Source organism: Musca domestica, unplaced genomic scaffold (genome assembly GCF_030504385.1).
Source record: "Musca domestica strain aabys unplaced genomic scaffold, Musca_domestica.polishedcontigs.V.1.1 3, whole genome shotgun sequence".
Classification (NCBI taxonomy): domain Eukaryota; kingdom Metazoa; phylum Arthropoda; class Insecta; order Diptera; family Muscidae; genus Musca; species Musca domestica.
In genome coordinates this window covers 8,649,109-8,769,319 of record NW_026712299.1, presented here as the reverse complement: position 1 = coordinate 8,769,319, position 120,211 = coordinate 8,649,109, and the positions used below count along the sequence as shown (strand labels likewise).

The 120,211-nt window shown below is 35.1% G+C and overlaps 2 protein-coding genes across 2 annotated transcripts; both read right to left on the bottom strand.

Moving 5' to 3' along the window:
- Window positions 1–8,321: 8,321 nt before the first annotated feature.
- On the bottom strand, window positions 8,322–28,926 carry LOC101896239 (skin secretory protein xP2). The gene is made up of 3 exons (XM_005186441.4): window positions 28,735–28,926; window positions 11,110–11,946; window positions 8,322–8,683 (listed from the first exon to the last, which is right to left on the bottom strand). Exons 1-3 carry the CDS (start codon window positions 28,799–28,801, stop codon window positions 8,439–8,441), a joined length of 1,149 nt encoding a protein of 382 aa, XP_005186498.3. The 5' UTR covers window positions 28,802–28,926; the 3' UTR covers window positions 8,322–8,438.
- A 16,024-nt stretch (window positions 28,927–44,950) lies between these two features.
- On the bottom strand, window positions 44,951–89,320 carry LOC101896410 (uncharacterized). The gene is made up of 4 exons (XM_059124660.1): window positions 88,976–89,320; window positions 81,956–82,041; window positions 45,448–45,574; window positions 44,951–45,330 (listed from the first exon to the last, which is right to left on the bottom strand). Exons 1-4 carry the CDS (start codon window positions 89,055–89,057, stop codon window positions 45,020–45,022), a joined length of 606 nt encoding a protein of 201 aa, XP_058980643.1. The 5' UTR covers window positions 89,058–89,320; the 3' UTR covers window positions 44,951–45,019.
- Between the last annotated feature and the right edge of the window lie 30,891 nt (window positions 89,321–120,211).

The following is a 120,211-nucleotide window of genomic DNA, read 5'->3' as shown; positions in this document are numbered from 1 at the left end:
GCGAAAATATTCTGGAGGGTGTATTAAAGCCGTGGGCACGCAATCATTTTGCCCGCAGACCTTGGACATTCCAACAGGACTCAGCACCATCGCACTCAGCACGCGCCACCCAAGAATGATTACAAAATGAGGTTCGTCGCTTCATTTCCAGCACACAATGGCCACCAAAATCTCCGGATACCAATCCGTTGGACTATTGTGTATGGAGTATTTTGGAAACCAAGGTTGGCACTAAGAATACCAAAGTGTCGATCACCTCAAGCAAGCGCTTTGTCGGGAATTGGCCAAAATACCGCAGAGCAACGTTCGGGCAGCGTGTGATGGTTACATTGGCCGTTTAAAGGTCGACATTTTTTCCTTTCATTAAATAAAATAAAAAAGAAGTAAAAAAAAAACTGTAAGTTCGGCCGGGCCGAACTTTGAACACCCTCCACCATATGGAACGAATTTGGCAATTTTCAAAAAACTTAAATCAGTTAAAAATTCTGTTAAAATCTTAAAAATATGAAATGTAGCCATCATATTGGGGTCTATACGACGACGTTGACATGCATAGGCAATTTTTGTCAGAAGCCATTAAAATATTCAAATGCGGAACTTGAAAAAAAAAAATCGGTGAATAATGTAGCTCAAATCATCTATATAGGGAGGTACTATTATTAGGGGTCTGTATCAAATTGTCTGCCTTCAAATACCAAATTTCAAACAATTCCGATGAATAATGTCGCTAAAGTCATCAAAATACCGATATATGGGGGCTACACGAAGATGTTGTTCTGCACAGACAATTTTCTGTCATAGGCTGTAGTATTCAATACCAACTTCAAATACCAAATTTGAAACAATTCCAATGAATAATGTCGCTAAAACCATAAAAACACCGAATATCGGGAGGTACCGTTATATGGGGGTTATTCGAAGACGTGGACCTACACAGACAAAACGTGGACCTGCCTGGCCCATTTTCAATACCATAAGTCCTGCAGGCATAATATACATTTGAGTAAAATTTTATCAATCTACCTCATTTCGTTCGGAAGCTGGAGTGATTTCCACAGACGGATGGACATCTCTAAATCGACATAGAATTTTAGTCTGATTAAGAATATATATACTTTGTGGGGTCCAAAATATATATTTCGAAGTGTTACAAAGGGAATGGCAAACTTAATATACCCTCCATACCATGGTGGAAGGTATAAAAAAATGTAAAAATTATGCCGTTTGACTTTGTTGCAGGTTTTTATCTCACCCTGTAAAGTGAAGCAAATATTCGATATAATCCAAACCTGGCAGGCTGCAATATTCATATCATATTTATTTACAGGGTTGCCCATATTCGACGGACCCATGACTCTTTGGGCCCATTCCAATCGACGAGGCTTGTCCGCAGGCAACATTCTTTGCGTCAATTGAATTTTGTACGGGAACAAATGCAAATCAATGCGAATAATCCGATGTAAAGTGGACCGAGCCATGCCCAACTGCTGAGAACGGCGTTTTTGGGATGTTCTTGGGGACCTCTCAACACTGGCTCGTACGTCAGCGATATTCTATGCCGATCGCCTTGGTCGACTTTTATATGGCCTCTTCAGATTAGAAAAAGCCTTACCAGTCGAAAATTTTTCGTTTTAAAAGCACGTTGAGTTTTCACAATTGACTTCTTCTGTTGAATGTAAATTTCAACTATTTCAGAGCGCTCGCGTGGCGTGTATTGGTTCATGGTAAAAATCTGCTTGGACTGACGCTTCAAACGCTGTATGTCATTAAGCGATGTGACATCTCTGTCAAAAGTTATGGCGTTGCCAGATGGGTCCGTCGAATATGGACAACCCTGAAGGTCCGATACGAAATTGACAATATTGACCCATTTCTTGCGGAACCTACTTCATAGGGGGTCAACTATTTGAATAATCATAACAGAAGTCAAAATATATTAAAATAATCGGCTAATACTTTTTATCTTGTTTTAATGTAAATTAAATCCAAAATTGAAATTGCCCAGTACGTCAAGACCCCCAGTCTTACAAATATTATAGTTTCGAAATTTTTCTGCAATTTAAAATAAGGAAAATTCTATATTTATACCCTACAACACTATGGGTTGGGGGTATTATAAGTTTGATTGGACCAGAATTTATGTAACACCTCGAAATATTGGTTTCCCATATAGGAAAGTATATATGGATCTTCCTAGCTCGCCGAGCTGAGTCGATCTAGCTATGTATGTCCGTCCGTCCGTCTGTCCGTCTGTCCATGTTAATTTGTAATCACTCTACAGGTCGCAATTATGGCCCAATCTTCACGAAATTTAGGACCAGAATAGAACCCTATTGCTTTTGGAGATGATCGCCATATGTTTAGGGGTTGAAATGGACCAAATACTGAAAAAATGTCGGATTTTGCAGCAGCTATACAGGTCGCAATTATAGACCAATCGACGCGAAATTTCGCATGTAGATAGAGTTTAGGGCGGGGGAAGAAGCCTACCAATTTGGGAGGTCATCGGATAATATATAGCGGGTAAAATAGACCATATCTTTTATGTTGAAAAAAATCAAAATTTTTCATTAAACCGTGAATATTTTAAATCCCGGCGACATCACAAAGCCATCACAAGGTTACTTTTGACCTTTACATTGATGTTAACATCCAACAAATCGGATATATAGCAAAATATGTGCGATATATAAAGAATATACAAAGAAGATATGCTTGAAAGATCTCTTATATGTCGAGAACGGCTGAACTGATTTCGACAGTTCACATTAATTCAGAATGGCCTCTTGGCAGGAAAGAAAAAACATCTAAAAAATCGCATAAAAATATCTCTCTAAAGATGAAAATATTGATTTTGTAAAATTTTCTCATATTTTTTCAATTTTGTCATATTTTTGGCATATTTTCATTTTGAATTAAACATTTGGTAAAATTTCTACAGCTATCAAAACTAAGTAGTTAGGATATCAGGATATCATATACAGATCTCATTTATGGCCCGATCCTTACGAAATTTTGCATGGGGATAAGATGAGGGTCAGAATCAAATGGACCAAAAACTGCAAAATTGTCAGCAGGTCGTAATTATCACCCGATCCTCACGCACATTTGAATGGGGGTTACCTCACATTGCAAAAGCCAAACAATTTCGGATGGCCATCCAAAAATATTCAATGTGTGAATGAGTTTGCCAACTTTTGTAGACAAAATACGAAAATGTCCATTCCAGTGACTCTTTGTAGAATTCACAAATACAGGAAAGACGCACTTCCGACTATTTCTTTAACGCTGATTTCGTTGAAGAATATAGTCAAATGTCTGTATCTCATATAGATGCGTTTCAGTCAGAAACCAATAATAAATGTTAATCTTTTGCCAATTCTGAGAGATTATAGGTCTTTGGGAAATATTGGTTCCAGATCTAGGAAGACCATTTACGTGCAACATCTTCCAATAAATTGGAAATGAGAAAATTAGTTTAAGTTGCTATTATTCGAAAATTAGAGAACGAAACCTGATGGTTTTCTTTTATTATTATTTAAATTATCCGAAAAAGAGAAACAAAAAATAATTATTTGCGTCATTTGACGAAAATACAAATTGAGACCTACTCCCCACCCCCATTTAGACGACAATTTGGACACCAAAAATAAGATATCACATTCCGCTGATAAACTACCTCCAGCCTGAAGAGAATTTCGAATTATCCATTGGCAAATGAAAAAGCAAATAAATCTTATCGCCACTACGTTATCGCCTAACAATGTCGAAGAGGCCTTCATTAAAATTGTAATTTGATACCAAAAAAAACATCACTATTGAATTTGTAATTTGATACCCATCGTTGAGTTGAGGGGGGAGGTAGTGGTTTATCTCCGCAACCACTTAAGTCTAGTGTGAGATTTGTAAATAGTGGCGGAAAATAATAAACTATTTGCGCTAAAGTAGTTGGCAATTAAAGTTATTAATTAAGCTCTTCAATGAAGTGAATCGTTTAGATGGTCATAGGGGACTAGAAAGGGTATTTAAGGGCAGGCTACTTGTTTGTTATTCCTTTGTTATTCCGTTTGTAACATTCCAAAATATTCGTCGTAGACCCCATAATGTATATATATTCATAATCAGCATAAAATTCTAAGCCGATTTATCGTCTGTTGATATCACGATACAGGCCACATTATTTGACGTAGAGCGTCAAAATTTAGCAGAATAATGGTTGGTATTGAAAATGAGATATATCGGTCCACGTTTTGGTATAATCCCCATATGACGGTACCTCCTGATATTCGGTATTTCGATTTTTTTTGCACATTTTTTTCACATATTTGTCTGAAATTTGGTATTTGTAGGTCATAGTGGGTCCTAGTTCGTGTGGGGAAACATTGCATCTATAGGTCCACGCTTTGGTATTTCCCCCATATAACGGCATCTCACGATCTTCGGTATTTTAATGATTTTTGCCACATTTTTTCGTAGATTTGTCTAAAAATTGGTATTTGTTGATCATAATGAGTTCTAGCCCCGTATGTATAGGTCCTGGTTTATATAGCGGTACCTCCCGATATTCGGTATTTTGATGATTTTTGCCACATTTTCCTAAGAATATGTCTAAAATTTGGTATGAGTGGGTCATAATTGGTTCTAATGTTTCCATTACCCTAAAGTGGAGGGTAATGGAAATGGTTCGGCCCGGCCGAACTTAATGTTGTTTTACTTGTTTTATGTAAGTGTGTGATAAACAGGGTTGAAAGTCTCAGTCGGCTTCCCGAGACAGATATTTATCGTCAGCATTTTGCCATTTGTTTATGTATACCCTTTACTCGAAAAGCAGTGGACCAATGTTTTCCATAATCGTTCCATCGAACCAAGTTTGGACTATTCGCTTTATATGAGACACTTCTATGTTTTTTTTTTCGAATTTTTTAACTTTTGTGAGTAGGCTTATACATTAGATCGATTTTCACAGTACTAGACAAATATTTGGAAAATTTGAAGAAAATTTCATATTTTTGGAACATTTTCATACCCCCCACCACACATAGCACGGAAGGTATATAAGAATCGCCACTCCGTTTGTAACTCACCAAGATAATAATTTAAACCTAACCTATTTTTGATCAGCTTGAATTCTAAGCCCTGTCCTTCCGTCCGCCTGTTGTAATCAAGCTAGAGTCAAAACGAATAAAGATAGGAAGCTAAAATTTTGACCTGATTGAAAATGGGTTCACGGTTCACGATATCGTATAGCCGGCTTGTAAAGGCGCCCCCGATATTCTGTACTTTGATTATTTTAGCTATATTTTTAACCGGAATTGTTCCAAATTTGTTATTTAAAGTTTGAAGCTCGTAATGAGTACTACAATCTATGCCAGAAAATTGTCTATGCAGGTCCACGTCATCGTACATTCCACATGTTACGGTACCTCCCTTTATTCGGTATTTTGATGACATTAGCAACATTATTCACCAAAATTGTTTCAAATTTAAAATTTGAAGGTTGGAAACGGTACTACAGCCTATGACAAAAAAAACACTTATGCAGGCCCACGTCTTCATATAGACCCCATATAACGGTTTTCATTTAAGTGGTATTTTTTGACGACTTTTTTTTTGAAATTTTTCAAAATCCGGAAAATTTTTCAACTTTTTTTTATTTCCCATCTTCGAACTCAATCTAAACTTGGTAAAAATTTTACTACCAAGTACCAATTTTTGATGAGAGTATTATAGTGGTCACAGGCATATGGAACCAACCTGGTTTAAGGGTCTAAAAAATATTTGGATATGCAGTCCACAGAAGACTTTGAAACAGAGTTTTGGTAGATAGGAAAATTTTTAAAGGCCAACGGTTTATAGAAGATGTATATAATGCCCTGTGTCAACAAAACCTTTTTTTAACGTTCATCAGCCTACAAAATACCTTTTGGAGGCCTTTGGTCCAAAAAAGACCAATAAAGATTCAAAATATATATAACAGCTCTTCGGTCCACACAAGACCATCAGCAGGTTTTCTGTCCATGGAAGACATCCATAGGGAGACCTGTGAAGGGATCTTCGGCCCACAGGAGATCTTTAACAGGTCTTGAATCTCCAGAAGGCTTACAACCGGGTTTCGGTCCTTAAGATACCTTTAACAAGTTTTCAGTCCACAGAAGATCTTTAAAAGTCTTCAGTCCATAGAAGACCCTCAACAGGTCTTCAGTCCATAGAAGATTTGTGAAGGGATCTTTGGTTCATAGAAAACCTTTTACAGCTCTTCGATCCTTAGAAGAGCTTTTATAAATTTTTTGGTCCATAGAAGGCCTTTAATAGGTTTTCGTTCTGGGAAGGGTATAGGAAGTCTTTTAAAAGGTCTTCGGTCTTAAGACGAACTTTGGAAGGTCTTCTGTCCTTAAACTTTGGTCCATATAAGACTTTTAACAGGTTTTCGGTTCGCACGTCGGTCCACAAAGGAACTTTAGCAGGTCTTCGCTCCATAGAAGACTTTTAACAATTATTTGGTCCAGATAAGGCCTTTAACATGTCTTCGGTCCAGGGACAGGTCTTCGGTCCTTAGATGAACTTTAGCAGGTTTTGGGTTCATAAAAAAATCTGTTACAAGTCTTTGGTTCACAGAAGACATTTAAGAGGTTTTCGGTGCCCAGAAGAACTTTAACAAATCTTTGGCACATAAACGGCCTTAAACAGGTTATCGATTCAGGTCTTTGATGCATAGATGATCTTTTAACAGGTTTTCGGTTCACAGAGGACCTGTAACAGGTTTTCGGTTCATATAAGACCTGTCAAAGGCCTTTGGCACATAAACGACATTTAGATGGTATTCAGTCAATAATGGATCTGATTCATAGATCTTTGATATATAGGCGATATGAAACAGATCTTCGGTCCATAAAAGACTTTAAAAATATATTAGACTCATGAAACCCTTTTGACGGGTCTACCATCCAGACAAGACCGTTAGCAGATCTTCGATCCATAGAAGATCTGAAAAAGGTTTATGGTCCATAGAAGACCCATAAAAGATCTTGCATCCATATAATACCCGTAGAAGGTTTCTGATCCATAAAATTCCTTTATTAATTTTCGATCCATAGACGACCGATCTGACGTCTCCGGGTCGTGGAAAAGCGTTAGTAGACCTTCGCTCCGCAGAATACCTGAAAAACGTCTTTGGTCCAGACAATACTTTTTTGGATCTATAGAATATCTGAAAGAGATTCTGGGTCCATAAAAAACTTTTAACAAATCTTTGATTTATAGGAGACCGTTAATTTATCTTCGGGTCATACAAAACCTAAAAAGGGGCATTGGTCCACAGATAACTTTTCAAGAGTCTGCGGTCCTAAAATGGTCTTCGGTCTTTTGATGGCCTGCAAAACATGTTTAGTCCATAGAAAATCTGTTTAAGGTCTTTGGGTCTTAGAAAACTGATGGAAGATCTTCGATCCCTAGAAGATCTGTTGGAGGTCATCGGTTCATAAAATATCTTTTGAAGGTCTTCGGATCTTCGGAAAAAATGTTCCCTCCATTGTTAATCATCAAAAATCTTCGGTTCATAGAGGACCCTTAAAAATCCACCAGAAGACCTTTAAAGCCTTGCGGTTCAAAGAAAACCTGTCAGTAGAAGGACTGTAAAATGTCTTCGGTCCATGGAATACCTGTTAAAGGTCTTGGGTTTATAAAAGACTTCCAAAAAGACTTATTTTTATAGAGAACATTTTTGGTTAATGGAAGATCCAAAAATGATCTTAGGACTATAGACGACTTCGAAAAAATCGTTAAGTCTATGTATGAATTCTGAAAGATTTTCGGTCTCCGGGGAAACTAGTCAAGGTGAACAGTATCTGTTAGACCATGAAAAAGTCTTCAGTTCTGCGAAAGCTGTTTTGTTTACGAAAGAGAGAAATTGATCTCTAGTCCTTGATAGAAGCTCAGAAATAGTTTTCTCAACAAAGAAGCCCCTTGAAGTTATTCTGCCTACAAAAGGTCTCTAAGAGGTCTTTGGTCTGTGGAAGACCCTTTGAACGAACTTCGACATAGGAATAATCTTTAAATAAAGATTGATTTGTATCTATTGCCTTTTGAGGCTCAATCGTTGTCGAAATGTACATGAAAAAATCTTCGAATATTAAATTTTATGGACCATACTATCTTCTGAATTTCTTGCGTTCTACGGAAAAAAAAATTCAATAGTTTTTAAAAACTACCTTAAGTTTTTCTTTTGATGAAAAACCTTCTCTCAATAATATTTATACTAACCTCCCTTTTCCTTAGGTTTCGAAAAAACAAACATTGAACCACTTCATGATTAATTTCACATTTTCCTGAACCTTATTTCCGGAAAGGGGCCTTTGGCCTTTATTATATTCTTCTTCTTCTTATACTTATTTGCAAAATTATTAAATAAAAATTCAATTTTTATTAACTTTAAATTAGCATTAGTAAATATTTTGAAAAATCAAACTGGTCACCGCGACTAAGATTGCCGTCACGGCATTCACCTTCCCAGCTCCGTTGAGATGATCATCATTGACCTCATCCAAATCGTATTTGTTACAGCCATCGGTTTCACAGATGCGACAGCCCACCATGGGGTAACCGTTCGATAGACTCTGACAGGTGAGGAATTTATTGGCATTCAAGAGGGTGGTGCAGCCACGATTTGTGAAGATGGTGTTGTTTGCTGAAAATATTGGAGAATATATTAGTTAAGGTCTTTTCGGGTAGTAAATAAACAATGAATGTATGTACTATATTATACAGGGTGAGATGAAAAAACTGCAACCAACTTCAGACTGCTGTCATTTCTATTCCACCCGCCCGACAGCTCATTGCTTACAAGCGTACAAAAGCATTTTGGAGAGAATATTCCAGAAAAAAAGTTATTCGTGATGGAATTCTTTATATTCAGCTGGAAAACCACAAGTGGTTATCGTTAGAGAAAACCAGAATTTAAATGTGCATAAATCGCTCGTTACCGTGATACTAGTAGCGTAGCCCGACATCAGGGAAGTGAACGGAAGAAAACGGCAACATCAGCAGAAATGTTTCGAAAAATAAAGGAGCGACTTGATCGAAACCATCGTCGCAGTGGACGAAAAATGGCTCGTGAGCTGAACATACCGCAATATTCCATTCGGCAAATATTGAACCAGTAACACCAGCCGACTTTATGATACCCTACAATACTTTGCTAATTTAGTAGAGCTCCGCATAACAATTAAAAGTTTTTACGGGAGAATTCAATTCTACATGCTATGATTATAATTATAATTTAAAGTTCAAAAGACTAAATATGCCGAAGCATTTGTATCTTTTAAATTTGGACATGTATTGTCCATTTGATGTATATGGGAGCCATATCCAAATCTGAACCGATCCTGATAAAATTTGGCAAAGATATTTCTGAGCTGTATTTGATATATTTCCCCAAATATTGTTGTTGCAGAGTGCATATTACGGCTGCGGAGGACTAAAATAACAAATCGGATGAACAATATATATGGGAGCTATAACTATATCTGAACCGATCTTTACCAAATTTGACATTTTGACTAGCTTCTAGACTCATTTCGGTCGTAAGTGCCAAATTTCATCCCATTTGGGCAAATATTAGACGTTTGGTGCACAATAAAAGGTGAATCGGACGAAGTTTTATGTATGGGAGATATATCCAAAACTGAACCGATCTTGATAAAATTTAGTATTTCTGAGCTGTATTTGATATATTTCCCCAAATATTGTAGTTGCAGAGTACATATTACGGCTGCGAAGGACTAAAATAACAATTCGGATGAACAATATATATGGGAGCTATAGCTATATCTGAACCGATTTCGATCAAAATTTGGCATACTTATTTTCAGGCCTAATTTGGTTGTATGTGCAAAATTCCATACTATTCGGGCTGATATTACACGTTTGGTGCACAATAAAAGGCAAATCAGACGAAGATATATATGGGAGCTATATCTAAATTTTTTACCGATTATCTCCAATTTCAATAGGGTTCGTCCTAGGGCCAAACAAATGATTTGTGCAAAATTTCATCTGGGACGGGTAATAAATTCGAACTGTACTTTGTTCACAAAAATACATGGACAGACGGACAGACGGACGGACGGACATGCATAAATCGACTCAGAATGTGATTCTATGCAGATCATCAAAAGGAACTATGGGTCTATCTCGTTTCCTTTTGCCTGTTACAAACAAATGCACAAAGACATAATACCCTGACCACCTTGAGATGTAGGTTATAAAAATGAGCTCGGGATGTAGCCATTGAAATTCCAAAAAAGTACAAGGACTTACACCGCAGCAGAAAGTTAATAGACTCAAAAGAGCTAAAGAGTTGCTTCGCTTGGTCGAATGTGGTGAAGTGCCGATTTTAGATTTCTCCGATGAGAAAACATTCCTTGTCCAGCAGAGCAGTTTGTAAACAAACAGAATGATCGTGTTTACTTGCCAAAGAGGTCAGCTGAAAATGTGCACCTTCGGTCACCAGGCCACCAGAACCCAAGCAGCGGCCATGGTGATGGTTCGGGCCGCAATAACAGCCGATGGTAGCTCTCCGCTCGTATTAATCGACCGTAGCATCAGAAATGGACCAAAATACCGCAGAGCAACATTCGGGCAGCGTGTGACAGTTTCATTGGCCGTTTGAAGGCCATAATTTGTGCCAAAGGTGGCCGATTCAAACAAATCTAAACTTATTCTAAAATTTGATGCTATTTCCGACATTTTTATACCCTCTAACATACATAGTATGGAAGGTATATTAATTTCTTCATTTCGTTTGTAACTCATCGAAATAATAATTTTCGACGCAACAAATTCCGTCCGTCCGTCCGTCTGTTTTAAGCACGCTGCAGTCAAAACAAATTAAGATAGGAAGCTAAAATTTTGCACAGATCTGTCTTTGTCTACTACTATACTATACTATACTATACTATACTATACTATACTATACTATACTATACTATACTATACTATACTATACTATACTATACTATACTATACTATACTATACTATACTATACTATACTATACTATACTATACTATACTATTCTATACTATACTACACTATGCTATGGGTATCTACTTACCATAATATCGGTACATAAAACATACAGGCTCCTCTAGTTTCAGTAAAGCTCCCGTCGATAATTTCGTTCGCGAGGGGTCAAACGATTTGGGATCTTCATATTCCATGTAATCATAGTCCTGTGGCTGAGGGGCAGGATTGACAGGAGCCTCAGGGGAGAATGAGGGCAAAGGTGCCGGCGAGGATGAGGATGATGGTACAGCGGGTGCTGAGGTCGATGCTGATGCTGCATTTGACACCATTACTGTGGAGGATGAAACACCACTGCCACCTGGTTTCATGGTGGCTGCCAGTGTCTTTTCTTCAGTTACTACCGGTTTCATTGTTGTTGCCATTGTTGTCTTTCTATTGGAGCCTCCTGTCAAATTTGGATTACGTTTTGGTTCATCATTGTAATCGTAATTATAATCTTCATTTTCTGCTGGTGCTGGGGCAGGGGCTGGAGCGGGTGCTGGAGCAGCAGCCGGAGATGGGGCTGGTGCTTGCCCTGGAGCAGGTGCTTGTCCTGGAGCAGGTGCTTGACCTGGACCTGCTCCGGATCCTGGAGCTGTTGCTTGCCCTGGAGCAGGAGCTGGAACAGGTGCTGGTACTTCAGCTGGTGCCGGTGCGAGTGCTGGCGCAGCACCCGAATCGGATGGCTCCCCACCTGTAGCCGCCGGTGAGCTGTTATCAGCCGGAAGCTGAGCTGGTGCACTGTTATCACCAGTAGTGTTTGTTGTACCAACATCCGGCAATGGACTTGGCTTCTGAGTCACCACCGTATTCAGTTCTCCACATATGCTCAGCTCTTTAAAATCTTGATATTCATTGCAATCTTCACAGACATAGCATTGAAGACCTTGAAAAAAATAGGTGGGGAAATATGAAAAAAATTATCAAAATAAATAAAGATAGCAGCCCGTTTGAAGGTGCAATTAAATTAGAAAAGTTAAATAAATATTTGTTAGTTCAAAATTTTGGGGTAAGCATTGTCAACAGAGATTTTCAAAAAAATTGGGGATTTCGGCACAAACAAAGGTGGGTGATGGCGATTGGAGCAAACATGTGATGTAGAGCAGGTTTACTAAGTGAAAGGAATCGATGCCCATGTCAAATGACGAAATATTTATATATCTCCAGTAAAAATATATATCACGCCATGTTAGATACAAATATGGAATTTTCTGATCGATTAGCCGTTCTATGGTGAATCACAAAATAAAAACAATACCATTCATTGTGGGGCAAAGGTATGTTATCCACAAAAATATGATAAATTATCATCAATCAACTAACCGTTGACATTGTTAAGAAACCCCACCCCCATCCAAATTCATCATAGCATAGTCGGTAAGTTTAGGCAAAGTACACCAGAGGCTGGATTCTTGTTCTATGAAAATATGAAATGAAAACTATTTTTTTATAAAATTTCGCAGGTCCTCAATTCTTGTTCTATGAAAATTTGAAATGAAAACTTTTATAAAATAAAGAAATGTCAAATGAAAAGTGTTTTAAAGGAAATATTTTTCATTTCAAATTTTCATAGAACAAGAATCCAGCCTCAGTTGGAATGTATCCTATGGATACTGGTTTTTAATAAAATTATGGATCATTGTTTTTATAACCTACACCATATAGTGGTGTAGGTAGGTTGCATTTGTTTGTAACATGGAGAAGGAAGCGAGATAGACCAATAGTTATTTTTGAGGATCTTCGTACAATAACTTTCTGAGTCGATTTATGCATGTCAGTCCGTCCATCCGTTTATCTGTCCATGTATTTTTGGGAACAAAATGCAGGTCACATTTATTATCCGATTGAGCTGAAATTTTGCAAACAATATTTGTTTGGCCCACAGACAAAACCTATAGAGGTTGGTGAGAATCGGTTCAAATTTAGATATAGCTCCCATATATATTTTTAACCGGGTTAATTGTGCACCAAATGGCCAATGTCAGTACATATGACCTGAATTTGATATATCCTACCCCCTAAAATTTGGCGAAAAGCGGTTCAGATATAACCATAGCTCCCATATATACGTTTCTTTCGATTTGGGGTTTTAAGTACCTTACACCAGATATCAGATAAAGCCCAGAAAGCCGAGTCATTGTAATTATAGGTCCACGTTTTGGTATAGCCCCCATATAACGGTGTCTCCCGATATTCGGTAATTTGATAATTTTGGCCACATTTTTTCACGGATTTGTTTAAAAATTGGTATTTGTAGGTGATAATGGGTTCTAGCTCCTTTGGCGAAACATTGTATGTGTAGGTCAACGATTTGGTATAGCCCCAATATAACGGTACCTGCCGATATTCGGCATTTTAATGGTTTTTGCCACATTTCTACTAATGTTTACTTTACCCTAAGGTGGAGGGTATTAAAAGTTTGGCAAGGCCGAACTTAATGTTTTTTTACTTGTTAAATTTTATTGAATGAAAGCAAAAAATATCGGAAATAGCATCAAATTTTATGCTGCCCGAATGTTGTTCTGCTGTATTTTGGCCCATTTCCGTCAAAGCGCTTGCTTGAGGGGATCGACACTTTTGTACTTTTTGTGCCAACCTTGCTTTCCAAAATACTTCAGACACAATAGTCCAACGGATTGGTATCCAGAGATTTTGGTGGCCATTGTGCGCTGGAAATGAGGCGAGGAACCTCATTTTGTAACCATTACTTGGGTGGCGCGTGCTGAGTGCGATGGTGTTGAGTCGTGTTGGAATGTCCAAGGTCCGCGGCCAACATTTTTGTGTCCCCAAGGCTTTAATACATCCTCCAGAAAATTTTCGCGATAATAGTCGGCATTATTCTGATGCCACGGTCGATTAATACTAGCGGAGAGCGACCATCGGCTGTTATGGCGGCCCACACCATCACCATGGCCAGCGCCTGAGTTCTGGTGGCCAACCGAGGGTGCACATTTTTAGCTGACATATCTGGCAAGTAAATAAGGACATTTTGTTTTTTTACAAACTGCTATGCTGGACAACGAATGTTTTCTCATCGGAGAAAACTAAATTCGGCAGTTCACCACTTTCGGCCAAGCGAAGCAACTCTTTAGCTCTTTTGAGTCTATTTTCTTTCTGTTGCGGTGTAAGTTCTTGCGTTTTTTGGAATGTCAATGGCTTTACCCCGAGCTCATTTTTCAATCTTTGCCAATTGGAATATGGCGATATTTTCAGCTCACGGGCTATTTTTCGGCAACTGCGAGGTGGGTTTCGATCAAGTCGCATCTTTACTTATCGAAGCATTTCTGAAGATGTTGCTGTTTTCGTTCGTTCACTTCCTTGACGTCGGGCTACGCGATGGTACGAAACACAAATGATTTATTCACATTTAAATGGTGGAGTGACCTAACGATAGCCCATTGTGTTTTTCCAGCCAAATATAAAGGAATCACACTATCACGCTTGAATTCAATCACGAATAACTTTTTTTCTGGAAAATTTTCACCAAACTGCTTTTGTACGCTTGTAAACAATATAATGAGCTGTCACTGGAATAATTTTAACAGCTGTCGTCCGAGTGGCTTAAAAACGACAGCAGTCTGAAGTTGGTTGCAGTTTTTTCATCTCATCCTGTATATTTAGGTCCGATACGAAATGGACAATATTGACCCATTTCTTCGAAACATACTTAATAGAGGTTTAACTATTCAAATAAGCATAAAAGAAGTCAAAGTATATTAAAATCGAACATTGACTGATTATATACATCTGTCGGACAACCGACAGATACCCTTTTAACCTGTTTAGCTATACTTTCATATTCAGATGTATTTTTATACCCTCCACCAACCCTCCATGTATGTTAAGTTAGTCATTCCGTTTGTAACACCTCGAAATATACATGTTAGACCCCACAAAGTATATATATATATATATTCGTGATCAGCATAAAATTCTTTGTCGATTTAAAAAAAAAATTAAATTTTACTCAAATGTATATTATGCACGCAGGACTTTTGGTATTGAAAATGGGTCATGTGGGTCCACGTTTTGGTATAGCCCCCATATAACAGTACCTCCTGACATTCGGTATTTTGATGTTTTTAGCGACAGTTTTCCTCGGAATTGCTTAAAATTTGGTATTTGAAGTTCGAAATGGATACTACAGCCAGTGAGAGAAAATTGTCTCTGCAGGTCTGAGTCCTCGTATAGCCCCCACACATCGGTACCTCCCGATATTCGGTATTTTAATGATTTTAGAGATATTATTCACCGGAATTATTCCAAATCAAATTTGGTATTTGAAGTTCGTAATGGATGCTACAGCCTGTGACAGAAAACTGTCCGTGCAGGTCCACGTCTTCATATAACCCCACATGCTGTTACCTCCCTATATTCGGTATTTTGATGACTTAAGCTACATTATTCACCGATTTTTATACTCTCAACCACAGTATGGAGAAATATACATTTTATACGAAATATAAATTGTAGACCCCACAAAGTATATATATCCTTGATGAGCATAAGACTTAGCAATGTCCGTTCGTCTATCCGCCTGTCCGTCTGTGGAAATCACTCTAGCTTCCGAACGAAATGAAGTAAGTTGATAAAAATTTACTTAAATATGTATTATGTGTGCAGGACTTTTGGTATTGAAAATGGGCCATGTAGGTCCACGACTTCGTATAGTCCTCATCTAACGGTACTTCCCGATATGCGGTATTTTGATGATTTTAGCGATATTATTTACCGGAATTGTTTCAAATTTGGTATTTGAAGTTCGAAAGCTATACTACAGTCTAAGACAGAAAATTGTCTGTGGAAGTCCAGGTCTTCATATAGGCCCCATATAACGGTACCCCCGATATTCGGTATTTTGATGATTTTAGCAAAATTATTCACCGGAATTGTTTCAAATTTGGTATTTGAAGTTTCTTAATGGCTGCTACAGTCTGTGACAAAAAATTGTCTATGCAGGTCTAGGTCTTCGCATAGGCCCCATATATCAGTACCTGCCTATATTCGATATTTTGACGAGTTTAGGTACAATACCCACCGATATAGTTTGATATGTCATATTTAAACTTCGTAATGGAAGCTACAGCCTATGACAGAATATTGTCGATGCTGTTCCAGGTCTTCGCACAACTTCGATATAACGGTACCTCCCCCTATACGATATTTTGATGATTTTAGCTACATTATTCAGCGTATATTTCAAGTTTCGAATTTATATATGGTAATGGCTTATTACAAACAATGCCTATATAGGTCCACGTCGTATAGACCCCAATATAACGGCTATATTCGGTTTTTAAGGATTTAATTTCCAAATTCGTTCCAAATGGTGGAGGGTATTCAAAGTTCGGCCCGGCCGAACTTACTGCTTTCAAATGTTGTCATGGCTATATGTTCTTGTTCCATTGCAATGTTAACACATTTCTTTCTCAAAAGTACATGTGTATCACAACATGTTCGAAAACTTTATTTTGCTTGTTTCGAACATAACAATGTTGTACTACATTTTGTTTACAATGCATTTAAATGTATTTTCCAAACATATTTCTATGGAAGGTACTTTCTAGGAGCTCTATAAATATTGGGTCTTTAATAGAGAGGTAACCTTTGTGGAGGTTTCCTTTCAAATTGTAGAAGGTCTGTCAGATGCAAAGGATCAATCCACATGAAGACGATTTGAAAACTCTTCTTTAAATAAATGAGCTTCATCAATTGTTCCGTAGTTAAGAGATTTTTCGACCTGTCTTCTATGAAAGACAAATGACGGGGATTCTCTACGTTATTCTCCAATATTGCACCTATGTAAAATTTCATTAAACATAGCCCGTGGGGAATCACACCTCTGGTCTTTCCCATTATCCAACAGGTGTTTTTCACTTTCACCACATTCACATGGCGTCGAAAACAAAAATTTTTGATTTATTACCTCGTCCCCTTAATTGCGAAATAGCTAATTTATTGCAAACATTTTTTTTGGTTTGCTATCGAAACTTTTCGAACAAAAATTGCTAAAAAATTAAATTTCTTTAATTTTTTTTATTATATAAACTTTGGTCCCATTACTGATTGCCAATATTTTTAGTTGACTTTATTTTTGTTCTTCGGCACAACAAATATCGTATTTATCTTTCCTTTGCAATTATTTTTATCGAACATTTTTTGTGGCGTAATATTTTGAAGAAAAATACACGAAAAAACACAAAAAGAGTGAAACAACATTTAATTGACTGGTATACCATTTCATATTCTGATAAGAACATTTTTTTATCGCCAGAGCGGATAAAAACAAATAGAAATTTGAATTTTTGATATTAGGTGTGTTTTTTTTTTATTAAAGGGGAATAATACAATAAATGACGTCAATTTTTCAAGAGTTGTAAATGTGGATTTTTTGTAGAAAAAAAAAATCAAGATATAATAGAACTACTATAAGTATGGATTTTTATACCCTACAACACTATGTGTTGGGAGTATTATAAGTTTGATTGGGCCAAAAATTATGTAACACCTCGAAATATTGGTTTCCCACATAGGAAAGTATATATGGGTCTTCCTAGCTCGCCGAGCTGAGTCGATCTAGCTATGTATGTCCGTCCGTCCGTCTGTCCATGTTAATCGACAGACGGACAGCTACAGGTCGCAATTATGAACCGATCCTCACGAAATCGAAAATGTAGGTTGGGTTTGGGTTAGAATAGAACCCTATTGTTTTTAGAGATGATCGCGCGATATTTAGGGGTTGAAATGGACCAAAAACAGAAAAATTTCCTGATTTTGCAGTTGCTCTATAGGTCACAATTATGAACTAATCGACGCGAAAATTTACATGGAGTTAGAGCTTGGGACTGGGTAGAAACCCACCAATTTGAGCGGCCATCGGACAATAATTAGAGGGTAAAATAGACCTTAACTTTTATGTTAGAAAATAGGAAAATACATTAAAAGATCACTTCTGACCATTACAGTGATGCTAATATCCAAGAAATCGGATATATAGCAAAATAGGTACAATATATATGTAAAAGAATTGATCTTATTTATTCTGCTTATAAATCAAGAACCGCTGGGCCGATTTTCACAATTCACATCAATTCGGAATGGTCTCTTGCCAGAAAGGGATAAAATCTAAGAAAATCGCGGGATAATATGCAAATAAAAAAGTTATATCTTTTATTTCATTTTTTTCCATTTGTGTCATATTTTTTATCGCATGCGATTTTTTAAATTTGACTTACAAATTTGAATTTTAAATTTCCCCAACACTACGTTTTGAGGGTATTATATGTATGTCGTAATTATCGTCCGATCCTCATGAAATTTTGCATGAGGGTGGGTCGGAATTGAAGCCTATTGTTCTTAGGATGTGCATTTAGAGGTTTGAATGGCTAAAAAAATTAAAATTTTTCTAATTTTGTAGTCTTTCTATAGGCCACAATAGAAAACTAATCGACACGGAATTTCACATCGGAAGAGAGTTGAGGATGACCATTAGATTATATTTATTATTTATTTATACTTCACAATACTACGGAGTGCGTAAATATTGGCCAAATTCTCCGGGTCAAAAACCTTAAGGTAACCTCTGGGCAGTGCTCTTTGGCATAATTTCAAAAACGAAATCTTCCAAAATAGATTTGCATATAAAGGGACTTTGAACATATTGTGGTGTTGTGGGGTATCACATGGTCGGCCCCGCACGTCTATAGCATTTGCTTACTTGTTAAAAATAAATTTGTCGATGTTCAACAGAATTTTCTGTGGCTTCTAAAAACTGTTCTTTGAAAATCCGCCTACATAATTTTTTGGGCCCTGACCATTTTTCAGAGTCCAACCGAGTTATAAATGTGGATTTTTTAAAGAAAGTTTATCGACGTCCCACGGCGTTAAAAATTTTATTAATTTTTTTTTTTCAAAATTTTGGACATGTATTTGTCCATGTTTTTTAAAAAAAATATAAAACAATCAGCCTGTATTTCCGACAGATGTGTACCCTCAGCCAATGTCCGTTTTTTTTTTTCAATATATTGTCCATTTTGTGTCTGACCTAATTCTGATATAAATATTGCAACGTGTCAGAATTGGACTATGCGTCTACTTCCTTCCTTTTATATGAGACTAGCAAGTGCCCGCCACTTCGGCAGCAAAAAGTCCAACTTAAAATTTTAGATTCGTTCCAAGAGTTCGTGTTAGGCTTTTTCAGTACTCAAATGCAACATTTCTTTACTTTAATACAATTTTTATCAATACTTCATACATCGGACTAAATTGTCAGATTATTAAGGTGTTATATATTATTTAAGTTTTTTTCTTTTTCAGAAGAAATTCTAGGAGACGATTTACCTTTTACACCAAAAAGTCTTCAAAATCTTTCATTTTGAAATTGACCGAGGAGGATATTAGTAGTACCATTGCACAATGGTTTCGTATCCAATTTTTCGGTCCAAAAATATTTCAACGTCTCCAGAGTAAACCCTAGAGACCCAAAGTGACTTTAATATCAACTTGAGCATCTCAGCTCTATCTCTTCACCCAGAACCAAATTTAGTATAATTTATTACTTTTCGAAAAATTTTAGTACACATTTCCAAAACCACCTCCATATTTCAATTCCAGATACCAAGAGAGACCTCAGTGCCAAATTTGTGGATTCTATCTCTATCCCTTCACCCAATACCAAATTTAGTACTACTTAGTACATTCCGTACGAATATAGGACGCAATCCCAAATCCAACTCCATATCATAACCACAGACACCAACAGTGGGTCTATGTCAAATTTGAGGACTTCAACTATATTCTTTCACCGAACACCCAATACTATAATCGTTGAAAAATTATAAAAATGAAAAAATTATACTAAATTGTACCACTTAGTAATTTTCGAACAATTGTAGTGCACATTATTCCTTAACCACCTCCATATCTCAATTCCAGATACCAACAGTGATCTCAATAACAAATTTGAAGATTCCAACAGGACCTCATCTCTCAGTACCAAATGTAGAACATTTTAGTACTTTTGGTACAGTTATAGTTTGCAAAACCACCACCAGATCTCAATTTCAGATATCAGCAGTAACATCTATATCAAATTTCGAGATTCCGGCTTTATCCTTTTACACAATACCAAATTTATTAACACTTAGTACTTTTCGCACAATTATGGGACGCAATCCCAAAAGCACCTCCTTCTATTAACTACAGACGCCAAGAGTGACATATATGTAAAATTTCAGGACTTGAACTATATTCCATCATCCAATATCCAATTTAGTACCACTTAGTAATTTTCGAATAATTATAGTACACAATTCAAAAACTACCTCCAAATCTCAATTCCATATACCACCAGAGACCTCAATATCAATGTTGAGGGTTCTAGCCTTATCCCTTCACCCAATACCAAATTTAGTACCTTTCGTACAATTTCCAATTCCAATTATAGTACACATTTTCAAACCCACCTCTAAGTCTAAGCCTCAGATATCAACACTTGTCTAATTATCAAATTTTAGGATTTTATCTCCATCCCTTCAACCAGCACCAAATTTAGCACCATTTAGTACTGTCGTACAATTGTAGTACACATTTCCGAAATCAACTCCATATGCCCCGGCTACACATGAAGAGAGATCGTAATACCAAATTTCGGGTTTCAAGCAGTATATGTTGGTAGAATACCGAATTGTACTAAATATATTAATAAATAGTACTTTTCGTGCACCTGTAGTAGTACCTGTAGTGACTACCAAAAGGGATCCCAATACAACATTTCAAAATTTGGCTTCATCAAACAAAACTGGGGCAAATTTAGTAGCGTTTTGTACAGTTTTCTCACTTAGTACACATTTCCAGAACCACCTTCATATGAAACTAACTTTCCAATCTTAATTCTCATACAAAATTTCAAGTCTTTAGCGTTATCCGTTCACATAATAACAAAATGGTATCAATTTTAGAAGTTTAGAAACATTTTTTAAATTTAGTACACACCATTTAGTACACATGAGTATGAATTTCCCAAGCTTCCCACATACCCCAATCTTACACACCCACAGTTCCAAATTTTAGGATTCCATTCCTGTTGGTTCGTCCGAATACAAATTGTACTTTATTTAGTGCATTATAGTACAAATTTCTAAAACTACATATATATCCAAATTGTACCAAATTAAGTACCATTTAGTACACTTAAGTACAAAGTTTTATAACAACCTGCATCCGACAGCCCAATACATATCTTATTTTAAAATTGCAGGTTTCCACTCTACCGGTTCACCCAAATTTGTAATTGTACCAAATTTAGAACCATTTGCGACACATAAGTACAAATTCCCATAGCTTCCTACATACCCAATCCTACAATCCCACAGTAATCCCAATTCCATCCCTGTTGGTTCGCCCAAATACAAATTGTTTTAGTACATGTAAGTACAAATTTCCAAAACTACCCGCATATCCCAATCATACACTCCAACAGTAATCTTAAATCCAATTTTCAGGATACCAGCCCTATTGGTTCACCCAAATTCAAATTGTACCAAATTTAGTACCATTTAGTACACATAACTACAAATTTTCATAACTACCTATGTCATACAGCCCAATAGGAATCTTATTTTAAAATGTTAGGTTTTCAACTCCACCGGTTCACCCGAAATTGGAATTGTACCAAATTTAGTACCATTTAGTACACATAAGTACAAATTTCCAAAGCATCCTATATACCCCAATCCTACACTCCCACAGTAACCCCAATTTCAAATGTTAGGATTCCATCCCTGTTGGTTCGCCCAATTACAAATTGGACTTTATTTAGTACATATAGCTACAAATGTCCAAAAATTCCTACATACTCCAATCCTACACTCCGACAGTAATCTTAATTCCAATTTTTAGGGTACTAGTTCTATTGGTCCTCCCAAATCAAAATTGTACCAAATTTAGGACCATTTAGTACACGTAAGTGTGAATTTCTAAAACTGCCTACATTTCTCCGTCCTGGAATCCATAAGTAATCTTATTTCAAATTTCAGAATTCCACCTCCATTCGTTCCTCCAAATTCAAAATGCACTAAATTTAGTACCGTTTAGTACTTTTCGTGTACATGTATACACACTTCCGAAACTACCTCCTTACATCGACTCTACTGCTCAACCTTGATTCCTATTCCAAATTTCAAGTTTTTAGCTCTAACCGTTCACATGATACTTTTTAGCACTTTTCGTACACTTATAGTGAGAATTTCCAAAAATTCTCTAGTACATCGATTATACACTCCATCAGTGACCCATATACCAAATTTAAGAGTTCTAACTCCACTGCTTCATAAAATACAAGAGGTGCCATATTTTGTACCCCTTGGAGATTTTCTTATCGTTAAGAGTTTTCGAAAACCCAGCCTTATCTGACCCCTTCGGACCAAGAGCGATCCTCACCCAAAATTTCAAAATTCTAGTTTCGCCAGTTTCATTTCAGGGCATTGATAAATTGTTAAGTCAGTCATTGAGTCAATTACAGGGAGAGATAAAAAAAATGTAACCAACTTCAGACTGCTGTCATTTCTAAACCACTAGTCCAACAGCTGTTAAAATTATACCACTGACAGCTCATTATATTGGTTACAAGCGTACAAAAGCATTTTGGTGAGACTTTTCCCAAAAAAAAGTTATTCGTGAGGAATACAAGCGTAATAGTGTGATTTCCTTATATTTGGCTGGAACACCACAAGTGGGTATTGTTAGAGCACTCCAGCATTTAAATGGGAATAAATACCGGTAGCGTAGCCCGACGTCAAGGAAGTGGATGGAAGAAAACAGCAACATCAGCAGAAATGGTTCGAAAAGTAAAAAAGCGACTTGATCAAGCCCGCGTTGCAGTGGCCGAAAAAAGGCCCGTGAGCTGAACATATCGCAATATTCCATTCGGCAAATATTGAAAAACGAGCTCGGGGTAAGGCCATTGAAATTCCAAAAAGTGCAAGAACTTACAACGCAACAGAAATAAAATAGACTCAAAAGAGATAAAGAGTTGCTTCGCTTGGCCGAAAGTGGTGAACTGCCGAATTTGGGTTTCTCCGATGAGAAAACATTCGTTGTCCAGCGGAGCAGTTTGTAAACAAACAAAATTATCGTGTTTACTTGCCAAAGAGGTCAGCTGAAAATGTGCACCTTCGGTTGGCCACCAGAACTCAATCGCCGGCCATGGTGATGGTGTGGGCCGCCATAACAGTCGATGGTCGATCTCCGCTCGTATTAATCGACCGTGGCATCATAATAAATGTCGAATATTATCGCGAAAATATTCTGGAGGTTGTATTAAAGCCTTGGGTACGCAAACATTTTGGCCGCAGACCATGTCCATGCAGGAATGTCCAATTCCACTCAGCACGCGCCACCCAAGAATGGTTACAAAATGACGTTCCTCGCTTCATTTCCAGCGCACAATGGCCAACAAAATTTCCGGATACCAATCCGTTGGACTATTGTGTCTGGAGTATTTTGGAAAGCAATGTTGGCACTAAAAAATACCAAAGTGTCGATCACCTCAAGCATGCGTTTTACCGGGAATGGGTCAAAATACCGCAGAGCAACATTCGGGCAGCGTGTAAAGGTTTCATTGGCCATTTGAAGGCCATAATTTCTGCCAAAGGTGACCAATTCGAAAAAAATCTTATCTTAATCTAAAATATGATGTTATTTCCGACATTTGTTGCTTTCATTCAATAAAATTTAACAAAAAAAATGTAAAAATTATGGCGTTTGACTTCGTTGCAGTTTACTTTTTTATGTCACCCTGTACTTTACTCTTTCATCAATATAGATATATAGAATAACTTTACGATGTAACAGATTTGTACCAAATCGGATATACCCTCGAAAATTATCGTGCACACCAACCGGACTCCAAATGTTCTGAAACGGATTTGGCCCAAAGAGGCCTGGGGTTATTTCGATGAGGTACATTTTGCCCCTATCAAATGATATATACCCTCAGAGTATAAAAAAAAACAAAAACAAGTAAGCAAAGGCTACAGTCGAGCGGGGCCGACCATTGAATACCCTACAACACTATAATAAACCATACAGTTTACATAGGCGAAATGCTCGACAGAATTCCACAAGATATTGTGACAAAAAATTAAAGAAAACAATCAGGTTTCGTTCTCTAATTTTCGAAAAATAACAACTTAAACTAATTTGCTCATTTCCAATTTATTGGTAGATGTTGCACGTAAATGGTCTTCCTAGATATGGAACCAATATTGCCCAAAGACCTATAATCTCTCAGAAGTGGCAAAATATTAACATTTATTATTGGGTTTTGACTGAAACGCATCTATATGAGATACAGACATTTGACTATATTCTTCAACGTGAAGAATTCTCGTGAAATTTGTGAATTCTCCAAAAAGTCACTGGAATGGTCATTTTCGTATTTTGTCTACAAAAGTTGGCAAACTATTTCACACATTGAATATTTTTGGATGGCCATTAGAAACTGCTTGGCTTTTGCAATGTGCGGTAACCCCCATTCAAATGTGCGTGAAGATCGGGCGATAATTACGACCTGCTGACAATTTTGCAGTTTTTTGGTCCATTTCAACCCCTAAATATATGGCGATCATCTCCAAAAAGAGTAGGCTTCAATTCTGACCCTCATCTTATACCCATGCAAAATTTCGTAAGGATCGGACCATAAATGCGATCTGTATATGATATCCTGATATCCTAACTACTTAGTTTTGTTAGCTGTAGAAATATTACCAAATGTTTAATTCAAATTCAATGACAAAATTGAAAAAATATGAGAAAATTTTACTAAATCAATATTTTCATCTTTAGAGAGATATTTTTATGCGATTTTTTGGACGTTTTTTCTTTCCTGCCAAGAGGCCATTCTGAATTAATGAGAACTGTCGAAATCAGTTCAGCCGTTCTCGACATATAAGAGATCTTTCAAGCATATCTTCTTTGATAGACATATATATCGCACATATTTTGCTATATATCCGATTTGTTGGATGTTAACATGAATGTAAAGATCAGAAGTAACCTTGTCATGGCTTTGTGATTTCGCCGGGATTTAAAATATTCGCGGTTTTATGAAATATTTTGAATTTTTTCAACAAAAAAGATATGGCCTATTTTACCCGCTAAATATTATTCGATGACCACCCAAATTGGTAGGCTTCTTCCCCGCCCTAAACTCTAGCTACATGCGAAATTCCGCGTCGATTGGTCTATAATTGCGACCTGTATAGCTACTGCAAAATCCGACATTTTTTCAGTATTTGGTCCATTTCAACCCCTAAACATTTGGCGATCATCTCCAAAAGAAATAGGGTTCTATTCTGACCCTAGCCCCACCTCCATTCTAAATTTCGTGAAGATCGGACCATAATTGCGACCTGTAGAGTGATTACAAATTAACATGGACAGACGGACAGACGGACGGACGGACATACATAGCTAGATCGACTCAGCTCGGCGAGCTAGGAAGATCCATATATACTTTCCTATGTGGGAAATCAATATTTCGTGGTGTTACATAATTTTTGGCCCAATCAAACTTATAATACCCCCAACACATAGTGTTGTAGGGTATAATTATCTTTTCTTCTCTGTGACAAGGTCAACAATATATCACCAACCCAGCCCTCGGTGTGCAGACAGATATTCCCCATGATTCGATGAACAAATACCGTATCGATAGTCGTGGTTATCTTATCACTACTCATATGAATCTACACATGTTACACTTTTATCTACGAACCTTTTGAACTTCCCGGAAAGCATTTAATGTACCGGAGAGTACAAAAGTACTAACTCCATTATTGAGAAAAAAAAGAGATTTATTTGAAAATGCGCTAATTTTATCCACTTAGAATGGTTTCCCATTGACAAGCCATGAGACTAAGCACATCCCATTCAAAATTTTTTTCGAGACAAAAAAGTGGAGTTTTCACTTTTTCTCCTCTCTCACCATGCTGTTGATACGTCTCCATGTCTATTCAACAAAAACTTAATAAACGATTATTTTCGACTTCCGTTAAATAAATATCTGCTGTCACTGGCGTTCAAATATTTAGCTGTGACAAGGGCTAAAATGCTATTGACGTCAATGTTACTGACCTGTCTTCACTAAAATTTATTTCGAATATTAACTGATCTAATTGGGAAATAAATATATGTGTCTGATATTTATTTCTTTTTGTACTTATTTAGATTTGTTACCGCTCCCCAGAATAGCCTACGTCTAGAAAAAATGAAAAATTTCAAAATCACACTGAGAGAGCAAGTCTCCCCAGAAGCTAACAGAACGGGAGACTAACTAAAATGTCAACACTTAATGACAATTCTTTGAAATCATATTTATAAGCTTAGAATATGACTATTAATTTTTGTAAGCTCTTTTTGGGTCTATATGTATCCCACTACTGCACTGTGCCAAGTTTGAAGAGAAGTGGAGAATAATTCCAAATTAAATGAAGGTAAATGATAACATTCAGTAGGTTATGAAAGACAATTCTGTAAGACATACATATTGGAAATATAGGGGGAAAGTTCTACCCTCTTCAGCATTTTTGGAAATTTTTAGATTTAGATTCCTCGGAATCCGTTCATTTAGTATCTTGGGAAATATTGTCGAGTAAATACCAGACACAATTTGTTTTTAACTTTCAAGCGAGTCATCAGAAGGGGTCTTCATATAGAGAGAGGCTATAGAGGGTATATTGCATTTAATACGGCCAAAATGTGCTTCATCGAAAAAACGGTTTTAGACCCTAGGTCTCTTTGGACCAAATCCGTTTCAGGACATTTGGAGTCGATCTAGCGATGTCCATTCGTCTGACTGGCTAGTGAGCATGATAACTCTCGAAGGGAGTATCAGATTTGGTCCAAACTTAGTACATCGTAATAATTTTGACAAACTTAGATCCAGTTTAGAGATGGGCAATATCGATCCACTTCCTTCTGGTACATCCTCCACAAAAGAACGAAATTTTAAAAGAAATATATATTCTGCACAGAAAGAGAACCGATAATCCTATTTTGCTCCAACTTTGCAAATCCTAATATTTACGTGAGTTCTAGGTCAGGTGTGAAAATCGACAATATTGCAAATCCTAATATTTGCGTGAGTTCTAGGTCAGGTGCGAAAATGGACAATATCGGTCTACCCCATCAATTACCTCCTCACAAAAGGTCAAAATTTTGAATAATTACAACTCTTATAAAATGTGATGCAAGTGTCCTATTATATTCAAAATTCACACTTTCCAATATTTTTAGCAACCCAAGGTCTGGTGTTAAGATGGAATACATCGATTTACTCCTTCTGGTACCTCCTCCACAAAAGTTCGAAAGAGAAAAGATAAACCGATTTTACTCCAACTTTGCAAATCCTAATATTTGCATTAGTGCTAGGTCAGATGCGAAAATGGACAGTATTGGTCCACTCCATCAAGTACTTCCACCACAAAGGGTCAACATTGTGAATAATTAAAACTCTTATAAATTGTGATATAAGAGTTCGATTATCTTCAAATTACACACATCACAATATTTTTATTTACCGTGTGAAGATGGAATGTATCGGACCACTCCTTTGGTCACTCCCCCATAAAGGGTCAAAATTTTGAATATCCATGAAGCTTAAAAAACACAAAATTAACATCCGATTCCATTTAGATTGGCATATCTCAATATTTCTATCAACACAAGATCTGTTATAAATATAATAGAGATTGGTCCATACCTTTTGGTACCTCTCCCCGCAAATGGTCAAAGTTTTGAAAAACAAAACGGTTATTAAATCCGAAGTAAGCATCTAGTTCTCTGCATATTTTACACATCATAATATTTTTATTAACCCAAGGTCTGATGTAAAGATGTAATATATCGGTCCACTCCTTCTTGTACCTCCCCCATAAAAGTTCAAAATTTTAAATATCCATGAAACTCATAAAATGCGAAGTTAACATCCGATTCCAATAATCTTTGGCACATCTCAATATTTCCATTAACACAAGATATGTTTCAAACGTGGTAGAGATCGGACCATTTCTTCTGGTATCTCCCCCACAAATCGTCAAAGTTATGAATAACCAAAAGGATTGTAACATCCGAAATAAGCATCCGACTCCCTTCACATTTCACACCTCTCTTTATTTCAACCAACAAAAACAAAAAATCTATTCAAATTGCATATATGTCGGAAATAACCGTAAAATCGGTAACAGTACCTCCCCCATATAACATACCTCCCCAGTATTTTGATGTTTTTGACGACCCCCTACCTATAGCTACCTTCCTATATTCGGTATTTTGATGTCGCCAATATAAGGGTAACTTCCTAAATTCTGCATTCTTAAGATTTTAACAGAATTGTTAACGGATTTCTATTTTTATTTATTATTATTATTTTTTTTTTTGAAAATTTAAAATTTTGTTGCAAATGGTGGAGGGTGTTCAAATTTCGCCCCAGCCGAACTTACAGCTTTTTTACTTGTTTTTCTTCGAATTTTGACAGGGTCCGCATAGCAACATTTGTAGCCGATACTTTTTTGGAAGATAATTTCAAAGTTGTTCATCGTATAACTCTATTCGCACTTAGGGTCCATATCAGTTCAGCAATCTGCACACAAATTAACAACTCTTCTCATCTCACCTTTCACTGTTGGTATTAAAATTCCAATTGTAATAAATAGTAATAATTTCCATTCATTTGTTGTCATTGTTATTATTGTCAATTATTTTATATATTACTTTTATTGTGTTTTTAATATTTTACTTGCAATTATGTAATTATGTAAAAAAGTAAAATTTCGCCAAAAAGGCCCGATCACATTTAAACCCCGAAAACGTTAAAGTAAAACTAAAAAATTCGATACATTTTCAAAATCAAATTCCCAGAAGAATTTCATCTGCGCCAGCTCAAAAAAAAAAAAAAAAACTAAAAGAATCAATCGTTGGTTTGATGGAGAACAGTGCAATTTGATGATAAAAATCTCGAGTTCGAGTGTGTTTCAATAACAACAACAACGACAATTGTGGTAAGGTGTCACAAACAAAACAACAAATCATGTGAAACGTCAAAAAGATAGAGAAAATTAAAAAGTTCCATTAAAAAAGATTGGCATGCAGACATGATAATAAAAATTATTCTCAAAGAAGAAAAAAATATGGCACAGTGGGTGGAAGAATTTGTGAGGTGAAGGAGTGGAAAGGATGATTCAATAACACTTAGTCATTGCAAATGAAGTCCAAAGACATTTTGAACTCAAAACGAAGCACAGTGAGAATCCATGAGAGGTAAGGTATTGCTGGAATTTTGATGATAGGGTTACTCCAAGTGCGATCCACTGTGTTGAAAATCAATTCAGGACTGGATTCTTGTTCTTTGATAGGAATTGGTATATATTTCCTTTATAACATTTTTCATTTGATATTTTTTATACCCTCAGTCATATGGCCACAGAGTGTATATAACATTTGATAAGGCTAAAACGTACTTGATCGAAGTAACAGTTTAAGATCCTATGTCTCTTTGGACCAAATCCGTTTCAAGATAATTGGAGTCGATCTAAAGGAGTCAGTCCATTCGTCTGTCAGAAGTTAGCATACGATTTGATTCAAACTTGGTACATCGTAATATTATTGTCAAACTTAGATCGAGTTCGGAGATGGGTAACATTGGTTCACTCCTTCTTGCACCTCCCATTCAAAAAATTAAAATTTTCAAAAAAAAAAAAAATTATTTACCTCCCAAAACGAGAAGATTCAACCAATTTTGCTCAAACTGCAAATCCCAATATTTTTGTTACTGCTAGGTCTGGTGCGAAAATAAACAATGTTTGTTCACTCTATCAAGTACCTACCTCACAATGGGCTGAAATTTGGAATAATTATAACACTTATAAAATGTGAAATAGAAGTCCGACTGTGTGCAAGCTTCGCACATGTCAATACTTCAATCAAATCAAGATCTGATTTAAAAATGGCATGCATCGGTCCACTCTTTCTGGTACCTCTCCACAACGGGTAAAAATTTTGAATAACCATGTAGCTCACAAAATGGATGGGATCTGGCGTGAAGATGGAATATATCTGACCACTTCTTCTGGTAATTCCCACACAAAAAGTAAACATTTTTAGAGAAAATAATGTACCTCCTAAAAGAGAAGGCTCAACCGATTTCGCTCGAAATTGGAAAATCCTAATATATTTGTTCGAAAATGGACAATATATGCCCACTTCACCAACTACCTGCCAAACAAAGGATCAAAATTTGGAATTATTTCAACGCTTATAAAATATGAAATATATGTCCTGTTTTCTTCACACATCTCAATATTTCTATCAACACAAGATCTGGTGAGAAGATGGAATGTATCGGTCCACTACTTCTGGTACCTCCCCTAAAATGGGTAAATTTTTAATTATTATTATTTATTTATTTTATTTTATTTTATTTATTTATTTTATTATTATTTTTTTAATAATTATATCTCCAATAAAATGCGAAATAAGCATCCGGTTCATTCTTAGGTTCATACATTGCAATATTTCAACTAATACAAGATCTGGGGTTAAGACGATGCCTATCGGCCAACTCCTTCTAGTACCTCCCCCACAAAGGGTTAACATTTTGAATAACCGAAACGCTCATAAAATATGAAATAAGAATTCGATATAATTTCGCACATCTCAATATTTCTACCAAGACAAGATCTGGTTTGAAGATGGTAGATATCGGACTACACCTTCTAGTAACTGCCCACAAAGGGGTCAGAATTTTAAATAACTAAACGGTCATAAAATGCGAAATTTAAGTCGCATTTATTATAGGATTGATTCCCTATTAAAATTTGTGAGAATCGGTTCAAATTTAGGTACATCTCCCATAGATATCTTCAACCGATTTCGTGTTAATTGTGCACACAATGAACCAAATATATCAAAATTTTCGAAAATCGATTCAGATACAGATATTGCTCCCGAATATATGTTTCATCCGATTTGGGATTTTAAGTCCCTCACATGCGTAATATGCACTTCACAAGAATGATATTTGATACCAGATATCAGATATAGTCGAGAAATACCTCCTTTAAATTTTATCGAGATCGGAGAAAATTTGGATATAGCTTCCATGTATATCTTTATCTGATATCAGGTTTATTGTGCTCCAAATGGCTAATATCAGCCCAAATGAACTTAATCTTGGCACTTCCGACGGAATTCAGCCTAAAAGTAAGTACTTGAAATTTTGGTGAAAATCGGTTCGGATACCTCCCGGACCTCCCATATAAATGTTTCATCCGATTTGGTGTTAAAGTCCCTCCCATGCGTAAAATGCACTCCACAAGAATGGTTTTTGGTACAAGATATCAGATACAGCCCAGAAATACTTCTGTCAGATTTTGTCGAGATCGGATCAGATTTGGATATAGCTCCCATATATATCTTTCCTCGATTTCAAGTTTATTGGACATAAAATGACTAATATCAGCCCAAATGAACTGAATCTTGGCACTTCCGACGGAATTCAGCCTAAAAGCAAGTACTTCAAATTTTGGTGTAAATCGGTTCAAATATAGCTATAGCTCCCATATACATTTTTTATCCGATTTGGAGCTTAAAGTAACTCACACGCGTAATATCCACTCCACAAGAATGATATTTGGTACCAGATATCAGATATATCCCAGAAATACCTCTTTAAAATTTCATCGAGATCGGATCAGATTTTTTAATAAAGCTCCCATAAATATATTTATCCGGTTTCAGATTTATTGTGCACCCAAATGGAGTGAATTTCGGCAATTCCGACTGAATTCATCCTTGGAATAAGTGCTTCAAAATTTTGGTGAAAATCTGTTCAGATATAGCTATACCTCCCATATATATGTTTCATCCGATTTGGGGTATTAAGTCCCTTACACGCGTAATATGCACCCCACTCAGAAATAAGTGCCTAAAATGTTGTCAAGATCGGTTCAGTTTTTTTATGTATCTCCCATATATTACTTTATCCGATATCAGGTTTATTGTGTATCCAAAAGGGAATGAATTTTAGCAGTACCGATGAAATTCAGCCCTGAAGCAATTCCCTTGACGAAAATCGGTTCAGATATAGCTATAGTTCCCATATATATGTTTCATCCAATTTGATTTTTAAGTCCCCCACATTCATAATATGCACCCCACAAGAATGATATTTGATATCAGACATCAGATACGGCCCGGAAATACCTCCGCCAAATTGTGTCAAGATCGACTCAGATTTGGATATAGTTCCCATATATATCTTCAACCGATTTCAGGTTAATTGTGCACCAAATGGCTAATATCAGTCGAAATGCCCTGAGTCTTGGCAATTCCGACTGAATTCCTTCTAGGATAAAGTGCTCCAAATTTTGGTGAAAATCGGTTCAGATATAGCTCCCATATATACGTTTCATTATATATGCTTGGGGTTGTAAGTCCCTCACATGCGTAATATGCAGTCCACAACAATGATCTTTGGTTCAAGATATCTGCTATAGCTGAAAAATAAGTGCCTAAAATCAAGATCGGTTCAGATTTCGATATAGCTCCCATATATATCTTTATCCGATTTTATTTGTAGACAATAGGTTCAGATATAGTTATAGCTCCCTCATATATATTTCATCCGATAAAAGTGCCTCAAATGAGCAATATGCACTCCATAACAAGGATATTTCATACCGAACAGCGGATACAGCTTGAAAATATCTCTGCCAAATTTTATCGTGATTGGTTCAGATTTTTATATACCTTCGATATACATCTTCATCCGATTTTACATTTATTGGTGACCACATATGTATTATTAGCCGAAATTATGCATTTGGTGAAAACCGGTGCGGTACATCTATTGCTCCAATAAATAGTTTTTTAATATAATCCTTATCGAAGTCATATCATACACTATAGAGCAATGTTATTTGAATTATAGATGGTATGATATACTTACACAGATTCCCAATATAACAAGAAACCATCCCCAGAAATGCCATTTAATGTAATTTTCTAGAGCACCAGTTCAAAATAGGATTTTAAAAGTTGGCCCTTTCATAGTGGATATATAAAAATCTATTCTATAAATGCACTGAATTCTGCTAGAAATCTTACAGAATGTCAAAAATGTATCAAATCTACGCCAATAATTCAATTTTTTTACAAATTTAGGTTATTTCCCCATCGGGAACAACATCATCCTAAATATCAAATTATTTTGAGACACTTTTGCCCTGAATTGAAATACTGTCCTTATTTTTTATAAGAAAACAATTAACAGATTTTGATAACCGACAATGTCAAAAGAAAACATTGAAACATTTTACCTATAAAAACAAAAAAAATCTGCAAAACTTAGTCACAGCATGAGTAGCTAGTTGAATGCAGTTAGAAACACAAATGCCACAGATACTTTCATATATTTATCATTTATTTGCGCCACTTGTATAGAAGTCGGGTGGGAAAATGTTACTTAAAGTGGAAAAATCAATCATTTGGGCGATATGTCAAAATCTATATTAATATTGAATTTTTTGGGAGACGACGGTATAATATCAATAATTGGGCGCCAATGTTAATAATTTTAAAAAACTGGACTTGGACTACATTGGAATGATGGGAAGAGCAACTTTACTCGCTTTGTTTTTTGCAGAGTATAATAAGATTTTGTTGCCATAAATGCAAAACTAGTTGATTCCAGACATGGCAGGATAAAAGTTTTAAACAATATGTTGGCAACGTATCTATATGTTTTTGCCAGAAAGTCTTCGAACCCCGTTTTATTTGAAGATCATTTATCTCTATATACCCTTTCTTTAAGGACGTCTTTACAGCAGATCTAATTTTAATAAAAATACGTCCATGTGAGAACTCTTCTGGGAAATGATAATCCGATTTTGCTCCAATTTTGCAAATGCGAATATTTGCATCAGTGCTAGGTCAGGTGCGTAAATATACAGTATCGGTCCACTCTATCAAGTACCTCCTCCACAAAGGGTAAAATTTTTGAATAACCAAACCGTTTATAAAATCCGAAATAAGCATCAGGTTCTTTTTCACACATTCCATTATTTCCACAAACATAAGATATGATGCAAAGATGGGATATATCGGTCCATTACTTCTGGTATCTCCCCCACAAATGGTCAACATTTTGAATAACCAAAAGCTCAAAGAAAGCGAAATAAGCATCCAACTCTCTTTAAATTGCACACATACAAACATTTTCCCTAACACAAAATCTGTTGTGAAGATGATATACAGGTTGAGATAAAAAAATGGAACAAAGTCAAACGGCATAATTTTTCTTTTTTTTTTTAATTTTATTGAAAAAAAAGCAAAAAAATGTCGGAAATAGCATCAAATTTTTGAATAAGTTTAGATTTGTTCGAATTGGTCAACTTTGGCACAAATTATGGCCTTCAAATGGCCAATGAAAACGTCACACGTTGCCCGAATGTCGCTCTGCGGTATTTTGGCCATTCCAGGCGAACTGCTTGTTTGAGGTGATCGACACTTTGGTACTTTTTAGTGCCAACCTTCCTTTCAAAATACTCCAGACACAATAGTCCAACGGATTGGTATCCGGAGATTTTGGTGGCCATTGTGGGCTGGAAATGAAGCGAGGAACCTCATTTCGGGTGGCGCGTGCTGAGTGCGAGGGTGCTGAGTCCTATTGGAATGTCCAAGGTCTGCCGCCAAAATGTTTGCGTGCCCAAGCCTTTAATACACCCTCCAGAATATTTTCGCTATAATATTCAGCATTTATTCTGATACCGATTAATACGAGCGGAGAGCGACCATCGGCTGTTATGATAGCCCACACCATCAACATGACCGGTGCTTGAGTTCTGGTGGCCAACCGAAGGTGCACATTTTCAGCTGACCTCTTTGCAAGTAAACACGATCATTTTGTTTACTGGACAACGAATGTTTTCTCATCAGAAAGAGAGAGAGAGAGAACCACTATCGACCAAGCGAAGCAACTCTTTAGCTCTTTTGAGTCTATTTTCTTTCTGTTGCGGTGTAAGTTCATGCACTTTTAATGGCTTTACCCCGAGCTCGTTTTTCAATATTTTCCGAGTGGAATATTGCGATATGTTCAGTTCATTTTTCGGCCACTGCGACGCGGGTTTTCATTGAAGTCGCTTCTTAACTTTTCGAATCATTCCTGCTGATGTTGCTGTTTTCTTCCGTCCACTTCCTTGACGTCTGGCTACGCTACCAGTATTACGGTAACGAGCAATGGTACTCTAACGATAGCTACAAAGAAACTATGGGTCTATTTCGTTTCCTTCCGCATTTTACAAACAAATGCACGATGACATAATACCTATGACTAGAGAAAGTATATTTCATCGAAATAACGATTTTAGACCCTACGTCACTTTGAACCAAATCTGTTTCAGGACATTTGGAGTCCATCTAGCGATGTCCGTCCGTTTGTCTGGCACGATAAAACTCGATAGGAGTGTCCGATTTGATCCAAACTAGGTTTATCGTAATATTATTATCAAACTTAGATCGAGTTCGGAGATGGGCATTGATGGGCGGTCCTCTCCTTCCAGTAACTCCCCACAAAAGGTCGAAATTTTCAAAAAAAAAAAAAAAAAAAAAAAAAAAAATATTGTACTGCACTAAAAAAGAAAGGATTATTTGCTCAAACTCTGCAAATCCTAATATTTCGATCAGTGCTAGGTCAGATGCTAAAATGGACAATATCGGTTCACTCCATCAAGTACCTCCCCCACAAATTGTCAAAATTTTAACCAAAATGATCATAAAATCCGAAATAAATATCTTCTAACATAAAATCTGCTGTGAAGATGGGATACATTAGTCCTTTCCCTCTGATACCTCTCCCACAAGGGGTCAAAATTTTGAATAACCATGAAGCTCATAAAACGCGAAACGCACAGCCGATTCCATTCAGACTTGACACATGTCAATATTTCTATTAACACAATATCTGTTATAAAGATGGTAGAGATCGGTTCTGGTAACGGTTAGAAAATCCGAAATAGGCATTCGGTTCTCTTCATATTTCTCACACTGTGAAGATGGGAAATATCGGTCCACTCCTTCTGGTACCTCCCTCACAAAACGTCAAAATAACTCATAAGCTCATAAAACGTGAAATTAACTTCCGATTCTATTCAGACTTGGCACATCTCAATATTTTTATCAACACAAGATTCTTTACAACTTGCTATATGTAAATAGAGGAATGTGGAATGTTTCCAATTTTTTATGATTTCACATAAAATTAGATATAAATGTTCGATTTTTATACCCTACAACACTATGTGTTGGGGGTATTATAAGTTTGATTGGGCCAAAAATTATGTAACACCTGGAAATATTGGTTTCCCACATAGGAAAGTATATATGGATCTTCTTATCTCGCCGAGATGAGTCGATCTAGCTATGTATGTCCCTCCGTCCGTCCGTCCATGTTAATTTGTAATCAAGCTTCAACCGATCCCCACGATATTGAAAATGGCGGTGGGGTTATGGTCAGAATAGAACCCTATTGTTTTTTGGAGATGATCGCACGATATTTAGGGGTTAAAATGGGCCAAAAACAAATGTTCCTGATTTTGCAGTTGCTCTATAGGCCACAATAATGAATCAATCGAATTTACATGGAGTTAGAGTTTAGGAGTGGGCAGAAACCTACCAATTTGGGCGGCCATCGGACAATAATTAGCGGGTAAAATATACCCTTACTTTTATGTAAGAAAATAGGAAAATATCCACTAAACCGCGAATATTTTCAACCCCAGCCAAAAAGATCACTTCTGACCATTACAGTGATGCTAATAGCCAAGAAATCGGATATATAGCAAAATAGGTACATTACATATGTAAAAGAATTGATCTTATTTATTCTGCTTGTAAATCAAGAACCGCTGGGCCGATTTTCACAATTCCCATCAATTCGATATGGTCTCTTGCAGGAAACGATAAAATCTAAGAAAATCGTGGAAAAATATACCAATAAAAAAGTGAATATCTTTTGTCGATTTTTTTTTTAATTTTTTCAATATTTTTTATCGCATGGGATTTTTTCAATTTAACTTACAATTTTGAATTTTTAATTTTCTAAATTATTACACCGTTTTGAGGGTATTATATGCATATCGCAATTATCGTCCGATCCTCACGAAATTTTGCATGAGGGTAGGGTTAGGGTCAGAATTAAAGCCTGTTGTTATTAAGATGTACATTTAGAGGTGCAAATGGACTAAACAAATAAATTTTTCCTAATTTTGTAGTCGCTCTATAGGCCACAATTGAAAACTAATCGACACGGAATTTCGCATCAGAAGAGAGTTAAGGACAGGGAAGAAGTCTAGCATTTTGGATGACCATTGGATTACATTTAGCTGTAAAATGGACCACAACTTTCACAACTTTTGCCAAATTCTCCGGGCCAAAAAAACTAAGGGTAACCTCTGGGCGCTTTGACATTATTTAAAAAACCAAATCTTCCAAAATGGATTTGGATATAAGGGGACTTCGAACATATTGTACAGGGTTGTCCATATTCGACGGACCCATCTCGCAACGCCATAACTTTTGACAGAGATGTCACATCGCTTAATTACATACCGCGTTTGAAGCGTCAGTCCAAGCAGATTTTTACCATGAACCAATGAAAACTTAACGTGTTTTTAAAACATTAAAAAATGTGAGAAGTGCGCTTTCTAAAAACACCATTAAGCGTTTATACGAAAAATTTTCGACTGGTAAGGCTCTTTCTAATCCGAAGAGGCCATATAAAAGTCGACAAAGGCGAGAATATCGCTGCCGTACGAGCCAGTGTTGAGAGGTCCCCAAGAACATCCCAAAAACGCCGTTCTCAGCAGTTGGGCATGGCTCGGTCCACTTTACAAAGGATCGCATTGATTTGCATTTGTTCCCGGACAAAATTCAATTGACGCAAAGAATGTTGCCTGCGGATAAGCCTCGTCGATTGGAATGGGCCCAAAGAGTCATGGGTCCGTCGAATATGGGCAACCCAGTAGTGTTGTAGGGTATCACATGGTCTGCCCCGCACGACCATAGCCTTTGCTTACTTGTTTTTTGTAATTTTGTTCAAACCAATATTTTATTTCGGTCTACTATACCTCACGCACATTTTAACATTTTCTAAAAATTATCACATATGTATATGAAAATCTCTCGGTGTGATTTTCAATTTATTAATTATTTGGAAAAAAAAAACAATATGAAATTCTCTTTTCCTACAAATTTTAAAGATCTATTATCATTTTGCCATAGAGTCATATGGAACCTAGCAACATATTTCTTGACAGCGGTTTGACTTCCTGTACCATAGCTACCACACCGCCAACCACCTTTATTACTCACCTATTTCATATACATATATTCGATCTTTCTTCTTCTAAAATAAAACAATTATTTTCCCATATCTAAATTTCTGTTGCGCCAAGAAAATAATAAATAATAAACTACATTGTGTAACAATTTCATTGGCAAATACATTTTTATTATTTTTTTTTATTTGATTTTATTTTTTTTTTTTTATTGTTCTCGTGTTGAATGTTTGTTCAATTTATTTATTTGTTTTTTTTTTAATGATTACATATTTACTTAATTGTTGTTTATCTGGTTGTGTGTGTGTTTTTCTCTATTTTGTTTGTTTTTGTATTTCCGTAATTTTCTTTCTTCCTTCCGAACGAAGAACGTGAGAGTGTCTGACACACCTGCTACAATGAAATGCGAATTATGCTGCTGCTGTTGTTGTTGCTACGACAGAATGTGCGTAAATTACATAATTTGTCAATTAAAATGTTTGTTGTTATTTTTTTTCTTGTTTTTATTTGTTTATGATTATTATTGTAGTTGTTGCTGTTACATTTATGATTTTGTATTTCATATGAATTTCTAACAATTTTATTGCTCTAACAATTGCCTATCGTTTGTATAGTTTCTGCTGCTCATTTCATTCTTCTCCAAAAAAAAATTCCATACATTTTCTAACATTTATTTTAAAAATTTTAGCTACTTTTTTATTATTTATTTGCCCGGCATCTTAATAAAAATTTAATTTTTTAATTAAAAAAATATTTTTTTTAAGTTTAAAGTACAGTGTTTCAAAGCACTAATAATGAGAGTGTATGTGGGGATGTTAGAATATGAGAACCTCGAGAATTTATCCATAATGTGTGTTGAATTTTCTTTAAAGTAAATGTAAGTTAAAACCAGTACAGAAAGTCTTAAAGTCGGGCGGGACCGACTTTATGATACCCTACACCACTTTGCCAATTTAGTAGAGCTCCGCATAACAATTAAAAGTTTTTATTGGAAAATTCAATCATACACACTATGATTATAATTATAATTTAAAGTTCAAAGGACTAAATATGACGAATCATTTGTGTCTTTTAAATTCGGACTTTTATTCCCTATTTGGTGCAAAATTAATTTGAAATCATATAAAGATATATATGGGAGCTATATCCAAATCTGAACCGATCTCGACAAAATTTGGCAAAGATATTTGAAATATTTGCATGAATATCGTTGTTACGGAGTGCATATTACGGCTGTGAGTAACAAATACAACAAATCGGATGAACAATTTATATGGGAGCTATAGCTATATCTGAACCGATCTTCACCAAATTTGGCATATTAGCTTCTAGACTCAATTCGGTCGTATGTACCAAATTCTATCCCATTCAGACTAATATTAGACGTTTGGTGCACAATAAAAGGTAAATCGGACGAAGTTATATATGAGAGCTAAATCCAAATCTGAACCGATCTCGATAAAATTTAGCAAATGTATTTCTGAGCTGTATTTGCTATATTTCTCCAAATATTGTTGTTACAGAGTGCATATTACGGCTGCGGAGGACTAAAATAACAAATAGGATGAAAAATATATATTGCAGCTATGGCTATATCTGAACCGATTTCGATCAAATTTGGCATACTTATTTTCAGGCCTAATTTGGTTGTACGTGCAAAATTCCATACCATTTGGACTGATGTTACAAATTTGGTAGGCAAATTGTACGAAAATATCTATGGAAGCTATACCTAAATTTTGACCGATTAGCAATACGGTTCGTCCTTGGGTCAAACAAATTAATTGTACCAAATTTCATCGGAATCGGGCAATAAATTCGACCTGTACTTTGTTTACAAAAATACATGGACAGACGGACGGACGGACATGCATAAATCGATTCAGAATGTGATTCTATGCAGATCATCAAAAGGAACTATGGGCCTATCTCGCCCCCTTATGCCTGTTACAAACAAATGCACAAAGACATAATACCCTGACCACCTTGTGGTGTAGGGTATAAAAATATTTATATGAAAAATTGACCGAGTTTCACCAAATGGTAAAATTCGGCTGAATATGAAAAAAATCTATCCAATTTGGGCTGACATTACATATATATAGTGAGCAATAACCATAAAATCGGATGAAGATGGATATTGAAGGTAAATAATAATCTCAACCGATCTCGATAAAATTTGGCAGATGTATTTTCGAGCTGTATTTGATGTGCGGTATCAAATATCCTTGTTGTGGAGTGCATATTACGCATGTGAGGGACTTTAACAACAAATCGTATAAAACATTTATATATGAGACCATAGCTATATTTCAAACCAATATTCACTAAATTTGATTTACTTGATTCTAAGTAAGTTTAATCTGAACCGATCTTGACAAAATCTTAAACATTAATTTCTGAGCTCTATCTGATATCTGGTACCAAATATCATTCTTGTAGAGAGCATATTACGAATGTGAGGGACTTAAAACCCCAATTCGGATGAAATATATATATATATATATTGGAGCTATAGGTATATCTGAACTGATTTTCTCCAAATTTGATGTACTTGCTTCTAGACTGAGTAGGTCGGATGTACCAAAAACCAGTCCATTTGGGCTGATATTAGCCATTTGATGCACTATTAACCCGAAATCGGTTGAAGATATATATTTGGAGCAATATCTAAATTTGAACCCCCAATTTCAATGAGGTTGGTCTTTTGGTCAAACAAATATTGTTTGAAAATTTTCATCTAAATTGGATAATAAATGCGACCTGCATTTTGTTCGCAAATCACAAAATCGACTCAGAAAGTGATTTTATGAAGATCCTCAAAAGTAACTCGTAACTGGTGTATGGTATAAAAATCCAAACCAATTTGGCCTTAATTGGGCATTTTTAGATGATACATTTTTAAAATTTATCCATTATTGCATTTATTAATAAGATATATGATGAAAATTAATTACGGATCTTTTAGCACGTATATAATGAACTTATATGGTAGATAATCATAGGAAACCAATTGAGAGTTTATTTTTAATAGTGTTAGAGTTGATTTTGAGTTTACAATACAATTAGATCTAATAACTGTATTTTTATTGCCTTTAAGTATATAACCTACACCACTCAATGGAAAAAGATCGTTTTCAAAACTCTTCTGCAGAAATATAATCGGAATGAATTTAATAAAACGAGAATTATTTTCACGAAATTTTTGTCTGTCAAACAACTTGGTCTTTTTGATCCTTATTTTCTAAAGGGAGTTTTTTCCTCTTAAAATGTTTTTTCCTCTTAACAAGTGAAAATATTAAAAAAGTCAATCGTCAAAAATTTCTAATAAAGATCTCAGAATATATAATTGGACTGAATCTTACCCAAACGACAGGTGTTTGTTTTTATTAGGAAACACATTTTAGGTTTACAGCAGTAATTAATGTTAATTTTTGCAAAATGCTCCTACAAAGTATCTTCTTAAGTTTTAATTTCCATTATAATATATATATATATATATATATATATATATATTTTTTTTTTTTTTTTTTTTTTGGGAAATTTTTTTTTCTCATTCTTTAAAGATATTGTTAAAGTATGACATATTCTAGGTCAAATTCCATTGTCAGTCTCTAAGTAAATGTAGTAATTTTTTAGTAAATGTTAAAATTTGCGTGAGGTGGCACATGTAGTCATATTTCATCTAATCCAGATATGCTAAATCGTGAATTCTGATAAATTCCATATTCATCCCAGGGTTCTGGTTGAGAGAAGAATTTAGATATAGCAATTTGTAAATAAGTTGGCAGATAAAAGAATTGAAAATTGTGAGCCTTTGTGGGTGAGGAACCAGAAGGGGCGAGCCGATATCTATCATCTTCACAACATATCTTGTGTTAGAAGAAATGTGTTTGGATGTGTGAAATTTGAAGAGAATTGAATGCTTATTCGGGTTTTATGAGTGTTGGTTATTCAAAACATTGAACCTCTGTGGGGGAAGTACTAGAAGGAGAGGTCCCATATATTTCAACTTCACACAAGATCTTTTTTTATTCGAAATATTGGGATGTGTAAGATTTTAAGACAATTAGATGGTCAATGCGTGTTTTTTAATCGTTTTGGCTTTTCAAAATGTTGACACTTTGCGGGGGAGGCACAGGAAGGAATAGACCAACATATCCCATCTTCACACCCGATAGAAGAGCTATAATTTTTCAAAATGTTTACCCTAGTTGAGGGAGGTTCTTGCTGGAGTGGGCCGATCCCCTACCGTTTTCTCGACAGATCTAATGTTGATAGAAATATTGAGATGTGCCGAGTTTGAAAGGAATCTGGTGTTCATTTCGCGTTTTACGAACTTCATGGCTATTCAGAATTTTGACCCTTTGTGGGGGAGGTACCAGAAGGAATGAACCGGTATATCCCATCTTCACACCAGATCTTGTGTTAATAAAAATAATAGAATCCGTAAAATTGGAAGGCAATCGGACTATTATGTCACATTTTATAAGATTTATAATTATTCCAAATTTCGACTCCTGTAGGGTCCTGTGGCCTATAAAAAAATTACGTATGCAGTACCACGACTTCGTAAAATCCCTATATATAGGTTTTCCTTTGAGCGGAATTTTTTGAAAAAAATTCGATCTTCTAAAAAATGGTAGAGCGTATTAAAAGTTCGTCCCTACCGAAATAAACTGCTTTTTTCTTGTTTTTATTAAAACTGATCGATATTCTTTGTTAATATATTATAGTTTTTTCATTATTTAAATTTTCTTTGATAAACCTGGTGGTGCAGGGACCTTCACTTGTTCAGTTTAGATTTATATTTTTTATTTCGACACTGCGGTGCTATCAATGGTATGATCCTGAAAAGCAGTTTTTTTCGAGAATACCTTCTGTTTTTCAGCTTAGGCTGGACCCAATTGGGTATATTTTTGCCAGGAATTATTTTATACAAATGAGTTTCAAAACTGTTTTAACCGTAACTTCGCTTGAAAAATGCTGCTAGAATCTGTAAAGAAGGGCATTCATTGAAAATGGTATCGAAGTCTAAAGAAGGACCCATAAGGTGAATGGTATCCAAGTATATCTTCTGGCTATTGATAATGCCAAGTTACAGTCATTTTATACCCTCCACCTTGGTAAGGAGGGTATATTAACTTTGTCATTCCGTATGCAACATGCCTAAATATTCGTCGTAGACCCCATAAAGTATATATATTCATAATCAGCATAAAATTCTAAGTCGATTTAACGATGTCCGTCTGTCTGTTGAAATATACATTTTTCATGGATTTTTCTAAAAATTGGTATTTGTTGGTCATAATGGATTCTGACTGCGGTGGCGAAACATTGTACACATAGGTCCGCGTTTTGGTATAGCTCCCTTATAACGGTACCTCCAGATATTCGATCTTTTTACAATTTTTGCCACATTTTTTCACGGATTTGTCTAAAAATTGGAATTTTTGTGTCCTAATGGGTTTTAGCTTCGGTGGCAAAACACTACATGTATAGGAACGAACTTCTATGCCTTGGAAGTAGTAGCAGCCTTGAGAATATGAAATTTTAAATTTCAGCCATTCTCGTTGTAAAACATGACTTTATCTTTTAAATTCGGACATCACTTCATTAAATACGAGCTTTTAAAAAATATGAACCACATTTTCTCGTTTGAGCGGGTATATTGGCTTTTAATACGTCATAGATTAATTTATTACCTATCATATAAACCACCGACATAGTCAACCTTTCCTTTATGGTCCTTCATGGGGTATGGAGGACACACCCAAATAGTCTGATATGAACATTACCTTCTGTGAAAAGTTTCAGCCAGAGTTTCCAAAATAGGACTAGAGTCTCTTACTTTTACCTTTGGTCCACGTTTCACATAAGATTCATATTAGGTACTTATCACATTTTTGTCCCTAATTACGGTTATTTGACATTTTGAAACTTCAAAAAAGAAAAAACTCACAAACATATTTCAAACTTTGTTCCGACCATAATGTTATATAACTCCAAATTTCTCTAATCCATCGAAATGAGAGTTACTAAATTCAATTACAATTTTCTGCAAGTGGTGTAGGCTATAATAACTACTTTAATTAATTTTCATTTAATTTCTCATTATTATTTTTTAATTGAATATTTATTTAACATCTGTTTTGCATTGGGTGTGTCGCCGCTATTTCAATTCTAATATTTTTTCATTTTATAGCTGTAGCATTTCATACATCTAATAAGGCCTATTTACATACATAAGTATTTTGTTTTGAAACATTACATTTCATTGTTAAAAATAATTAATAATTATAATTATATTTTTTTATTATTATTATATATAATAAATTTGGTTATTTACATTAGTTAAATATTTTTTGATTAGTAATAAATTATTGTTCGATTTTTTTATTATTTTTTTAAAAAAATATTGCACTTGTTTTTTTTTTGTTTTGGTTTTTGGTTAAATTATAGTAAATTGCAATTAAAACTAAACTGAAATTCTTATAAAAATTGTTTATGAATAATTAAAAAAAAAACTTAACAATATTTTCTTCACCCTCTGCTTCACATAGATTTTCACCACATTTTATAGAATAACAATTGCTGTGATGGGAACCTTAGCATAGCCACAATTGCGGATCCAACCACCAGACTCCATAGGCTATTTATACTTCCAGCAGCATTGCAATTATCTGTAGTACAGATGGAACAGAAAAACTCCTGACTGGGATCGCCACTGCCATCCTGCCGTCCATTCCGATAATTGTTGTTATAGCCGTTCGCATCGTCATTGGGTATACGCAGCTTGGATTTCAGAATGGCACAGGCATCCGATTCGCCGGTATTTAATTGACAAAATCGAGCCGTTACCATTTTATTTGTGACAGCTGTCCCAGAAGAGAGAGAGAGAGAGAGAGAGAGAGAGAGAGAGAGAGAGAAAGGAAGAGAGAGAGAAGAAGAAATATTTATTTTTAATTAAAAAATCGATTTCCATTTGAACTTACGTTGTCTGGCCACCACCTTCTGACAGTTCATCAGCGGACTTCGATTCGCTCCCGTATCGAAATAGGCAAAACTATTTATTTCAAAAAGCCAAGTATTTATCGATTTCATTTTATCCAGTGTACATTCCTGAAAGCGATAGAGAAAATGGCACAAAAATTAGCAAATTTTACAGATCTGATAATTAGAAGAAGTAAATATAATTAAAACATAAATGTTCGGACTGGGCGGCTCGGACCCTCCACCATTTGGAAATCAAACAAAAATTTAAAATTTAAAAATTCCTCTATAATTTTAAACAAGTAAAAAAACATTAAGTTTGACCGGGCCAAACTTTGAATACCCTCCAACTTAGGGTAAAGGAAACATTAGAGCCCATTATGACCCACATATACCAATTTTTAGACATATTCATGGGAAAATGTGCCAAAAATCATCAAAATTCCGAATATCGGGATATACGGCTATAAAAAACGTGGACCTATACATACAGTGTTTCGCCAAAAGAGCTAGAACCCATTAAGACCAACAAATACCAATTCAAAATCCATTAAAATGCCGAATATCGGGAGGTACCGTTATATGGGGGCTATAACAAAATTGTGGACCTTTACATACCATGTTTCGCCAAAGGAGCTAGAACCCATTATAACCTACAAATGCCAATTTGCCAAATCCGTGAAAAAATGTGTCAAAAATCATCAAAATACCGAATATCGGGAGGTACCGTTATATGGAGACTATACTAAAACGTGGACCTATAATTACAATGATTTCCCTACACGAACTGGGACCCATTATGACCTACAACTACCAATTTTCAGAGAAAATCGTGAAAAAATGTGTCAAAAATCATCAAAATACCGAATATCGGGAGGTACCGTTGTATTGGGGTTATACCAAATCGTGGACCCATACATGCAATGTTTCGCCACCGGAGATGGAAACCCATTATAACCAACAAATACCAATTTTTAGACAAAGCCATGAAAAAATGTGTCAAAAATCATCAAAATACCGAATATCGGGAGGTACCTTTATATGGGGGCTATACCAAAGCGTGACCTATATATGCAATGTCTCGCCACACGAACTGGGACCCGTCATGACCTTCAAATAACAATTTTCAGACAAATCGGTGAAAAAATGTGGCATAAATCATCAAAATATTGAAGGATGTTACAAACGGAATGACAAAGTTTCCTTTCCAAGGTGGAGGGTATAAATATCCGAATATCTGAAGGTAGGCTTATATAAAGGCTATACGAAAACCAATTATCTGCAAGATGAGGTGGCGCTTATTAATAACTCCAAATACCAAGTTTGAGATAATTCTGTTGAAAAATGCAACCAAACTCCTTAAAATACTGAATATTGGGAGGTACTGTTACGAGTATATTGGGCCGACCGGGCCGAAATTTTAATATCTTCTATAATTTTTTAATATCTTCGAAATTTTAATGTCTTCCACATAAAAATTTTCAATAAATTCCGAAAAAGACCGTTTAAATAAAAACCGTCATACAGGGCTATACGAAAACGAGAACCTGCATTATACAATTTCTGTCATAGAACCAATTACGAACTTCAAATACGAAATTTACAACAATTGCGGTGAAAAGTGTGACACAAATCATCAAAATACTGAATATCTGGAGGTAATGTTATGTGGAGGCTATACAAAAACGCGGACCTCTATAGCCAATTACCTGCCAGAGAAGCCGGTACCTGCTACGAACTTCAAATACCACGTTTGGGATAATTCTGTTGAAAAATTATATTTTTTCCTGAAAATACCGAATATCTAGAGGTATAGTTATATGAAGTCTACAGAAAAACATGGACATTGGACAGCTCTATGCAAGCACGTTGCCTACATGCTAGGAACACAAACTGGGAGTTAACAACAAATTCGAATTAAAATTGGGACCAAAACTACCAAAACATCTTAAATCTGGTTGTACAGTTATATGGGTAGCTACTTGGACCATTTTCAATACTTAAAGTCTTGAAGATATAAATACATCTGAGTAAAATTTGATCAACCTACTTCATTTCGTTCAGTACGAATATCCAAAACAATCTACATCACTTCATTCTAAAATTGTATAATTTGGTACTTCGCCATTCAAAATTAGTACCATTTAGTACTTTTTGTACAATTACAGTACGCATTTGCAAAACCACCACCAGATCTCAAAATCAGAAATCACTTTAATATTTCCGGATTCCATCCCAGCACATTCACTCATTACCAAAATTGGTACCATACCATACCATACCAACAGAGACTTTAATATGAAATTTCATTTCAATACCTTCATCCAATATTAAATATAGTAAAATTCAATACTTTTCGTACAATTATACTGATATATAGTACTACAGGGTTAGATAAAAACTGCAACAAAGTCAAACGCCATAATTTTTACATTTTTTTTTTTACATTTTATTGAATGAAAGCGAAAAATGTCGGAAATGGCATCAAATTTTAGAATAAGTTTAGATTTGTTCGAATTGGTCACCTTTGGCACGAATCGTGGCCTACAAACGGCCAATGAAACTGTCACACGCTGCCCGAATGTTGCTCTGTGGTATTTTGGCCCATTCCCGGCGAAGCGCTTGCTTGAGGTGATCGACACTTTGGTATTTTTTAGTGCCAACCTTGCGTTCCAAAATACTCCAGACACAATAGTCCAACGGATTGGTATCCGGAGATTTTGGTGGCCATTGTGCGCTGGAAATGAAGCGAGGAACCTCATGTTGTAACCATTCTTGGGTGGCGCGTGCTAAGTCCTGTTGGAATGTCCAAGGTCTGCGACCAAAATATTTTCGTGCCCTAAGCTTTAATACATCCCCCCCCCAGAATATTTTCGCGATAATATTCGCAATTTATTCTGATGCCACGTTAAATTAATACGAAACGGAGAGCGACCATCGGCTGTTATGGCGGCCCACACCATCACCATGGCCGGCGCTTGAGTTCTGGTGACCAACCGGAGGTGCACATATTCAGCTGACCTCCTTGGCAAGTAAACACGATAATTTTGTTTGTTTACAAACTGCTCTGCTGGACAACGAATGTTTTCTCATCGGAGAAAACCAAACTCGGCACTTCACCACTTTCGGCCAAGCGAAGCAACTCTTTAGCTCTTTTGAGTCTATTTTCCTTCTGTTGCGGTGTAAGTTCTTGCTCTTTTTGGAATTTCAATGGCTTTACCCCGAGCTCATTTTTCAATATTTGGCAAATGGAATATTGCGATATGTTCAGCTCACAAGCCATTTTTCGGCCACTGCGACGCGGGTTTCGATCAAGTCGCTTCTTTACTTTTCGAACCATTTCTGCTGATGTTGATATTTTCTTCCGTCCACTTTCTTGACGTCGGGTTACGCTACCAGTATCAAGGCAACGAGCGATGGTACGAGACGCAAAATATTTATTCACATTTAAATGCTGGAGTGCTCTAAGGATAGCCACTTGTGATTTTCCAGCCTAATATAAAGAAATCACACTATCACGCTTCAATTCCATCACGTATAACTTTTTTTCTTGAAAATTATGTATATAATTTGTACGCTTGTAAACAATTGAAAGAGCTGTCACTGGAATAATGTTAACAGCTGTCGGACGAGTGGCTTAGAAATGACAGAATGACATTGCATTTTCTTCATCTCACCCTGTATATTTGTCGGCAAAAACGACTTATTATACCCTCAGCCATATGGCTACAGAGGGTATATATCATTTGATACGGTCAAAACGTGCCTAGTCGAAATAACAGTTTTAGACCCTAGGTCTCTTTGGACCAAATCCGTTTCAGGACATTTGGAGTCGATCTAGCGATGTGCGTCCGTCCGTCTGTCTGGCTGGTGCGCACGATAACTCTCGAAGGAAATACTCGATTTATTTTTGTCAAACTTAGATCGAGTTCGGAGATGGGCAAAAATATATATTTTCTGCACAGAAAGATAAATGATGATCCGATTTTGTTCCAACTTTGCGAATCCTAATATTTTTCTCAGTGCTAAGTCAAGTGCGAAAATGGACAATACCGGTCCACTCTATCAAGTACCTCCCCCACAAAGGGTCAACATTTTGAATAATTACAACTCTCATAAAATGTGATGTAAGAGTCCGATGGTCTTCAAATTTCACACATCCCAATGTTTATATTAACCCAAGGTCTGGTGTTAAGATGGAATATATCGGTCCACTCCTTTTGGTTCCTCCCCCCACAAATGGTCAAAGTTTTGAAAAAAATATCTATTTTTTGCACAGAAAGAGAAACGATAATCCGATTTTTCTCCAACTGTGCAAATCCTAATATTTGCATCAGTGCTAGGTCTGGTGCGAAAATGAACAATATGGGATCGATCAAGTACCTCCCCCACAAAGGGTCAAAACTTTGAATAACTACTACTGTTATAAAATGTGATGTAACCGTCCGATTGTTTTGAAATTTCACATATCCAAGTATTTATATTAACCTAAGGTATGGTGTTATGATGAATATATTGGTCCGTTCCTTCTGGTACCTCCCCCACATAAGGTCGAAATTTTCAAGAAATAATTTTTTGCACAGAAAGAGAAACAATAATCCGATTTTGCTCCGACTTTGCAAATCCTAATATTTCTATCAGTGCTAGGTCTGGTGCGAAAATGGACAATATCGGTCCACTCCTTCTAGTACCTCCCCCACAAGGAGTCAAAACTTTAAGTAATTACAACTCTCATAAAATGTGATGTAAGAGTCCAATTGTCTTGAAATTTCACACATCCAAATATTTATATTAACCCAAGGTTTGGTGTTAAGATGGAATATATCGGTCCACTCCTTCTGGTACCTTCCCCACAAATGGTCGAAACTTCAAAAAAAAAATTATTTTTTTGCACAGAAAGAGAAACAATAATCCGATTTTGCTCCGACTTTGCAAATCCCAATATTTCTATCAGTGCTACGTCAGGTGTAAAAATGAATAATATCGGTCCACTCCATTAAGTGCCTACTCCACAAAGGGTAAAGATTTTGAATAGTTCCAACTCTTATAAAATTTGATTTAAGAGTCCGATTGTCTTCAATTTTCACACATTTCAATATTTTTATTAACCCAAGGTCTGGTGTGAAGATGGAATATTTCGGTCGACTCCTACTGCTACCTCCCCCACAGAGGATCAAATTTTGGAATATCCATGAAGCTCATAAAACGCGAAAATAACATCCGATTGCATTCAGACTTTACACATCTCAATATTTCTTTTAGCACAAGATCTGTTAAAAATGTGGTAGAGATCGGATAATTCCTTGTAGTACCTGCCACACAAAGGATAAATGTTTTAAATAACCAAAACGTTTATAAAATCCGAAATAAGCATCAGGTTCTCTTTGTATTTCACACATCCCAATATTTCCACTAGAACAAGATTTGGGGTGAAGGTGGAATATATCGGTCCACTTCTTCTGGTACCTCTCCCACAAAGAGTCAAAATTTTGAATATCCACGAAATACGAAATAAGCATCCAGTTCTCTTCATTTTTCTTGCCTATACCAATATTTTTATCTGTATTAGATGAAGTGTGGAAATGAAATACTTCGATCGACTATATCTGGTAGCTCACGCACATTATAACATTTTCTAAAAATTATATCAAATCTCGTATAAAGTGAAAGAAGTAGTCGATATAGACCGAACCTGGCGCGACGCAATATTTGTATCATATTTATTTAGGTCTAATACGATATGGGCAATATTAGCTCATTCCTTCGGATCCTACTCCATAGATGGTCAACAATTTGAATATTCATAACAGAAGTCAGAATATATTTAAATAATCGAACAATGGCTGAGGGTATACATCAGTCGGTAAAAACGACTTATACTTCTGAACTTGTTTTAGACTATTTCCATATGACAATTATCGTCCATCTCCAGTTACTCCTTCCTCTTTGAATCGAAGAGATTCTTAAGTTTCGCAACCTTCTGCTTTGGTGACCTGTTTGTCTATGCAATTAAACAATGCCACCAAGGGTAATATTGTCATTTAAATACATTGTCCCCACATCTCTTTGTACATATTTAGCAGTCTAACTGTTGCCAGTGATGTCCTGACACCCTCCCCACCCCTGCCACAAAAAAGGAAATAATCAACTGACACAAATACAACCACTTGAAATAAATAAATAAAAAAAAGTAAAATGCTACAAAATATAAAGGTCACCATTTTTTTAGATACCATAAATCGAAACTAAGTACAACTGCGTTTTGTTGTTGTCGTTGTTTTCTTTGGTTCCGCTTTCATTTGTTGTTGTTTTTGTTGGCGGCAACCCAGAGGTTGGTTGACCTTCCGCAGAATATTCTCTGCATTAGGCGTTATTTTTTTCATTCATTGATTGCCGTATAAAAATCGTAGGGAGTTGGCGGTAATGACCTTTTCGTTTGCCAAATGATTTTTCTACTTTTCATCTCATTTCTGTTCAAAAGCAGTTGACAAAGAATATTTCCGATGCTGTATTCACGTTTCCCCCCCTTTCTCCTGTTTGGGCGCCAAGGCGCAATGACAATTTATGTTATTGAAGTTTTCTTTTTTTCGTTCTAATTCAACAAAATTTTGCAATTATTATTGTCGTTGAGAGGAAACGTTCGAAATAAAATGTAGGCAATGGAAGGACGACAAAATCGCTTGACAACAAGGACAAAATAATGTGGCGGCATTAGAAGGTCAATAGGTCAGGAATGATCTATGTGCAAGTTCCTCTATTTTCAATTAGTATTTTTTTCAAGGATCAAGAAACGTGGATATGTAAAGGATATTTTACAAGGACCAAAAATAAGGATTTTTGGAAGGGTATTTTTCAAGGACCGACAAATGTGGATCTTTGCAAGAATATTTTTAAGGGCAAACAAGTAAGTAAACAAGTAAATAAGGGCAATAAACAAGTCTGGATTTTTAAGGAATATTTTTTGATGACGAAAAAACGTAGACTTTAGAAAAAAAATATCCAAGGACCTACAAATATGGATTTTTGGAAAACATGGACCTTTGAAAGAATCTTTATTAATATAGTTTATTTTCAAGATTAGTACTATCCTGGAGTTTTGAAGAATATTTCTTCCAGGACCACGAGAAGGACAAAGATTTTAAAAAGAATAATTTTTGGGGATAATGCTGTGGGAAAATTGTGGATCATTGAAAGATTTTTTAACAACAAATAAATGGGGTTTTTTAGGAATTTGTTTTCAAGGATCAATGGAGTTGAATTATGGAACTATATAAGTTATCTGCAGGATCCGGTTCTTGAATTTCTGAATAGATCCAAATGACATCCACATGGATTTTTTTCAAGGATCCGTATGACATTTTCTTGGATTTTTATAAAACCATAAGAGGAATAAACTTAGATTTTTAAAGGTTATTATTCAAGGACTAAGAGACGGACAAACAGAGATTTTTAAAGAATATATTTTAAGAATCAACAGGGTTGTTTTTGTAGATTTTAAAGGGTCAGCCCGACTATGTTCGTGAATATTTTCTTAAGGGCTAGAAATGGACAAACCTAAATTTTTAGAAAATATTTTAAAAGGAGGATCACATTTGCAGATATTTTCAGATTGTTTTAGGGGTAGACTGGCCTATAGTAGTGGACTTTAAAACATAAGTTTTAAGGGAAAAAATCGATCTTCAGAGACAATAACTTTAAGGATCCGTAGGATCACACTTAAGAATTTTTAAGACTGTTTTTTTTATTGATCTGCAGGAAATTCATTGACATTTTGAGATTATTTCAAAAATAAGCAGATTGTGTTCGCAGTTTTTATACCCTCCACCATAGTATGGAGGGTATATTAAGTTTGTCATTCCACGAAATATACATTTAAGGCCCCACAAAGTGGATATATTCTTGGTTAGCACAAAATTCTATGTCGATTTAGCGATGTCCGTCCGTCTATGGAAATCTCTCTAGCTTCCAAACGAAATGAAGTAAGCTGATAAAATTTTACTCAAGTATGTATTATGTCTGCAGGACTTTTGGTATGGTCCACGTCTTCGTATAGCCCCCATATATTATTTTGTTGATTTTAGCGTATTTGATTTGGTATTTTGTTGATTTTAGCGACATTATTCACCGGAATCGTTTGAAATTTGGTATTTGAAGTTCGTAATGAATACTACAATCTAAGACAGAAAATTGTCTGTACAGGTCTTATGCTTATGACTAAAGTTACCTATGCAGGCCTATGTCGCCATATAGACCGTAATATATAGACCCTAATTTTAAGATTTTAAGATAATTTTTAACGGATTTTATTGTTTTTGAGAATTGCGAAATTCGTTGCAAATGGTGGAGGGTAATCAAAATTCTATGTCGATTTAACGATATCCATCTGTGAGATTATTACTAAAAAGGGGGTATCCGGGTATCCAAATTTCGGCGGGCCGATACCTCCTAATATTCAGTTTTTTGGGATTTATTCCGTATTTATAGCACATAATAGTTCTCAAAACATTGTCCATATTGATCCACGATTTCCATATGACTTTATCCACCAATACTCGGTATTTTTATGATCCTTGCCACATTTTTCCAAGGAATTTTTTCAATGTTAGTATTTAAGACTGGTAATATATAACCATCCTTGTAGTAGAAAATTGTCTATATTGGGTGCCCTTTTGTTATGATCGCCATATATATTCAAAATCCCATCCACTTTTTGAAAACTGCATTTTTAAAACATTTTGAAAACTGCATTCATCAACCGATCTCACTGGTATTTGCAGTATAAAGTTTGAAAACAGATAATTTTATTTAAAAATGTTTTTTTAGCCAAGTGGTGAGGGATATTGAATGTTTTTATAGTTCTTATAACCATAATCATCGATTTAGGTGTTACGACACTCTATCATCCACGTTTTGCTTTTTTAAAAGTTGCTCTTTAAAAGAATCAACTTTGCACATAGCTTTGAAAGTAATAAACTTTGGCAATAAATTCCAAATGCGTCTGATCACCTTTTTTCCTCTCAGTATCTTTTGTGAATATTCACGTGTATCAAATTAGCGGAGGTCATAAAGAATAGCAACATTCAGACAAACCTGTTTTCCCCCAGCATTAATGGAACGATTCTCAGTAAGGATTTCAATTCGATGAAATTCGAAATGAAATCTCTTTTTTATGAGTCACGAAGTAATACCGTAAATTTTAATTCATTTCCACCCAAATTTTTTTTTTCCGGAGAAGAATAAATACGCATGCTTGTTTTAATAGATATTCGTAGAATAAATAGGCATCAACTGGCTTAAGGTATCAAACGTGTTTTTATTTAATTAGATTTTATCCTACGTTTGAATTTTCAAATGAGAAATTGTTAGGAATTGCAAAAAATTAAAATGAAATGAACAGATGTTTGGGGAATGAAGTTAACTTTGATATGCTACATTTTGTAGCATACTTTAGGGAGCTCATTTGAAAACAATGTACCACCGAATAAAATAATAATTAGGCATTCTTGCGCTGCTAAAGGAAATAGAAAACAACAGTAAGGAAAAGTCAATAGTCGGGCGGGGTCGACTAAATGATACCCTACGCCAATCTGTGTATTTATTAGAGCTCCCGTAACAAATAATGTTTATATTGGGAATTTATGTGAAGTAGATCATACCAACTATGAAACTTACTTTAATGCGTATCATGGCTTTGGAGTGCTTATAATTTGTGAAACTATATCCAATTCTGAATCGATTTTCAAAAAATTTAACGGAGGCTTTTGTAGCTCTACTACCAAATAATATTGCTGTATAGTGGATGATATGAATTCGATAAGAATTATATTAACCAGTAAGGAAAGCTCAAAAGTCGGGCGGGGCCGACTATATGATACCCTACACCACTATGCATATTTAGTAGAGCTCTCGTAAAAAGGTTTATACAGGGCATTTCAGAGCTCTATGAGATATTTGGTACGAAATCAAAATCTATCTAGTTCTATCGTGCATTTTACGAACTATAGCTATCTCTGAACCGGGTTTCTCCAAATTTTACGTATTAGCTTCTAGACTGGTGATTTGGGCTGATATTGACCATTTAGTGCACATTTAACCCGAAATCGGATGAAGATATATATGAGAGCTATATCCAAATCTGAACCGATTTCGATAAAATTTAAAACAGCTATTCCTGTGCTCCATCTAATACCTGGTACCAAATATCACGGTTGTGGAGTGAATATTACGAATGTATGGGACTAAAACTCTAAATCGGATGAAACATATATATGGTTGCTATATCTATATCTGAACCGATTTTCACTAAATTTGATATACTTGCTTCTAGGCTGAATTTGGTCCGATGTACTAAAATTCAGTCCATTTGGACTTATATCGGCCATTTGGTGCACAATTAACCCGAAATCGGATGAAGATATATATGGGAGCTATATCCAAATCTGAACCGATTTCGATAAAATTACAAACAGCTATTTCTGGGCTGTATCTTATATCTGGTACCAAATATCATTCTTGTGGAGTGCGTATTACGAATGTGAGAGGCTTAAACACCAAATCGGATGAAAGATATATATGGGAGCTATAGCTATATCTGAACCGATTTTCTCCAAATTTGATATACTTGCTTCTAGGCCCAACTCGGTTGGGTGTGCCAAAATTCAGGTAATTTGGACTGATAGTGGACATTTGGTGCACATTTAACCCGAAATCGGATGAATATATATATGGGAGCTATAGCTGTTTCTGAACCGATTTGAACCAAATTTGTTATATTTGCTTTAAGGCTAATCTTGGTCACATGTGCCAAAATTCGGGCCATTTGGGCTGATATTGGCCATTTGGTGGTCAATTAACCCGAAATCGGATGAAGATATATATGGGAGCTATATCCAAATCTGAAACGATTTCGATAAAATTTAAAGCAGCTATTTCTGTGCTCCATCTAATACCTGGTACCAAATATCACGGTTGTGGAATGCATAGTAGGAATGTGAGGGACTTAAAGATCAAATCGGATGAAAGATATATATGGGAGCTATAGCTATATATGAACCGATTTTCTCCAAATTTGATATACTTGCTTCTAGGCCGAACTCGGTTGGGTGTGCCAAAATTCAGGTAATTTGGACTGATAGTGGATATTTGGTGCACATTTAACCCGAAATCGGATGAAGATATATATGGGAGCTATATCTAAATTTGATCCGATTCTCACCTATTTCAATAGGGTTCATCCTTGGGCCAAAAAAATATTGTTTGGAAAATTTCATCTCAATCGGATAATAAATGTGACCTGCATTTTGTTCACAAGAATACATGGACAGACGGACGGACGGACGGACTGACATGCATAAATCGACTCAGAAAGTGATTCTATGAAGGTTCTCAAAAGTAACTATGGGTCTATCTCGTTTCCTTCTCCATGTTACAAACAAATGCACAAAGACATAATACCCTTACCACTATGTGGTGTAGGGTATAAAAATATTTATTGAAGCAATGGATATACCGGAACGAGTTTCACAAAATGGGAATGGAATTCGGTTGAATATTCAAAAATCCATCCAATTTGGGCTGATATTACATATATGATGGACAATAATCATAAAATCGGATGACGGTGTATATCAAAGGTATAGAAAAATCTGAACCGATCTCGATCAAATTTGGTAGAGGCACTTTCGATATGTATCTGATGTTACGGTGTCAAATATCATTATTGTGGAGTGCATTTTAAACACATATATGGGAGCTATAGCTTAATCAGAACCGTTTTTCACAAATATGTGAAGCACTTGCATTTGGGCTGAATTGCCAATATTCAGTGAGCTGATATTAGCCATTTGGTGCACAAAATACCTGAAATCGAATTAAGATATAGTCGAGAGCTATATCCAAATCTGAACTGATTTTGACAAAATTTTAAAAACTAATTTCTGAGCTTTATCTGATACCTGGATCATTGTGATCATTGTTGTGGAGTGCATATTACGCATTGAGGGGCTTAAAACCCCAAATCGGATGAAACATATATATGGGAGCTATAGCTATATCTGAACCGATTTTCAAAACATTTGAAACACTTATTTCTAGAATGGTATCAATTGGAATCGCCACGATTCAGTTCACTTGGGCTGATATTAGCCATTTGGTGTACAATAAAGCTGATATCGGATAAAAATATAAACAGGGCGAGATAAAAAAACTGCAACAAAGTCAAACGCCATAATTTTTACATTTTATTTAAATTTTATTGAATAAAATCAAAATATGTCGGAAATAGCATCAAATTTTAGAATAAGTTTAGATTTGTTCAAATTGGTCACCTTTGTCACGGATTATGGTCTTCAAATTGTCAATGCAACATCACACGCTGCCCGAATGTTGCTCTGCGGTATTTTGGCCCATTCCCGGCGTTGCGCTTTCTTGAGGTGATAGACACTTTGGTATTTGTTAGTGCCAACCTTGCTTTCCAAAATACCCCAGACACAATAGTCCACCGGATTAATTTTGGTGGCCATTGTGCGCTGGAAATGAAGCGAGGAACATTATTTTGTGACCATTCTTGGGTGGCGCGTGCTGAGTGCGATAGTGCAGAGTCCTGTTGAAATGTCAAAGGTCTGCGGCCAAAATGTTTCACGTGCTCAAGGCTTTAATATACCCTCCAGAATAATTTCGCGATTATATTCGGCATTTATTCTGATGTCTGATGCCACGGTTGATTAATACGAGCGAAGAGAGACCATCGGCTGTTATGGCGGCCCACACCATTACCATGGCCGGCGCTTGAGTTCTGGTGGCCAACCGAATGTGCAAATTTTCACCTGACCTCTTTGGCAAGTAAACAAGATAATTTTGTTTGTTTACAAACTGCTCTACTGGGGGTCAATTCTGGTTCTATGAAAATGTGAAATGAAAAAATTATTTTGAATTTCGTTTTCATAACAACTTTTCATAATTCGTTTTCATAAAAACATATTTTCCGATTCTGAATCATTTTGTGAAAACAATGTTTCAATTTCGTGTCGTAATGAAACTATTGTAACTATGTTATTGAAATAATTGTAAAGTTGACAAACATATGTTAACAGGAAAAAATAATATTGTCGTAAAATTAAACAATATACAATCAAAAATGTCAAGTTCCATTATATTGTATCATATATCGCAAAGACACAGAATAGAACAAAGGTTAGTACAATCATCTAAGAAAGTTAACATGAAATAACTATAAAATTGTTTAGGAACTCGCTTCGAATTCTTAGACGCAGTCTTCGGGATCACCACAATCCATTTGAAATAGCCACAGAGGAGAGCTTTATTGAGTTGTATAGGATGCCGAAGCATTTGTGTTTGGAACTCATCGAAGAATTGAAGCCATTTTTGCCGAAATCAACAAGAGTCCATGCAATTCCATGCCAGCTAATAGTACTAAGTGCACTACGTTTTTTTGCTACGGGTAGCTATCAACGAAGTGTAGGGCAATATAATTTATCCGCTTTATTTCAAACATCCGTAAGCAGATGTGTAACTAAGGTTGCTAAAGCTTTGAACAATATTTCACACAATTATATAAAATTTCCCAAACAAGAAGATTTCCCAGGACTTAAAATAAAGTTTATGGAGAAATTTCAATTTCCAGGGATTATAGGAGTTATTGACGGCACTCATATTAAAATATCTTCTCCAAGGCGGGAAATATTACTGTCGAAAAGGAGGACATTCAAAGAATGTGATGATTATATGCGATTCAAATTATATTATTTTGGCAGCTAACGCACGATTTGGTGGTACAGCACATGATTCTTATGTTTGGAGAAGTTCCCAAGCTTGCAGAATACTAGAAGATTTATATACTGGAGGAGAACGTAATTATTGGCTTTTAGGAGATAGTGGTTACCCATTGCAGGTAAAATATACAACCGTATTATGTGTAGAAATAATAAAGTGTATTCGTTTGATTCACCAAATAGCCGTGGTTGATGACTCCTATACTTTCAACGTGCAATACATCCGAAGAGCGCTATAACATCATGCACAAATCAATACGAGCTTTAGTAGAAAGATGTATTGGTATACTAAAATCAAGATATAGTCCACCATAAGCAGGTCTGATAATAAACGCCTGTTTGGTCCTGCATACTTTTTTAGTTCGAAAAAAGATACCGCATCCGGAAATAATATTAGAGGAAATGAATGACAATGGGGAACAAACAAATGCAACTGCGGATATTTCATGCCGAAATATATCAAGTATTGCAAAAAGGCAACGTTCCGAGATAGTTGAAAACGTATTTGCTCAATAGATAAGAATAGATTGGAAAATCAATACAATTATTAAAAAACAAGTGAAAAAGCAGTTGAATACCGTCCACAATTTGGAAAGAATTTGGAAATTGTCAAAAAAAAAACTAAATAAATAAAGGCAAACTCTTTTAAAATCTTAAAAATACTATACGAAGACGTGGATCTGAAATTCTCTGTCGCAGGCTGTAGTACCTATAACGAAGTGTGGGCTTTACCTATACGTGGGCCTACATAACAAATTTTCAATATCAAAAGTCCTGCAGACCAAAAACATATTTGAATAAAATTGTATCAATTTACTTCAATTCGTTCGGACGCTAGGCTGATTTCCACAGACGGACAACTTTTATCCACACCTTGCTGATTTTTGTCAAGCTTGTTTCCAAAACAGTTTAAGAATAATCGACATCATTTTTAGTAATGGCTAGAATTTATTTATTATTATGTTAGAAGCCATTATTATTATTACAAGCGAGAAATTGAATGACTTCCTGTATTTTTTTTTAAAAATCCACTTTTGCTTGTGTATTAGTCTTAATCGCTTCTGTTTGCTCCTTTATAGCTTTAATCTCTCGTTCCTTTAGAGTGTTAGACTTTCTCCTAGCTTCCGCTTTCTCTTCTTCTATTTTAAACAATATCTCAAATTGTGATTCATCAGGATATAAAGCAACCTTCCGTTTTTCTTTCCTTGGTCTTTTCCCTCCCAATTTAATTGTAAATGTGGAATTTTCTCCAGTTTTAAGATTTTCATCCAACTCTACAATTTGATCATCGAGAATCTCCACCATATCTTCCGAATAGGACTACATAGGAACCCCATCTCCTGAGTTTTATCCCCATCAACCGCTTCAATTTTGGTAATATTTATAATCCTCTGTTCTACTTCAGATAGTTGTTTGATTTTTTTTAGTCCATTAATACCACTTTTTATACCCTACAACACTTTGTGTTGGGGGTATTATAAGTTTGATTGGGCCAAAAATTATGTAACACCACGAAATATTGATTTCCCACATAGGAAAGTATATATGGATCTTCCTATCTCGCCGAGCTGAGTCGATCTAGCTATGTATGTCCGTCCGTCCGTCTGTCCGTCTGTCCGTCTGTCCGTCTGTCCATGTTAATTTGTAATCACTCTACAGGTCGCAATTATGGCCCGATCTTCACGAAATTTAAAATGTAGGTGGGGTTAATGTCAGATTAGAACCCTATTTCTTTTGGAGATGATCGCATAATATCTAGAGGTTGAAATGGACCAAAAACTGAAAAATTTCCTGATTTTGCAGTTGCTCTACAGGTCACAATTATAGACCAATCGAAGCGAAAGTTAGCATGGGGCTAGAGCTTTGGGCTGGGCAGAAGCCTTCCAATTTTGATGGTCATCGGGTAACATTTAGTGGTTGAAATAGACCATAGCATTTGTGATAAATAAAAGTCAAATTATCCATTAAACCACGAATATTTTTAATGCCGGCGAAATCACAAATAGACGAACAGGTCAATTCTGACCGTTGCGTAGATGACCATAGTAAAAATATCGGATATATATAGCGAAATATATACAATGTATATATACAAAGGAAGGGGATGCTAGCTAGAATGCTTATATCTCCAGAATGGCTGGAGCGATTTTGACAAATTTTTTAAAATTAGAAAGCCCTTTTGGCATAAAAGTATAAAACCTAAAAAAATCGCATAAAAAGATACCAATAATGATGTTGATATAGATTTTGTAGTATTTTGTGACATATTTTTATTTTTCATATTTTTTTATCGCATGCGATTTTTTCAATTTGACTTATAATATTGAAATGTATATTTTGTAATATTTTTGCACTTTACAACACAGGTTGGGATTATTATATATATAGATTGCAATTATTATCCGATCCTCACGGAAATTTTCGCAAGGGTAGGTTTAGGCTCAGAAGGGCTTCAAAGATGATATTTAGGGGTTGAAATGGACCAGCAACTCAAAATGTTCCTGATTTTGCAGCCGTTATAAAGGTCACAAATAGAAACCAATGGACACGAAATCTTGCATGAAGTTAGAATTTAAGACAGCGGATAGAATGGACCACTACTTTTGTGTGAAAAAATACCAACATTACTTACATGTGATATCCGAAATACACAAAAGGAGAACTTCTAGCTTTTTTATGCTGATTTCGTTGACGAATATAGTCAAATAGCTTTTGAAGATGATCGCAAAATATTTAGGGGTTCAAATGAACCAAAAACAGAAAAAATCACACAATTGAAGCCAATAGACACCCTTGAGAATATAGTTAAGCACAGTGAAGAATTCTAGCATTTTGGATGACCATTGGATTATATTTAGCCGTAAAATGGACCACAAAAACTAACAGCACGACGGAGTGCATAAATATCGGGAAAATGTCCCTGGTCAAAATGCTAAGGGAGACATCTGGGCAGTGCTGCGTGACATAATTTCAAAAGCGAAATCTTCCAAAATGGATTTGGACATGAGGGGGCTTCTCACATATTGTAGTGTTGTAGGGTATCACATGGTCGGCCCCGCACGACTATAGCCTTTGCTTACTTGTTTGTTCGTCTCTTTTCATCAAAAGGTATTTGGAGCGCGTATGTTGCCTATACGAATAGAAAAAATTGCATAGATAAACGCATGTACAATGACAAACATTGATTGGTATTAAAATACGTAAAAGCATATCGAGCGATTCCATTTCCATTGTCCGGATCGTTAGATCCATTCTCCCAATTTTGCTCCTCTACAAAATATAATGCTTATAATATTCTTCCAAAATATCTTACTACTAGTTTTAAGATTCTACAATTAAAATAAGTCATTCCTCAAATCACTCCAATATTTCCTCCACTTGGCACCATCCTTCATAGTCCCTCCAATAGCGTTCAAGCATTCCGCCAATTCCTTCCATTTTTCTTCTCTATATTTTGCACCATCAACAGTACAAAATCTTAAATATACGTATATTTTTATTTTGTAAAGAATTTTTATTTTGTAAAATTGGATATTGTCTTACTTGTCGTTCGCCAAATCCACATTTTCCTCAAGGAAATTTATTAAAAATTCCTTTTGTTCTTTTGAGGCTCTTTTACCATGGACCGATTTTTCCATTTTCACAGAGAAAATTTGTATGAAAAAATATTTTTCAACTGAAAACTTTTTTGATTCAATTTTCATGATTGCATAGAATCGGAATAGCTTACTTTGTGAAAATGTGAAAAGACTAGTTTCACTTTCTATCGTTCCTTTCATATGAAAAAGTTAAAGCATATGTTTTTATGTTTTCATAGAACTCGAATCAGTCAGGCATGTCACAGAATGTAAAATCGTTCAAGAGTGAAAACGAAAACGGTTTTAGCTTCTCTAAAAAACTGAAAACGCAAAAATTTTGCGTTTTGATATCACTTTCAAAAAAACAGAAAATATTGTATTAACCAAATTCTCTTAGAATGAACATGTTTTTGGAATTTATTTTACAAAAAATCTGTTATTTTTCTAATCCATGATGAAAACGCAAAAAAATATGCAGAAATGAACGGCAGTCTTGTATTGTTGAATTATTGCCATATGTGTTGAAGAAGAAGGTGTAGAAATGTACAACTGACAGACTAAAAAGCAATGTCCCTTTTCTATTATAAAAATGGGATTCGTCTTCGGAAGGTTTAACCATTCTAACGTGAGTTCCGTCAATGCATCCTACAATTCCTGGAATTTCATAATTTTCAAAAAAGTACAATTTCGACTTTCTTTTTTCTTCGGAAGACATTCTTAGTTTGATCCAATGTGGACAAATTTCAGCTTCAATTGCATTAATAACTCTCCACATAATTGTAGAAACTGTACTTCTCCCAAGGCTTAGCTCCACATCTCTACCTATAACTCCTTCAAATGCACCCGTAGCCAAAAACCTAAGCGTTGTTGCAAGCTGGATAATAGCCGGTATATTGGAACGTTTGAGGTGGGGAGAATTTTTTTCCAAAACTTAAACAAAAGCTTCTTTATTTAGCCGATAATAAGTTATAAATCTGTAGAAATAAATTATTATTAAAATAAATTTGAAAATAACTCATTGCTGGTGGATCCTTACTCTGCATTTGAGTGAGATAAAGGATCTGATGCGTCCTCAATGTCCGGCGACGAATTTGAATAGACCGCTGATTTATTTCTTCATCCATTACATCAAGTATTGAAGCCCCTGGCATTTTTACTTTTGGTGTTTATATTATAAAAAACAATTTAAACTCCTTTTTTAATTGTCAATAATTTGTTTACGACTTTTTTTTCATGGAGTTACCATATTTATACCCTACACCACATAGTGGTAAGGGTAATATGTCTTTGTGCATTTGTTTGTAACATGGCGAAGGAAACGAGATAGACCCATAGTTACTTTTGAGAACCTTCATAGAATCACTTTCTGAGTCGATTTATGCATGTCAGTCCGTCTGTCCGTCCGTCCGTCTGTCCATGTATTCTTGTGAACAAAATGCAGGTCGCATTTATTATCCGATTAAGATGAAATTTTCCAAACAATATTTTTTTGGTCCAAGGACGAACCCTATTGAAATTGGTGAGAATCGGATCAAATTTACATATAGCTCCCATATATATCTTCATCCGATTTGATCTTTAAGTCCCTCACATTCCTACTATGCACTCCACAACCGTGATATTTGGTACCAGGTATTAGATGGAGCACAGAAATAGCTGTTTTAAATTTTATCGAAATCGGTTCAGATTTGGATATAGCTCCCATATATATCTTCATCCGATTTCGGGTTAATTGACCACCAAATGGCCAATATCAGCCCAAATGGCCCGAATTTTGGCACATGTGACCGAGATTAGCCTTAAAGCAAATACAACAAATTTGGAGAAAATCAGTTCAGAAACAGCTATAGCTCCCATATATATCTTCATCCGATTTCGGGTTAAATGTGCACCAAATGTCCACTATCGTTCCAAATTACCTGAATTTTGGCACACCCAACCGAGTTCGGCCTAGAAGCAAGTATATCAAGTTTGGATCATCCGATTTGGTGTTTAAGCCTCTCACATTCGTAATATGCACTCCACAAGAATGATATTTGGTACCAGATATAAGATGCAGCCCAGAAATAGATGTTTGTAATTTTATCGAAATCGGTTCAGATTTGGATATAGCTCCCATATATATCTTCATCCGATTTCGGGTTAATTGTGCACCAAATGGCCGATATAAGTCCAAATGGACTGAATTTTAGTACATCGGACCAAATGCAGCCTAGAAGCAAGTATATCAAATTTGGTGAAAATCGGTTCAGATATAGATATAGCAACCATATATATGTTTCATCCGATTTAGAGTTTTAGTCCCATACATTCGTAATATTCACTCCACAACCGTGATATTTGGTACCAGGTATTAGATGGAGCACAGGAATAGCTGTTTTAAATTTTATCGAAATCGGTTCAGATTTGGATATAGCTCTCATATATATCTTCATCCGATTTCGGGTTAAATGTGCACTAAATGCTCAATATCAGCCCAAATCACCAGTCTAGAAGCTAATACGTAAAATTTGGAGAAACCCGGTTCAGAGATAGCTATAGTTCGTAAAATGCACGATAGAATTAGATAGATTTTGATTTTGTACCAAATATCTCACAGAGCTCTGAAATGCCCTGTAGAAACCTTTTTACGAGAGCTCTACTAAATATGCATAGTTGTGTAGGGTATCATATAGTCGGCCCCGCCCGACTTTTGAGCTTTCCTTACTGGTTTCTTTCTGTTGCGGTGTAAGTTCTTGCACTTTTTGGAATTTCATTTTTCAATATTTGCCGAATGGGATATTGCGATATGTTCAGCTCAGGAGCCATTTTTCGGCCACTGCAACGCGGGTTTCGATCAATTTGCTTCTTTCCTTTTCGAACCATTTCTGCTGATTTTTTCCGTCCACTTCCTTAACGTCGGGCAACGCTACTAGTACCACGGTAATGAGCGATGGTACGAGACACAAAAGATTTATTCACATTTAAATGCTGGAGTGCTCTAACGACAGCCACTTGTGGTTTTCCAGCTAAATATAAAGAAATCACACTATCACGCTTAGATTCCACCACGAATAACTTTTTTTCTGAAAATTCTCACTAAAATGCTTTTGTACGCTTGTAAACAATATAATTAGCTGTCACTGGAATAATTTTAACAGCTGTCGGGTGAGTGGTTTAAAAATGACTGTAGTCTGAAGTTGGTTCAGTTTTTTCATATCACCCTGTATCTCGCTTCCTTCTCCATGATGAAAACAAATGGACAAATAGATAATACCCTACCACTAGGTGGTGTCGGGAATAAAAACAATTTATTCCAAAGAAGAATAGGTGTTTCCCCAATAGATGATAAATAATTAGCTTGGAATCATGGGTTGTCAAATTAATAGGGAAAACGACGACAGGATTCAAGCGAGGCTCTGACAACCAAATGCAAAGTCAACAATTTTCCGTACATCAGAACTATAGCCTTGAATAGGGCAAGCATTGATGAATTTGCTTTGGATAGTCCCAGAATTTACAAGAATAAACTATTTAATCTCTTCTACAATTTTCAATGAAAAACAAATCGAGGTTTTTTCATTTTACCAAATATCTCTTCATTTCATTTAATTTTTTTTTTTCCTAACAATTTCCTATTGAAAATTCAAATGAATCAGTTCCAATACCCCCATAGAAAACAAATTAAATAAAAACACGCTTCATGCCTTAAGCCAATTGATATCTATTTATTCAACAAATATCTATTAAACAAACAGACGAGGTTATTCTTCTTCGCAAAATAAAACCCGGTAGGTGGTAATGAAATTTACGGCATTACTTCGTGCCTCATAAAAAAGGAGATTTCGTTTTTAATTTAATCGAATTGGAATTGTACAGAGAATTGTGCCATTAATGCCGGAGGAAAACAGAGTTTTTTTTTTGGCACGTTTATATCCTTTATGACCTCTGCTAATTTGATACACGTGAATATTCAGGAAGATAACGAGAAGAAAAAGGCGATAGCACGCATTTTGAATTTATTGCCTTACAAAGCTGCGTGCAAAGTTGGATTTTTTAACGCGTAATTTTATAAAAAATATTAAATGTTGTAGGGATATAGAAAAAGTACACAAAAAAATCTAAACCCGCGAATAGGATACAGCTATCCTTTGGGATATTCTCAAAAAAAGTATCAGTTGATTTAACCGGCAACCAATACTCGATTATTTAAATATATTTTGACTTGTTTTATGATTATTCATATTGTTGACCCTCTACAGATTAGGTTCCGAAGGAATGGGCCAATATTTTCCATTTTGTATCGGAAAGAAATATGATATACATATTACGACGTGCTAGGTTTGGACCATATCGAATTCTTCACTTTATATGGAATATGTGATAATTTGTAGATAATGTTTAAATGTACGTGAGGTACTACATGTAATCGGCAGTAGTATTCCATATTCATAATTCATTTAATACAAATTAAAATATTGATTTGGGCAAAATTACAAGAAAATCGAAAATTTAATTCCAATTTTATGCGAAATCACAAATTCCATATTTATCTCAAGTTTCTGGTTGAGGAAAATAATTAGATATAGCAAGTTGTACATAATCGCTGAATTGTAAGCCTTTGTGGGTGAGGTATCAGAAGGGGTTCGCCGATATATATCATCTTCACAACAGATCTTTTGTTAGCAAAATTTTTTTTTTATGTGTGAATTTGAATTGATTTGAATGCTTATTTGGATTGCTTCGAGCGTTTGGTTTTTCTAAATCTTGAATCCTTTGTGTTGGAGGTATCAGAAGTTATGGTCGGATCTCTACCATCTTTATAACAGATCTGGTGTCGATGGAAATATTGAGACGTACCAAGTCTGAATGGAATCAGATGTTAATTACACGTTTTATGCGCTTCGTGGATACTCAAAATGTTGACCCTTTGTGGGGAAGGTTCCAGAAGGAGTAGACTGATACATTCCATCTTTATACTAGACCTGGGGTTAGTAAAAATATTGCGATGTGTATAAAACAATCGGATTCATACATCACATTTTGTAAGAGTTATAATTATTCAACATTTTGACCCTTTGTGGGAAGGTACTCGATGGAGTAGACCGATATTGTCCATTTTCGCTCCTGACCTAGCACTGATGCAAATATTGGGACTCGCAAAGTTGGAGCCAAATCCAATTATCCCTTTTCTTTTTGTGCAGTAAATTATTTTCTTTGAAATTTTTGACCTTTTGTTGGAGATACCAGAAGAAGTGAACCGATATTGTCCATCTCCGACCTCGATGTAAGCATGACAATAATATTACGATGTACCAATTTTGGATCAAATCGGATACTGCCTTCGAGAGTTATCGTGCGAACCAGTCAGCCAGATAGACAGCCGGACGGACTCCAAATCTCCTAAAACAGATTTGGTTTCAAAGAAACCAAGGGTCCAACACCGTCATTTCGATGTGGCACGTTTCAAAAACCCAGATATATAATCCTGTTGATTTTTGAAAAAAAAAAAAAATCAAAAACCCATTAATAATTTTATGCTACTCCACCTTGGACTAATATTGTTTAAAAATTAAGAAATTATTTCTTCCAAGTCCTTCAAATCAAGTCATGAATATGCTATTGCTGATCCATCTCAACATATTTTTTAATCCACTATCCTTGAAAAAATATAAAAAATGCATGAATTTGACCCTTCTAATCTATGAAAAGATATCCCACAAAATACACAAAAATGTCCTGCTAGAAAGAAATTTCAACAAATTATTAATGTAATCCAGTTGATCCTTGAAAAATTGTCAAAATACGCACGAACATGATCTCGCTGGTCCCTAAAAATTTTGAAAAAAAAAATAAAAAATTATCCTGTTGACTTTAAACAAATTTTCTAAAAGAGGCAAATGTAACATAGATCATCCATACAAAAATTCTCAAAAAGCCGATTATTCTTAAAAAGGTTCTCAAATGATTTACATTGATGTTCTGCTGATCCTTAAATATTAATTTAAAAAAATTCAAAATTCTTAAAAAAAATTAAAAACTCACAAATATGATACTGATACATAAATATGAGCCATGAAATAATATTCTTAAAATCCACCAAGAGAGGAACTTGGTTCATTAACAAAATATTCCTAAAAAATGTTTATGTTCCTTACACCTAGAAAAAAAATTAAAAAATCTCCGAATATGATACACTTGATACTTGGAAAAAAATCTCACAAAATCCACAAAATTGGTGATCCTTGAAAAAAAACTTAAAAATTACAGGAAAATTAATCTGCTGATCATCTAAAATAATGCCAAAAAGATCCACGAATAAGTTCCTAGTGATCCATGAGTTTTTAAAAAGTATTACGAACATAACCCTGCTGATTAAAAAACAAGTAAAAAAACATTAAGTTCGGCCGGGCCAAACTTTTAATACCCTCCACCTTAGGGTAAAAGAAACATTAGAAGAAATGTGGCAAAAACCATTAAAATGCCGATTATGGGGAGGTACCGTTATATGGGGGCTATACCAAAACGTGGACCTATAATTACAATGTTTCGCCACCGGAGCTGGAACCCATTATGACCCACAAATACCAATTTTTAGACAAATTAGTGAAAAAATGTTGCAAAAACCATCAAAATACCGAATATCGGGAGGTACCGTTATATGGGGGCTATATCAAATCATGGACCCATGCATGCAATGTTTCGCCACCGAAGCTGGAACCAATTATGACTAACAAATACCAATTTTCGAACAAATCCCTGAAAAAATGTGGCAAAAATCATCAAATTACCGAATATCGGGAGGTACCGTTATATGGGGGCTATACCAAAACGTGGACCTATAATTACAATGTTTCGCCACCGGAGCTGGAACCCATTATGACCAACAAATACCGATTTTCAGACAAATCCGTGAAAAAATGTGGTAAAAAAACTAAAATACTAAATATCGGGAGGTACCTTTATATGGGGGCTATACCACAACGTGAACCGATATATCTCATTTTCAATACCAACCATCCTAGACACAATGCAAATAGCTCTGCTAAATTTTGGAGCTCTACGTCAAATAATGTGGGCTGTATCGTGATTTCAACAGACAGACAGACAGACGGACATCGTTAAATCGACTTAGAATTTTATGCTGATTATGAATATATATACTTTATGGGGTCTAAAACGAATATTTAGGGATGTTACAAACGGAATGACAAAGTTAATATACTCTCCTTTCCAAGGTGGAGGGTATAAAAATATATACAAAATTCAAGGAATCTGCGATTTCATCTTATCAAGATTATTCGCGATTATCATCTTATCAAATAATTATCAAAATATCAACGTTTGTCCGTCTCTTGGTTCTTAAAAATATAAATTTTAAGACTTAACAAATATTAACTTGTTTATCTTCAAACAAATATCCACGTTTAGTGGTTCTTACAAAAAATTCACTTAAAGTCTACATTTGTTGTTCGAACCTTGAAAAAAATATTCTCCACAAAATCCTTGAAAAAATGTTGTTCAAAAAAATTCACTTTCATTAGTCCTTGAAAAGTGAACTCTTCACTAAATCCATGTTTATAGGTCCTAACAAATATACTTAAAAAATTGCAAGTTTTTTTTTGGCGTTTAAAAATATATTTATTAAAAATCTACATTTTTAGGCGCTTGAAAATTCATTCTTAACTAATCACGTTTGTTAAATATAAAAATATATAAGTTTTTAAAAATATCTTTTAAAAATTCACTTTGGTCCTTCACTTGGTAGTTTAACAAAATATTCTTAAAAATTCTAAGTTTTTACGTCTATTCAACCTAGATTAAAATTCTTTAAAAATCTCCGAATGTTATGTTAATACTTGGAAAGAAATCTCACAAAATCAACGGAAATGCTTTGCTGATCCTTGAAAAAACACTAAAAATATCGAAAATAAAAAATAATATGTTAATCCTCAAAGAGACGATAAAGTTCTTCATAATCCTTCATTTTTTCAAATAATAACATGTGGATAAAAAAAAACAATTACAAAAATTCACAAAATCATCTTAGAAAAAAAATCTATTTTTGTCGGCCTCTTGGTCCTTAAAAAATAATTTTTAAAACTTCACAAATATAATCCAGCTTGTCTTTGAAAAAAAAATCCACGTTAAGTGGTTCTTAAAAAATCGTTAAAAATCAACATTTATTATTAGTTCTTGAAAAAATATCCCTTAAGGTCCACGTTTGTTGGTCCTTCGTTGTTGTAAAAAGTATTGCTTAAAAATTCTTAAAAAAAAAAAAATATTTTTTGTTGGTTCTAAAATATATCCTTTAAAAAATCACTTTGGTCCTTCACTTGGTACTTTAAAAAAATATTCTTAAAAATTCTAGGTTTTTACGTCTATTGAACCTATATTCAAATTCTTTAAAAATCCCCGAATGTTATCCTGTAAATACTTGGAAAGAAATCTCACAAAATCGAAGGAAATGCTTTGCTGATCCTTGAAAAAAAAAACTAAAAATATCGAAAATAAAATATAATATGTTAATCCTCAAAGGGACGATTAAGTTCTTCCTAATCCTTCATTTTTTCAAAAATAACATGTCGATAAAACAAAAACCAATTATAAAATTCACAAAATCATCTTTGAAAAAAAATCAATGTTTGTCTACCTCTTGGTCCTTAAAAAATAATTTTTAAAACTTCACAAATATTATCCTGCATATCTTTGAAAAAATATCCACTTTTAGTTGTCCTTACAAAAAATTCGTTAAAAATCCACATTTGTTATTAGTTCTTAAACAATTTCCCTTTAAGGTCCACTTTTTTGGTCCTTGAAAAAATAGTCTTTTAAAATATCCTTCAAAAAAAAATTGTTTAAAAAATGCACTTTTATTAGTCCATGAAAAGAGAATTTTTTTCTTATGTTTAAAGGTCCTGAAAAAATATTCTTAAAAATGAAAAAAACATTGTTAAATAATCACGTTTGTTAAAACAAAAATATTCTTAAAAAAATCCACATCAGTTGGTTCATAAAAATATCCTCCTACTACAAACTCACCTTGGTCGTTAAAAAATTTTCCAAGTTTTTGCGTCCTCCGAACCTAGACTAAAATTCTTTAGAAATCCCTAAAAAAATATCGAATATGAAAATAGTATGTTAATCCCCAAAGAGACAATTAAGTTCTTCCTAATCTTAATCCTTTTTCAAAAATTAAATGCTGATCAAAAACACAAAACAATTACGAAATTCACGAAATCGGCGGTCTTGACCAAATAAAAAAATTATCAAAAAATCCATTAAAATTTCACAAATACAGGGTGAGGTAAAAAGCTGCAACAAAGCCAAACGCCATAATTTTTACATTTTTTAAATTTTATTTTATTTATGAAAGCAAAAAATATCGGAAATTGCATAAAAAATTAGAATAACTTTAGATTTGTTCGAATTGGTCACATTTGACACGAATTATGGCCTTCAAACAGCCAATGAAACCGTCACACGCTGCCCGAATGTTGATCTACGGTATATTGGTCCTTTCCCGGCGAAGCGCTTGCTTGAGGTAATCGACACTTTGGTATTTTTTAGTGCCAACCTTGCTTTCAAAAATACTCCAGACACAATAGACCAACGGATTGGCCGGCGCTTAAGTTCTGGTGGTCAACCGAAGGTGCACATTTTCAGCAGATCTCTTTAGCAAGTAAACACGATCATTTTGTTTGTTTACAAACTGTTCAGCTGGACAAGGAATGTTTTCTTATCGGAGAAAACCGAATTCGGCAGTTCACCACTTTCGGCCCAGCGAAGCAACTCTTTAGCGCTTTTGAGTCTATTTTCTTTGTGTTGCGGTGTAAGCTGTTGCACTTTTTGGAATTTCAATGGCTTTACCCCAAGCTCTTTTTTCAATATTTTCCGAATGGAATAATGCGATATGTTCACCTCACGAGCCATTTTTCGGACACTGCGACGCGGGTTTCAATCAAGTCGCTTCCTTACTTTTCAAACCATTTCTGCTGATGTTGCTGTTTTCTTCCCTTCCGTCCACTTCTTTGACGTCGGGCTATGCTACCAGCGATGGCAGGAGACACAAAAGATTTGTTCACACTAAAATGCTGGATTGCTCTGACGATGGCCACTTCTGATTTTCGAGCTAAATATAAAAAGGAAATTTTTCTGAAAAATTTCTGCAAAATTCTCACCATAATGATGGTTATATTGTTATAATGAGCTGTCACTGGAATTCAATTAATTTTAACAGCTGTCGGACGAGTGGCTTAGAAATGACAGCAGTCTGAAGTTGGTTGCAGCTTTTTTCATCTCACCTTATCTTTGAAAAAATACCCACGTTTGGTGGTCCATACAAACAATTTATTAATACATTTCTTGTTCGTTCTTAAAAAATATGACTTTAAGGTCCTTGGGCCTTGAAAAAAAATCTTCCTTAAAAACGTCCTTGAAAAAAGTAATGTTTAAAAAATCGATTAGTCGATCGATTAGATTATATTAGTCCTTCTGTAATAATTCCGTGTTTGTAGGTCCTGAAAAATTTTTCTTTACAATTGCAGTTTTTGGCGTTTAAAAATTATATTTATAAAATCTACGTTTTTAGGTCCTTGAAAAAACATTCTAAATAATCAAGTTTGTTAAAAAAAAATATATATTCTCAAAAAAGTCCACATTTGTTGGTTCTTAAAAACATTTTCTTTAGCATCCACGATTTAGGGTCTCTGAAAAATATTCTTTACAAATAGCTGTTCCTTGAAAAATATTCTATAAAAATTCCCATGTGTTGGTGCTAAAAAATATTCATAAAAATCCAGCAATTTAAAATCTTTGCATCAGCCTATGTTTTATAGCTTATGATACCACAACTAATTGAAGAAAAGTATCATTACATTCGTACTCATATCGTAACGCAATACAAACGCAGTCCTTATCAATCAAGTAACTTGACTTGCAAATACAATAGCAATAAACCTTGCTGCTTCCCTATCAAATAAAAGCCCAAGAACTTTTTACATAACAAAAAAGGATCCCACATAAAATGATTTCTGACAAACAAACGAAAAAAGGACGCTTTGAATACGCTCGGTACGTCGCAGCCATGTGTGGGTGTATACGAAGTCAATATCAATTTAAACGCCGCTGATTCTTTAATGTGATTTTGAATGCCGTTTTTCGTTTTTTTTTTTTTTTTTTTGAAAGTTCAAAGAATGTCAATTCATTGACTGCCAATAAAGCCGGAACAAAAGTCAAACCATAAAAGCCCAACAATGGCAGAGAATAAAATGTGAAACGCGCATTCATCGAACTATTGAAATCAAACAAAGGACGATTAGAAAAAAGGAAATCCTGGTTTGGAATTCATTTAAATGCAAATGTCTATTGTGGTAGGAGGTGGAGTGTGGTGGACTGGTGACTACTTACTGTGATTTCAGTTAATATTTGAACAGGGTATTGAAAATTTAGATAAGTTAAGGTAAAAATCGGAAGTAAGAATCTCGCATTCCTCCGGTAAGAGATGGTATACAGATGGGCTATATATAATTATTCTGATAAAAGGTAACAAATTAACTTTTCTCTGTAAAATGATACAAAAAAAAAAAAAAAAAAAAAATAACCATTCCCAACCACCCTAACTACGTAAGGCTCTGTCCGGAATATCATTATACGGTACGGAAGTATATTGTACCTTAATTAAAAGAAGATGTAACTCAAGCAGTGGATAAAGTAAAACTGAGTGATGAGTGACTGTACTAATTTCTCAACGCCCAGGCGAATTGTATACAGCAAGAATCCTGATATGTTGCATATAGCTCAAAGTTGATGTGTAGGCCTGCGATAAGTCTGGGTTTTTGGGAATTCGTACTAAATGGGTACGAAAAGTACTAAAATGTATTAAAATTTAAATACTTTGCATTGTACAAACGGAATAAGCTCAAATTGTCTGATGGAGTGCAAGACAGGTGCACCAGAGGGTTCTTGGAAATTCGAACTTTAAGGTTATGAAAAGCTCTGAAATTGAAATTGGTACCATTTGGTACTATGTGAATGGATGGAGCTAAAAACTTAAAATTTGGTATTAGAATCGAAGTTGAATAGTAAGTTTGATCTATATAGGTGGTTTTGGAAATGTGTACTAAGTGTGCGAACAGTACTAAATGATGCCAAATTTGGTACAATTTGGTTTAGGGTGAACAAATGAAGCTGGAATTTTGAAATTATAAATTGGAGTCCCTTTTGGTGGTAGGTTTGTGATTAAAAGGTGGTTTTGGAAATGTGTACTACAAGTGCACGAAAAGTACTAATTAGTACTATCATTGGTACAATTTGGTATTCGGTGAAGAGATAGTGCTTGAAATATGAAATTTGGTCGCTGTTCATGTGTTGTCTGCACATATGCAAGTGGTTTCGGGAATTGTACGAAAAGTTCTGAATGGTTTTTCATTTAGTATTGGGTGAAGGGATAAAGATAAAATACTGAAAATTTATATTTAGTTTACTGATGATATCTGTGTTTGGTATTGGGCGTACCCTCACCGTGGCCTGAAATCCTCAAATTTATTACTGAGGCCTCGGTTGGTATCTGGAATTAATATATGGAGGGAGTTTTAGAAATGTACTAAATTTCGTAGAGGGTGAAGGAATGTAGAGCTGAAATCCTGATATTTTGAATGGATGACAATGTTGGCGTTCTATATATGTACGAAAAGTACCAAATGCTACTAAATTTGGAATTGAATGAAGGGATAGATCTGGAATTTTCGAATTTGATATTGAGCTCTCTGTTTGTATCCGGAATCAAGGTATGGAGGTAATTTTGGAAATGTGTACTATAATTGTACGAAAAGTACTGAATTGTGCTATATTTGGTATTGTGTGAATCTATACTGATGGTATCCCGACATTTGATATTGATGTTAATCTCTTGGTCTGGTATTGTGATATGGAGGTGGTGTTGGTGTTGGAATTATATACTATAGTTGTACTAAATGGTACAAAATTTGCCAACGGGTGAAATTACAGAGCTGAAATCCTGAAATTTGGTATTAAGGTCACTTTTGTTATCTGAGGTTGAGATATGGAGATTCTTTTGAAAAAAGCGAACTATAATTTTCCGATAGTACTAAATTTGGTATTGTGTGAAGGGATATGTTTGGACTCCTCAGATTTGCTATTGAGGTCTTTGTGGGTATCTGGGATTGATTGATTGGCTTTGTAAATGTTTACTATAATTGTACGAAAAGTACTGAGTGGAACCAAATGGGATATTGCGTGAAGGAATTGATCTGGAATCCCAGAATTTAACATTGAGATCTCTGTAGATATCTAAAATTGAGATATAGACGTGATTTGGGAAATATGTACTATAATTGTGCGAAAAGTACCAAGCGGTACTACTAAATTTGATAACTAGATTACTAATGGTATCTGTGTTTGAGCTTTTGTGGTGGTTTAGAAATGTGTCCAAAATTAGTACGAAAAATACTAAATAGAACTATATTAGGTAATGGAGAAGTTAAAGAGCTGAAATCCTGCAGTTTGAAATTTGTGTCACTGTTAATATCTGTTGTTGAATGGGATTGAGATATAGAGGTGGTTTTGGAAACGTGTACTAAAATGATACAAAAGGTACTAAATACTACTAAATTTCCTGAAATATGGATGGTTGATATGGATGTCCCTGTTTGTGTCTGTGGTTGACACGTAATTTGGTATTGGGTGAAGGGATACAGCTTAAATTTGATTTGGTTTCCGGGACTTATATATGGAAACTTTGAAATAGTTTTAGACAGGAAGGAAGCATATGGGTCCATGATTTACTAATATGCTCCTCGGAAAACTTTAAAAAAAAACGTTCAACTATTTTGAATGAACTTGAAAATTTCCAAAAAAAAACTTCCGTGGACCTTCATAAACAATTTTTGTCATAGGCTGCAGTACCGATTCTGAACTTAAAATACGAAATTTGAAACCATTCCGGTAAATAATGCGCTAATATCATCAAAATACCGAATAATGATGGGTACTGTTATAGGGGAGCCATACGCAATTTTTTGTCATAGGCTGTAGTACGCATTAGAACCTTCAAATACGATATTTAAAACAATTCCGATGAATAATGTCGCAAAACATCAAAATACCGAAAATAGGGAGGTACCGGGGGCTATACGAAAACGTGGACCTGCATATACAATTTTATGTCACAGGCTGTAGTACCCATTACGAAGTGCAGGTACGAAAATTGAAACAAAGGCCCATACATATATAGGCCATTTTCAATCCCAAAATTCCTGCAGACCAAACACAAATTTGAGTAAAGTTATATCAACCTACATTACTTCGTTCGGAAACTAGAGATATTTCCACAGATGGACAGACGGATGTAAAAAGGTAAAATGTAAACATATTCGTATTACTCTTTCCAAAAAAGGAAAAAACCTGAATAATCTACAAAACCTTGAAAGTCTTAACATTTCGTACGAATTATGAAGTTTTAAATACTAACACGAACTGTTGCAACGATTCTTAAATTTAAAAGGTGAAATTTTCACCGACGAAGTAGGGGGCACAACGGAAAATTATATTCGTATTTTATATATTAACATTGGAAATTATATGTTTACCGACTGTTAATTTAATACGCTTCGAATATATACACTATTGCATTGCAGTATTGCATGTACAATGAAACAATATTTTAGATCGAATTTCATTGAGAATCCCCGAACAAAAAAAAATTGTATTCTTAATGTATCACAGAAAATGACATCAATTCTGGCATCTTAATTTCTTTTTTTTCGAAAAATTTAGCATTTTTTACGAATTTGTAAGAAATTGTCCATATGTAGGAAGGTATCTCTTGATTTAAGTTATTTTCGTCATTTTATCCTACAACACATTTAGTTCTATATTATTCCACACAATGAGCACATCTTCTAATTAATTTGCCTTGTTTTATTATTTCAAAGAAACCTCACAAAAAACTAGTTGTTACAAACTGTCCAAATTTGTGTGGGGTCGAGAAGTCTTACACTATTCAAATGCCTTGGCATCCTAAGTAATATTGTATTCCTTATATAATTCAAAACTACAAACTAGAACTATAAACTTTTGCAACAATTTCAAATTGACAGTTTACACTTCATAAAAAATGTAAAGGCAAATTTGTATGAAAAGGCTTCCTTCTCTGCTACTGTGTGTGTTTGTGTGTACCGTGTCACGTACAAAAACAGGTCAAAAAGACATTAGAATTTTTGTCACAATCTAATGACACCTTTGCTATGGTTGCAAACAAAGATTTTAAGCAACAAAAAATAAAAAAAAAACTTAATTTCATTTTTGTGTTCTAACAAATTGCTTGGACAATGAGGAAAATAATGAGTAAAACAAAGGTGGAGTATTTATTATACCCTCGGCCAAATGGCATTTGTATTGTCTAAAACAAGTCTATTATTTAAGAGACCAAAATGCAGGATTATACCCTACGTCACCTCTACACCCAAAGGCACATTTTGTATCAATTTGTACTTTTCAGGGTACACATTTCGAAAACCACCTCCTTCCCTAAACTATAGACACCCACAGTAAAAAATTTCAATTCTATCCCTTTACCGAGTACCAAATTTAGTAGCATTTAATTACTTTCGTACAGCTAAAGTACACATTTTCAAAACAATCTCCACATCTCAACCTCAAATACCCAGAGTGACCGTAATAACAGAATTCGGGATTTCAACTTTGTTATTTCCCTCATTACTAAATTTAGTAGCATTTGGTACAATTATAGCACGCATATCCAAAACCAACTCCTCCTCTCAACCACAGACACCAACAGTGACATACCAAAATTTCAGTTATATTCCCAATACCAAATTTAATACCATTTAGTACTTTTCGTATAATTATAGCACACATATTCAAAACTATCTCCATATCTTAACCACAGACATCAACAGTGACATCCATATCAAATTTCTCAATATATCAATCCCAGATAAATCTAAAGATTCCAACTCTATTTCTTCACCAAACACCTCTTAGTACGATTCGTACAATTATAGGACGCGTTTCAAAAACAACCTTCATACCTTAACCACAGATATCAACAGTGACATCTACACCATATTTCATTATTTCAGTTAAATCCCTACATCCAATATCCAATGTAGTATCACTTAATAATTTTCGAACAATTATAGTACGCATTTCCAAAACCACCTTATCTTAACCACAGACACCATTTCAGGACTTCAGCTCTATTTCAGGATTTCAGCTCCATTCCTTCATCCAACACCAAATTTAGTACAGTTCAGTACGCACAATTATGGGACACGTTTGCAAAACCACCTCCATATTTTGACCACATACATCAAAAGTGACAACTATATCAAATTTCGGGATTCTAGCTATATTCCTTCACCCAATAACTAATTTAGTACAACTTAGTACTTTTCGAACAATTTAGTACACATTTTCAAGGCCACCTCCATATCTTAACTACAGACAGAGTTTCAGGATTTCAGATGTATTCCCTCATCCAGTACCAAATGTAGTACGATTTAGTACTTTTCGTACAATTATAGTACACATTTTCAAAACCACTTCCATATGTAATTCCAGACATTATTGTCAAATTCCGGGATGCTAGCTCTATATCTCCACACAACATCCAATTAAGTACCATTAAGTACTTTACGTATAATTATAGTACATATATATCAAAACCAGTTCTTTCTATTAATCACAGACAAAGTGACAATTTAGTACTTTTCATACAAATATAGGACGCATTTCCAAGCCACCGCTGAATCTCAAAAGCAGATACCAACAGCAATCTAAACATCAAATTTCTGATTTTTTTCTCTATCCCTTCACCCAATACCAAATATAGTACCACTCAGTACTTTTCGTACTATTATAGTACACATTTCCTCAATTACTTCCACATGTCAAGGCTACACATAAACAACGGCCCTAATGCCAAATTTCGGAATTCAATCATTATCTGTTCACCCAAAGCCAAATTGTTCCAATCGTGTAGTAGTATTTAGTACTTTTCGTGCACTTGCGGTACACATTTGTAATACCAACTTTTTATTACGAACCTATTACCAAAACAGGGACCCCAATACAATATTTCAAGTTTTTAGCTTTAATAGCAAATGGTGCCATTTTAGTTTTAAGTTCGAATTTCAAATAACCCCTTGATGCATCTATCCATCCATCAGTGACTCTGATTCCGAATTTCAGAATTGCAGCTCAATCGAATTTCCAAAGCTTCCTACATAACACAATCCTACACTCCCACAGAAATCCCAATTCTAAATTATAGGATACCATCCCTGTCGGTTCGTCAAAATACAAATTGTACCAAATTTAGTACCATATAGTACACATAAGTACGAATTTCCACAACTTCCTGCATAACCGAATATAGCACTCACACAGTAATCTCAATTCTAAATTTCCGAATTCTCGCTCTATCACTTCACCTAAATCGAAATTGTACCAAATTTAGTACCATTCAGTACTTTTCGTGCACACAAGTACAAACTTCGAAAACTGCCTCCGCATCCCAATCCCACATACCGTCAGTAATGTAAATTTCATATATCACGATACTTTCCGTATTCATGGGTACACACTTCCACAACTACCTTCTTACATCGACCTTACTCCTCAACATTGATTTCCATTCCTAATTTCAAGTTTCTAGTTCTAACAGTTTACACGACACGAAATGGTACCAAATTTTAATACTTATCGTACCACTTATGCGAATTTCCAGAAACTCTTCGATACATACATACATCACACACTCCACTAGTGACCCGCAATCCATATTTAAGAGTTTTAGCTCTATTGTTTTCTCAAAAACAAAGGCTACCATATTTATTACTTTTCATATCGTTCTAGTACGAATTTCCAAAAACCCAGCCGTATCTGACCCATTTGGGCCAAAAGTGATCCTCACCAAAAATTTCAACATTTTAGCTTCAGACATTTCGTCTCCTTAAATCAAACAATTAATTACCTTACTCTTTCATTAACATTTAAATGGTCCCAAATGTAGTACATTTTAGTACTTTTCGTACACTTATCATCATCATCCCTCAGTGACCCTCATTCCTAAAATAGTGACCGCATTCCAAATTTATAAGTTCTAGCTCTACTGCTGCCTCAAATAGAAAGGGTACCATATTTAGTACTTTTCGCACCGTTCTAGTATGAATTTCCAATAAATCCGCCTTACCTGACACCTTCGGACCAAGAGTGAATTTCCAAAAACCCTTGGTACATCCATCACATATTCCATTAGTGACTCTCTTTCCATATTTAAAAGTTCTAACTCTACTGCTTCCCCAAATACAAAGGGTACCATATTTAGTACTTTTATTTGACCCAGCCTTATCTGATCCCTTCGAACCAAGAGTGACCCTCTCTCAAGATTTGACGATTCTAGCTTCAGCCATTCCGTTTGGCCATGGATGAATTCTTAAGGCAGTCAGTATAGTTGGATCAGCCATAGGATAGATAAGAAAAACATTTTTTTCTCAGAAAATGGACCAATTCGGTTCCCTCTTCCTGGTGTCTCTAGGTGCGGATATTCAGTAATTCTTTGTCTTAAATCAGTATTTATTCGGAATAGATGAATTGGTATACATTTAATTTTTTTTTCATCCCGTACACGGGGAGGGTATCAAGGACTCGGCCTGATAACTAAGAGTACCAAACAAATCATAAAATATTTTCTAAAGTTGATTATGGCAAAGCTTTATTTTCCAGATTTCTTTAACTTTTTTAATAAAGATAATCTCTCCGGAATATGTTGCTTCCTCGACATTTTTTCCACCAATCAAACTCATTATTTCAATTTAAAAGTAAAAAACAAATATTCTCCAGCAGTAACATCAAAACCATTTCGACTTCTTTCCCTCATCTATTGTTTTCGAACGAAGAAAATTCGTTGCCATAAATCGCTCAGCAGCACCCACGTGTTCCCTCAAAACGTAATGGGATTATTTTGGCAGCTCGCATGAGAATGAATGGATGTTTATTGCCAACGACTCGAGACATTATGTCTCCGTCACCGTGTGCGTAGATCCAAGCACTAAGCAGATTATTCACCCACACACGCAAACCAAACACACTCACATCATCTCCTCCCAATTACTTACCTCAGCCACAATGCTGCTGTTCGATTTTAAGTCCGCACAACTTGGATTATCCTCCGAATCGCAGACGAAGCATTTGATTGCAGAGCCTTGAAAGAAGAAAAAGAAGAAGGAGAATTTTAAAGAAATAAATTCATAGATTTAGTTGCAATTTCGTTGGAATTTGTCTTACTAAATGGAAATAATTAAAGGATAATTGGATGAGGAAACAATCACGGGGAATCTGTAGATTATATACACAATTTTGTGTAAGGACTTGTATAATTAAAAATGAAATTCAATTAATAAGAAATTTATCTAAACCAATTTTCCCCGATTTTGTTAGAAGAAACAACAAGTGGATATTGTTGAAGGAATTATAACTTATTTTGAGACTTTTCTCTTTAGAAGTGGAATGCTAAGAAATATCCTGTTAAGATGCAATTAATTTTTATCGGAAAAAAGTAATCAATTAATATTTCGTAATTAATATTTTTTTACATTTTCCTAACAAAATCAGTAAAGAAAGTCTTAAAGTCGGGCGGGGCCGACTTTATGATACCCTACACCATTTTAACTAATTTAGTAGAGCTCCGAATAACAATTAAAAGTTTTTATGGGAGAATTCAATCATACACGCTATGATTATAATTATAATTTAAGGTTCAAAGGACTAAATATGCCGAAGCACTTGTATCTTTTAAATTCGGACTTCGGATTCGCACAATTAATTTGAAATCGGATAAAGATATTTATGGGAGCTATATCCAAATCGGAACTGATCTCGATAAAATTTGGCAAATATATTTCTGAGCTGTATTTCATATATTTCCCTGAATATCGTTGTTACGGAGTGCATATTACGGCTGTGGGTAACAAATACAACAAATCGGATGAACAATATATATGGAAGCTATAGCTATATCTGAACCGATCTTCACCAAATTTGACATATTAGCTTCTAGACTCAATTCGGTCGTAAGTGCCAAACATCATGTCATATTAGACGTTTAGTGTACAATAAAAGGTAAATCGGACGAAGTTATATATGGGAGATATATCCAAATCCGAACCGATCTCGATAAAATTTGGCAAAGGTATTTCTGAGCTGCATTTGATATATTTCCTCAAATATTGTTGTTAGAGAGTGCATATTACGGCTGCGTAGGACAAAAATGACAAATCGGATGAACAATATATATGGGAGCTATAGCTATATCTGAACCGATTTCCATCAAATTTGGCATGCAGGCTTAATTTGGTTGTATGTCCAAAATTCCACACTATTCGGGCTGATATTACACGTTTGGTGCACAATAAAAGGCAAATCGGACGATGATATATATGGGAGCTATATCTAAATTTTGACCGATTATCTCCAATTTCAATAGGGTTCGTTCTTGGACCAAACAAATGATTTGTACAAAATTTCATCTGGATAGGACAATAAATTCAAACTGTACTTTGTTTACAAAAATACATGGACATGCGGACGGACGGACATGCATAAATCCACTCAGAATGTGATTCTATGCAGATCATCAAAATGAACTATGGGTCTATCTCGTTTCCTTTTGCCTGTTACAAACAAATGCACAAAGACATAATACCCTGACCACCTTGTGATTTAGGGTATAATTTGTAAGCTGAAAAGTCGGGCAGAGCCAGATACCTTACACCACTATGCATATTTAGTAGAGTTCCCGTAACAAAAGAATTTGTTTGAAGTAGATCATAACACCTATCAACATTTGGCTTCAGCGCATTTATAACTTGGTTTCAGAAGGAACTAATCTATGGGAGGCATATCCAATTCTGAATCGACTTTCACTAAATTTGACGGAGACATTTTAATATGACATCACTTCGAGAAAAATACATATCAGAGCCGAGTTCGACAAAATGGAAACGTACGTCCATTATTCGCACAAAAAACCTGAAATCGGGAGCTATATCCAAATCTTAGGGAGCTATATCCAAATCTTAGCCGATCTCGTTAAAATTTGGTAAAGGTATTACCGAGCTCTATAAGATTACATTGTTGTCGAATGCATATTACGAATGTGAGGAACTTGAAGACCAACTCGGATGAAACATATATAGGAGAGCTAAAGCTATATCTGAACCTATTTCCACCAAATTCAATGTACTTGCTTCTAGACTGAATTCGGTCGGATATGCGAAAATTCATGTCATTTGGACTGATATTGGCCATTTGTGCGCAATTATACCGAAAACTGTTGAAGATATATATGGGAGCTATATCCAAATCAGAACCGATTATGACAAAATTTGACAAACTTACTTCAGAGCGGTATATGATATCTGGTTCCAAAGATCATTGTTGTGGAAAGCATATTACGATTGTGAGAAACTTAAAACCCCAAATGGGACGAAATATATATATATATATATATATGGGAGCTACAGCTACATCTAAACCGATTTGATGTACTTGCTTCTATACTGCATTCGTTCGGATGTACAAAAATTCAGGACTTTTGGACTGATATTGGCCATTTGGTGCACAATTAATACGAAATCGGTTGAAGATATACGGAAGCTATATCACCAATCTCAATAGGGTTCGTCATTGGGCCATATAAATATGGTTTGGAAAATGTTAGCTCAATCGGATAATAAATGTGACCTGCATTTTGTTCACAAGAATACATGGACAGACGGACTGACTTGCATAAATGGACTCAGAAAGTGATTCAAAAGTAATCTCGTTTCCTTTTCCATGTTACAAACAAATGCACATTATACCCTTACCACTATGTGGTGTAGGGTATAAAAATTGACGTTCATATATATTCACATAATTATCCGTTACTGACTGAATACATCAATAGAATCGAAATTGATGTAAAAATCAGATTTTCAAGATTTTCGATCAAAAAAAGGTATCAAATAAAGGTATATTGTCCATACTTGTTATACCTAGACTAAGCTGAATTTCTTGCCAATCGGTCAAAGAACTAACTTTACTATTTTTGCCTTTAACAAAAAATGAGACTTTCGATTTTGAATTTTCAAACGAAAGTCGATTATCGACTTCGATTTTAGATTTGATCTGTGACAATTCCATTGAAGAACGTGGCACAAATCATAAAAATACCGAATATCGGGCAGTACCGTTGTGTGGAGGATATACGATGTCGTTGACCAATATTTTTTTTCGAACTTGACCTACCTGCAGATAAAAGACTGATCTATGCAAAATTTTAGCTTCCTATCTTACTTCTTCTTAACTCTAGCATGGTTAAATCGTCGTAGAATTTAACGCTGATCAAGAATATATTTACTTTATTTCGATGGGCTACAAACGGAATGATAAACTAAATATACCCTCTATACATTGTGATGTTGGAAAAGCAAAACTTATAAAAATGTGGGTAAAAATTACTAAAATACCAAATATTCGGAGTTACTGCCTTATGGGTGAGAAATAAAAATTCGATTTCACCAGTCTTTTGCTACAGAAGACAGAGCCCATTACAAACTCTACACGTCGAATTTTAAGCAATTCCCCTAAAATATATGGCTAAAGTCATCAAATATCGGGAAGTACCGAAACTTGAGGAGCTCTTGCAAAACCTGAACCTAGAACCAAGAATAGTTTTGAACGTAAGGATTTTATCTATAAGTGTTGTTTAGGCAATGGTTAGTTTTTGTAAGTGTGTGCTATATAGTGTACAAAAAGTACTATATTCAGTGCGGAACAGACCTGAAATTGTGAGCTTTTGTATAAGTGTTTGATATAAATATTACAATATGTCAAGTGTGAACCACATTGGATACTGTCATTAAGAGTCAACATGCACATTTGCCAGATAACCACACATTCGAAGAAGGCATCGCTAGATCGTTTCAAAATGTGATAAAAGGCATCTGAAACTTATATTTCGATTCTGCAATTAAGTCGAGAGTATAAAAATGACCCGGGACTTTTAACTTAGAGTAATATTTTAGAGTTTGAACCAATCCATAATTTAAGGGTTATATAAACCTTGTCACTCCAATTGCAACTCTTCAAAATGAACACATTAGACCCTACAAAAAGTACTAAAATTTACAAAAAGCTAGAATTCTAATATTTGGATTTAGAGTTACTGTGGAGTGCAGGATAGATGACTAAGTGGTTTTGGAAAATTCGAACTTCAAGGTTATGAAAAGTTCTAAAATGGTACTTAACAACTAAAATGGTACCATTTGTTATTGTGAGATACAGCTGAAAATGTGAAATTTGGTAAGAGAATCAAAGTTTAAGTTTAAATATGGTTTTGGAAATGTGTACCTTGTCAGTTTGATTTAGGGTGAACCGGAGAAGACGGAATTTTTTACTAAGGTTCCTGTTGGTGGTAGGTTTGTGATAAAACCGTGGTTTTGGAAATACGAAAAAAATACTAAATAGTACTACATTTGGTACAATTTGGTGTTGGGTGAACATATATTATTTATTTGATATTAAGGTCTCTGGAATTGAGATATGAGGGTGGTTTTTTGAAATGTGTACTATAATTGTACAAAAAGTACTGAATGGTACCATAATTTCGTATTTGGTGATGGAATAGAGCTGAAATCCAAAAATTTGATATAGATGTTACTGGTGGTATCTGTGTTCAAGATTTGGCGGTGGTTTGAAAATGTGTACTATAATTGTGCGAAAAGTACTAAGTGGTGCAGAATTTGACATTGAGTGAAGGGATATGGCTGGAATTGTCGAATTTGATATTTAGGCTTTAAAAGGCCTAACAGAACTGTTGGAACGAATCTAAAATTTAAAGATGAACATTTCGCTGAGGGAGTATCGGACACTCGCTAACTTAATTATATGTATATTTTGTCAGTGGACAGGTTAAGATCGTAAATGGGTCATACTTTCCTACAACACCACCATATATTGGGTATTTTGAAGATTATATCTACATTTTCCAACGAGTTTTCACCAAAGTTCCTCCACCAGAGTCCAAACGAATTAAGATAGAAACCTACAATTTTGCACAGATCAGTCTTTTGTGTGCAGGCAGGTCTAGTTCGAAGATGAGTTATATCGGTCCACGTATCGTACAACGGTACTCCCCGATATATGGTATTTTGATGAGTCCATGATATCGTATGGCGACCATATAACGGCACCCCCGATATTCAGTATTTTGATGATTTTAGTGACATTTCTGACCGGAATTGTTTCAAATTTCGTATTTAAAGTTTGAAGTTCCTAATGAGTACTACAACCTATGCCAGAAAATTGTTCATGCAGGACCACGTCTTCGTAGAGCCCACACAAAACGGTACCTTACTTTATCCGGTATTTTGATGATATTCGCAATATTATTCACCGAAACTGTTTCAAATTTGCTGATATTAGCGGCATTATTGAACGGAATTATTTCAAATTTCGTATTTGACGTTCGGAATCGATACTACAGCCTATGGTAAATGCTTCGAATTTGATTTTTGGTTTACATTTTGATATAGCTCCATATAATTGTACTGCGCTCTTTTAATTTTTTTTTTTTTTTTTTTTTGATTTTAACTACATTTTCCAAACGATTTATGAAGTTAAAATCACTCTAGCTTCCGAACGAAATGAAGTAGGTTGATAATATTTTATTCAAATGTGTATCATGTTCGCAGGACTTTTGGTTTTGAAAATGGGTCATGTAGGTCCACGTTTTGGTATAACCCCCATATAACGGTACCTCCCGATATTCGGTATTTTGATGATTTTAGCGACATTATGCACCCTAATTGTTACAAATTTGGTATTTGAAGTTCGTAACAGATACTGCAGCCTATGACAGAAAATTGCCTGTGAAGGTCTACGTCTTCGTATAGCCCCCATATAACGGTACCTCCCGATATTTGGTTTTTTGATGATATTAGCTATATTATTCACCAGAATTTTTTCAAATTTGGTATTTGAAGTTCGTAATGGATACTACAGCCTAACACAAAAAATTGTCTGTGCAGGTTCACGTCTTCTTAGAGCCCCCATCTAACGGTACCTCCCGATATTCGGTATTTTAATGATATTAGCGATATTATTCACCGGAAATGTTTCAAATTTGGTATTTGATGTTCGCAATGGATACTGCAGCATAAAACAGAAAATGGGTCATGTAGGTCCACGTCTTCGTATAGCCCCCATATACCGTACCCCCCGATATTCGGTATTTTGATGATTATAGCGAGATTATTCACTGGAATTGTTTCAAATTTGGTATTTAAAGTTCGTAATGGATACTGCAGTCTAAGACAGAAAATTGTCCGTGCAGGTCCACACTTTCGTATAGCCACCATATAACGGTACCTCCCTATTTTCGGTATTTAGATGATTTTATCTACATTATTTACCGGAACTATTTCAAGTTTAGTATTTGAAGTTCGTAATGAATACTACAGCCTATGACAGAAAATTGTCTGTGCAGGTCCACATTTTGGTATCTCCCCCATATAATAGTATCTCTCTACATTGATGATTTTAGCTACATTATTCACCGATTTTTTTTTCAAGTTTTGCATTTGAATTTTGTATTGGCTTATGACAAAAGTTGCCTATGCAGCTCCACGTATGGTATTTTTAAGATTTTAACAAAATTTTTAACAAATTTTATTTATTTATTTTTTTTTTTTTTTTGAAAATTGGCAAATTTATTCCAAATGATGGAGGGTATACAAAGTTCGGCCCGGCCGAACTTAAAGCTTTTTTACTTGTTTTTTTGAGTTTTTATTCAAATCAGATTTTCCGTTTGTAATATTTATTTCAATATTTGTCCATCAATAATTCGAGCTCAAATATTGAAATAATATATTGAAACATATATCGTCTAAATTTACAATCACACAAGTTTATGAACTTTTAAAATTATGTATTGAATATGGCTAACATATAAGGTTATTTATACATAGACTACAGTATTTTTTATTTTTTTTTATTTATTTATTTATTTTTTTTTTTTTATTTTTTTTTTTATTTTATTTTATTTATTTTTTTTTTGAAATGCTACATCCTTTATCCCTTTTTGTGAAACTAACCATTTAAAATGAACTGCTGCACAATCATGATTAACAATGAACATTTCACTAGATTTATTTTATTAAAAATATTTAAGGCCATTTTCAATATATTTTTTAATTTAATTTATTTTTTAATAATTACAAAAAAATCACAATTTTTTAATTTTTATTTTTTTTTTCGCTATAGGTTTCTTTGCCTTTCCACTTTAATTATTATTTTTTTTTTAGCTTTTAAAATAAGGCTTCAGATTATTACAAACTTTTAACAGTGTGTTCGGTATGGTTTCAATTTTTTGCGAGTATTCATTTAACCGCCTCGACGAACCGTAACATCTAAGAGTCGACAGAAAACTGAACTGGAATCTATGACAGCACCAACACTCAGCCAACAGGACAGGATGGATGACTGCTTTGTTGTTGTCTTCAGCAGTTGGGACAACAAAAGCTATTTTGTTGTAATAACAGTAGGACACAACATAGCTCCTTTAAAACAGTTCTACTCGTACAAAACACCCCAATAACATGTAAGTGTTGTTGTTGTATTCCACTTCGGCAATTCGTTCGTTCGTTTCAAATGTACATTTCGTAATCGTTTCTAGGATAGAGTGGCCATACTCAAGAAAAAAATAATGAAAATTATTATTGTCGTGGAGAGGGGGGCAGGGGTAGTGGGGGCCACTGGGACAGTCGACGACATTCAACCATAACCGCCACAACATTGTTTTCAATGAAATAACAAAAAAAGAAGAAAATCAGAAAAACATTATTTCTTCTTTCATTTGACCGAACAAACAACTGAAGAAGGACCAACCAACAATCCGACCATCTAACCAACCCACCATTCCTCGGTTTTTGTTTTTTTGTTTTCTTTGGCTGCGTTACTTTGTCTTAGTTCTTCTTCTGTTTGCTTGATTATGTCGATTGGTAAGCGATGATGTTATGCGTGTATGTGTGTGTTGCCAGGACTCTTGTATGATGCTGTCTGCAAAGGATGCTAACTATGTACACCGGTCTTGCATGATGGTGTGTGTGAGTATATATGTGTGGGAGAACTTTTTCTTTGGCGCCACTAGTTTGGTAAATGTCTGTTGCTGTTTTCAGATCATGGTACTGTGGTTCGGATATTTGTTTACCATTCGAATAAGAAGTGGTGTTATGGTCGAATTTTGAAAGTGAACTTCACCTAGCCCATATAGACTTCGTGTTTATTCATCAAGGGAATCTATGTGGACAAGATGAATATGTCCGATATTCTATATAGGGTTGGGAGTCGAAGTAGAAGATTTGATATATCCTCCAAGTTTCCGAATACGAGCTGACCACCAACGAACTGTCCACATAGACGATCTGACACGTCTAGATATATAAAATTGAAGAAAAGGACAGCAAATCCATAAATAAACTGGTCAGGAGTCTCTGATGACGAGTTGACTGGGTCAGGGTATCGATACATATGGGTGAGCTGAACAAGCTCGGGAGCCTATATAGTCTATAATTTTACATTCCATTGATTTTAAATAGGAGGGCTGAATGGGTACGGAGCCTGAGTAAACGTGCTGAATAGAATAAACCTGCGAGCCAATTTTTGGCGAACGTCATATGCTAAGAAATTTAAATAGAACAGCTGAATGGGCTAGGAAGTCTGCATTAAAGTGCACAGAGGAGTGGAATTGATAAGGGGGTTTTTATGGACAAACTGAAGACCGGATGAATAGGCCACAGAGAGGGTATATAAACGAGCTTTATAGACTAGGGAGTATATGCAGTCATACTAAATCAGACAGAAGACAGCGTTTATACAACAAAGCCCTGGTAAGCCAGACAGTATATACAAACCAGTGACGAAAAGTCAAAAGGCGGGCGGAGCCAACTACAACATACACTACACCACTATGCATATTTAGTAGAGCTCCCGTAACAAAAGAAGTTTATATTGGGAATTGATGTGAAGTATATCATACCTTCTATGAACCTCGTTTGAACTCATGTCATGGCTTTCGAGCAGTTATAATTCGGTAAAAGAGGTTACTTTTATATGGGAGATATATCCAATTCTGAATCAATTGGCATTGCTATAGGGTGCATGGTATGACTTCGAGGAGGATTAGATTAAACAAGTAAAAAGACATTAAGTTCAGCCGGGTCCTCCACCATATCGAATATCGGGAGGAACCTTTATATGGGGCAAAAATGAAGGCCTATATGTACAATGTTCCACCACCACAGCTAGAACCAATTACGGACTACAAATGCCAATATTTGGACAAACCGATTGGAAAATGTGGCAAAAATTATCAAAATACCAAATTCCGGGGGGTACCGTTATATGATGGCTATCTCAAAACGTGGACCGATATATCTCATTTTAAATACCAATCATCCTGGACACAATAAGAGGATGAGATGAAAAAACTGCAACCAACTTCAGACTGCTGTCATTTCTAAGCCACTCGTTCGACAGTTGTTAAAATAATTCCAGTGATAGCTCATTATATTCAACGTCAAGGAAGTGGACGGAAGGGAAGAAAACAGCAACATCAGCAGAAATGGTTCGAGTAGTAAAGTAAATGGTTCGAAAAGTAAAGAAGCGACTTGATCGAAACCCACGTCGCAATGGCCGAAAAATGGCTCGTGAGCTGAACATATCGCAATATTCCATTCGACAAATATTAAAAAATGAGCTCGGTGTAAAGCCATTGAAATTCCAAAAAGTGCAAGAACTTACACCGCAACAGAAAGAAAATAGACTCAAAAGAGCAAAAGGGTTGTTTCGCTTGGCCGAAAGTGGTGAACTGCCGAATTTGGTTTTCTCCGATGAGAAAACATTCGTTGTCTAACAGTTTGTAAACAAACAAAATGATCGCGTATACTTGCAAAGAGATCAGCTGAAAATGTGCACCTTCGGTCACCAGGCCACCAGAACTCAAGCGCCAGCCATGGTGATGGTGTGGGCCGTCATAACAACCGATGGTCGCTCTACGCTCGTATTAATCGACCGCGGCATCAGAATAAATGGCGAATATTATCGCGAAAATATTCTGGAGCGTGTATTAAAGCCTTGGGCACGCAAATATTTTGGCCGCAGACCATGGACATTCCAACAGGACTCAGCACCATCGCACTCAGCACGCGCCACCCAAGATTGGTTACAAAATGAGGTTCCTCGCTTCATTTCCAGCGCACAATGGCCACCAAAATCTCCGAATACCAATCCGTTAGACTATTGTGTCTGGAGTATTTTTGAAAGCAAGGTTGGCACTAAAAATACCAAAGAACCGATCACCTCAAGCAAACGCTTCGCCGGGAATGGGCAAAAATACCGCAGAGCAACATTTGGGCAGCGTGGGCCGGTTTCATTGGCCGTTTGAAGGCCATAGTTCGTGCAAAAGGTGACCAATTCGAACAAATCTAAACTTATTCTAAAATTTGATGCTATTTTGCAGTTAGGTTGCCGTTTTTTTATCTCACCCTGTATGTTTGAGATTTCCCTGTGGTTCGAAAATTCGTCTTATATATGTACGAAAAGTACTAAATAGTATTAAATTTGGTATTGGGTAAAGGAATAGCACAGCAATACTCAAATTTGATACTGAGCTCTCCGTTGATATCGCGAAATGAGATATAGAGGTAGTACGGAATAGAGCAGCAATCCTAAAATTTGATATAGATGTCACTGTTGGTATTTGTGTTTGAGATTTGTCAATGGTTCGGAAATTTTTATATTTGTACGAAAAGTACTAAATATAACTAAATTTGGTATTGGGTGAAGGAATAGTACTGGAATTCTAAAATTTGATATTGAGGTTTCTGTTGGTAATTGGAAATGAGATATGGAGGTAGTTTTCGAAATGTATACTATAATTGTTCGGAAAGTACTAAATGGTACTACATTTGGTATTGGGTAAAGAAATAGAGCTGGAATACCGAAATTCGGTATTGGGGGCACTGTTGGTTCCTAGGGTTTTCATATGGAGACGTTGAAATAGACCTTACGTTCGTCTAGATAGAGAGAGAGACTCCATTAAACTCGTCTAGAGAGAGACTCCATTCAACCTGTCTAGAGACAGAGAATGAAGGAGGCCGTCTAGAGAGAGAGAGACTTCCTTTAGCTTAGTCTAGAGAGAGATAATCCCTTCAGCTCGTCTAGAGAAAGAGAGAGAGACTCTCTTCAGCTTGTCTAGAGTTTGAGGGCTTTCTTTAGTTCGTCTAGAAAAATAGACTCAATTCAGCTTTCCTAGAGAAAGAGAGAGAGACCCACTTCTGATCGTCTAGAGACAGAGAGACTTCAGTTTGTCTAGACAGAGAGAAAGATACTCACTTCAGCTCGTCTAGAGTTCGAGAGACTTCCTTTAGTTCGTCTAGAGAGAGAGAGACTCAATTCAGCTTGTCTAAAGAGAGACTCACCTCAGCTTCTACAGAGTAGAGTTCTTTCAGTTTATCTATAGAGAACTCCATTCAGTATGTCTATAGATGACTACCTTAACTCTGTGTTTTAACATGATGAACTCTCATCTTGTCTATACTTAGAACTCCTGCCTCTTTAGCTTATCCACAAATCCTCCTGGTCATTAACATTATCTGCAAAAATTCCCTGGCCATTCAGCTCTTCCATAGAAACACAATTGTTTTTCATATTGTTCACAAAGGCTCAATACCGTTCAGCTGGTTATACGGACTTCCAAGCACATCACCTTCTGCTCTCCCATAAAGTCTCCCAGGTCCTTAGATTCATTTTCAAGGCCAAGGTTTCAGGTCGCATATTAAGATCCTGTGGCTTTCATCATTTCTATGAAGACTACGTAGCCTTCTCGGCACAGTTCCGCTTCAATGACTCCCTGGCCCTACAGGTTATCATTGAAGTCTTGTTAACCCCCTGCTTGCCCTGGTTCCCCAACTTCTGCATGCCCTGCCTCGTCAGGGCATTGTATCGTCACATAACATACTTTTAACCACTGTCTTTCTTGTGTTTTCCTCACGACCAAGTTAACTTTTGCAAAATTTAAAAAAATAGTAATTCGAAAAAAGTTTTTCATTTTTGCTCAAAAATATTTTTCCGTACAGACAAACTATTTTTACCTTACCTTGCCGAAAAGTTTAAAAGAATGTTTTCGCAGTTCGTTCGTTCGTTTTTTTTTTTTTTTCTCCAACAAATTATTTTCACTTTACATACTATGTCTTCATCTTGTTTGTCACGGCGAAGGGAATTTCTTTGGCTTTGGACAATGTTTTCGATGGTTAACAGAAAACTGGATTCTTGGGCAAACAAATCGAGTTTTTTTTTTTTTTTTTTTTTTTGTGAAATGTTGAAAAATTATAATAGGATTTGCTTATTATTGTTGTTGAGATAGAATGGGAAAAATTTACTAGAAAAGTGGAAAAATTTACTTTTTTATCAAAGTTAGCATTTTTTGGTAAGACCATTGTTATTACCTGTTTTGTGGTTTGGCGGTCTTCCGTCGATGAGAAGAAAATTGTTTCTGTTTAATTGTTGTGATATCTTAATTTTCTTGTTGGTTTTTTGGTATTGAAACTTTTTCCTTCCTTCCTCTTATGTTGCTGGTGATTTTATTTGCCACCAAAGAAGAAAAGCAAACGCACAAGGATCTCAAGTTCCAATTGTTTTCCGGCAGAAGTTAAACCAAAAGAGTACAAAAATTAAATGAGATTATTTGTACGAACGTTAATTACAATGATTGACGAGTAATCCATCTTATCGTCAATTATATTAAATTTAATTATTATACCCTCCACCATAGTATGGAGGGTATATTAAATTTGTCATTCCGTCTGTCCATCTGTGGAAATCACTCTAGCTTCCGAACGAAGAGAAGTAGGTTGATAAAATTTTACTCAAATGTGTATTGTGTCTGCAGGACTTTTGGTATTGAAAATGGGCCATGTAGGTCTACGTCTTCGTAAAGCCCCCATATAACGGTACCTCCCGATATGCGGTATTTTGATGATTTAGCGACATTATTTACCGGAATTGTTTCAAATTTGGTATTTGAAGTTCGTAATAGGTACTACTGCATAAAACAGAAAATTGGCAATGCAGCTGCATGTCTACGTATAGCCCCCATATAACGGTACCACCCGATATGCTGTATTTTGAGGATTTTAGCGGCATTATTTACCGGAATTATTTCAAATTTCGCATTTAAAGTTCGTAATGGATACTACAGCCTATGGCAGAAAATTGTCTGTGCGGGTCCACGTCTTCGTACTGCCCCCTTATAACGGTACCTCCCGATATTCGGAATTTTGATGATTTTAGCGACATTATTTACCGGAATTATTTCAAATTTCGCATTTGAAGTTCGTAATGGATACTACAGCCTATGCCAGAAAATTGTCTGTGCAGGTCCACGTTTTATAACCCCCATGGTACCTCCCTATATTCGGTATTCTGATGATTTTATCTACATTATAAACAGAATTTTTTCAAGTTTCGCATTTGAATATTGCTTTAGCTTATGACAAAGTTGCTTATGCAGGTCCACGTTGTCGTGTAGACCCTAATATATGGCTTCATTCGGTATTTAAACAGAATTTTTAACGGATTTTATTTTATTTATTTATTTATTTATTTTTTTTTTTTTTTGGAAAATTGCCAAATTTGTACCTAATGGTGGAGGGTTTTCAAAGTTCGGCCCGGCCGAACTTACAGCTTTTTTACTTGTTTTTTTTTTTTTCTTTAAAAATATATTCAATTAAAGAGATTCCCCAAGTAATTAATTTTTTGCAGAAATATATATTGTTTCATCAATTTAACAGGAATAGATAATGAAGTTAAATACAAAATGTTAAAGATTACCATAAGATTTTTCGTATTTATAAATAATAGCTGTTTTATTGACTATGAGGGTATGGCAGCTAAATATGCCAATTTAAGTTGAGAACATCAAAAAAGAAAAATCAGTAGAAATTTGAATAAACCCTGAATTAGACCTATATCTCTGATGGTCATAAGTCCAGAGTACCACAAAAACTTTTATAAAAATAGAGTTTCCTAGAACGGTATTGTATCGAAATCTTGAATGCATTCAGGCTCTTTTTTTTTTTGGATCACTGGTTAAAGAAAAAAATTGAGTCAGACTATTAAACAGTTCAGGAACAAAATGGACATACAAAAATATACGCAGTTCAATGTCTAAAACCAAAACTTAAAATCACCCTCTAACCGATTGTTAATTATTTTCAAAATTCTTTCAACGTCCCCCTTAACCTCAACTGTTTACACAGTAAAAATGTAATTATGTTATAAATTTATGGTTTCTCCTACTTAACAAGTTTTAGTCGCACACATTAGGTATCTACACATTTTGGGACTTAATGTTGCCAATGATATATGGACATGAACATGAACATGGACATGAACACCAACAATCCAACAAAAACTTTCCGCTACATAATTTCCACAAAACAATGTAACTAAAACCTGTTCCCCACAAACCTAATTAAACAAGTTTAGTTATGTTAACTATGCGTGATAGCCACTAACCACAGAAATTAATTAGAGAGATTTCCAACTAGGAAGCAAAACACATAATTTTCGGTACACGAACATTTTTAATAAATTAAAAAAAGAGGGCTTCTCAGGGGGAAATAGCAAAAGGACTCCTAATAGAAGACCAGAAGGTCTTCTTCATAGAAGACGGGAAGGTCATCTCATTCTCTGAGAAGAGCAGAAGGTGTTCTCAGAGAAGAAGAGACTGTCTTCACATAAAAAAGCAGACGGTATTCATATAAAAAGCAGAAAGGAGCAGAAGGTCTTCTCAGAGAAGAGCAAAAGGTGTTCTCAGAGAAGAGCATATGGTCTCCTCTGAGAGCAAAAGGTCTTCTCACTGAGAAGAGAAGACGGTCTTTTCAGAGAAGAAAATATGGTATTCTCATGGAAGAAGACGGGAAGGTCTTTTCATAGAAGAACTGAAGGTATCTTCATAGAAGACGTGAACGTCTCTTTATAGAAGACGGGATTGTCCCTTCATAGAAGACCAGAAGTTTTTTTCTCATAGAAGAGCTGACAGACCTTCTCGATAGAAGAGACGACAAAATAGAAGACAAAAAACTGGTTTTCATATTAACGACAAGAACTAGGTCTTCCCACGAAAAACCAGAAGCAATTCTTACAGAAAACCAGAAGCAGGACTTCTATCAAAACGCCAGAAGCAAGTCTTCTCATAGAAGACCAGAGAAGGTATTCTGGCTACGTTGAAAAGCAGCTCTTCAGGCAACAGAAGAAGCTGAAGCAGCTCTTCGGGCTACAGAAGAAGCTGAAGCAGCTCTTCTGGCCATAGAAGAGATAAAGCAGATCTACTGGCTAAAGAAGAACTGAAGCAGATCTACTGGCTATAGAAGAGCTGAAGCAGATCTACTGGCTATAGAAGAGCTGAAGCAGATCTACTGGCGATAGAAGAGCTGAAGCAGCTCTTCTGGCTATAGAAGAGATGAAGCAGGTCTTCTGGCCATAGAAGAGATGAAGCAGATCTACTGGCTATAGAAGACCTGAAGCAGATCTTCTGGCTATAGAGCAGCCAAATCAGGTCTTCTGGTTATAGAATAGCTGAAGCAGTTCTTCTGGCTATAGAAGAGCTGAAGCTTATCTTCTGGCTAGAGAAGAGCTGAAAAGCAGCTCTTCTGGCTATAGAAGAGCTGAAAAGCAGCTCTTCTGGCTATAGAATAGCTGAAGTAGATCTTCTGGCTATAGAATAGCTGAAGCAGATCTTCTGGCTATAGAAAAGCTGAAGCAGATCTTCTGGCTATAGAAAAGCTGAAGCAGATCTTCTGGCTATAGAAGAGCTGAAGCAGATCTTCTGGCTATATAAGAGCTGGAAAGCAGATCTTCTGGCTATAGAAGAGCTGGAAAGCAGATCTTCTGGCTATAGAAGAGCTGAAGAAGATCTTCTGGCTATAGAAGAGCTGAAGCAGCTCTTCGGGCTATAGAATAGCTGAAGCAGCTCTTAGGGCTATAGAAGAGCTGAAGCAGTTCTTCGGGCTATAGAAGAGCTGAAGCAGCTCTTCGGGCTATAGAAGAGCTGAAGCAGCTCTTCGGGCTATAGAAGAGCTGAAGCAGCTCTTCTGGCTATAGAAGAGCTGGAAAGCAGATCTTCTGGCTATAGAAGAGCTGAAGCAGCTCTTCGGGCCATAGAAGAGCTGAAGCAGCTCTTCGGGCCATAGAAGAGCTGAAGCAGCTCTTCGGGCCATAGAAGAGCTGAAGCAGCTCTTCGGGCTATAGAAGAGCTGAAGCAGCTCTTCGGGCTATAGAAGAGCTGAAGCAGCTCTTCGGGCTATAGAAGAGCTGAAGCAGCTCTTCGGGCTATAGAAGAGTTGAAGCAGCTCTTCGGGCTATAGAAGAGCTGAAGCAGCTCTTCGGGCTATAGAAGATCTGAAGCAGCTCTTCGGGCTATAGAAGAGCTGAAGCAGCTCTTCGGGCTATAGAAGAGCTGAAGCAGCTCTTCGGGCTATAGAAGAGCTGAAGCAGCTCTTCGGGCTATAGAAGAGCTGAAGCAGCTCTTCGGGCTATAGAAGAGCTGAAGCAGCTCTTCGGGCTATAGAAGAGCTGAAGCTGCTCTTCGGGCTATAGAATAGCTTCGGGCTGAAACAGCTCTTCGGGCTATAGAATAGCTTCCAGCTGAAACAGCTCTGAATCAGATCTTTTTCAAAGAAGTGCAGAGAAGCTTTCTCATAGAAAATCAGAGAAGCATATCTTCTCATAGGGGACCCAAAGCAGGTCTTCTCATAGAAGACCAAATACATTTCTTTTCACGAAGACAAGCTCTTCTCACAGAAGGGCAGACAAGCTTTCCTCGGAGAAGATCAAATCTTCTCGTGAAAGAGCAGAGAAGCACTTCTCGTAGAAGAGCGGAGAAGTACTTCTTGTAGAAAACCAGAAAAAGGTCTTCTCTTGGTAGACCAGAAGGCGGTGAGATGAGTGTTGTTGAGAAGAGCAGTTTCTTTATTTATAGAGAGCAGTTGATTGCTATTTTCACGGTCGGTTTCTTATAGAATATCTGTTTGTTGTTTATCCCTTAATAAAAGACCAGTTGTTCTTCTTGTAGACGAAATATTTTCTTTTCTTATTTGGCTTTTCGTGAGATAATATGAAGATCTTCTTATAACAACATGAGGGTTTTCCTGTCCATATTAATTGTTTTGGAAAATCAGAAGCAGAAATAATTTTTTTTTTTCACATATCAAATCTTTTCAATGTTAAAGAATGAATTTTCTCGAATAAAAATAAATTGATTTTATTGACACTGAATCATATTTCAAGGTCACCTTGAAAAGGTTCCTTCATTTCTCAATTTCTCAATTTTAATTCTTTTTCGTGTTATTAGTTGCTAAGTTCCATGAAATTCAACAATACAAACGAACTGTCTCCTTTTCTAACAAAAAAAGAAATGGAAGACAACAGCGATGGCCTCTTATCACATTTGAATGTCTCAATGCGAATATTTGTTCCAGTTATTGGATTTAAATGACGTCATTCGTTAGCAAATAAGTATTTTGAATGTTATTCGGTTTCTGTTTCTTCTTCTATTTCTTTTTGTTTCTCGTTTTTTTTCAGTTTCCCCCAACAAAGGACCCCCAAAAACCATCGAATATCCCTTACCCTGCAAAAAAATAAAAGAAAATAGCACAGCATCCAGCAGAGCTACCAATTCGTGGAGTCGACTGATTACAGTTATCCACACCGCCGTTTTGAAGTGCGGAAAACACAATCATAACTGGGTTTTTATTTTTCACATTTTATGTTCCATGGCATTTCCTTTGGTTTTCATATTTTTTTGGTGGCGAGTAATGCGAAATGTTGAAAGAAAAAATTGAAGGTTGGTTATTGGGTTTTTTTCTTGTTGGTGTGGTTCGGTGGTGTGTTTCACCAAATTGAATTTTTAAGTATTCCATTTCCTGGCACTGCAATAACTTTGACTTGCAAAATATGATTCTTGAAAAAATGAGGAAAACACGAAAAATGAGATAAAGTGTAAGAAGAGAAATAAGTTTTTGATAGGATGAAATGAAGTTATAAATGGCCTTTAGAGAGAGATAAATGTCTAGATAATGTTGCAGAATTATTAGTTGAAAATTGTATTAGAGTGCGAGTGTATTAACGGCAATGTAAGTCATGAGTCAGACACAGACACAGAAAATGGCTTAAAAATGAAAGAGAAAAAAACCGATGTAACTTGCGTTTGTTAGTAATTGAATCAGTTGAGAACGACTGGGCCGATTTCAATACTTTTTTTGACAAATGTTCGCCATACTCCAAGTTAAGTTTTTATGGAATTTTTTTCCGATTTATCTAAAACCGTTATATTTGCAAAACTAATGAAAATATCCGTTTGAAAAGTGGTAAACGAAATACTGTTGACTATCTCTCAAATCATAAGCATTTATTTAGGGGGCGGAGGAGTAACTAGCAACGCCTGATTTTTATATAAAGTAGGATTTTAGACCCCAAAAAGTATATACATTTTTGATCAGCATAAACTTCTATGTCGATTTAACGAAGTATGTCCGTTTGTCTGTTCGTCTGTAGAAATCCCTCTAGCCTACATATAACGTCACCTGCCTCTATATTCAGTAATTTGACGTTTTTGCGACATTATTCAGCGGAATATTTTCAGAAGACCATTTCCTAAGGTATTTAGCTTTGACCTCACAATTAAGAGTAGTTCAAACTTAATACTCTCTACACAAAAGGGAATATTATTATATCCTCAGTCATATGACTAGAGTGGGTATATATCTCATGATAATAGCGGTTTTAGACCCTGGGTCTCTTTCGTCGATCTTGCGATGTTTCGTCGATCCAGTGATTTCCGTTCGTCCGTCTGTATTTCTGACTTGTGCGCACGATAACTCTCCAAGGGAGTATCCGATTTGGTCGAAACTATCACATCGTACATCGGAATATTTTTATCAAACTTAGGTCTAGCTCGGAGATGGGCAATATCGGTCCACTACTTCTGGTACCTCCCTCACAAAATGTCAACACTTTCAAAGAAAATAATTTACTGCACAGAAAGAGAAAGGATAATACGATTTTGCTCCAACTTTGCAAATTCTAATATTTGGACAATATCGGTCCACTCTTTCTGCTACTTCCCGCACAAAAGATCGAAATTAAAAAAAAAAAAATATTTAACTGCACAGAAATAGAAAGGATAATCAAAATTTTCTCCAACTTTGCAAATCCTAATATTTGGATAATATCGGTTCACTCCATCAAGTGCTTCTCTCACATGGGGTAAACATTTAGAACAATTATAAGTCTTATAAAATGTGATGTAAGGGCTGGATGTTCTTCCAATTTAATACATCACAATATCTTTATTAACTCAAGGTCTGGTGTGAAGATAGAAGGGAACCAGACCCTCTTTCTGGTACCTTCCCAACAAAAGGGACAAAATTTTGAACATTCATGAAGCTCATTCAATTCAGACTTGGTACATTTCAAACTTTCCATCAACTAAAGATCTGTTATAAAGATGGTAGAGATCGGGGCATTCCTTTTGGCACATCCCCCACAAAGGGTGAAAGTTTTGAATAACCAAAACGATAAAAATCCGAAATAATCATCAGTTATCTTCACATTTCACACATCCCATTATTTCTACTAATAGAAGATCTGCCGTCAAGATGGGATACATTGGTCTACTCCTTTTGGTACCTACCCCACAAAGGATCAATATTTTGAATATCCATTAAACTCATAAAAAGCGAAATATTTGTATCAACACAAGATCTGTTATAAAGATGGTAGAGATCGGAACATTTTCTCTGGTACTTCCCCAACAAAGGGTTCAATATTAAAAAAAAGCTCAAAGAAAGTGAAATAAGCTACCAACTCTCATCAAATTTCACACATACAAAAATTTTTGCTTTGACAAGATCTGCTGTGAAGATGATAAATATCTGTCAATCCCTTCTGGTACCTCACCCATAAAGGGTCATAATTTCCACAACCTGCTATATCTAAATATTTCTCTCAACCAGAAACCTAAGATGATTATGGATAGTCCAAATATAGTCCGATATAGTCCAAATCTGACACGTTGCAATATTTATATCATAAATTAGTCCATTCCTTCGGAACCTACTACATAGAGGGTCAACAATTTGAATAATCATAACAGAAATCAAAATATATTTAAATAATCGAATATTGGTGGAGGGTATACATCTGGCAGCAAAACCGACTAATACTTTTTACCTTGTTTTTATTAAAAACACCCTAAAAGTATGATTCAACTCACGAACAATTTTAAGAAATTTTCATAAAAAAGTAAATCATAGTTTTCTGGCATAAAATTACAATAATGGCCAAGCTAACGACTCCATATTCATCATCATCATCTCCGTCATATCCACATGATGTACCACATTCCATTTCCTGCATGTGTAAACAAGCCCCCCTGCCACCTCATGTCCTTTTCAATGTTCATTCGAACATAAAATCGAATATTACAAAATTGCATCTGTAGTCGTTGGCAAATGTGTGCTTAGCGAAGAAATTCTGAAAGAAAAGTAAACCTGACACATATGCCTAGAGTGTTTACATGAAAAGCGATAATAAATTTCATCATTTCTCATGCAGAACATCGACTGAAGTGCAAAACTATGTTGAACAGTATTTACTAAATTTGAATGTATGTGTGTGTCTGTATGCTGATGTAGTTGGTAGCAAATATAGTTGCTAATGGATTTGTCAGTAGTTATTTTCAAAAACTCGTGTAAGACCACAGGAAATCTTTCTAGAAGACCACAAGGTCTTCTTACAGAAGACCACAAGGTCTTCTTATAAAACACAACAATTAGACAACCTGAAGGTCTTCCCATAGATAACCAGAGGGTCTTCTAATAGAAGACCAGAAGATCTTCTACAAGAAGACCAGAAGATCTTCTCCAAGAAGACCAGAAGGTCTTCTTCTAGAAGACCAGAAGGTCTTCTCCTAGAGGACCAGAAGGTCCTCTACATCTTCTTATAGAAGATATCTAGGTGTTCTCATAGAAGACCTCTATGTCTTCTTATAGACGACCTCTAGACCTTCTTATAGAAGATCTGTAGACCTTCTTATGGAAGTCCTCTAGGTCCTCTTATAGAAGACCTCTAGGATCTAAGCCTCTAAGCCCTCTTGTAGAAGACCTCTAGGTCTTATGGAAGTCTTCTAGGTCGTCCCTTAGACGACCTCAAGGTCTTCGTATAGAAGACCTCTAGATCTTCGTATAGAAGACCTCTAGATCTTCGTATAGAAGACCTCTAGATCTTCGTATAGAAGACCTCTAGATCTTCGTATAGAAGACCTCTAGGTCTTCGTATAGAAGACCTCTAGATCTTCGTATAGAAGACCTCTAGATCTTCGTATAGAATACCTCTAGGTCTTCGTATAGAAGACCTCTAGGTCTTCGTATAGAAGACCTCTAGATCTTCGTATAGAAGACCTCTAGATCTTCGTATAGAAGACCTCTAGATCTTCGTATAGAATACCTCTAGGTCTTCGTATAGAAGACCTCTAGATCTTCGTATAGAAGACCACTAGGTCTTCCTATAGAAGACCACTAGGTCTTCCCATAGAAGACCACTAGGTCTTCCTATAGAAGACCACTAGGTCTTCCTATAGAAGTCTTCTAGGTCTTCCTATAGAAGACCTAGAGGTCCTCCTATAGAAAACCACTAGGTCTTCCTATAGAAGACCTAGAGGTCCTCCTATAGAAGACCACTAGATCTTCCTATAGAAGACCTAGAGGTCCTCCTATAGAAGACCACTAGGTGTTCCTATAGAAGATCTCTAGGTGTTCTTACAGAAGACCTCTATGTCTTCTTATAGAAGACCTCTATGTCTTCTTATAGAAGACCTCTATGTCTTCTTATAGAAGACCTCTATGTCTTCATATAGGAGACTTCTAAGTCTTCTGATAGAAGACATCAGGTTTTCTCATAGAAGACATCAGGTCTTCTCATAGAAGACCTCATGGTCTTCTTAAAGCAGGCCTCTAGTTATTCTTAAAGCAGAGCCCTAGGTCTTCTAAAAGCAGACCTCTACTTATAAAATACCACGAGGCTGGAAATTTTTTTTCAGACGACAAAAGACTTCTCGTCCGCAATCCCTATAATGCCACTACATTTCATCCTTCTTGGATTAAAAATAAATCACAGCGCCCGAAGGATATTCGACATTAAAAATCTCATGCATAGAAATGAACTTCGAGCAATTGCATTGACTTGTCAACGCTTGTTGCATTTTATTTTCTTTACAATAACAACAACATATGAAAACCCCTGCCACAACAACATTGTGCGGCGCGTACCTTTACAGAGGCAAATCCATTAAAATCTGCAATGAAATTGTATTGCAATCATCCCCTTCTCTGTTTTGTCGCTGTTGCTATTTTGTTGCCTCAGAAGGGGAGAGGGGTGGCAGTAACAGCCAAACTTAATGTAGTGCCCTGAAGTTTCACGTCGTCACTTTCAGCGGGTGGTCAAGTGAAATAAAGGCACCCCGTACATTGGAAAACCACATTAAGACCTTGCAGCAGACTTGTTTTGTTTTTGTATTTTCTTCGACCCAATGATGGTGAAGGGGTTTTTTATAGGGTATTTATAACCAACAGTAGAACCTAACTGAAGTCCTCGGATAAGAACTTTAAATATATAAAATGACAATTGCAACAACATCTTATTGGTTCGACCTAACTATAGAAAGTTTTTTTCACTTTTCCCATAATTGGCAAAGGTATTCATCTGGTTTAGGGCCATGCATGCATGTTATAGGGTATATCAGGGTCGTCTCTTTCAATATTAGCTTCTTTCATTGTTGTTTTGTACCTTAAAAGTTTTGTTTCCTGCTAGCTTATATATCTGAATACACAATATCCAACATAACCTATTTTGTCCTCAATGCGAGCAACTGACGACAGCTCCCTCCGCCCTATTCCTCAGTCATTATTATCCCACAAAAGCCTATTGTGTGACATTTCAATGAAATTTTTATGCATTTCCACTTGATTTCCCTTTCACATTCGATGGCGGCCACTTAGTTTTTTTGTTTCCTCCTTCATTGCCTACGCTGATGTTTTTTTTTCCCAACTGTCATTTACATTGCCACACATTTGGCCATTATTTTGCAGGTCATGGTGTGATTGTGTCAATCAGTCAGTCTGTCAGCCAGTCGTCAGTTGTAATGCCTCCAATTTGAGTTTAAGGTTGGTGCATTTAAGACAAATGACAATGGTCGGACGTTAAAAGAGGAATTAGCCTTTTTTGTTTTCAATTGGCAGTCATTACAGTCTTCCGATCGTGGAAGGATGTATGTTCTTTTCTTTTGAAAAGCAATTTCGATATCAAATGTCATTTCAATAAAACTTTAGGAAGGCATAGATTTCTATTTTAAAATTGCATCGAAAATAATATGAATCTTCTATGGTGGGTAGAGAAATATTTAACAAGTAACAAAGTAGCTAATTTCGGCCGGACAGAACTTTTAATACCCTTCACCATTTTTAATGTTCTTGAAAAAATTAAAAAAAAACCGTCCAAAAATAGCATTTAAATATATGGGGCTACACGAAGACTTGGTCCTGCATAAGTATTTTTTGTCATAGGCTGTAGTACCGATTCCGAACCTCAAATACCAAATTTGAAACAATTCCGGTGGATATCGAATAAAGGGAGGTACCGTTATATGTGTGGTATACGAAGATATGGACATGCATGGACAATTTTCTCTCATATGTTGTAGTACTTATTACGAGATTCAATTGCGAAATTTGAAAGAATTCCGGTCAAATATGTCGCTAAATAAATCAAAATAGCAAATATCGGCGGTATAGTTATATGGGGGCTATACGATATAGTGAACCTATGTAAACAATTCTCTTCCAGGGGGTAAATTACTCAGAAGAAAGTTCTTGTGTAGTTTTCTAGACACAATCATCAAAATACCGAATATCGGGAGGAGGACCGATATAGCCAATCCTCGAACTTAACCTGCCTGTGAGTGAGGTACCAGAAGGGATTCACAGATATATAAATATATAATATATATATATATATATATATATATACATATGATCTTCTTAACAGATCTTCTGTAGGCAAAAATGTTTGCATGTCTGAAATTTGAGGATAGTTGGATGCTTATTTCGCTTTCTTTGAGCGTACCAGAAGGAATGGTCCGATCTCTGCCCTTTTTTATAACAAATCCTGTGATGGTGGAAATATGTGCCAAGTTTATTGGGATGTTAATTTCAAGTTATATGGGCTTAATGGATCTTCAAAATGTCAACCTTTTGTGGGGGAGGTACCGGAAGAGTGGGCCGATATGTTCTATCTTAACGCCAGATCTTGAGTTTATAAAAATATTGTGATATATGAAATATTAAGATAATCGGATTCTTACTTCACAATTTATAAAAATTTGAATTATTCAAAATGTTGACCATTTGTGCAGAAGCACTTGATGGCGTGGACTGATATCATCCATTTTTGCACCTGATCAAAAACTGACGCAGATATAAGGATTTACAAAGTTGGACCAAAATCCAATAATTGTTTCTTTTTCTGTGCAGAAAAAAAAACATTTTTTTTTGAAATTTTGACCTTTTTGGGGGGGGGGTACCAGAAGGAGTGGGCCGATGTATTCCATCTTGGTACCAGACCTTTGGTTATTAAAATTATTGGGATGTGTGAAATTTCAAGACAATCGGACTCTTACATCACATTTTATAAGAGTTGTAATTATTCAAAATTTTGACCCTTTGTGGAGGAGGTACCTGACGGAGAGGGCCTATATTTTCCATTCTCGCACCTGACCTAGCACTGATGCAAATATTACGATATGCAAAGTTGGGGCAAAATCGGATTATCCTTTCTCTTTCTGTGCAGTAAATTATTTTCTCTGAAAATATTGAAATTTTGTGGGGGAGGTACCAGAAGGAATGGACCGCTATTGCCCATCTCCGAACGCGATCTGAGTTGGACAATAATATTATGATATACCCAATTTTGATTAAATCGGATACTCCCTTCGAGAGTTGTCGTACGCACCAGTTAGCAAACAGACGGACGGACATTGCTAGATCGACTCCAAAAGTCCTGAAACGGATTTGGATTCGGATTTTTACTAGGCACGTTTTGATCGTATCAAATGATATATATCTAGCTATATGGCTGAGTGTATAACAAGTTCTTTGCAATTTTAAACCTCGAAAACAAAATAAATGTCTATGGAAATATTAAAGCTCAGCTCTTACCGTTTGTCCAGTAACAATATTGTACCATTTTGTACCTTTTATATACTTTTAGACTTATCTTAGCACTTATCGATCGCTCAAAAGAATGTTTTATCATTCTGTACGTTCTGATTCTTTTTTTTACAAATAAAGTACGAATTTCCGAAAAATGTACAATATTTCACTCCTCTGCATTCAAATCGACACTAGTGCTAATGTTTCAAAGTTCCAGCATTTATTGCTGAGATAAGACCATTGTACCATTTTCTACCTTAAGCGTGAAGTTCCGACTCTTATCACCGAATTACCCGTCGGTGCCTCAAATACGTTTCGTACTTTTAAATTTCATGTTGTACCTCTTAATACCTTTCATACTCTAAGCACGAATTTTCAAAAATCCGGCTTCAATGCACAACTTCACACCAAAAATAATCTTAAAATAAATGTTCTATATTTTGGCTTCGGTCGTTCCGCCTGGGCGCTGTTTAGTCAGTTAATCACTATAGTATGCATGGTATATTAAGTTTATCATTCCGTTTGTGACATCTCCAAATATACATCTTTGACTCCACAAAGAGAGTCCTTATCTAATTCCATGGACTTCGGTCATTTGTATGAAAATTCTGCGTATGAGTGACATGAAATTTATGAAATCACTCACAAAGTATGTGAATCGATTTGGTTCATCGATCATGTTTGACCGTCTGTCTGTCCGTATATGGAAATCACTCTAGCTTACAAACGGAATAAACTGTCCAAATAGGTCCAAGTTTTGGTTTAGTCCTCATATAACTGTAGCTCAAGATATTCTCTATTTTAATGATTTGTATCAAACAATCTTTTTCAAGTTTGATATTTTTATTTCGGAATTTCGGAGACCTCCATAAACGCTGCATCCCTGTATTCGCATATGGCTAGAGAGGGTATCTATCCATAATTTGATACGGACAAAATGTGCCTCATGGAAATAATGGTTTTAGACCCTAGGTCTGTTTGGACCAAATCTGTTACAGGACATTTGAAATCGATCTAGCGATGTCCGTCCGTCTGTCTGGCCGGTGAGCACAATAACTCTCAAAGGGAATATCCGATTCTTTAAAAAATCCACGTTTCTGTTGATCCTTGAAAAAATATTCTTTAAAAATCCACCAACTCAACTCAAAGGGAGTATCCGATTGGATCCAAACTTGGAACATCTTAATATTATTATCAAACTTATATCGAGTTCGGAGATTGTCGAAATTTTCATACATTTGTTATTGCACAGAATGAGAAAATAGAAACCAATTTAGTCCAACTTTGCAAATACTAACCTTTGCATCAGTAGTAGGTCAGGTGCGAAAATGGACAAGTACTACCACCACAAAGGGTCAAATTTTGAATAAATATGTCTCTTATAAAATGTGAAATAAGTGTTCTTAATGTCAAAATGATGCTCAAGCAATATTTTGCAGTTGTTTCTAGAATTATTATCAATGATATTTTCAAACCAGCTTCATTTTATGAATAAATAAATTGAAAAATATTTTTAAAGAATTTCTTTAATGTCGAATTTGATTTCGAGTTTCGAGTCAATAGCGAAACAATATTAAGTGTTTTTACCGTTTATTCCCCACCATTAGTGTGACCTTTGTAATTAAACTTGCAATGAGTTTGCAACTTAAATAACCTCTTCCCATTCTATTAATTAAATAAAAAACCAAGAACTTTTCATTACACCTAGCCTTAATACAATTCGTACACAATCAAATAGTTCGGTCATCAAAGAATCGTTAACCACCACAAACTAAGAGGATGAACCAAACGCCAATAAATATTGAATTTTTTCTTTCCAATTCCTCTTCGTTCGTTAAGAATTGATTCAGCTGGTCATCAGTTTAATTCTTTGAAGTGGAAGGAAAAAAAACTAAAACAAATTGGCTTTAACAAAGATACAGGAAGGCAGCTGGGAAAACAAGTTTGAATTCATTCAAGAAATTTAAGGGGAATAAAAACTCGATAATTTGAGGTGCCGTAGATACTACTATAAAATAAATTTGGAAATTTGATGCTCTCTGAAATCGTGGATATCTCAAAACTGTCATTAGTTGCAATGCCTATGTATAGAGGTTGCGTATACTTAATGTAACGTGAAGTATACGTTGACTTGGGTACTTACGAGAAATTATGTAATTACACTGTGAGACAAAATTCCATTATTATACCCTCCACCATAGTATGGAGGGTATATTAAGTTTTTCACTCCGTTTGTCTGCAGGACTTTTGGTGTTGAAAATGGGTCATATAGGTCCAAGTTTTGGTTTAGCCCCCATATAATGGTACCTCCTGATATTCGGTATTTTGATTATTTTAGCAACATTAATTAGCGGAATTATTTCAAATTTGGTATTTGAAGTTCGTAATAGGTACTACAGCATAAAACAGAAAATGGCTCATGGTACAATGGTAACGGTACCTCCAGATATGCGGTATTTCGATGATTTTAGCGACATTATTTACCGGAACTATTTCAAATGTTAGCATTTGAAGTTCGTAATGAATACTACAGCCTATGACAGAAAATTCTCTGTGCAGGTCCACGTCTTCGTATAGCCCCTATATAACGGTAACCCCCGATATTCGGTATTTTGATGTTTCAAATTTAGTATTTGAAGTTTGTAACGGATACTACAGCCTAGGACAGAAAATTGTCCATGTAGATCCACGTCCTCGTATAGCCCCCATATAACGGAATCCCCGATATTCGGTATTTTGATGATTTTAGCGACATTATTCAACTGAATTGTTTCAAATTTAATATTTGAAATCTATTATGGATACTACAGCCTGTGGCAGAAAATTGTCTGTGCAGGTCCACATCTTTGTATAGCCCCCACATAACGGTACCTCCAAATATTGGGTACTTTGATGATTTTAGCGACATTATTTACCGGAATTGTTTCAAATTTGGTATTTGAAGTACGTAATGGGTACTACAGCCTGTGACAGAAAATTGTCTTTGCAAGTCCACGTCTTCATATAGCCCCCGTAAAACGGTACCTCCCGATATTCGGCATTTTGATGATTTTAGCGACATTAATCTACGGAATTGTTTAAAATTTGGCATTTGAAGTTCGTGACGGATACTGCAGCCTAAGACAGAAAATTGTCTTTGCAGGTCCACGTTTTGAAATAGCCGCCATGTAATAGTACTTCCCTATATTGATGATTTTAGCTCTATTATTCACCGATTTTTTTTTTTCAAGTTTCGCATTTGGATATTGAAATAGCTTATGACAGTAGTTGCCTATACGTATAGACTACATTCGGTATTTTTAAGATTTTAGCAGAATTTTTTACGGATTTTACTTTTTTCAAATTCTTTCCAAATGCTGGAGGGTATTCAAAGACCGGCCAGTTTAAACTTACAGCTTTTTTTTTAATTACAACTATTTAACAAATTCTCACTTTTTATTTAAAGCAAGTAAATTTAACATCCTACTGACCCCTAAATTCAAAATCATCTCAAATTCAATTTCACCACACATTTACAGCTTTCATCACTAACTTTTTCAAAGTCATTGCAATAACTGCCAACAATGTCTCTCTCTCTCCCCCAACCTAACACCCATTGAAAAATTAAATCTAATTCGATTACAAAAGCACTGTTTCCACGTCATTACATTTATTCAGTTTTAATGAAGGCTGTCCTCCTATGCCACTTCCTCCCGGCGACAGGCTCATTGAATATTTTATCGAAAAATCCCCGGCAATGACGTTGTGGCGTGTTATGGCATATTTTTAGGGTGATTTTCATTAAATTATTAAAAAATTTGCGTAGACACGCAACGTGATTGAATCTGTTGTTGGTTTTTATTTTAGTTTTGGCAAGGGCATGCAAATTAAAAGCTTTTACAACATAACAACGGCTAAAACTTTACAAAGTAGGCGAAGGTGGACATAACACGACAAAATAGCATAGTGATAATGAAATTAATTTTTGTGGTACACTACACCGATTGTGATGGGGTATTTAATTGTGTAATTCTAGGGAAGATTTTCCTTGACAGATATTATTTTTTATTGTTGAGGACGTAATAGACAGAGAAGCCTTAAGGATTCTACAGACCCCTGCAGAGCATGCTCTTAAATAGAGGATCTGTCGAGGGTTTTTTGTAGAGTTTTCTATGAATTGCAAATAGTCCCTGCAAAATAGTCCTTTAAATCCTTAAAAATCCACGTATCTGTTTATCCTTAAAAAATATCCTTTAAAAAATCCACGTCTCTGTTGATCCTTCCAAAAATATTATTTAAAAAATTCTCGTTTCAGTTGATCATGGAAAAAATATTTTTAAAAATCCACGTTTCCTTGAAAAAAATATTTTTAAAAATCCACGTTTCCTTGAAAAAAATATTCTTTAAAAAATCCACGTTTCCTTAAAAAAAATATTCTTTCAAAAATCCACGTTCCCTTGAAAAAAATATTCTTTAAAAAATCCACGTTTCCTTAAAAAAAATATTCTTTAAAAAATCCACGTTTCCTTAAAAAAAATATTCTTTAAAAAATCCACGTTTTCTTAAAAAAAATATTCTTTAAAAAATCCACGTTTCTGTTGATCCTTGAAAAAATATTCTTTAAAAAATCCACGTTTCTGTTGACCCTTGAAAAAACATTCTTTAAAAAATCCACGTTTTTGTTGATTCTTGAAAAAAATATTCTTTAAAAAATCCACGTTTTTGTTGATCCTTGAAAAAAAAAAATTTATAAAATCCACGTTTTTGTTGATCCTTGAAAAAAATATTCTTTAAAAAATCCACGTTTTTGTTGATCCTTGAAAAAAATATTCTTTAAAAAATCCACGTTTTTGTTGATCCTTGAAAAAAATATTCTTTAAAAAATCCACGTTTTTGTTGATCCTTGAAAAAAATATTCTTTAAAAAATCCACGTTTTTGTTGATCCTTGAAAAAAATATTCTTTAAAAAATCCACGTTTTTGTTGATCCTTGAAAAAAAATTCTTTAAAAAATCCACGTTTTTGTTGATCCTTGAAAAAAATATTCTTTAAAAAATCCACGTTTTTGTTGATCCTTGAAAAAAATATTCTTTAAAAATCCACGTTTTTGTTGATCCTTGAAAAAAATATTCTTTAAAAAATCCACGTTTTTGTTGATCCTTGAAAAAAATATTCTTTAAAAAATCCACGTTTTTGTTGATCCTTGAAAAAAATATTCTTTAAAAAATCCACGTTTTTGTTGATCCTTGAAAAAAATATTCTTTAAAAAATCCACGTTTTTGTCGATCCTTGAAAAAAATATTCTTTAAAAAATCCACGTTTTTGTTGATCCTTGAAAAAAATATTCTTTAAAAAATCCACGTTTTTGTTGATCCTTGAAAAAAATATTCTTTAAAAAATCCACGTTTTTGTTGATCCTTGAAAAAAATATTCTTAAAAAAATCCACGTTTCTGTTGATCCTTGAAAAAAATATTCTTTAAAAAATCCACGTTTCTGTTGATCCTTGAAAAAATATTCTTAAAAAAATCCACGTTTCTGTTGATCCTTGAAAAAATATTCTTAAAAAATCCACGTTTCTGTTGATCCTTGAAAAAATATTCTTAAAAAAATCCACGTTTCTGTTGATCCTTGAAAAAATATTCTTTTATAAATCCACGTTTCTGTTTATCCTTGAAAAAAATATTCTTTAAAAAAATCCTCGTTTCTGCTGATCCTTAAAAAAATATTCTTTAAAAAAATCCACGTTTCTGTTGATCCTTGAAAAGATCTTCTTTAAAAAAATCCACGTTTCTGTTGATCCTTGAAAAAAATATTCTTTAAAAAAATCCTCGTTTCTGTTGATCCTTTAAAAAATATTCTTTAAAAAATCCACGTTTCTGTTGATCCTTGAAAAAATATTCATTAAAAAATCCACGTTTCTGTTGATCCTTGAAAAAATATTCTTTAAAAAATCCACGTTTCTGTTGATCCTTGAAAAAATATTCTTTAAAAAATCCACGTTTCTGTTGATCCTTTAAAAAATATTCTTTAAAAAATCCACGTTTCTGTTGATCATTGAAAAATTTTTTTTTAATAAATACACGTTTCTTTTGATCCTTGAAAAAATATTCATTAATAAATCCACGTTTCTGTTGATCCTTGAAAAAATATTCTTTAAAAAATCCACGTTTCTGTTGATCCTTGAAAAAATATTCTTTAAAAAATCCACCTTTCTGTTGATCCTTGAAAACATATTCTTTAAAAATCCACGTTTCTGTTGATCCTTGAAAAAATATTCTTTAAAAAATCCACGTTTCTGTTGATCCTTGAAAAAATATTCTTTAAAAAATCCACGTTTCTGTTGATCCTTGAAAAAATATTCTTTAAAAAATCCACGTTTTCGGTGATCCTTGAAAGAATATTTTTTAAAAAATCCACGTTTCTGTTGATCCTTGAAAAAATATTCTTTAAAAAATCCACGTTTTCGGTGATCCTTGAAAAAATAATCTTTAAAAAATCCACGTTTTCGGTGATCCTTGAAAAAATATTCTTTAAAAAATCCACGTTTCTGTTGATCCTTGAAAAAATATTCTTTAAAAAATCCACGTTTCTGTTGATCCTTGAAAAAATATTCTTTAAAAAATCCACGTTTCTGTTGATCCTTGAAAATATATTCTTTAAAAAATGCACGTTTTCGGTGATCCTTGAAAAAATATTCTTTAAAATATCCACGTTTCTGTTGATCCTTGAAAAAATATTCTTTAAAAAATCCACGTTTCTGCTGATCCTTGAAAACATATTCTTTAAAAAATCCACGTTTCTGTTGATCATTGAAAACATATTCATTAAAAAATCCACATTTTGTTCGATCCTTGAAAAAATATTCTTTAAAATCCTCGTCTTGGTTGATCCTTGAAAAAATATTCTTTAAAAAAATCCACGTTTCTGTTGATCCTTGAAAAAATATTCTTTAAAAAATCCACGTTTCTGTTGATCCTTAAAAAAATATTCTTTAAAAAATTCACGTTTCTGTTGATCCTTGAAAAAATATTCTTTAAAAAATCCACGTTTCTGTTGATCCTTGAAAAAATATTCTTTAAAAAATCCACGTTTCTGTTGATCCTTGAAAAAATATTCTTTAAAAAATCCACGTTTCTGCTGATCCTTGAAAACATATTCTTTAAAAAATCCACGTTTCTGTTGATCATTGAAAACATATTCATTAAAAAATCCACATTTTGTTCGATCCTTGAAAAAATATTCTTTAAAATCCTCGTCTTGGTTGATCCTTGAAAAAATATTCTTTAAAAAAATCCACGTTTCTGTTGATCCTTGAAAAAATATTCTTTAAAAAATCCACGTTTCTGTTGATCCTTGAAAAAATATTCTTTAAAATCCTCGTCTTGGTTGATCCTTGAAAAAATATTCTTTCAAAAAATCCACGTTTCTGTTGATCCTTGAAAAAATATTCTTTAAAAAATCCACGTTTCTGTTGATCCTTGAAAAAATATTCTTTAAAAAATTCACGTTTCTGTTGATCCTTGAAAAAATATTCTTTAAAAAATCCACGTTTCTGTTGATCCTTGAAAAAATATTCTTTAAAAAATCCACGTTTCTGTTGATCCTTGAAAAAATATTCTTTAAAAAATCCACGTTTCTGTTGATCCTTGAAAAAATATTCTTTAAAAAATCCACGTTTCTGTTGATCCTTGAAAAAATATTCTTTAAAAAATCCACGTTTCTGTTGATCCTTGAAAAAATATTCTTTAAAAAATTCACGTTTCTGTTGATCCTTGAAAAAATATTATTTGAAAAATCCACGTTTCTGTTGATCCTTGATAAAATGTCCTTTAAAGGGGCAGGTCCTTGAAAAAAATCCTTAAAATGTTTATATGTATTGTATTATAGGACGCATCAGCGGTCGCCATCTCTTGCGCCAAAATTTGTCCCTCAATTCCTTTTGCTTTGATGCGTCCTCTCACCGAAATTTAATTGAGTTTAATGGCAGTCACAGTCAACGGTGTGATAACGTCATTAAATTTGTCACGTGATGGTCACGTAAAACAAGCCATGCGTGAGTTTTACTAATTTGTTTGCTTTGTGCCTTTCGGTTCCTTTTTTGTTAGTTTGGCTGTAAAACGTCATGGTTATCTACGGTTTTGATTTGTTGTTTTATTTTCGCCCATAAAATGTGACAATGTAGATGCGGAAGGATGTTATGACAGAAGGACGTTACAGTTCAAAATGGTGATGATATGCAAAAGTGTGCAATATTTCCTGATTCTGACGAGTTCACCATGGAAATTGAAAGACATAAAAGCGGTTAGTTAGAGGAAAATGGCAACCAATCTACATAGTATTGTGTGAGGACGTGTGTGCGTATACATTGTGACGTTAAGTATACGACACAATGTCCAATATGAACTTCCCATTAATTCACATGGCAAATTTTCTATACTTTCTTAAATTAAACTTCCATCGAGTCCTTGAAAGGTAATTTTTTACATGGCGTCATGTTCTTTTTTCTTCCTTTCCTTAAAAAATTAGTGTCCTTTGAAATTTATGTCCAGTGTCCTCCCACAATCACTTCCTATTTTTTTGCTAACCTTGCCTTGGCTATTATTTACAACTGATAACTCAGCACAAATACAAACAATTAATTAAAAATCCTTTTCATACCTCCTTGTCAGGAAAATAAAGGCAGCAAAAACAACAACAATTGAAGACATAACCTGACATTCATTTCGACATAACACAGTTAACTGTGATTTATTGTCGTGTTTTTTCTTCTAACAGTTCCTACATTTCTAACAACATCCGTACACGCCAGAAAAAAAACTGCCGTTTGGCTGGGCAAAAGTGTAATGACCTCATAGTCCGTTTCGGGTGAGAGAGCACACACACCTTATTCGAGCTTCAGATTTAGTAGCTTGTTTACACTGAATGGGATCATATTTTCAACGTCAACGTCAGGGAACTCAAAACTAATATTTAAAACGAGAAGGAATCTCCCCTGTGGGGCAATGCGAATAAACCTCTATAAGATGACAGGCATTGCGAGATAAAATTTTGAGAAAATAAATGGAAAATAAGGAATTATTGGATTTAGCTTGTCAGCAAGAGAAAAGCATTTTTCAACGCGTTAAATATTGACACAAATTTCATTTGTCATCCTGCGGGCAATGAGCGTAGAATGTGAATGGATATGAAATGGGAAAAATGAGTTTGAATAATTATGTTTGCGTTGGATTTTTTAAAGAATACTTTTTCAAGGATCAGAAGAATCGAAGATTTTTTAGAAAATATTTTTTTCAAGAACCAACAGAAACGTGGATTTTTTAAAGAATATTTTTTCAAGGATCAACAGAAACGTGGATTTTTAAAGAATATTTTTTCAAGGATCAACAGAAACGTGGATTTTTTTAAAGAATATTTTTTCAAGGATCAACAGAAACGTGAATTTTTTTAAAGAATATTTTTTCAAGGATCAACAGAAACGTGAATTTTTTTAAAGAACATTTTTTTTCAAAGATCAACAAAAACGTGGATTTTTTTCAAGGATCAACAGAAACGTGGGTTTTTAAGTATATTTTCTCTAGAATCAACAGAAACTTGGATTTTTTTTCAAGGATCAACAAAAACGAGGATTTTTTTAAAGAATATTTTTTCAAGGATCAAAAAAACGTGGATTTTTTTAAAGAACGCCTTTTCAAGCATCAGCATAATTGGTCAGAATTGCATTTCTATCCCTTCATCCAACACCAAATATACTATCATTCGGTACTTTTCGTACAATTATAGTACATGTTTTCGAAACCACCTCCATATGTCCAGGACATACATGAACAACTATCCTAATACCAACTTTTAAATCTCAAGCACTAACTGTTCGCTCAATTCCAAATTGTGCCAAATATAGTAATTTTCGTGCACTTGTAGTGAACACAAACCTACCAACAAGAGGAACCCCAATGCAACATTTCAATATTCCAGCTTCACATGTTCCTCCTAAACCAAATTTGGTACCATTTAGTACAATTTGCACACATTTCCAAAGTCACCTGCATATATTCAACTTAATTTCCAACCTTGATTCTCATATCAAATTTCAAGTTTTTACCCCTATCCTTTCACATAATACCAAATGGTATCATTTTAGTAGTTTGGTACCATTTGAGAATTTTTCGTAATCTTAAAGTTCGAATTTCCGAAAACACTTTTGGTATATCTATCTTGTACTCCCTCAGTGACTCTCATTCCGATTTTCAGAATTCCAGATCGTATTGTTTGCCCACTACAAGTATACAATATTAGTAGATCGTAGTACTTTTTGCATCCTTTTAGTACGAATTTCCAAAAACCTAGCCTTATCACACGTCTCATCCGGGCGTTAGTTCTTATTCAGTCAGTTATTTTAGCGGGGGAAGAACTAGACAGATGATTTAAATTTAGTAAAAATAATACGATATTTTTATACCCTCCACCATTCTATGGAGGGTATATTAACTATGTCATTCCGTTTGTAACTCTTCGAAATATTTATAATAGACCCTACAAAGTATATATATTCTGGATCAGCGTAAAATTCTAAGACGATCTAGCGAAGTCCGTCTGTCTGTCTGTTGTAATCACGCTATCTTTCGAACGAATTGAGATAGAAGGCTAACATTTTGCATATGTGCATAGTTTACCAGTAGGCAGATTAAGTTCGTAAATGGGCCACATCGGTCCACGTTTTGGAAAAGCCCCCATATAACCGTAGCTCCCGATATTCGATCTTTTGATGATTTAAGCAACATTATTCTGCGGTATAGTTTTAAATGTTGTATTGGGAGATCTTACTGGTTACTACAACCTATGGAAAAAATTTCGTATGCAGGTCCACGTCTTCGTATAGCCTCTATATAACAGTACATCCCGATATTCGGTATTTTTATGATTTTAGCGACATTATTTATCGGATATATTTCAAATTTCCTATTTGAAGTTCGAAATGGGTACTACAGCCTATGACACTTTTATGCAGGTCCACGTCTTCATATAGCCCCCATATGACGGCTCCTCCCAACATTCGATATTTCCGGAAGTTTTTTTTTTAATTTTCCAATTTCCTTCCATGGTGAAGAGTATTAAAAGTTCGGCCCGGCCGAACTTAGCTTCTTTTATAATTGTTAAAAATATTGAAAGAAATCCGCGTTTTTTTTTTTTTTTTTTTTTTTTTTTTTTTTGCTGAGGAACGCCCTGAAATTTGAAATATTTAAAAATCCATCCTTCAAAATTATTTTTTAAGAAAGTCCACGGTTTTAGATGTGGAGGTCATATTTATATCCGGTTGTGGAGATCCTTTAAAGACATTATATTTTTGAAAAAAAAAAAAAAAACAAAAAAAAAAAACTTAAAAACTTTTTTTTTGGATGTGGAAATATTATTTTAATATATTTCCTTAAAAATTCCACAGTTTTGGTTGATGTGGTTCTTGAAAATTACACAAGAAGGCACAAATATTATTTTTTTTTTGTAATTATTAAAAATATAACGTTTTTAGTTAAGAATGTTTTTGAAAATATTTTTTTTTAAATCCTTGAAAATATTTTTGTATTGATTTCTGTAGCTAGTCCTTACCATAAAACTTACCCCTTCAAAAGTCCCCGTTTGTAGTTGAGGAGGTCCTTGAAAAGTATTTAACAAATTTAACATTTTTTTTTTTTACAAAATATTTTTTAAAATATGAATGTCTGTAGCCCTTAAATATTATTTTCCAAAAATTGCACTTTGTATTTGTGGCGGACCTTTAAAATTTAGAAAAATTGGCCATTTATTTGAATTTCACTCTTGTAGTTGTGGTGCAGGCTTTATATAGGTCTATGGGAGTCTTACCATTTTTATACCCTACACCACAAGGTGGTCAGGGTATTATGTCTTTGTGCATTTGTTTGTAATAGGCAAAAGGAAACGAGATAGACCCATAGTTCCTTTCGATGATCTGCATAGAATCACATTCTGAGTCGATTTATGCATGTCCGTTCGTCCGTCCGTCTGTCCATGTATTTTTGTGAACAAAGATCAGTTCGCATTAATTACCCGATCCAGATGAAATTTTGCATAAATCATTTGTTTGGCCCAAGGATGAAGCCTATTGAAATGGCAGATAATCGGTAAAAATTTAGATATAGCTCCCATACATATATTCGTCCGATTTGCCCTTTATTGTGTATCAACCTTGTAATATCAGACCGAATAGTATGGAATTTTGCACATACAACCAATTTAGGCCTGAAAATAAGTATGCCAAATTTGATCGAAATCGGTTCAGATATAACTATAGCTCCAATGTATATTGTTCATCCGATTTGTTGTTTTAGTCCTCCGCAGCAGTAATATGCACTCTGTAACTACAATATTTGGGGAAATATATCAAATACAGCTCAGAAATACATTTGCTAAATTTCATCGAGATCGTTTCGGCTTTGGATATATCTCCTATATATAACTTCGTCCGATTTACTTTTTATTGTGCACCAAACGTCTAATATTTGCCCAAATTTGGCACTTACGACCGAATTGAGTCTAGAAGCTAGTATGTCAAATTTGGTGAAGATCGGTTCAGATATAGCTATAGCTCCCATACATATTGTTCATCCGGTTTGTTATATTTATTATCAAATACAGCTCAGAAATATCTTTGCCAAATTTTATCAAGATTGATTTAGATTTGAATATAGCTCCCATATATTAAGTGAACAATACAAGTCAGGATTTAAAAGATACAAATGCTTCGGCATATTTAGACTTTTGAACTTTAAATTATAGTTATAATCATAGCGTGTATGACTGAATTCTCCCATAAAAACTATTAATTGTTATGTGGAGCTCTACTAAATTAGCAAAGTGGTGTAGGGTATCATTAAGTCGGCCCCCTCCGACTTTAAGACTTTCTTTACTGTTTTTTTTTTTTTTTTTAATTTTTGTTATTTTTTTTTTTCCTTCTTTTACCCGTTACAACTGCTCTTCACTTAAATTTGATTTCCCTTTCAACGTTTAATCAAA

Excerpts from the sequence above, each read along its gene's own strand:
- LOC101896239 (XM_005186441.4), bottom strand. The coding sequence starts at position 28,801 with ATGACAACAAATGAATGGAAATTATTACTATTTATTACAATTGGAATT. Across the intron at positions 11,947-28,734 it reads TTTAATACCAACAGTGAAAG|GTCTTCAATGCTATGTCTGT; the intron begins GTGAGATGAGAA and ends ATTTTTTTCAAG. Across the intron at positions 8,684-11,109 it reads TTTTATGTACCGATATTATG|CAAACAACACCATCTTCACA; the intron begins GTAAGTAGATAC and ends CAATATTTTCAG.
- LOC101896410 (XM_059124660.1), bottom strand. The coding sequence starts at position 89,057 with ATGGCCTTAAATATTTTTAATAAAATAAATCTAGTGAAATGTTCATTG. Across the intron at positions 82,042-88,975 it reads GCAGCAGTTCATTTTAAATG|GCTCTGCAATCAAATGCTTC; the intron begins GTTAGTTTCACA and ends TCTTCTTTCAAG. Across the intron at positions 45,331-45,447 it reads GAAGGTGGTGGCCAGACAAC|CTGTCACAAATAAAATGGTA; the intron begins GTAAGTTCAAAT and ends CTTCTGGGACAG.